The 124,044-nt window shown below is 35.8% G+C and overlaps 1 protein-coding gene and 1 non-coding gene across 3 annotated transcripts; both read left to right on the top strand.

The window, feature by feature from the left end:
* The first annotated feature begins 56,497 nt into the window (after positions 1-56,497).
* On the top strand, positions 56,498-56,603 carry LOC119626382 (U6 spliceosomal RNA). The gene has a single exon (XR_005242551.1). It is a non-coding gene; the product is annotated as a U6 spliceosomal RNA (small nuclear RNA).
* A 14,342-nt stretch (positions 56,604-70,945) lies between these two features.
* On the top strand, positions 70,946-122,773 carry CASD1 (CAS1 domain containing 1). 2 transcript variants are annotated; one of them, XM_007982134.3, is made up of 18 exons: positions 70,946-71,527; positions 79,036-79,132; positions 79,681-79,801; positions 88,605-88,649; positions 89,620-89,682; positions 94,618-94,662; positions 95,085-95,208; positions 96,703-96,917; positions 98,857-99,279; positions 100,344-100,433; positions 106,261-106,380; positions 107,395-107,551; positions 109,266-109,345; positions 112,011-112,112; positions 114,151-114,291; positions 115,176-115,253; positions 117,318-117,410; positions 118,329-122,773. In XM_007982134.3, exons 1-18 carry the CDS (start codon positions 70,975-70,977, stop codon positions 118,593-118,595), a joined length of 2,814 nt encoding a protein of 937 aa, XP_007980325.2. In that variant the 5' UTR covers positions 70,946-70,974; the 3' UTR covers positions 118,596-122,773. The 2 variants fall into 2 exon arrangements, with proteins under 2 accessions (XP_007980325.2, XP_007980328.2); XM_007982137.3 differs by lacking the exon at positions 70,946-71,527 and adding an exon at positions 72,115-72,256.
* The last annotated feature ends 1,271 nt before the right edge of the window (positions 122,774-124,044 follow it).

The following is a 124,044-nucleotide window of genomic DNA, read 5'->3' as shown; positions in this document are numbered from 1 at the left end:
GTGTGGTGTATTTTTTTAAAAATTTGATTTAGCATTCATATTTTCCATCTTATTCCCAATTAAAAGTATGCAGATTATTTGCCCAAAGTTGTCCTCTTCTTCAAATTCAGCGTTTGTTCTTTGCCAGTCTCATTTTCATCTTCCATGGTTCCATGGAAGCTTTGTTTCTTGGGCAAGCAGAAAAATTAAATTGTACCTATTTTGTATATGTGAGATGTTTAAATAAATTGTGAAAAAAATGAAATAAAGCATGTTTGGTTTTCCAAAAGAACATATTGAGTAAAATTCCTTGCTTCAATGCTCTTTGCAATATAAATATGCATCTCTACCAGCCATTAGACCAAGTGCCTCTGATTAGATAGAAATTATGCAAAAAGGGCAGTTTGGTGTGGTAGAAAGAGCAGAGAACGAGGACCCAGGAGAGCTGAACTCCAATTCTGGCTCTGTTCCTTGTGGCTGAGTGACCTGAAACTCTAAGCCTCTGCATTTCCGTTTCCATAGCTATAATATGAAAATATTCCTTTTTAGCACTATTAAGCATTTGCCCTACTCAAAATATGTAATACTTAAGCAACATGGCATTTTCTATCTAATTTTACTATAACCAAAGGTCCATAGAAACTTTTGGTTTATTATGTATTAAACACTTTGTAAGAGTGGCTGAAAGTTGGTCTATGAGCAATTAATACTATTAACTAAAACAGTTTCAAATATTCAGTAAAAATGCCATACACTTAAATCTGAGGCAACTGAATACAATGCCTGTTAAGAGGTAATGTGTGTGCTGTCAATCAGGAGAGACAGTTGTGGATAATAGTACCATGAACACCTACCTGCCAAATCAAGTTCATTTTCCTCCCCTGCACCTTTCAATGACATCTTTAATACACTTAAACATAGTAATGTGTCAAGTAAAATGTTAAGATTCATTTAGAGCTTATTTCCTGTTGCAGAACATAATTGTGATTGTAATATTTGCCTCGTGTTATAAGTCATCTCAAGATTCAGTGAGTTTTAAAGGCAAAAGACTGAACATGGTAAAAATGTAATATTAACCCTAAAAAGTTAGCGTGGTCTCCTAACCAAAATGCAGATTCCTGGTCCTCATCTGCCAAATTCAAAAGACTGAACATGGTAAAAATGTAATATTAACCCTAAAAAGTTAGCGTGGTCTCCTAACCAAAATGCAGATTCCTGGTCCTCATCTGCCAAATTCAGATTTAGTAAGAAATTGGTATTCTTATGCATCCTGTGAAATTCTGATGTGCACCAATTGAAGAACCACCCGATGAGGTTACTGCCATAGTCCTTTGTAGTTCTAATATTCTGTGTCTGATAAGAAGGAATATATATACCTGACCAAACCATATAAAGAAAACTCCTGGGATCAGAATGCTGGTACTCCCTGTAAATTAGTAATTAAAATGACCATGCAAACTTACGTGATAAAATAGTTAGAAATCTCTGGATCAAATATGAACTATGCAGTCTGGCATATAGCAAAAGAAATAAAATAGCATTTATTGAGTACCAGCTAGAGGCAAAAACCATGCTAAATAATAACAATGACCTTTGTCAAACTGAATCTGAATTAGCAGATTTCCTAAGCCAAAGCTCACTTAATAATCACTTAATCATCATCGGTGTGAGACAACTGAAAATAGGCAAATAAATAATCGTACACCTAATGGATTACAATGAGGAAACAAAACATGGTATATCCAGTAAACAACAATGAGGAAATAACTTACAGTATATCTAATAGATAATGATAGGATGAATAGTGAAATAAATTTTGGTATCCCAATAACATTTATGATGATGACTGAACAAAAGAAAAACTTCCTAGAATTTTCAATCTTGAAAATCTAATATTCAAGAACGCTGTCATTATAATTAGATATGTTAAACATATATGTAAAAAAATGCTGAGAGTAGGCGCATTTGTGTAGAAGTTTAAGGATAATTTTTAGGCCTAAAACTTTCAAATTTGCAATAATGTAGCTATATTACGTTATTATTTACAACAAATTTACTCTTAAAATATTATGAAAGAAGATAAACAGTCAAAAGTGAAAATAATCTGGTTCAGGAGTAGCCAGACATCTCCAGGGAAGGAGTGGTCAACCTCCCATCCACCTGTTTCCTGAAGAGAAGGACAAGCCTGGCCTAAGGGTCATCATCCACCATGGACCAGCCACCCTGAGAGAAGCTTGGGAGGGTGTACAAAGCTCTACCAGGCCACAGCATCCTCAGGGAGCTCAGGGAGCTTATAGTTCAGTTCCAGAGGCAGAATAAAATAATGTGTGAACAGAATTTTAAATGACATATCCTCTGAGGATAACAGAAGACACTATTAATTAGAGGGAGTCTTGGGAAATTAACCTTTGTCTCACACAGTAACTGATATTTGGATTGAACCAGCCTCTCTTGATAGAGATCTCATTTCACCTCCAAGCTCTCTGTCTGGCTCAATGCTTCTTCTCTGGAAGTCACATATTAGAACAGGCTGGTACTTACCAAGCCAGGAGGTCCACTGCGAGTGTTCCCAGGGCCTGGGCTCAAATGTGGACATAGAGCAATGGACTGAAGACTTGGTCCTTCCACGACCAGCCCACTCTTTACAGGCTGATCACCAGGCCCAAAGCATACTTCTCACAACATTTCTTGACCCTTGGTCGAGTGAAGGTCAGCCACCTCTAACTTGTAGGAGTGCAAAAGGGAAGAAAATTGCACATGAAAGAGCAGGTAGAAAGGGAAGAAAAGGTAGAAAGGGTAGAAAGGGAAAAGGTAGAAAGGTAGAAAGGGAAGAAAATTGCACGTGAAAGAAGCAGGTAGCCAAGATCTGGGGAGGGGACATTAATCAAGTCTAGTAAAAAGGGTCATTTAAAATTCTAAAATCAATACAGCTAATGCACTGGCAAAGAGCAAAGATACCTGAGCAATGCTGAACACATTTATTATCTTTAATGCCAAAAGACTTTTTTATGCTATTCCACTTAATATCACTGAAAAGGAAGTTCAGAAATTGGATTATATATAAGAAAAGTTGGAAATGTCATTCTGGGTCAGAACAACAATCCATCTAGATGAGTACTTTGTCTTTGACAGTGGCACCAGGGGAAATTTGGGAGAAAGAGCAGTTGGTACTTCTCATGAAGCCAGCCTCAGAACTCCCATTTAATAACCCATTGTAAATCTTTTTTGTACATAGATGTATCTAAACTCTTCCAGAGTCCTCTATCTGTTTTGAAATATGTTGGTATTACAGTACCAACAGGAGAGAGCTAATGCTGAATTGTTAGCTCAGCTTCCTAACTCTCTGATCAAGTAGCTAAAATATGTTTTCTGTCCTTGTGCCTGGATCAGCCGTGGATTGGACAACTCCGTATCCTCAGGGAGCACTAGTAACTGCAGCAATGGGGCCATAGACAACCCATAATGATTGACTTATCCCTGTTGTTCAGTGAAATGAGCACATAATTTGTGGTCAGCAGCCAAGGCTAGGAGTACTAGCTCTACCATTGACTAGCCCAGGGCCCTTGGGAAAGTCTCTTAAGTTTTTTGAGAATTTAGTTAACGTGCCTGCTCTTAGAGATTTCTATTACCATACCTATCATCTCACAGAACTGCTCGGGGGACCAAACCAGGCATGTGTGAAAGTTCTGAGTAAAGTATGGGCAAATAGACTTGTCATCACTAGGTCCAAAATTTCCAGGCCACCGGTGGAAACCTCTTGATTTATTTTCTAATCACTGGCCCTCTAATTTAAGAGGAAGAGGGTGTAGAATTTACACTTAATTAGCACCACTCCCTAAAGTGGTAGTCTATCAATTTTGAATTATGCTTCCTTATTAGTAAAAATTTGAGTTCTTACAACAAATTTACTTACGAATATATAAATGTTATGCATATATTATGATGCTAGTATATGCAATATAAAACCTCTACAGAAAAAAAATTTGTAAAGACAGAAAATAAATACGCATAGAAGGGTCCATAGTCCAGGGGATCATTCTGCATGCCCCTGGGATGCATGCACCACCCCCCTTCCATTTTAGAGAGTATTGCACTAAACAAGGATGGTCTTCAGGGGAGGAGGAGCATCAATGAACTCCTGAAATCACATGTTACATACATTTGGTGGGTATGTACATTTTTCTTGGAAGAAAAGTACACAAATTTCATCTGATACTCCTAAGGGTTCATGTCCCAATAAGATGCTATAAGCCACTGCACAAAAGAAGCTTTATCCACATCATTAAACCCTAGACTTTTCTGAACTATGACTTTCTTTTTTTTTTTTTTTTTTTTTTTTTGAGACGAAGTTACACTCTTATTGCACAGGCTAGAGTGCAGTGGTGCGATCTTGGTTCACTACAGCCTCCGCCTCCTAGATTCAAGCTGTTCTACTACCTCATCCTCCCTAGTAGCTGGGATTACAGGCATGCACCACGCCTAGCTAATTTGATATTTTTAGTAGAGACAGGTTGTGCCATGTTGGTCAGGCTGGTCTCGAACTCCTGACCTCAGGTGATCCATCCATCTCGGCCTCCCAAAGTGTTGGGATTACAGGTGTGAACCACCGCACCCAGCCTGAACTATGACTTTCATATCTCATCTTAGGTGTCTTACTCAGAACATGCTGCTTCTCCTATCCTAAGACCTGAGAGAACCAGTCCAAATTTAAATAACGGTTTGTCTTTTATTCTTCCACTTTTCCAGAGGATATGAGTCCTCTGTCCTATGCTTTAACAAGGCTTGACATATACCTTATGACCTGTTCTTATACTTTGCAACATAAAAATGCACCAATCTTCAGAACCTTTTTAAAGAAGAGCAAACAAACTCAGTAATGGGGGACAATTAATTGAACTATGCCTTTTAGGTAAAATGTGCATGTATTCGTTTTTTAATTTTTAAAAGTGACAGAGTTTAACCTAAAAATTATTGCAATTCCTGGCACTGTAAAATGTCTTGAGGACAATACTGTAATTGTTTTCCAGGGATCCTCAAATCACCTCATAGAACCAAACTTTTTCATCTGATTGCTCCAAAGCAAACCTAATATTCTGAGCTCCAGACATAAGAGTAATTTTGGCCAAAATTAACAATCCTACTGGAATCTAGAAAGGTATTCTTAAAATTGAGATTCACGATAAATTTAAAGAAATTTATAAGCAAAGCACACAATGCATTTTACCATCAAAGTGAACGTATTTTTGTAGTGCGGCATTGCTCTTGGTGTCCCATGGCTTAATTAACCACAATAATGATGAAAGAAAAGATAAACAATATCTTAAAAATGGAATCTATTAATGCTAGGCAGAGTAAGAACATCTACTGCCAAGTGGATGGACCTTTCTAGCTCTACGGAATGTCAATTCGAGTTCAATGCTCCCCCTGCTGGCTGGATAACAGAACTCCTCAGTCCTTTAACAGTACCACGGGCATACCATTGGAGAATGAAAATTCCAATTTAGGAGGAGAAAATAGAACAGCTTCCTGTGCTTATATCCTGTTAACTCCAGACACACAGACTTCTCCTCAACTTCCATAGGGGTCTACCTTCATGTTCTCAGTACTCCCTATTTTACTTTCCCTCTCTGATCTTTCTTTAATATCACTCCCATGGAGCCAATAAATGGAAGCCACAAAGAGACAAACATAAGCTAAAACAAAGAATGAACTTTTGGATGAGTAGAGCTGTCCAATGCTACAAACATTGCCCCAATATAAAGTGAGCACCTTTGAGGATTTAAGCAAAGGGTGGGTCTATTATATGGAACAGAGACAAAAGGGTGTGGTAACAAAGAATCAGTGTTTAGGAATCCAGAGCTATCTGGATTTGTATGCTGTCCACCATTTCCTAATCTGTTAAATGGGGATAATAAAAACACTATCCACGGGACTGTCAGGATCAGAGATGTGAATGCATAGCAGCTTGCAGGTTGGCCGGAGGTAAGCACTCAGGAGCATTAGAACCATCACTAACATTATCCCCTCAAGCCTGAATCCTCCCTAAAAGCCTTTAATTCCATCACCAAGAAAAGTAACCACTTTTTCAGAAGTACTATCTTCTCTAACAACAGTAGCCTAAGATGCTAGCGCATCTACAATTCAATTATCCTGCAATTTCCCTCACCACAGATAGCTTCCAGCAAAGTCTCAAATACTCACAATTTTGGTGAGTCCTTCTCCACAACCCAATAGAAAAGCATCCAGTTTTTATTAAAAGTATAAAAATCTCTCTAATGTTTTGCAAAAGTAAACCCACAATTCCACCTTCACAGTCATGAAATAAAATTGCTGACAAAAAGAACAAATTTGCATTTAATATTTAACTGGTCTGTGCCCTATGCCTTAGGTGTCCAATTTTGGAGGAAAAAAAAGATGTCTAAGCTTAGAAATGGCTCCTTTGCTTACTTGGAAGTCAGTTCTTCTACACAAATCGACTATAACTCATACATGTTAAATTTGCAAACCTCTGACACTTAATTTTTACAATTTGATTTTATAAAACTTTGTGGCTGGCTGTAAAAATTCTAACTCAAGAGTTTACCAGTGTAAGAAATAATCATAATTATTAATGTCCTCAGAGAAATTTCTTGCCCTACATGAATTTACTAAAGGGCTTTAAACGTATTAAATCACCTATTACTGCCAGTGCTTTGAATGTTTATGTGAGTCATATTATAAGTGGATCCACTTCAAAGAAACATGGAAGAAGCTTTGATTATAGATATTTTCAAAATTGTTTTTCTAACACTGATTATAAATCTACTTTCCCTTATAATATAGAAGTTTGAAATCATTTCTAAAACTTTATCAATATAACTAGAGTTTCTAACTGCTACTTTGTTCATTTCTCAACAAATATGTACTTTTATTTATAACTGGGCATGCTTTTTAAAATATAGTGAATTTGTGGTCAGTTTTAGCCTCCACATGTTTTCTTAGACTTTCTTCCACTAAAATATCACAATAAATGGTCACCTTGACACCATAAATTATAAAAAGAGCTTTGCTTTCCTTCTCTCAAACTTGGGAGGGCTATGTATCAAAAACAGAACAAAGTCCACTAAATCCTTTGAACCTTTGAAGAGAGAAAGACAAATCAATGACAAAAATGATGTACCTTCTCACCAATACACAAATTAAACTGTGTATTTTGTAAGATGTATAGGGTTATTGGTCTTTTTGTTATCACTTTTGTGAGGTATCTGCCAAGTAAGTCTAATTCAGTAAAATAGATTGATACATTGAGGAAAAATCTCTAGTCTGCATCCTGGGTTGGGAAGAAAATCATGCAGACTGTTAGACATCCTATACCACTCATGTTTTTATCTAATTGGTCTGAAATATTATTTAAAACTCCCTTGTTGATTGTAATATGCAGGAAGTCTTGAGAAAAACTGTATGAAACTAAAGCCACAAGGTTCTGAAACCCTCCCTTAAAGTCCTGGCAAAGTGGGAAGTCTGTGCCTATGTGCCTTTTTCTAGGAAGACAGAGTATATTGTACTTCTCTAAGTTTTTCCAGACCCCACACAATATTTACCAAACCAGAATTGCTAGGGGTGGACCCAAGATATTTCTATATTTAATTGGTACACCAAGGTGGTTCTCATATACTCTCAGAGTTTGAGAACCACTGGTATATTAACATCATCATATTTTTAGGTGATTCTATATCCCTCTCTGCAAAATGTTTAGGACTACAGCTCTCAAATAGTGGGCTCTTTAAGCTGTTTTAAAAAGAACATGTAATGGCTCATTGAACATGTGAGCAATTAATTTGGGAACAGTTGCAATATTACAAATGTGATTACTTATTGCTAACCCAATTAATCCAGTCAGGAAGAATGTTAATTACAAAGGAGTGTGGAAATTAGCATGAGTGCATGACTAAATGCCTAAAATCTGACCTATTATATTGTCTGTCAGGTAATTTACTTTAAAAATACTTCCACAGGAGGTTTTATGCATATATGTGCATGAGGGCTATAAAGTAACATTAATCCACACTTCAGGACTGATTGAGTAATCTTGGACATATCCTAATTAGGAAAATCCATAGCTTTAGAATTGGCTACTCTGGCATTTCAAATACCATTATTAAAACCTACACCAGAGGGTGTGTTAATTAGCATAAAAGATGTCAATAATAATTTTTCATAGTTGAAATACGGTCTTGAATATATATGGAGAACTAATAAATATTTGACATAATGAAACTTAGGCTAAATCGTGCTCTATTTGTGACATACCACTTGGTAGCAAGATTAACGGGGAAAGACATGTAATCCTATCTACCTTCAATCACCACAGACTACTTATATTTACCAAAAACTCTTGAATTACTAAATTAGTTCAGATCACTTCAAAAGACAGCTCAAAAAAAATGGGAAAATGGTAAAAGATGGCCAAGAAAATGACACACAAAGCAAAACTGTACTGAATTGATTTAAAAAGTGAAATGAAATAATGCTCCAAACAATAACAGCATTTCTCTTATGAGCAATGGAATATCAATCAAAATGAATCCAGATATAATAGAAAGCAATCGGGAAGGATGCCAAAGTTCCAAAGAAATCATCTCTCTTTCTATAGGAACAGCCAAGATTTACTAGGTGCTTTTATGGCCCTTCCCCTCTGGGAATTAACTGAAAAGCTAAAGGAAGAGCCTTAGCCAAGCTGAGCCACTCAACTCCTCTCTTCTGAAAATTTAAAAGTTGCAGGGGAGAATGGCAGAGAATAATGGAGGCGTGATAATGGCAGCACTCTACAGATGACTGTGAACTTTTGCAAATGAGGTCACAAAACAGTACTAGATTTCTGGTTGTTCTTTCAATTATGAAATAATCCAGTATCCTTCTACTAACTTTCCTTTTTGCTTAAGTTAGAGAAAGTTAATTTCTGTTATATATATATAAAAAAAAAGAACAGTTTTAACTAATATACCTAGTAAACAGGATATGGCAGAAATGGAGGAATACAGGACCAACTTAAAGTAGAAATAAGAGTCACAATTTTGAATGGTCTTAAAAAGTACCCAGAGAAAGAACATTGTTGGAACACAGTTCATGGATGTTTGGCATTTCTGCATGTTTTGCAAGCAGAGACACTGATGACCTTCGTCCTGAAATATCTGTTCAAGGATGTTTGTATAATGATAGTGTGCAACCTTGGAAGAGAGAATTAATGTCTCCTTCAGAAGAGAGGTTACTGTCCACTATAATCAAGATAATAGCTCCCTGCAGGGCAATGTCAGGCAGGTTTGCTCCCAGCCCATTGTAGTTTTGGGTTCCATATGCTGGTGTTTCTCAGTTGCAACACATCCATTTGGATTGCTCAGCATTTTCCCCAAGGGACTTGGGAAAAGGGGGCCTGAAGTAAATATAAAGCTTTTAGTTCTTTGCCTTGCTGGAACAAAGTCTTTTGTCTCTGTGACCCAGAAGCTGCATGCCTTCTGCCAGCATCTATCAAACTGCGGCCGGCTAACATCTTAGCTTTAAAGTAGAGAAAATTCCAGATCCTTCAGAGTTCTTGACAAACATTTCAAAGAAGAATTTATAACAGAATGAAGCTGCATCCGTTCTGTATTCTTGTCTTTCAAGTTGCCTAGCAACTAGTTGGTCACCATTGATCTGACAATCTGCAGTAATGAACGACCACGCTATATAGAAAAGTGTAATTGAACTACATGCTTCTAGATGGCAGATTGTCTGATTCATCTCTGTATCTCTATCACCTAGTCCAATAATACAGACTCTAGACTTAGTGATTTTATTGTTGCAGGATTTTTCTTTAGTTTAGCTAATGACAGGGTTCTTTGTTCCATGGCCACAAAAATTCAGGCTTGCAGACAGTTTGAATGGTTAGTAAGACAGGGTTTTATTGGGTGAAAAAAGAAGAAAAGGGGAAACAGGGACTCTTCCCTAGGCCAGAGTCCCTGTTAGAGTGCTTCTCGCCTAGCCATTTGAATTCCAGTTTCCACATAGGAAGAGGAGGGGCCAGGCTACTCCCCCATGCAAACAGCACGAACTTCTGTGTCTCCACCCCAATGCGCATTCCTCCTAGTGTGCAGGCTGGTTGGAGTTTTTCCAGGGACCCCCTCCCACCTGGCTATCTCATTATGTTGAACAATTGTTAAACAAAAAAGGAAACTATAAAAATGACTGCTGGAATATGTATAGAGTTGTAGTAACTAAGATAGTCCAAAATCTGTATCACAGGTACTTTACCTTATGAGCATCTTGTATCTTCAGGTTTATTTAAGCAAAACTAACAGAGATCCACTCAAGGAAGCTCAAGTGACAGGGAAATACATAGAGAAATAAGAGCAAGAAAGGTAACAGCCTACTGAAATTGGAGCTGCAACATGGCTGCCTCTCTATTTATTTTTTTAGAGACAGGGTGTTGCTATATTGCCCAGGCTGGAATATAGTGATTGTTCACGGTGCCATCATAGCACACTGTGGCCTCGAATTCCTGGGCTCAAACAATCCTCCTGCCTCAGCCTCCCAAGTGGCTGGGACTATAGGCTCACACCACCATGACAGGCGTGGCTCTCTATTTAAGGCGGCTTCAGAGATCTCAGGAGCGGGAGTTTGTGACTTTTTCAACTCTTTCTTCTACAGCTTCACCACTAATCTGGTTCATTCACATTCTGCATGTTTTTTTCATATCTGCTATTAATTGGCTTTCATTATTATTATTATTATTTGTCATTCTGATTTCTAAGAGAGAGATTCTGATATTGTTCATAAATCTCTAGACAGCCTAGTAAGTACTGACGTTTGGGTAGGTATCCCATAATGAGAGTCGTGTGATATAAAACATAGCCACCTAGACATCAGAAGCTCTGTGTGGGCAATTTTTAAAGAGGGCAAGGGTATGAAAGACCATAAATAATATCTCTATTACAAACTGCATCACAAAATTTTTAATGTTCTGGATAAAACAGAAACTTAATTTAATTCAAATACTTTGTATTTGAATGCCTGCTTCCTATCTACCCATCTCACACTCTTCCTAGCACTACTTTCTCCTTGAAAATATATATGTTGGTCAGGCCTGGTGGCTCACACCTATAATCCCAGCACTTTGGGAGGCCGAAGCGGAAGGATCACTTAAGCCCAGGAGCTTGAGACCAACCTGGGCAACATAGTGAGACCCTGTCTCTACACAAATTAAAAAATTAGCCAGGTATGGTGGTGTGCACCTGTACTCACAGCTACTACAGAGGATGAGGTAGGAGGATTGCTTGAGCTCAGGAGGTAGAGGCTGCAGTGATCATGCCACTGCATCTCAGCCAGGGTGACAGAGTGAGACTCCATCTCAAAAAAAGAAAAGAAAACTATATATATATATATATATATATATATATATATATATATATATATATGTTTCTTAATACAATTTGAGCATTTTGCTTTTAGATAAAGACTTAAAATATAAAGAGTTCTTAGATATCAATTTTTTTAATGCTTGTACAGAAAAAAAGAGGGGGTGGGGGTGACAAAGAACATGAATAACAAAAAACAAAAAGTCATTAAAATGCACAAAGGATGTTCAATTCCTTTAGAAATTAAAGAAACACGAGGTTAAAAAGCTCACTTCATCTCTGGCTATGTTTCTTTTAAAAATAATAGGTTGATAAGGGTTTAGACAAAAGATCACTCTCATCTACAGTTGATATGGTATAAATTCGTACAAAATTTCTGGAGAGAAATTTATCAGTATGTATCAAAAGCCTTTAAAATGTTTATATCTTGGACAAGGAATGCATGCTAATAAATTAATATTAGATTTTTCTAAAGACTTTGACCCAGTAGAGTCCGTATGAAGGGTTCTCGTAAAGCTGTGAGACTCAAGTTTTCTCTCCACTGCACAAATCAGAACAGCACATAGCTTTCCCCCAATGCAGCTGTCCGGGGCAACCTAAACTTGGAGGGAGAGCTGTGTGGGTCTGAAGAACAAGCATGTGAATCACAGAAGTCTTCTAACTTTGGGAAATACCATGTCTATTTGCAGCGCAAAGCTGACAGAAGGAACTAGAACACTGCAGCTCTCAAAAAGCCACGCAAAAACACTCTTTGAACTGGTTCACGTGACTATGTGCAAATCCAACCCTCTAAACAGGTGTCATGGAAAGGAGTCTGCAAAAAACACGAAAAGATTATATTTCTAAAATCATGTTTTATTGCCTTCTCTTCCAATGAAGGCAACCCCTAGCTGGTTATTGGGAAGTCACATCCCCCTTCTTCCTGTATCTTAGCATGGGAGTGGTAAAAATGCCTGAAAGAAAGACACTACAACAGCATTAAGTCCATGTGCAAATATAATGACTGACCCTCATATCATATCTCAGGCACAACAGTTGTCATGGCTTTATTTATAACAAAACATTGGAAATTAACCAATGTCTAATAATAGTGGATTGGTTTAAGTAGATATGGTGCATCCATTTGATGGATTGCAATCCAGTATTTTAAATGTTCTCAAAATATACTTATAGAAAAAAATTAATAACTATTGCTAAAATAAAGAAGTAGATTACAGGGGAGTTGCATCCCATGCAGGAAGTTAGGTTTTAAAACTAGCACATAATGGAGAAAAAGTTTTGCATAATCAACATTACCCTTGAAAATCTCTAGGTTGGAGATCAAATACCATAACTTCCACACAGTTTTCCTTTTAGTATTAGAATAGTAAGGGCTGTTTTTGTGATTGTGCATCAAAATTGTTGGCTTGAGTATAGCCCATGTTATAAGAAAAATATGTATTTTTACCATCAGAATCATAGTCACTGTAGCAAGTTTCACACACCATGTGAGACACACAGAAACTGAAATTGACTAAGAAAAAAGCAAATTCCTATCCCCCATCTCATGCTTATTCCAAAGCATATATTCATGAGCTAAATGAAGAGGAATTTTAAAATTTAATTAAGTTACTGTTTCTCTCACATACACAGAGAGTAAAATTCATCTAAGTTAATGTGTGTAGTGATTATCCACGTAAATCATTACATACAATATAAGTTCAAGTTTGCTTTAAAATTTTTATTTTTTATAGATATGCATAAAAATGCAGAAAGGATGTAAGTAAAAATATTAATAGCCATTTTCTCTAGTGAGGTGATGCATATTACCCTGGTTTTTTCTTTAATCTCTCTGCATTTTTCAAAAAAAAAAAACATACATTACTTTCATTATCAGAAGAAAGGATTATTTTTAACTAGCATTCACAAAACATAGATGGTACATTTAAAACTAAGTTTTATTGTGTTACAAATGCAGGCTACATGTAGAACAATATATAGTTTTGATGTACAATTTCTCATTCAAAAGAACAAGCATTTGGTTAAATTACCGCTAAACATTACAGAAACATGAGAACACATTATGACGCAGGATGCTTCAATCAACAAAATTTTATTCGTCTCCCTTGGTAAAGCAGTTGTTATTAGGGACTATTGAACAGAACACGGAGACAGCCTCCTTATATTGAACTGAATGTTAAAATACACTTGTCAAGAAAAAAAGGTTCTGTCTAGATATGGATTATATAAATATACATACAAAAATCTATAGAAAATTGCCCTAGGCAGTCCTTTCTCAGTGTTCGTACATTCCTAATCTTTCTGTGCTTCCCTGATATATTGTTAAAATATCTATTACAGCAATACTTTCTCTGCTTCATTCTCAAAAGATGCATAGATGCATTCAGGTAATGAGGGAAATTTGTTACTGAAACACATATATCGCTCTAGTAAGTCTGTTTTAATGATTGAAAAAAATATGTCTCATATAGAAGGATTTAAAAGATAGGTTAGTTGAAATGGTTCTTTGATTATGTAAAATCACTGGTGGTTGATTCATTGTGTCAGATGTGAAATGAGATTAAATTGTAAGAGTAAGTTTTAAATTCTCTGCATTAAACTGAATTAATAAATTGAGCAAAGACATGATTCAAATAGGATTGAAAGGTTCTGCTAAAACCAGACTGTTTAGGTCCATTAGCAACCAGCTAAGAAAGAATATCTTATCAGAAAATAGTGTAGGCTGTGGAAAATTAATAGTGCTAGACCCAGTCTTGGTGTAGAATTACATGGAAGGGATTAGGAAGTGAGGGGAAGGTAATTAAGTAGAAAGAACAGCCGGAAAGAACTGAAAAGCCAAAGATCAGATGGTCCTCAAGTTGAGCCCCTCACCATCTGTTGGCAATCATCAAAATTTATTTGATCTTATTGTATATTTACTTTGTGAAAGGAAAAGAATAAAACCTCATTCTAGTGAATGAATAGGTGAGACGCAAGGAGAATACCCATTATAACAGAGCTCATTATTATAGCAAGTAAAATCATTCCCATTGCAACATAACAAATACAATTAATATAACCTAATTGTTCCATCTTTGTCCATGTCCCTAATATCAGCTTCATAAAAAGATTCTCATGTTTTCCTGGCCTTTTGTGATTTATTTGCAGCATTGTGTTTATAATTTTACTGTCATTGTTTATTGTATGTTTGTCTATACAATTGCTCTTACAAAATTTCTGAATGACTACATGTATCCATCAGGAAAAGTAGGTCAATCAGCCACTTCATGTTTCCCCTTCTAATCTGCATTAGCACCTGTGATTTCAGTATCAGTTAAGGGGGTTACTACTATTTACCCAGTTATACAAAACAGAAAATACAATTCTTTCCTCTCTTTTACCTCTGGTTCTCACATTCAATCAGCTACCATATCCTCCTAAATGTTTTTCTATAACTTTACTTCTTTAGCCTTTGTTTTTGGGGCTTCCTCCCTTCTTTTTCAGCTGTACTGCAACTTTTCACTTCAGTCTTTCACCTTAATAAGTTACTACCTGCCTCTCTTCTCGTTCCCCTCAAATCCATCTTCCATTACACAGAGAAAACACAAATCTGACCTTTCAACTCCCTGTTAAAAGATTTCTGTTTCCACAGCACTTGCAGGATAAAGTCCAAAGGCATTTGTGTAGTATAGGAAACCCTTAACCACAGTGTCCCCTGACTATTTCAGCTCTCTAACTCTTTTCTCCCATCTCACAGTTTATGCCCTCCAGCAAAACCAGAGAGTAATTTATAAAGCAACCACTAATAAATAATTAAGCAATTTTTATTATATCAACTCATGACATGCCTCAGAGATGAGTATTTCTATTCATTCTTAGGTCTGTGCTTTGCGTTAGTATTTAAAAATTAGGTGCTTGAGTTTTAGACTGTGAGCCTTGCAAGGAAGGCAACTCAAACTATATAGCCAGCTGTCACATGGGAGCATCTGTGCAAGAGGTCTCCGTACAGCTCAGCAAAACAAGCAGATACATCATCATATCTCTGAATACATGTTAGTATTGCCCACCAGTCAAGCAGTATGCAGCTGCACAGGAGAGCTGTATATTTTCCTTTATTAAAAAATGATTGAGACTGTCTTTCTTTGCCTGGTGTCATCTTTCACATGCCTAGCAGCACACTTTTAACATGCCAGATATTTGAAAGCTTTATCAGAAAAGGCTGACTGCCTCATATCAAGTGTTTTATTTAATTTAGTTCTGAAGTCACTTGAGAAAAATGAATTGATGTCAGATTTTTAATTTTAAAATTACATTTGTATTGCAGATGGACTATTTAACAGTTCACATAATCAATAAATTTACTGCTTCAGCACAGGATATGTTAATGAGAGACACTAGGATCTAAATTAGTGGTTTCTTTTGAAAATTCACATCATGCTTTCTTGGTTACTTGCTTACTTAAATCTGTTAATCATAAGAAATCATCATCTTGTGATGAAAAAATAAATAGCTGAATGTTTCCACAAAGTAGTCAGCTTCTTGGGCATGATATTCATTTCTTTTTAGGGACTAACATATCTTGATAAGTAGGAATATTCTACCCCACTCACCCCTCCTTACCAACCTTGCAAAGAATATGCAGATCCAAACTTCTAAAACCTGTTTAAAATGCTATTTCATTACTGTGTGAAATGCTAGTGAAGAAATATTTTTAAATGTATTGGGTATTGTATTAAAAGTAATTAATGGCAAAAACTGCAATTATTTTTGAACCAACCATACAAATGGGTACTGAGCTAGTAAAAAGTGAACACTTTGTGTTTTAAAATTATTCATGTTTCTTTTTATAAAGAATAGGTAAACTTGTTTTATTGGACAACATTTATACATTTTTATCAGCTTTATTGAGATATAATTGACATAAACTGCACATATTTAATGTATACAATTTGATATATATGAGATAAATATATGTGAATGCTTCATGATTTCTGGTTAAAAAGTTAGAAATGAATGAAGAAGAAAACTATCCACTATATTCACAGTACTATAATCACAATTAAAACTTTAGAACATGCCCTTCCATGTTTTTAAAATCTATTCATATACACATATGAATAAAATAGAAATGTGCTTCCATTTCTATCAAATTGTGAGCAAGCTGCATATATTAGGTTGTGTTTTTTTCTGTTTTTAACTAAAGTTTTCATAAATGTTTTTTCATATTACTAAATATCTTTCTAAAGATAATTTTTAATGTATACATATATCACATACATTTTTGTTTATCTGTAGTAAAATAATCACAAAATGAATGATGTAGAAAATAGTACTCTATAGCCACCTAGAACCTATAACCACTACTTAAACCATAAAAACATAACCATATAATCAAACATGCATATAATCACTATTAAAATTCTAAAATATGTTTAAATCTACTTATATGAATTTTAAAATATATATGTATACATGCACATATGCTTTTATTTTTACTAAAATATTAATCAAACTATATGCATTATTTTATACCCTGATTTTAAAGAAAATTTAATAAGCAGTTTATATATTTGCAATTTTTTTTACAAACTTTTAAAAAATACAGAAATGAATGAAACCAATTATCACCAACAACTCGAGTAATACAGATAATCACTATTTAAACTTTGGAATATATCCTTCTGGACAGATATAGAAAAAAACATTTTATTATTAAACTCTATTTTTAATTTAAATTTTATATGAGCATTTTTCCATGTTATTATATAACTTCTTAAGAAATAATTTTAAGCAGCAGAATAGTTTTATAACATGAAGTACTTTTGATAACATTAGATATAATAAAACAGTTTAAATCTTGGCCAATTTTATAGCAAAACTTTTCATTTTTATAAAACGTACAATCTTTTGATTAGTATTGAAATTAAATGTGTTTTTCAAATGCTCATAGACCCTTTTAAATGATGTCTTATTTATTTTTTCTGTTCTGTATGCTATAAATAATTTTTCCATATTATCATTTCCTTTTGTGGCAATTTTCATATACATATGTTTTGCTTTATATTTTTTCTTCATAATTTTTTTCTTTGCCTTTTTGCTTAAGCTAAATATTCACTTACATGATTATTTTTTGTTTTTGTTTTTGTTTGTTTGTTTTGTTTTGTTTTGTTTTTGTAGAGATGGAGTCTTGCTCTGTCGCCCAGACTGGAGTGCAGTGGTGCGATTTCTGCTCACTGCAACCTCCACCTCTCGGGTTCAAGCAATTCTCCTGCCTCAGCCTACCGAGTAGCTGGTACTACAAGTGCACACCACCACACCTGGCTAATTTCTTTTGTATTTTAGTAGAGACAGGGCTTCACCATGTTGCCCAGGCTGGTCTCAAACTCTTGAGCTCAGGCAATCTGCCCGCCTTGGCCTCCCAAAGTGCTAGAATTACAGGTGTGAGCCACCGTGCCCGACCTCACTTATCTGTTTTAAAGTTTACTTAATTTTGAATTTGAATTTTTAACATCTGGGATTTATTTGTTATATAATGTAAGGTGACCAAGCACCTTTGCACATGGATTTGAAATTACATCTTTATCACATAATAAATTCTTATGTATGCATCTGAATTTAAAATTTGTGCTAGTGAAGTGATGAAAGCTGCAGTTCAATCTCTAAGCTTTTGTTCCCTTTGTATCTGTTTAGTTAAATGTGGCATTGATTTAGGGTGATACTTTTTCTTTTTTAGCACTTCATAAAGCACCAAAGACACATTTCAATTTATATATATACATATACCTATTTTTCCTCTTTAGGTTTATATTTTCTTTTAAAGCAATACAAGCTTTCTGTAGGAAAAACGTAAGTAAAAGTGTAAGGAAGCAAAAAAATTATTTTGATCTCTTTTAATCAACAATAACCACTGATAACACTTTGACATATTTAGTTTTACAACTTTTTTCAATTTTCCTTCTTTGTGGAGGCTACAAGAGATGTAAATAAAGGTCTTTAAATGGTTTCATAATGATTGTTTTATGCTTCCAGTACAACATTAACTTGATTTGTAATAATGAAATTTTTAATCCTTCTAATGGGATTTGAAACGTATTTCTTAAAGAACCTAATACAAACTCATATTCTGAAAACAAAAAACAAACGTTTTTCAAAATTACTCATTAAAATGGAAATTCTCTATTTTCACCAGCGGGTGGCAATCTCAACATATACACTATTTGGTATTTTCGACAGAACTGTTTTTTGCAAAGGGGAAAACTACCTAAAATGTCTGACAACTGTAACTCCAGCAGCTGTTGTTGCCCTTTAGTTGTTGCAATTAGAAAAAGAAAAAGAGAAACCTGCAGGACTAATCACAAGTAAGAACATTACACACCATGGAACAAAATTACCCTGGTTTAAGTGGGCTTGGTGAAAATAAAAGTTATGTGTTAAAATACTATTCCTCATAGGCTTCTAAAACATCCAGTGTTTTAAATATTTCTAGAAAGGACTGAAATTTATATCAAATTTCCTACAATTAAGTGAATTTTAACTATTGCAAAAAAAAAAAAAAAAGGTTATGGAGGATATAACTGTGATGTATGAACAGCAAACTTTAATGGTTAGCAAAGCATCCAAAACACATAACTAAACCAACATTATAGTTAGAGGCATCCAGGTAGTAGAAAGCTTTAAAGAGTAGGTGCATCCACATGGGAAAGACCCGCAAATAGCTGTCTGAAGTTGCATTATCTCCTATTTTGGAAATAAAAACAAACATAAAGCTAAAGTAATTGGTTTTTTTAAGTGCAAAATCCAATAATCCCAAACATCAGATCACGAAAGAAAGCAATTTAGTGCATTTCACTGATGTTTTGATCTACATATTTATGTACTCAGTCCCCCATTTCAAATATAATATAAACCTGGCGATTTTTTTTATTTTGCAGATAAACTATATACTTTCTTACAGTGGTAATTAAAACCAAATGGCAAAAATCAATTGAGAGAGAGAATCCCCAGAGTGCAGGGCAATCTAAAACAGAGGGTACAGTTGGCGGTGAAGTTACAGAGTATATCTTCAAACCAAGAGCATGCTCTCAGACAGTTAAGAGCATTGAATCCGCTCTGTCCAACCCAGTTATCTCCCGGTGATTATGATACCTGGCCTCTTGGTTATTTGCAGTATGTTAGTTTCATTTGTTTCTATTCCATTGCTCTAGAGTCTACTGAGTCTGGGGGACAGGGCATAAAGTGAGTTTGATTCAGGATTCAGCAATGCTTATACCCCCCTGGCAAACTGGTAGGAACTCCCTCAAGAAGCTCAGTTAAGTAAAAACTAAGGAGTCTTTAGGGAGAATCAATTTTATGCAAAGAAAATTGCAAGGATGACAAAATTGACTTAGAAAAAAAGTCATAGTAGCTGCAAGAGTAAGGATACTAAAGTGTGGTGACTTTTTTTGGTAATGACCCCTAAACCAACCTCGGGAATATGTATTAAAGCCTGACTGTAAATAGAAATCTAAAACCTGCAAACCTCTCCAACAACACCTAACATCAAAGAAAGAGAAATTCTCATCTGCTGCATCATTCAGTTCTTTAAACTATTTCTCACATAATGCAAGTTTCTAGACCCTTCCATCGTAATTACCCTCCCATGATATCCTTTTGTTATTAGTGCAATTTTTAGGGTATAGATTCCCATAAATAAACCCAATATGCTAGCAATGAGGCACAAAGTAAGGCTTCTATAAGCTGTACACTTATCCGCCATTAATAGAACACAATATTCCTTGAGCTTTTTTAGTAGTGACCTAGAGCTTTGAGTAAATATTTATCAGAGGTCAATTTTATTGTGAACAGCACTAAAATAGGCAGTCTACTCTCTCACACACTGTTTAAGCCATCTTCAGCAATCTGTGGGGGATTAAAATCACCTCAATAAATGGAGATGAAGGAATTAATGCATGATCAAGTACCAAAATGAGCATTTCAGATTCCAAGAGCTCTAATAGTTCAGAGTCAAGGAGTAGTTACAAGGCAGACAGGACTTAGCAGCTAACATTCACTGAGTGTTTATTTGGTGCCAGACCTTGTTCCATGTACTCCAGTAGCATGAGCTCATTTAATCCTCACATCAACCCTGTGAGTTAGATACTATTACTATTTCCATTTTACAACGAGGAAACTGAGGCTTAGATATGTTAAATAACTTGTCCAAAAGTACACAGCAAGTAATTGGGAATATCTGGGTCCTGAACCTAGACAGCCTGACTCCAGAGACACACATAACTCCTCTGCTATGCATTCTTCCTACACAGCTGTGGCACCATCAGTCTCAGTCATGCCTGAAAAATCAGAGGTGTCTCATTTAGCCTGGTTCATGGTCACTGCTTTCTGATCTTCAGGGACTAGCACTTCCCAGCTCCTTCTTTAATGTGAAACCAGGCAAACTGGCCGAAATGAAACAGTCTGAAGCTTCATCACATCTGTGTCTACTGCATTCATGAGAATCCAGCCCATGGTGGCAGGTGAGGGCTCCATGAAAATGAGCAGCATAAACATAAAATAATCCGTAATAGAAGATTTATGAAAAGAGTTGATATTCCTTCCCATTTTTGATTTGGGAATAGTAACAGATAATTCATAACTATTTACATCTTTTTCACTCAAGTAACAAGCAAAACGATGCAGATTGTCAGCTGGACATTGCAATAGATACCACAACTATTCAGTACTGGGCTTTAGGAGATATTTATGGCTCTTTAGAAGCAGATACACTTTTTAAGATTTTTCACTGTGACTTAAATTTTGAATTCTAACCATGCAAGGCTATACTGAGAGAGGTGAGTATGAAAAGCACAACACAGCAGCAAAAGGAAATACACAAAAAGTCAAAAGGAAGAAAGACTGCCCCCCCAAATTAGTTGAAAATATGTATACTAATTGAAAGCCAATAACTGCAGACCAAATTTGATAATATTCATAACCCCAAGGGAGGATGCTTCGAATAATGATAAATTAGAAGGAATTCATCCTACAGATTTAAAATATTTCTGTACTGTTCTTAGGGGGAAAAGCAAAACAAAAAAATTTGTCAGCAAGCATATGAATAACCTCTATTAGACTAATGAAAAGTGAAAAAACTACCAAGAAAAGATGATCTTATGTCCTTTGTGAAACAACTTAAACATTTATCTAGACAAGTACTGTATTTAAGGAGCCAAATTCTGCCTCAAAGGGAACCAGCTGGCCATGAAATATAATCTCTTTAGCTGGATGGAGGATAAACAAAGTTTAGTCCTTCGTGCAGAACATGCAATGAAGATAGAAAGCACATTGCCCTGGGATTTGTCCTGAGCAGGTGTCAGCAGCCTCTGTGAGATGGCTGCCAAGTCTTTATTTATTCACTCTCTCATGAACTGGAAGAGGGAGGGCTTCTAGTATCTTTAGGTCACACGTACGCCCAGAAGTGGATGTACTTTGAGGCAACGAGGTTACATCTATAAGCCAAAACCCTTGAAAAATACCTGGATCGTGTTTGCTGCTCCACAGAAAATGTGGGGCTCAGGTGTCCCGCCTCCCCCAGGAACCTCTCCTCCCGCAATCCCAGTTACTGTTCCTGAGGTTTATTTAGAGTCCTCAATAATTTTCTTTTATAATGCAAGTGCCCATAAGACAGATGGCACCCATATTTATTTTTGCAAAAGTCGTAGAGAAACTGTGAGCCAGGTAACACTCTAAACTAATTATGACCTTAAGGGAAGAACAATTCAGCTCAGTGTGTTTATCCAGTCCTAAAAGTCTGCATGTTGGGGGCACAGCGACAGGGAAAGGTGGAGAGTATTGTTGGTTAAGAAAGCTAGTGGAGGCTGGGTGTGGTGGCTCGTGCCTGTAGTCCCAGCACTTTGGGAGGCTGAGATGGGAGAATCGCTTAAGCTCAGGAGTTTGAGACCAGCCTGGGCAAGATGCGAAACCATGTCTTTACAAAAAATACAAACATTAGCAAGGTGTGTAGGCCCGTTCCTGTAGTCCCAGGTACTTGGGGGACTTAGGAGGATTGCTTGAGCTCAGGAGGTTTAGGCTGCTGTGAACTATGTTCTCACCACTGTACTCCAGTCTGGATGACAAAGTGAGACAAAAAGAAAGAAGGAAAGAAAAAGAAGAAAGAAGGAAAGAAAAAGAAAGAAAGAAAGAAGGAAAGAAGGAAAGAAGGAAAGAAAGAAAGAAAGAAAGAAAGAAAGAAAGAAAGAAAGAAAGAAAGAAAGAAAGAAAGAAAGAAAGAAAGAAAGAAAGAAAGAAAGAAAGAAAGAAAGAAAGAAAGAAAGAAAGAAAGAAAGAAAGAAAGAAAGAAAGAAACAAAGAAGAAAGAGAGAGAGAGAGAGAGAGAGGGAGGGAGGGAGGGAGGGAGGGAGAAGCCGGTGGCCGCTTATACTGTCGTTTTAGTTTTCTATTTTTATCTGTGTTATGGCCTCAAAGGAAAGGTGTTATAGAACAATTCTGAGGCTAGAATACTATACTACAATAATAGTTTACATATATTTATGCTACTGGGTAGGTCTGTAAACAAGAATAATTGAGATCTGATCAGAAGCAGAAGCAGTGCACTGTATCTGGGATTTATGGAATAATAAACAATATGTTTGATTTACCTCTAGTTTGTGAGCAAACAGAAGTTTTTACAATTATTTACCTATTCACTAGAGCTAAATGGAGCAATGTAATTAAAGTTTTCCAGTTCATCGTAATAAATAAAAACAGTCTAAAGTGCACTTGAATTAATTAAGGAAACATTTCCTTTTTCCTTTTTGTATTTTACTTTCTATATATTTTTCTTTTTTTTAGTTTGATTCTAAATAAATGCTCTTTAGTCTATAAATAAATGAACAGAAATATTATGTGAGATTGATGACAGAAAACTAATTAGAGACTTTTACAAACCTTTATTATTTTATTAGTTCTGTAATAAAAGAGAACTCAAAGCCACTTTCAGATTCTACGATTGGGAGTTAAAAACCTCAAAGTCTATTCTCTCTGTGTCTTCCATACTCAACCATATCTATGACATTTGTTGTTCTTAACTTCCCAATATCCATTGCCTCCTTTTTAAAATAAAATTGCACAAACTTCGTTGCAGAACTATTTCTCCACCCTCAACTATCAATCCATCCTAGTTCCTGGCCACTTAGAGCAATAGATCCCCCAAGAGATTGGGTCAGGGACCACATGACCCACGTTGGTCCCATTACAATGGCTCCCAGGATTTTTGTAGAAACTGCTGGAGCAGACACTTTCTCTTTTCCTCTGGACTTGAGCCTTGGAGAAGTCAGGCCTAGAGTTAGCCTGAGAATGAAGCCAACACAGGAAATATGAAACTAGAGCGATGTGGCAAAACTGGTGATATTCTAAGTTCTGTGTCAAACCTTTAACCTTTTTTTATGGACACCAATACATTCCTTTTCTTAAGTTGTTTGGAATCAGGTTTCCTTTTCCATGCAGCTAAAGGAGACCTATTTCATATAGAAACCAATCTGATTGCTTCTTCTTATTCCATGACTATTGTGTCTATTTTGTTTAGATTCTCTCATTCAGTATTTTACGTATTTAACAAAACCACCATGTTTTCTCTTTTTTTAAAAATTATACTTTAAGTTCTGGGGTACATGTGCAGAACATGCAGGTTTGTTTCATAGGCATACATATGCCGTCGTGGTTTGCTGCACCCATCAGCCTGTCATTTACATTAGGTATTTCCCCTAATACTATCCCTCCCCTAGCCACCCACTCTCTGACAGGCTGGGTATGTGATGTCCCGCTCCCTATGTACATGTGTTCTCATTGTTCAACTCCCACTTATGAGTGAGAACATTCGGTGTTTGGTTTTCTGTTCTTGTGTTAGTTTGCTGAGAATGACGGTTTCCAGCTTCATCCATGTCCCTGCAAAGGACATGAACTCATCCCTTTTTTATGGTGGCATAGTAGTCCATGGTGTATATGTGCCACATTTCCTTTATCCAGTCTATCACTGATGCGCATCTGGGTTGGTTCCAAGTCTTTGCTATTGTGAACAGTGAGTGCCACAATAAACATAAGTGTGCATCTGCCTTTATAGTAGCATGATTTATAATTCTTTGGGTATATACCCAATAATGGGATTGCTGGGTCAAATGAAAAATACCATGTTTTCTTGACTCTAAAACATACCTTTTCACACATCATGTCCAAAAATACTTTGAGAAGTAAGTAGTGATGTAGCTGGCATTGCCTGCACATTAACAAACTTATTCAAGTAAAGAAGAAATCTTTACTTGGATAGAAGAAATTCGAGTAAAGAAAAACTTCTGTTTGCTCTCAAACTAGAGGTAAACAAAATGGCATTGGGTTGTGACCCTGTTATCTGCATTGGTTTCACACACCATATAGTTGCACATTGACTTAAATTCACATTCCAATTTTTCACAATTTTCATTTAACATGCTTTCAGAAGATATTATGAAGTAGCACCAAAATAAAGTGTTATTGTGGTAGCAGAAGCTAAAGATTACCCTGCTGGAGCCAGGTGACGCAATTAAAGCCAATAGAAATTGCCAAATCTTTTTAATAGATCCTCAAAATTTCAAAACTAGCAGAGATTGGTCCAAATGATACATGCTTATAAAGAATCATAATCAGGCTCCCAAATAGCTGTCAAAAATCTCTGACTGACTTTCAAGAGAAGCTATTTAACTTCCAGAAATACTTAATTCAATTAAAGATAAAACAAAAGTGTGAATTTAATCAAACATGATATATAGACAAAATATCAGTGTTCTTCCATGTTATAGTATCAGTGTATTGATCCTAAACATGTTAAACAATTTGGTCTTCCAGGAAATATGTTTTCCATATAGTGCTGTACATGGATGAGAATGATTCAGAAAAGCCTTTAGGCTGCAAATATGAAGAAGAGTTAGAGTCAATCTTTATGAAGCTATAGACATAAAATGTCATTGTTTATATAAATTTATTAACATACAGGTATTAAATTTTATTTATAGATTCTGGTTCTAAGATTTAGATTAAACTTCCCTACCAAACCAAAGGAGAAGAAAAAAGAAGAAAGATAAGGGAAAGGGAAAGGGAAGGGGAAGGGGAAGAGGAAGGGGAGAAAGAAAGAAAGAAAGAAAGAAAGAAAGAAAGAAAGAAAGAAAGAAAGAAAGAAAGAAGGAAGGAAGGAAGGAAGGAAGGAAGGAAGGAAGGGAGGGAAAGAAAGAAAGAAGGAAAGAAAGAAGGAAGGAAGGAAAGAAAGGAAGGAAGGAAGGAAGAAAGGGAGAGAGAGAGAGAGAGAAAGAGAGAAAGAAGAGGGAGGGAGGGGAAGTAAGGAAGGAAGAGAGAGAGGGAGGGAGGGAGGGAAAGAAGGGAAAGAAGGAAGGAAGGAAGGGGAAAGAAAGAGGGAGGGAGGGAAAAAGAAAGAAAGAAAGAAAGAAAGAAAGAAAGAAAGAAAGAAAGAAAGAAAGAAAGAAAGAAAGAAAGAAAGAAAGAAAGAAAGAAAAGAAAAGAAAAGAAAGAAGGAAGAAAGAAAGAGGGAGGGGAAGGAAGGAAGGAAGGAAGGAAGGAAGGAAGGAAGGAAGGAAGGAAGGAAGGAAGGAAAAGAAAGAAAGAAGGGGAGGGAGGGAGCTAAAGGAAGGAAGAAAGAAAAGAAAAGAAAGAGGGAGGGAGGGAAAGAAAGAGACAGAGAGAGGGAAAAGAAGAAAGAGAGAACGAAAAGAAAGGAAGAAAGAAATAAAAGAAAAGAAAAGAAAAGAGGAAGGAAGGCAGACCGGCAAGAAAGAAGGAAGGAGCCTTAATAAGGGAAGAAACTTAGTGGGCATGCAGCTGTGAGTCGTTGCGAAAAGACTGGCAGACATAGAAGTGAACCTAAACTACAGCCATAGACTTAGAAGGCATCCATTATGTGGGAAGCCATCATAATTGAAAGTCATTATAAGCAGGAAGTGTTGGAGGCCTTTACGTCTGGAGCATGTCAGAGCTGCTGTGCTGAGAAGTCAAGACAACCATCCTGAAATAAATACTACCGTTGCCATAGCCATGTCATGTTCTGTAAGGAAAACCACATTATTCCTACAAGGATTCAAATTGGATCCTGTGTAGGAGAATGTTATAGACCAGCACATATCCAGGAGAATTCTGCTATAAAGATAAACAGCCAAATAAGACTTATCAACCCATGACAACACTGGGAAAGATTGTCAACACACTCAGCCTCTCACCTCACAAGAAAGAACTTACACCTGAGTTCTTACAAGAGTTAGAATTAATACAAAGGATTTCAAAGAATATTTAATACTATAAGAGAATTAAAGCAGAACATGTAATCAAATAATAAAATAAGAACAAGTGGTTATGAAACAAGAATAAGTAGTAATACAAATAATCAGCTAAAGGTTTTAGAAATTAAAAATATACTTACTAAGGCGGGACGCGGTGGCTCTCACCTGTAATCCCAGTACCTAGGGAGGTCAAAATGGGGAGTTCACTTGAACTCAGGAGTTCAAGACCAGCCTGGCCAACATGGTGAAACCCCGCTCTACTAAAAGTACAAAAATTAGCTGGGCATGGTGGTACATGCCTATAATCCTAGCTACTCAGGAGGCTGAGGCAGGAGAATCGCTTGAACCTGGGAGGCAGAGGTTGCAGTAAGCTGAGATCGTGCCACAGTACTCCAGCCTGGGTGACAGAATGAGATTCTGTCTCAAAAAAACAAAACAAAACAAAACACATATATATATACACACACACACACAAAATTTAGTAAACTGACTGAATAACATGGTATTAATATATCTGCTAAAGAGTAAATTGGTACCTGGAATATATTGTTGAGGAATTCTTCCAGAGCGTAAAACAGAGGTAATAAGATATAAACAGTGGAGGAAATTGTAAGAGACAGAGCAAATAGATCCAGTAACTCTATCTTGACTTAAGGAATTTTCCTAAGAGGGGACAAAAGACAAAAAGAAATAGCTATGTTTGGAGCAATAGAGGCAAAGAATTTTTAAGAACAAAAAATGATGGGATTCCTCTGTCAAAAGCGTTCCTCACGGGCTACCATAAAGTTAAATTCAATGAGAAAAAAATCCAAACTAGAAACATTAGAATAACATTTAAAAACACAAAGGATAAAGAAGAAAACACTTCTATTCCTCTTCATTTTAGTCTACCTAATTCGTTTCCTAACACCTCTTTCTTTGGAGTCAGCATCATGATCAAAGGCAGGCATGGAGGTGAAGGGATTGTGGGGCAATGGGGCCAGCAATGGACTTAAGGCAGTAGCGGTGGACACAAGGGCATAGGGTGGGGAATAAAGGGACCATGAGGAGTAATGAGGGAGCTAATTGCCAAAGAGATACTACTGTGGTCAAGAGATTAGGTACACACAGGAGGCTTGAAGAAAAAAAGAAATATAGTCGTATCCCTCACAACGAAGTTTCCATCAACAATGAACAGAATATAGGAAGATAATCCCATAAGATTACAACAGAGCTGAAAAATTCCTATTATACCTTATGATGTCATAGTGGTTGAATTCACATGCTTGTGGTGATGCTGGTATAAGTAAAGCTACTGTGCTGCCAGTTATAGAAAAGTGTAGCACATACAGTTAAGGACAATACATGTAGCACATACAGTTATGGACAATACATAATAGTTGATAATAATAAATGACTGTGTTACTGGTTTATGTATTTACTACATTATACTTTTTCTTGTTATTTTAGAGTGTACTCCTTCTAATAATTTTTTAAAAGTTAACTGTAAAGCAAGTTTAAGCAGGTCCTTCAGGAGGTATTCCAGAAAAAGGCATTTTATCACAGGAGATGGGAGCTCCATGTATGTTACTGCCCCTGAAGACCTTCAAGATGTGGAGGTGGAAGACAGGGATAGTCATAATCCTTCCCCTGGAGTAATTTTTAACTCATTTGACAGCAAAATATAACTTAATCTGAAATTATATAGTAGCTACAGTTGATCTTAATTGACAAGACGTCATATAAAGCCTTTATTTATTCTATTCAGTGTGGATATTCATGTTCGTGGCAAAAAAAAAAAAAAAATTGTGTTTAACTTAGCTGTGCTGCCCCAGGTGCCTCTGGAAGAAGTTGCATAATAAATCCACATCTGTGATATGAATTTACGTTACTATTCTAAAATACAAAAATTTTTGCACTCTAAAATATACATCAGACTTCAAGTGGTTTGGATAAGAAATTCTAGGCCAGTTTAGCATTTCTTCTGTATTTTGAACTAAGAAAATCAAGTAATGAGAACAGCTTTTTAGCTCCAATATTTGTTTTCTACCTCCTAAAACTTCCCAATCAAACATTTTTTTTCTGTGGCAAGACACCAATTTTGTGGCTATTATAATATGCAAACTAAAACTATTTCATTTTTACTTCCTTTCCTTCATGCAGAGAATGATGGAATACAAATATTTTCCCTTGCCTCGAGGCAGGGTTCAGATATTAAGAAAAAGAACTAATATTTTGATTGTTAATGATTCAGCCTCTGTGGGTAATGAGCCATCAAAGTTTATTGTGAAAAGAACAGGAGAACTGAATTTGAGAAACGAGACAGTGCCTGTGTTGGAAATCTGAATACAGAGGAATGATTTTCCTTGCCTCTCCCATGCTTGGCTAAGAGGTAGCTAAGAAGAAGTGAATAAAGGAAAGAGGGTACCAGAAGGAGCCCTTGGAGCTCATGAGCGCAAACAAGGTAGAAGAGGGCCTGCTGCCTGGAAATAAACAAATGGATGGACCTAATTAAGGGCTACTGCCAAGAACACTATCCAGTGCCCAGGAATTAAATAGAAGATGAGTAAGCAGGAGTCTTCACTTGTATGAGAATGTCACTATCCCAGTTGAACCTCTCATTAGCAACAAGAAGGACTTAATTAGAATACACTGCTTCATCTATTGATTTTGGGCAGGGACGATGCCTCCTGGGTTATAAGATTTTACCAAGTCCTGTCTGAATACCCTATGGAGAAACTCCCCTTCTAATTATTATACTTCAGAAACTCCTTCAAGCCCAAGATAAGAGAGATAAAATCCTGGATATCTAGTGCAGTAGCAATGATGGGAAAATCACTCTGCATTTTCTCCACAGGGGAAGGGGTACAGAATTGTGCCGAATTTTATTTTGTAAGTGGCCTAGGAAACTGTCCTGCATCTGAATGATTTGCAAATATATAATTGTTTGTGCTTCTAGCTATTCCACTCCCTCTTTTTTGATAGTCGTTATCAGAAATGTGGACAATTTTAGTCACTGAACCAATCCATAAACTTTGAAATAAAGAGTTAAATAAGGAATTGCGTTAAAAATGATTGCAGTATATGCAACAGTTTTAATGCAAAAATAAGCTTTGTACAAGCACAACTAAAACAAACAATAAGAAAATCTGGAGCAATCTTTGTAATTTTGTAGACCTATTCCCTGTGTTGAGTGGATCTATATTTTAAGCTTAGAGAAGGAAGCAGGCTCGTCTTTCCCACTTTCATTGATCATCATTTCACCTTTTGATCAACCTAAATTCCATCTATATCTGAATGTATATATGATATTAATTATAATAATTTTCAAAAAAAGTAAAAACTTGACTCTCATACAAATGTATGATGAACACATGTCAAAGATGTTATTAATTGATTGAGAGACCTATTCAATAGGTTCAAAAGAGACCCCCATAGAAGACAAATTTATGAATCTGAAATATTGAAATGAATTTGCAAAACTGACTTTTCCACAGGAGAAAAGGTGTTTCCCCTCATAGATAGAATTTCTTTGCATGTCTATAGGCAAGAATTGTTTGCATTGCTACCTGTTTTCTACAAGTTAACTTTACTGTATGCAGAGTAGTGAAATAGCTTAGCTAAAGACAAAATCGCATATCCCTACATGTTCAATAACCCCCAAAGGCTCTAGCATTGCATTGAATTTATATACAGTAATCTCATTTGTGCATCCCAAAGTCTTAAATTTTCCCTTATAAACAACATTTGTATATAATCTTTAAATTTTCATAGCTACTTCTGCGATTCTGTAAGTCAAGCTGAAGCTTCTTTCTTAAAGGAAATGTTCATTTTTCATGCAGATAATAATAAAATGTTACGCCTCTTGATAATTGTCCAAGTATCAATGATAGTGAATAGGCAAAGATTATTTCCTTTTCTGATATGTAATAGCTATACTTACAGTTTGCAAAATCTTAAACAAGAGTAAGAAAGAGAAAAATAATTAGCCAATTTTTACTTTTGTTGAGACAGGGTCTCACTCTGTTACCCAGGCATGAGTACGGCAGTGTGATCTCAGCTCACTGCAACCTCTGCCTCCCTGGCTCAGGTGATCCTCCCACCTCAACCTCCCGAATAGCTGGAATCACAGGCACACGCTGGCTAATTTTTTGTATTTCTGGTAGATGTGAAGTTTCACCATGTTGTCCAGGGTGGTCTCAAACTCCTGAGCTAGAGCAATCTGCCTGTCTCAGCCTCCCAAAATCCTGGGATTACAGATGTGAGCCACTGTGCCCAGCCAATCATTACTTTTAAAATAATGTTTAGCAGAAGCAGCATCTTGATAGTCATCAACAGCAATGTCAATAAATATTTTATATGCTAATATTTTTGGATAGAAGTAAGATTAATAAAATAATTCAATTCTTAATAAAGGTTATTTAGATAAAATGTAGCAAGTAATTTAACTGTATTAGAAACCTTTTAAAAAGAACTGGGCCACTCAAATTGTCATTCCTTAATTTTATTTTACATTCTAAGATAAAAATATAATAAACTAAATGCCAATAGTAGCTGATATATTAACAATGGAGCACAATATTAGTACAATAAAATTTTTTCTTTAATACATTACACATCACATATGTTGAGGTCCTTTCTATGCTGCACAAAGAAATCCAGCCTGCATTTACAATTTTAAATTATTATATTATTGTATAAATTTTATAGTTGAGTTATAATTTGGGATTTATTTGATGTCAAGTCTTTTGGTCACAAATGAAACTCTAAATTGAAGCACCATAAAAGCATCTGATTAAAAAAATATTACCCATTGCTATGACCGAATTATATTGCAGCAAAAAGTAGGGATTTTCTTGTATGTTTTTCCAAAGAATTGGGAAAACTCTGCTTGCAGCTATTTCAGAAGTGCTCATATCAGAGCAATTCTTGCCCAAGTTAACTATAAAATGCATGAAACAATAGTTTGACAACATTCAAGAGCACTTCCAGTGGACAGGACTTGAGAAGCAGCAGTCCGGGAGAGGAGGAAAACACACTGAAGTGAGCTTCTGCCTTGTATTTCCCTTTAAGACACCTGCAAATTTGCACCTGAGAGAAACAAAGATTAAAAAGAAAGACAAACCTGGCTTACAACACTCTCACTGGGCTGAAGAGACAGAGTTTGGGGTTGAGGGCATGTAATAGAGTTAAAATTTGGGGAAGAAAACACATAAAAATAAGCGTGAAATTCTACATGCAATTTCCTTGCAAGGGGTGGCCATCCCCAAAACTGCATATACACAAAGCAAGACTCCTAAAGGTCTAGCAGAAAATACTGGTATGCAAAAGAGCTAAGCAAAGGCTTTAGCAGTATGGTAGTACCAAGGGCATAGAGATTATAATTCAGGGCTCACAAAAGTAGAGGGGACCCGGGAAACACCCCCATGATTTCACCTGAGACCATAAAAAGGCTATACCTTGGAAATGAAGAATAAGGAATAAAGGCAAACTAAAACTAGACCAGTTCCATCACAGTATAGAATCCACTCTTGGAATCCACTCTTGACTAGATAAAAGTGATCTTTTATATCTCTATCTACTTGCCAAAATGAAATTAAATTATCTTTGGGGAAAGACATCGTTATCCAAGGCCTGTATAATTTTTCATACAGAATCTCTAGTATTCCATCAAATATTGTTACGCAAGATAAGAAATTGGAACATATAACAAAAAACTAGGAAAAATTTGAGAATGAAATAGAAGTAAAGATGACCCAAATAGTGGAGCTATCATTATGACCTTAAAATCACATTATGGCCAGGTGTTGTGGCTCATGCCTGTCATCCCAGTGCTTTGGGAGACTGAGGCAAAAGGATTGCTTGAGCCCAGGAGTTTGAGACCAGCCTGAGCAACACAGTGAAACTTTGTTTCTACAAACAATAATAAACTAATAGTAATGTTTAATATGTTCACAAAAATTGAGAAAAGAATAGAGACTTCATAAGAAAAGAGGAATCTACTAAATAAAATAAAGTGGAAATTGTAGAACTGAAAAATATAACTGAAATAATAATCCAATACTTGGATTTAAAAGCAGATAAGGCGAATAATAAAAACATACATCTACATAAAGACATATACACAAATGTTGATAACAGCATTACTCAAAATAGCCCCAAACTGGAAGTTATCCAAATGCCCATCAGCTGATGAACGGATGAACACATGAGGTATATGCACACAATAAAATACTATTCAGCAACAAAAAAGAGCAGACTGCTCATGTATTCAACAACATAGATGAACCTCAAAAAATGTTAAGTGAAAGAAGACAGACACAAATGGCTGTATAGTGTACCATTATATTAATAGTTAATTTCTAGAAAAGGTAAACTTATACACACAGAAGTAGATCCACAATTGCCTGGGCTAGGGGTGGGATTGGAAATTGACAACAAATGAGTACAAATAAATTTTAGGGGGTGATGGAAATGTTCTAAAACAGAACTGAGGTAATGTTACACAAATATACAAATTTACCAAAATTTATCACATTGTACACTTATGTTTGGTTAATTTATGCTATGTAAAATTGTAAATTATATCTCAATACACATTTTTTAACTTTAGCTGACTCCTAAATGATGCACTTGCCAGACAAAATCCAGATAAAGATTCTTAACAATTAACTGTAATTTTAGCTGCCACACAAGAGACAGAGTGTGATGCTTGAGTCCACCCAAGTTTAATATCTGAAAAGAAAAGCAGAACTTTTGGAAGACTATAACAGAATGCACAATATAACCCTGACAGTATCCAGGGTACAGAAATTATTGAATATATTTTTAAAACAGGAAAGTATTACTTTTCTCAAGAGAAAAGATACAATATTGGTGTACTAGTGTTGGTAAATATATACACCAACCCTGGATGATACAGAAGTTGGAATTAGTGGGCAAGGATTTTAAAGCAGCTATTATAATTATGGTGAGTGAAATAAGAAAAAATATGTTAGCAATAAATAAAATATTAGGAAACCTCAGTAAAGATAAAGAAAATATGAAGTATTTTGAAATATTTATGAAAATAAAGAAGCTAATGAATCCTAAAACTAAAAAATAAGATGTCTGAAATTTTAAAAAGAATTATTATATAGGTGTAGCAACAAAATAGAGATGACAGAGCAACTAGTCAGTGAACTTGATAATACAATAGAAATAGTCCAATCTAAAGAATAGACAAAAAAATTTAAAAGATTGGAAGAAAATGAGCAGAGCCTCAGAGAACTCTTAAGACAGTATGAAAAGATGTAACATATATATAATTGGAATCACAAAATGACAGGAAAGAATGAGGCAGAAAAAATATTTGAAGAATTAGCCAAATTTTTCCAAAATCGGGTAAAAGGCATAAACATACAGATTGAAGAAGTGCGGTGACCTTCAAACATGCTAAATGAAGAAGCTATGTGTAGATACATATAGTCTTAACTGCTGAAAACCAGAGAAAAAGAGAAAATCTTGAAAGAAGCCAGAAAAAGAATAACATAATTACATAGTGTTCAAATGAGCCCAGATTTTGCATCTGACACTATGTAGGCCACAATTCCATAAAAAAAAAAATCTTCAAAGTTCTGGAAAAAATGTGCCAACTCAGAATTTCATATGCAGCAAATATGAAAGTGAAATACTATAATATAATTTTCAAATAAAAGAAAACTAGGAAAATGTGTCATTTAGCAAATCTGCTGAAATCCTAAGTAAAATTCTTCAGACTGAAGGGAAATTACACCAGCTGAAAACTCAGATCATTAGGAAGGAATGAAGATGCTTGGAAGTATAATATCTGAGTAAATATAAAATACTATTTACTACTTAATCTCTTTAAAATATGTCTAGGTATTTAGGTCAAAAACTATAAGACTTACTGTGGATTTATAGTGTATGTGGATGTAATCATATAATATATGATAATTGTGCCATATATAATGCACAATACATCATGATATATGATCACATAATATATAATTATATCACATAGAAGATAGGTGGGGGAATATTAACCCTACATGATGGTAAAGTTTCCACACTTTGTGTAGACTAAATGTACCTATTAACTCTAAATTAGGTACCCATTAACTCTAAATTAAGAGTAAAAAGTTATATATGTTAACCCCCAGAGCAGCCACTTTACCTGGGATTATAATCTCCTAAAAAGCAAGAACTTTTCTTTATTCACTTTTTATTCTGAATCGCTCACCACAGAGTGAAACTGAATAGAAATAATGAAACAATATTTGTTTAGGTGTTTTGAATCAACTTTTTAAAACTGGAATTGCTCACAATCAAAGTATAATTCTATTCATAGCACAATGTTTAGCATATAGAAAAGGCATAATAAATGCAATCATGATAAGTAGTAATGTTCTTAATGATGTCTTTGGAACACAATAATGTCATGAGTCATACTTTCTGAATCATCAAAGGATAATCAACTTATAGTTAAATATAATCAACTTATATTTAAGAGCATGGGTTTTGAGGGCCCAAACTTGGGCTTGAGTTTCACTGATTATCTACATGACTTCTCAATTTATTTACATGTAAAGTGAGATGATGATTTTAAAATCTTACTTTACAGACCTGTTTAGAAAATTAAATGAAATTTCATGTAATTTTTTTAACATAGCACTTGGTACAAAGGAAGTGTTCAATTAATATTGGTTGCACTTATTGAAGGAAGCTTTAGGATTGATGACACTCAACACAAACTCTTTAAAAATGTGTAATCCAAAACTAATCATATATAAATCAACTCTGTACTAGTCAGAATATCTGATTAATCAGAATTTTCATTCTCAAACTTTGGTAGATCACTGTGTTATTTAACTCCACCATGTACGAAAGCCTCCACATTTTCAAACCATTAACAAATATAAAACAAGAATGGCTCTACTATCTTATCAGATGAAATAGCAGCAGCACAGGTCAACAACTCCTTAGAAAACCCCATGGGACCTGATGTCCTTTGGAATTCAGAATGTCTTGGATCTAAGTAAGTTGTGAATATTTCATGTATTAAATATAACCAAGGGGTATGGCACTAGCTCTTAATCAAACTTTACTTCTACCATCATACATATGAATATTCATACAAAGTGGGATAAGTGAAGTTTATAAGTTGTCACAGATCAGTTCTGGTCAGATCTTGCCACTGAATGAGTTTGCTACGAGATGAACCAATTTTTTTCAGCTTTTCAGTTTTAGAATTGCAAATAAGGGATTGTAGACTTCAGAAAACTAACACTTACATTGCATGAATCATGAGCCAGACATGTTCTAAATGCTTTACATATCAACATATTGATCCATAACAAGCCTATCAGGTAGACATTATGATTATCCCCATGTTACAAATGAGAAAACTTGAGGCACAAAAAGGTTGAGTAATTTACCCAAAATTGCATACTGAATAAGGTGTATATAGAAGGAGGATTCTGTTTCAGAGCTTATTCCGTAATCATCTTGCTATGTTGGTTCTCTGAAATCTAATTTATGTCCTAATTATCTTTAAAATAACGTATTTAAAGGTCATCTTAAATAACAATTTCTAAATTCAGCTGGATATCAGTCAGTGACTGGCCAAACAGACCCATAAGACTGTAGAAAAATTGTCCTGCTCTGCAGGCACCCTTGCACTATGAACAGAAATAGAAAACCTTACTCAAGTATCAATATTCACCAATATGTACCAATACCATATTTGTTTTTCTCTGCCATACTGGCAGTGAAAGAAATAGCAGGGGTGAGAAATTGGTGGGGGAGGCAAGCAGAATGGAAAATAACATGTGAAAAGCAATAGAATCCCAAGTGGGTAGCTTTGCTCATTCCCATGTGTTCATTTTTACTTTTGGAAGAACAGGGTGGCAGGTTGTTTGGGCTTGACTAGAAGTCACATTGCATCGAGTCTCCTGGACCTCCTCTTGAGGAATTACATAAAAGTCACATTAGAATGCTGGTTATTGATTTAGAACATTTCTCACCTCTGATTCATTCAATGATTTGAATACAACTTGAAAAGCTTTACCAGAGTTTTCTGTATCTTAAATTCAACTACAAACATACAATGGCTTCTCTGATGTCTCCGTAGTGACTGTAACAAATCATCATCTTTTTGAAAACCAAGTGATCAGCACTTTCCAAATGTAATTTCTTTGTACGTATATAGTAACCATATTCCGTTCCCGCATCTACTGTTTACTGATATTACAATATAGGACATTACAGTTGAAGATACATTTTTTACAATTAGATGTTTTCACTGCTAATCAGAGAGACAAAGTATTTATTGTGTCCTGTACCCCAGATATAGTCAAATCTAGACTGTGCCTAAAAAGTTGAACATCATTTTAGTTATATATCTATATTCCTGTTGGAAAACAATCTGCCTTATTTTATACTCTTGTTTTAGTATTCTCATTTCATGCCCTGGGCCCCCAGGTAATCACAGCCTTAGCTCTTACATTTGAAAAACAAGTTATGTGAGATTAGATTTGATTCTGCTTGGTGAAAATGTTAGTTCACTGTAATATTGTATTTATGGTATCCAGAGATACACACACACAGAAGGTAAAGAAGTCTAAGAATCAGAGGGTACAAGAAACTACTAATTATAAAACAATGTAAAACTAAGTTAGATGGATCCATCTTAAAAGATCTGAAAAACAAATGAGAATATAACAATACGTGAACCACCTCCAGATCCCGGCTTGGCAAACCATCAAGAAGTATTAAAAAAAAAAAGAAAAAGTGCTTAAGATCAAATGGACGAAAGTGGAAAAGGACAAAACTATATAGATGAAACTTTCAAATAACTCAGTAGCCCCTATTATCTCTCCCCCCAAGGGCAGAAGAGCCATTACTGCCGCTGTGGGAGAGTGAAATATTCTCCTCATTGCAGAATTGAACCAATCTCCCTTCATATGGGTGATCACAGCAAGGGTAAGTACACTAAGTGAATCAGGGAAAGAGATTGCCGGCAGGGATGTCTGCAGACAAGGCGTGAAAGAGCTCTTTTCTGGGTTTTATCAGGGCAATCACATTAAGGTAAGAGAAACTTTCAATCAACCAGGAAAAAAAGGTTATTATCCCAGAAGTCCTCTTTTTCACTTGGTACAATTCAACATTATGTGGTAAGAAGGAAACTAGCACTTGAACACCACAGTGGGCTAGGCATCTTGATGGGTATGTTGTTTATGATGTCATCTGATGTTATAATAAGTTCTGTGATTGGATATCTTCTCTCATTATACTGATGAGACTAAAGCAAAGAATCCAAGTAACTCATCCACCATCACTCTACTAGTAAGCAAGAAGATGGAATTCAAATACAGATCTGTGTATCTTCATATGCTCTTCCCACTGCTCCTGGAAACTTTTGCCTTCCAGATTCCCTCCTCCTTTTCTTTCTTCTCAAAAATAGACTCAATCAGCTCTGTCTAATAAGAATCAGTAATTCTCCAACCCAGGACATCCTTGCTTCCCCTCAAAAAGAGACTTCTCTTCAATCAAATATTTTCCCTTGAACCTCTTCAGGAAATGCCACCTACAAAGACACTTTGGATTGGCAAAGAGCAGAGTAAGGGCAAAAAAACAAAACTCTTTAAAGATGTGATTTTCTGAAATGGAGAGAATGGACATTGTTTTTACTTGTAATACAAATGAATCTTGGTAGTTTGGGTTTAGGTCCATTCTAGATCACCCCTGAAAGTGGTACCTGTGGACCCAGGGGTCAATCATGGCCAACAATGCCTAGACTATAGGCCTCTGCAGAGGATGCTGCTACACAAGGGTCTGTGGATGCATCTGGGGATGGGGGATGTGGAAGTGGACATTGAGCAATCCCCAAGCCCTTTCCTTTACTTTCTTCACTGACGTTCGTCACATACCAAACTTTACTGGAAATGTAAGGAAAAACAAAATTAGTGTGGGGCAAGAAATTTGAAACTATATATTAAATATGACTTTCCCAACAGTCCAGAGGTCAACCAGCTATAAGCCACAACAGAGCTTAATTTCACCTAAGTTCCAATGTAGTTTGCACAACTCAAGGTATCATCTTTACAATCACTAAAGCATGTCAGGGTCTGGAATCCAAGGATAAGTGCATGGACAGTGTTTACGCATATTTCATCCAGTTGGTAATGAGGCATGATGAAGTACTCCCATTACCGAATATTTCAGAGACCAGAAATTTTTCAGTCCTTCAGATCTAGCATCTCTCCTGCTCCTCAACCAGATGACCCTTTCTGCCTTCTTTAACAGTAAATAACAGTCAATACATTTTTTTCATAAATTCTGTATGACTCAACTTGGTTAAACTCTCAGCTCTTTGAGAATACGTGTGATTTCTATGTGCTGCCTAAATAGACATTTTTAAAATTGTGCTTGTTATCTTAATTTATACCTCATTTTATAAATGACACCTGGCAAGAGCAAAAGTCAATAGTAAACTTCTCCTGCACTCAGTACATAAAGGATTACAGTTTTCCTAAGACTGGGAGATGATGGAAGATGGACCTTTAATGGTTAAACTTAGCACACAGTGACTAATGAAAGGAGATATAAAAGCGATAGGTGAAGCTCTTAGGCCAATAAAATTGACTGTATCCTGAGATGGCATTAACTGTTAAAGAATGTTTACTGAACCAGTTCCCTTTATTGTGATTTTATGTTTATCAAGTAAGCTTCAGGTCATAATTGACATCTCATGTTCACTTACCTACACAGACAGAATGGACTGGTCATAGACTGTAGTTCTCTGGTTAGTGGAACACTTCTATTTCCCATTAAAAATTAATGAATTGGCACTCAATTTTAGACATCAGCCTTGTGAGTTTGGTTTACACGAATCTGTCACTGAGAAATGCATCCATTATCGTGAGTTGACAAAAACTTCAGGGCTTCAAGCCTAGACAAGCTCAGGGCCATATCTTTTGATAAATTCACGAAAGTAAAGCCCCCATGCAGGGTTCTGCGGGGTATCTAGAGAGCCAGCTGCTGCCACCTCTCACTGACAGAGTCTGTCTTTGCATTCCTATTGCTTCTGAGCAATGGTGTTAACTATAGCAGCCCATTAATTGTTGGGATCCTACTCAGCCTTATGCACAGGAATCTATCACAAAGAGAACATATTCTTTACCTGTAATTGGGGAGGAAAATGCACTTTTGTTGTTTTCTCAGCCCACCTTGTGTCAGTTGTCACTTTTAGTGGGAAAAACTAAATTAAAGATGGGAAAGTCAGTAATCACCACCCTCCCTGAGCTACCAAGCACACCAAGCTAATACATAAAATAAAACACTTTGAAAAATACTCCAGACTTACAGGCTTTTTCCAATGTGTGATACATGCTGAGTTTTGCTAGTTTTGATAAAGAAATACAAGATTATTTTCCTGTGCAATTTTCCTCGGTCTTGAACATCTGAAAGCAGACAGATTTACAAATCCATCATCAAGGTAGGATACTGTGAATATATTTTATTCATGTTTACTCATGTTATCTAGAGAAATGTTTGATTTTCCTACTGTTTCTGGGAAAAAGTGAGAGCTCTCCTTTACAGGACTACCACAAACAACAGTAATGTAATTTCATAACAGCCAACATAAATAAACACTTCTCTATCATTTTATAGATTATTTTGAATTCAATTAACTGATATTAATATTTCTTAAGTTCCTAATATGCACCTAGATCACCCCTCAAAGTGGTGATTGATGTTATAAGTTCTGTGATTGGATATCTTCTTCTCTTACATACTGATGAGACTAAAGCAAAGAATCCAGGTAACTCATCCACCATCACATTTCATCATCAAGAAGATGAAATTCAAATACAGATCTGTGTAACTTCATATGCTTGGGGGGAGGAATCCCAAAGTTTGTATTCATGAAAGTGTTACATTTGAAGTAGGTTTTATGTGTTTATTTGAAATTATGTTGAAACAGAGACAGGTGGGGGTCTTCATTGGTTGTCTTATTGCTACCACAAAAAGCCAGCTTATTTTCTATGAAAAATGAAATAAGATTCATAGGCCTCAGTTCTAACTATATGGTGGGCAAAAGACAATTAAAATTTAACTCAAACATCTCAGCCACAGAAGTCTTGTGTGGTCCTATTGGTCGTTAATAACCCTTGAAACTTATTAATCGAAGGACGGCATGCTTCTGTTGCTAGAAACTATGCAGCATCACCATAAAACCACCCTATTAAATTCATCAATAAAACCTTGGGGGAGGCTGAGGCAGGAGGATCACATTAGGCCAGGAGTGGAGTTCATCCCACAGACTGAATTTAGATGGCTTAGATATATTTTCTCTCTTTCCCTCTTTCTCTCTTTCTCTTTCTTTCTTTCTTTCTTTCTTTCTTTCTTTCTTTCTTTCTTTCTTTCTTTCTTTCTTTCTTTCTTTCTTTCTTTCTTTCTTTTCTTTCTTTCTTTCTCTCTTTCTTCTCTTTCTCTCTTTTTTCTCTCTCTCTCTTTCTCTCTTTCTCTCTTTATTTTTGACAGGATCTCACTCTGTCACCCAAGCTGGAGCTCAGTGTAGATCATGGCTCACTGCAGCCTCAGATCCCTGAATTTACGTGATCCTCCCACCTCAGCCTCCCAAAGTGCTGGGATTACAGGCATGAGCCACCATGCCCGGCCTATATTTTTTTCTTGGTATCTTTGTTACTTTATTTCTTTGGTGTAGCATTTTTAATCTCCCTTCATGGATCTCATTTCAACTTCTGTTTATCCGGTGTCTTTCATAAAGTCTCTCAATAACTCAAAACTGAACTGTCTTCTTTAGTCTCTGTACTTTCTTCTCTATTCTCTGTGACTTAATATACAGTAGACACCTGTCGTTAGCCATTCTACTTCTTCATTGCCCTCTAACCTCCTTTTAGGAAGTAATTTCCCCTCTGTGTATGATCAGAGTTGGAGATCATATTGGGGGTGTCTGCCTTGTGAAGTTCTCGTCTCTAAGTACAGTCAGGAGGTGGCCACACGACCTAACTTCAGCCCATTGAATGCCCCTGTCCCACGCAGTGGATATGAGCAAGTGAGGCAAGAACAAAATGAATGGTTGACAGTCACATACAATGATGTCAACATAACAGCAGAATCAACTTAACAGCAGGCTATTCCCACCATGCTACGGCGGCTCTATTTCAGCTTCTCTGCTCTTCACAGCTCCCTGGTACAGCTGCCTGGTACAGCTTCCTGGTATTCTCCATATTCCCAAGCCAGGCCCCCTTCCTAGCCTGCAACATATTTTCAGAGTGCCTGTTACCTTTCAAATAACCTCAATTTTTGCTTAATTTAGTCAGTCGACTTCTGTTGCTTGCAACTAATATTCCTTACTAATATGCTATATAAATCAGCACTTGCTTATGATTTTTCTCTAATTTTTGTATTTAATTTTATCTCATCGATAGAATTTTAAGTTATATACTTAATATTTAGTAAATACTGACAATCTTAAGGTAACAGAAAACGTAAACTGAAGGGGGATTTAAGAATAAGTTATACTGAAATCAGTTAATTCAGTTAATGAGAGTATTTTCTTATTTGTCTTTATACAGATAATCATTTTTTGTTATTTCAAAGGAAAATGTTAGTAGAGAAATCTGTTACCCTGTTCTTTTTCATGATGATGAGCCTGGTATGCTTCCAAATATGTTTTGTTCTTGTAGCTAACACCTGACAACTAACTTGCTCTAGTCAGTAAAGCTGTGCTTTGAAGAAAAAGGGAAGAAAAAAGAAAAAAAGTTATAAATGAAGAAACAGACACTATAACTAAAGTAATATGCCACAGTTCACAGAGTTGGCAGTGGAATCGTGACTAGAACAAGGATTACCTGTTCTGCTGTTTATTGCTCTTTCTACCAGAACAAGCTTCCTTCTTGTTCATTAAGTGGTTTTTTGAAAACATTAAGACTAAACTATGAATCATATTCTCAGATAATATTCAAAGAGAATGTAATATGCATTCAAACAAGGAGCCCTAAGAGCAGTTACAGAGCACTCTAACAAAACAATAGAACTGCATCCGTCATTTTAGGACGTCATCTTGCCGAGCTAATGGAACACAGGAAATAATTCCCCAGAATGTGCCAAAGAAAGTAATTTCCCATAAGAACCCAAGGAAATATACTGCTATAGTGATGACTGCAATAACTGACATACAATTCATAAGCCTTCATTTATCATGAGCTCTATAGAGTTATTTCCATACTGAACAGAATTTTTTTTCTCAGTTTCTTCCATGAGACAGCTGCAATACTTATGTTCCAAGACTAACTAAAAGGTATCATGTTGGATTCAGAGTGACTATTTGCATAAGTGTAGCAGGTAGAAGTTTAAGGATTGTGCTGAGAGGTCGGTAATTCATATTAAAGAAGAAACCAGAAACATTGCTGCAAGAAAGCTAAGCACATGTCCCTTACAGGCTGCACATTCTTTAACATATTTTTTGGAAGAACGGTGCTCTAATGAGAGACAATGGGCATACTGCTCCTGGCAGGGACTTACATCTCTGGAGTTTAAACACTTCTATCTCTTAAAGTCCAAGAGGAAAGGTTTCCTGTTCTGGGTTTTAAATCAGAAATATCAAAGAGCAGAACTTTTAGCCATCATGCTTTCATTATTTTCTATGCATTTTCTACATGCTACCACATTAATTGTCCCTATACATTTTCTATATGCTAGCAAATTAATACCTTTCTCTTGGCATGATTAACATGGACTATTTATAACAACACTTGGATCTATTATTTCAATCTTTTAAGCAAATAATATCATCCAGACCCTAGATGTTAATTATAACTACTTAAATATGTACACATGTTTGATGAACAAGAATTTAATCCTTGAGTAGGGTGAGCGAAGTGAGATGAAAATTGGAATAGTATAAATTAATTTTTTGTAACTATCTAGGTATAATAGTAGCAATGAGGGTGTAAGGAAACAAATGTGAGATGTCTTAGTATTTTCTTACCCCTGAGACTGGAATTATTTGGCATTGTATGAATGTGTGATCCATTAAATAAAATTAAGTTAATAAATCCAGAGTCTTCTACAAGAATACCAGGGCTAAGGAAATGCTTAAAATTTTTTTTGAGGAAAGCAAAATAGCAATCAAAATATTCTATCATGGTACATAGGGTCTTGACCTTTGCCTATTTTGCTGGAGGTATCTTCTGTCATTGCCCGCCTCACCTCACAAACACTGGCTGTTTTTCTTAGCCGTAACCTTCGGGTGTTTTACACTTCTTTTTTTTTTTTTTTTTGAGACAGAGTCTCTGTCACCCAGGCTGGAGTACAGTGGCATAATCTCAGCTCACTGCAACTTCCGCTTCATGGGTTCAAATGATTCTCCTGCCTCAGTCTCCCAAGTAACTGGGATTACAGGCACATGCCACCACGCTCAGCTAATTTTTGTGTTTTTAGTAGTGACAGGGTTTTGCCATGATGGCTAGGCTGGTCTTGAACTCCTGACCTCAAGTGATAAGCCTTTCTTCAGCCTCCCAAAGTGCTGGGTTTATAGGCATGAGCCACCTGGTCCAGCCTACGTGTTTCACACTTTCACTCCAGAGCTTGGAATGAGTGGTTCTTTCTTATCATGGAAGCTCTCAACTCAAACAGGCCCTCATGACATCCAGAGCAAATGTAGCCTCCTACTATTCCTCTCTTCATAGTTACTTGCTACTGTTACTCTGCTTCATAGCATTACCACCAAACAAAATGATCCCACTTATTTGTAGTTTACTTACAGTTGGATCTCTATGGAGGAACAAACATGAAACAGTTTTATATTTTTCCAATCATTGCCTTTAGCCTTGCACTGGCAATTTTCCTTTCCTGCCTCTTAACAATAACTCAGGCTGCTCTCAAAGCTGTTGGATCACTTTCAGTTATTAAAAATCCACCCAAGTTCATTTTTCTTTTTTTTTTTTTCTTGAGACAGGGTCTCAGTCTGTTGCCCAGGCTGGAGTGCAGTGGCATGATCATGGCTTACTGTAGCCTCGACCTCCCAGGCTCAGGTGATCCTCCCACCTCAGCCTCTTGAGTAATGGGGACCACAGACATGCACCACCACACCTGACTAATTTCTGTTCTTTCTTTGTGGAGACTGGGTTCTGTCATGTCACCCAGGCTAGTCTCAGACTCCCTGGCTCAACTGATCTGCCTGCCTTGGCTTCCCTAAGTGCTGAAATTACAGGCTAGTTCATCTTTAAAGATGAACTGGTTTTATTCTCTTTCTCAGATGTTTCTTCCTAATATCCCTCAATACACCTCTTCCCCATTCCTTCCAATACTACAGCTTCTGGAAAATAGAGACAATTATGAAAATTAGCCAAGGTCTATATACCTGGCTGCCTGTTGGTGGTTCTCTCTTGGTTATTGAGGCTTCTCTGGCTAAGACTACCTGGCCTTTGGTATTTCCTTGCAGTAAGCTTCCAACTGCTGGTACTTCAGAAGACCCTGAGAGATTCCTGATACAGACAATCCCACTCTGGCTTGCTTCTTTTAATCAGTGGTTGCCCTGATGGCACCCACAAAGCACTTGATGTCAAGCTCCTTACCATGTGAGATACCAGGAAAGATCAGACTAATGCTTCTGTAATAAGCTGGTGACCAAACTGAAACTAGAATCAGCATGGTGGTGGTGATGGTGGCTTTTCCTTTCCCTGTCTTTCCTTCTCCTCTCTCCTCTTTAATTCTCATCAGTTCTCTCCTCCTCCTCCCCTTTCTTGTCCTCTCTCTCTCTCTCTTCCTTCCATCCCATCATCCCTTGTTCCTCTCTCCCTCCCTTTTTTCTTTCTTCCTCCTTCTTTTCTTCCTTTAAACATAGATCCAAAAAAGTATACCCCATATTCACATACGGGGTAAACAGAGGAGATTATATTAATTTAAGCTGAAATTTTGAAATGTTGTGATGCCAGAACAGCAAATTAACCAGGTTAAAATAGACCTTTGATGTAAAACTGAGCTTCAAAAATACTTTAAGCTGAGCAAACAGTAATATTGCTATAAATAATCTGGCATTGTTTATATATTTTATATGAAAAGAATGCATGGTCACATAATTGTCTTTTCACCAAAACTTTTTAGAAGAGGATAATATTTCCTCAATCCCTTCTTCTACTTTCTTTTCAAACTCAGAGTATTTTCCTACCAAATTCACACTAGGAAAAGAGATGGGTACGGAACAATGTCTCCCTTGGTTCACTTTAGAATTTTCCTAATTTTCCTTCTGAAATTTTTCTATGGATCCGTGAATAATTAATTCCTGATCAAGTGCATCAAAAAAAGATGGTATATTCTGGGTCAGTTCTGAAAGGGAAAACAAGGAGCTTACCCAGGGGCTCCAAGTTAGAGCCGACACACTATTTTCACTTAGACTGCATTACTATTTGAGAAGGCCTTAAAAGGGAGGGGCTAATAATAATGGATAATAAATATTGGATGACAACCCCTGAAAGAGACATTTTTCTTTTTTCTCAGGTATAAACATTTTATTATATGCTTTTTGACATTATAATTAAATGTGTAATTATTATTATCATTTTTCTGAAGCTCATACATTTAAACAAAATATAACCAATAATTCAGAAAATCATCTACCTACTTCAAAAGCTCAGGCTAACTTTACCACCTAAAAATGCACTAATAAAAAAAGGCATGTGTACGTTCATTGCAGCACTATTCACAATAGCAAAGACATGGAAAAAATGCACTAATAATTTTTACCAGAGACTGATTTAAAATGTCACCTATTTCTTTCTTGGACCTTGTGTTTCTTTTTTTCTTAATAACCAAGCTTTTAAAGTTAGAACTGTACTAGGTTTGCTCCTCACATCTTGTCATTCTAATCGATGCAATCTTACTTCCTCTGCCACATTTTTTTTTTTTTTTTGGTATAAGTTTATATGGTACAAATGGAATTTTGTTACATGCATAGATTGTGAGTGGTGAAGTCAGTGCTTTTGGGGTATCCATCACTGGAATAACGTATATTGTACCCATTGAATAATTTCTCTTCATCCACACCTTTCTCCGCCATCATTCAATACACTGCCACATTTTTCTGATACTGCTCTGATAAATGTCATCATTGTCTTCCTGGTTAACAAACCCAATGGATTGTTTTAGTTCTTATCTAACTTGACCTCTTTCAGGCATAAAATAATGCTGAATCCTCCTCCTTTGTACATCTTATCCCCTTTTTCCCCTTACAATTTCACATTCCTGATTTTGCTATAAATCTCTCAGGTGTTTTTTGTTTTGTTTTGTTTTGTTTTGTTTTTTGAGATGGAGTTTTGCTCTCTCACCCAGGCTGGAGTACAGTGGTGCAATCTAGGCTCACTGCAGCCTCTGCCGCCTGGGTTTAAGGGATTCTCCTGCCTCAGCCTCCCGAGTAACTGAGACTACAGGTACATGCCACCCAGCTAATTTTTGTATTTTTATTAGAGATGGGGTTTCACCATGTTAGCCAGTCTGGTCCCTGACCTCAGGTGATCCACCAACCTCAGCCTCCCAAAGTGCTGGGATTACAGGCGTGAACCACCACACCTGGCCTAATTTCTCCAGTTTCTAAAATGAGTTCTTACCTTCTGATATTCTCAGCCCTCTCCTCTTCTGTATTCCCTTTTCCACTCCTCTCCTATGATTCCTTCTCCTTTTCTCTCATCTTTTTCTTATGTTATCCTCTTTATGGGAAGACTTATCTTTAGCCATATTTTTAACTTATGGCCATGATACCTAAATTTATCATTTTTAGCCCAAACCTAGGCTTCTCACCTGAATAACCAATCTAGATAGCATCTAGGAGACAACATCCACCTGCTGTTGCCCAAGACAAAAATATCTGAGAAAAATCTGAGTCATCTCTTTCTCTTCTTTGTTCTCCATTTTCAATGATCACCAAGTTCTCTCAGTCCATGTCTTAAGTATGTTTCAAAATTTCTTCTTTCCATAGTCATGACCGTTGGCCTAGGTTGAGCAATGGGCTAGGTTAGAAACTCTCTCGGTGATCTTTTTGATGTTTATCTTATATAAATCTTCCTGAAAAACCCATCTATTACCCATGCTGCCTTCTAAGATGCCGGTCTTATCAGATTACTTCTCAACAACATTGCTCAGTAGCTTTCCATTATCTACAGAATAAAATTTAAAATTCCTTTGTAAGTCTTAGAAAACCCTTTAATTACCGATCCATTTTTATCTCTTGTAATCCTTATATTTACTTCCTGTGACACCTTATACTTCAGAAATTCTAATATTTTCTAGTTTCTGAATCTCAAGCATAAAATACAGTTTCATATTTGTTTCTGCCTTTGTTTGTGCATGTTGCATTGCCTCTTTTCTTCTAATTTGCCTGACAAACACCGACAAATCCCCCAAGTGTCCTCGCAAGATCTGTCTCCTCTGTGGTGTCATCCTCAACTTCCTTAAATAGGTTTTCTTTCCCTAAAATGCCATTACACCTACTCTATTATAGCAATTTTTCTCTTTGTATTGATTTTTCTGGCTCCCACCTCTTGAGAATTGAAACAATTTCTTTTTTTATTGTTTTTATTTTTAATTTTTATGGGTACATGGTGCATATATTTATGGGGTACATGAGATATTTTCATGTAAGCATACAATGTGTGATAATCACATCAAGGTAAATGGGGTATCCATCACCTTAAGCATTTATCATTTCTTTGGATTATATACATTCTAATTATACTCCTTTAGTTATTTTAAAATGTACAATAAATTATTGTTGACTGTAATCACTCTGTTGTGCATACTGGCTCTTATTCATTCTATCTAACTCTACTTTTGTACCCATTAACCATCCCCAGGTCCCCACCATCACCACCACCCAACTACCCTTCCCAGTCTCTGATATTCATCATTCTACTTTCTATCTCCGTGAGTTCAGTTGTTTTAATTTTTAGCTCCCACAGATGGGTGAGAACATAAGAAGTTTGTCTTTCTGTTCCTGGTTAATTTCACTTAACATATCCTCCTGTTCCATCCATGTTGTTTCAAATGACAGGATTTAATTATTTTTAATGGCTGAATATTACTCCATTGTGTATATGTACTACCTTTTCTTTATTCATTCATCTTTTTTTTTTTTTTTTTTTTTGGAGATGGAGTTTCGCTCTTGTTGCCCAGGCTGGAGTGCAATAGCACAATCTCGGCTCACTGCAACTTCCAGCTCACTGCAACCTCCGCCTCCCAGGTTCAAGTGATTCTCCTGCCACAGCCTCCTGAGCAGCAGGGATTACAGGTGACTGCAATCATGCCTGGCTAATTTTTTTTTTGTATTTTAAATAGAGACAGGGTTTTGCCATGCTGGCCAGGCTGGTCTCAAACTCCTGACCTCAGGTTATCCGCCTGCCTCGGCCTTCTCAATTGTTGGGGTTACAGGCATGAGCTACCACACCTAGCCTTATTCATCTCTTGATGGACACTTAGGTTCCTCCAAATCTTGGCTATTGTGAATAGTATTGCAAAAAAAACATGGGATATCTCAAAAAACATGGAGATAACTCTTCCATATACTGATTTCCTTTCTTTTGGGGATATACCTAGCAGTGGGATTACTGGATCATATGATAGTTCAATTTTTAGTTTTTTGAGGAACCTCTATACTGTTCTCCATAGTGGCTATACTAATTTACATTCCCACCAATAGTGTACAAGTGTTCCTTTTTCTCCACATCCTTGCCAGCATTTGTTATTTTCTGTCTTTTTGGATAAAAGCCATTTTAACTGGGGTATGATGATATCTCATTGCAGTTTTGATTTGCATTTCTTTGATGATCAGTGAAGTTGAGCACCTTTTCATATACCTGTTTGCCATTTGCATATCTTCTTTTGAGAAATATTTATTCAGTTTTTTGCCCATTTTTAACTTAGTTTATTAGATGTTTTTCTATTGAGTTGTTTGAGCTCCTTATATATTCTGGTTACTAATTTCTTGCCAGATGGATAGTGTGCAAATATTCTCTCCCACAAAGTGGGTTGTCTCTTCACTTCATTGATTATTTTGCTCTGCAAGAGTTTTTAGTGATCTCATTTGTCCATTGTTGCTTGAGTTGCCTGTGCTTTTGGGGAATTAACTCAAGAAATCTTTGCCCAGACCAATTTACCAGAGTTTCTCCAATGTTTTCTTTTAATAGTTTTATAGCATGAGGTCTTAGATTTAAGTCTTTAATCCATTTTGATTTGATGCTTGTATATGGTATAGTTTCATATGATATAGGGGTCTGGTTTCATTCTTCTGCATGTGGATATCCAGTTTTCTCAGCACAATTTATTGAAGAGACTGTCCTTTCCCCAGTGTATGCCCTTGGCAACTTTGTCAAAAATAGGTTCGCTGTAGATGTAAGGAATTATTTCTGGGTTCGCTCTTCTGTGCCATTGGTCTATGGGTCTGTTTTTAGCCAGAACACTGTTGTTTTGGTTACAATAACTCTGTAGTATAATTTGAAGTCAGGTAATGTGATTCCTCCAATTTTGTTCTTTTTGCTCAGGATGGGTTTGGCTGTTCTGGGTTGTGGTTCCATATACATTTTGGGATTATTTTTTCTATTTCTTTGAAGAATACCATTGGTATTTTGGTAAGGATTGCATTGAATCTGTAGATTGCTTTGGATGGTATTGACATTATAAAAATATTGATTCTTCCAATCCATGAATATGGAATATCTTTTCATTGTATCCTCTTCAATTTCTTGCACCGATGTTTTATAGTTTTCATTAGAGAGATCTTTCACTTCTTTAGTTTTCATAGGTGTTTTATTTTATTTTTGGTATTGTAAATGGTATTACTTTTTTGATTTCTTTATCAGATTGTTTGCTTTCGGCATACAAAAATACTACTGTTTTTTTTTTTTTTTTTTTTTTTTTAAGATAAAGTCTAGCTCTGTCACCCAAACTGGAGTGTAATGGTGCAATCTCAGCTCACAGCAACCTCCACCTCCCAGCTTCAAGCAATTCTTCTTCCTCAGCCTCACCAGTAGCTGAGATTACAGGTGCCCACCACCACGCTTCGCTAATTTTTTTTTTTTTTTTTTTTTTTTTTGAGACAGAGTTTCCCTCTTTTTGCCCAGGCTGGAGTGCAATGCTATGATCTCGGCTCACCGTAACCTCTGCCTCCTGGGTTCAAGTGATTCTCCTGCCTCAGCCTCACCAGTAGCTGAGATTACAGGTGCGCACCACCACATCTAGCTAATTTTTTGTATTTTTAGTAGAGACAGGGTTTCACCATGTTGGCCAGGCTGGTCTTGAACTCCTGACCTCAGGTGATCTACCCGCCTCGGCCTCCCAAGGTGCTGGGATTACAGGCATGAATCACCATGCCTGGCCAACTACTGATTTTGTATGTTGATTTTGTATCCTGCGACTTTACTGAATTTATCAGTTCTAATAGCTTTTTGTAAAGTCTTTCGATTTTTCCAAATATAAGATCATATCATCTGCAAACAAGGATAATTTGACTTTTTCCATTTTATCTAGGACTTCAATACAATGTTGAATAAAAGGAAACTCTTTTTCAATGTCACAGAACTTGAGTTACCAAAATGATCACTTTTTAAAATGTTTTATTCCACTTCCCTTTATTGTCCCCAACCCTGTGTAAGTCATTATCCTAGCTCCTATGAAGCAATCCACCCAATAAGTAGGCAATTGCCACGCTTGTAACGAATGATCTCTGAATCCTATTTCCTAATCATTTATTACATCCCAGAAAATCCAAGAATTTGTGTCATTTTTTTCCCTAAGGTATTTTCAAATGTGTCTCACTGCTTTCCCATCATCAAGTCAGTTGAGGTTATTGTAGGGAAAGAATTGTGCTTCAATATAAAAAAGTATGTATTATTTAGATCAAAAACTTCTAGGTATCTGATTCTTGTTCTTCATTGTGCTGGAGCTATTTACAACTCTGCACATTGTAGATAGCTGATAGCAATGTACAATAATTATGGTCTATGAAGCGTAAATTCTGTCTGGTGCAGAGGCGACAGAGTTTGCCTCCTTTCCCATCTGTCCCCATGAAGCCAGTCTTAATTTCATTAGCACATTTATTTAAATGTTCCTGATTTATAATTTTTAAAAATTCTTCCTTGACTTTGTTGTAACACCTCACCTATTTCCTGAGTTAAACAAAATCTTTAACAGGTTTATTTTTATATTAATATAAAAGTCATGATTTTATCATTTATAAAAAATTTATTTTAACATATTAAAAAATGATTTACTGTCACTTCTAAACATTCAAGATCATCAGTAATACGGCACCTTTGGCCATCCTACTGCTCATGTAAACTATTTGATACTAAAACAGCCTATATCAGACCAACAAACATGAAAAAATGCTCAACATCACTAATTATCAGAGAAATGCAAATGAAAACCACTGTGTGATACCACCTTACTCATGCAAGAATGGTCATAATCAAACAATAAAAAATAATAGATGTTGGCATCTACTATTATTATTATTTTTTGAGATGGAGTCTCGCTCTGTTGCCAGACTGGAGTGCAGTGGCACTATCTCTACTGCAACCTCCACCAAAAAGGGAACACTTTTACACTGTTGATGGGAGTGTAAACTAGTAAAACTACTATGGAAAACAGCGTGGAGATTCCTTAAGGAACTAAAAGTAAATCTACCATTGGATCCAGCAATCCCACTTCTGGGTATCTACCCAAAGGAAAAGAAGTCACTACATGAAAAAGATACTTGCACACACATGTTTATAGCAGTACAATCCGCAATTACAAAAATGTGAAGCCAGCCCAAATGCCCATTAATCAATGAGTAGATAAAGAACATGTGAGATATATATATACACCATGGAATACTACTCAGCCATAATAAGAAACAAAATAATGGCATTTGTAGCAACCTGGATGGAATTGGAGACCATTATTCTAAGTGAAATGACCCAGGAATGGAAAACCAAACATTGTATGTTCTCACTCATAAGTGAGAGCTAAACTATGAGGCTGCAAAGGCATAAAAATAGTTTAATGGACTTTGGGGACTCAGGGGAAAGAGTGGGAGGGAGGTGAGGGATAAAAGACTACACATTGCATACAGCGTACACTACTTCGGTGCTAGGTGTACCAAAATCTCAGAAGTCATCACTGAAGGTCTTATTCACGTAACTAAACACCACCTGTTCCCCAAAAGCCTATTTAAATAAATAAATAATTAATTAATTAAGCCTAAATCATCATTCTCTAAGTATTCCATGGGAGTTTTTCTTTCTTTTTTCTGGCTCTTAGTCAACTCTTGATATCTCGTCTAACTCTACAGTCAGACCTGAGGACAAGTGGGTACATTAGACCATTGATTTCAGAGTCAAAAAAGCATTTCATGTATATCTAAGTCTGATTGTACATAGTCAACAAGTTGTTCTTCATTCATAAGAGTAGTATTTGGGGGACGGGCATGGTGGCTCATGCCTGTAATCCCAGCACTTTGGGAGGATGAGGCAGCCGGATCACCTGAGTTCAGGAGTTCGATACCAGCCTGGCCAACATGGTGAAAGCTGTCTCTACTCAAGAAAAAAAAAAATACAAAAATTAGTTAGGTGTGGTGGCAGGCACCTGTAATCCTGGCTACTCAGGAGGCTGAGGCAGGAAAATTGCTTGAACCAGGGAGGCGGAGGTTGAGCTGAGATTAAGTCATTGCACTCCAGCCTGGGCAACAAGAGCAAAACTCCATCTCAAAAAAAAGAGTTGTATTTGGGAATCTGGTTTTATGATGTGATCATGTAGTGACCTCTCTCAGGATATAAAGGGGATCAGTTTCTGTTGGGTGAGAGACAATAAAAAAATCTGGTTTGTTAGCCCTCTTTTTGTTTACTTGTCTATTTGACTATTTGTGAGCTCAACTCAATCAGGAAAACATTATATGCTAACTAAAAGTAAAATGTCCCTTCGAGATCTGCACTAGTGGTTTTTATGGTTCTGTGTTTACTGTTGACTCATGATTGAGGCTGTAGAACTGAAACTTCAAGTTCTCAGTCTGAGCAAGTCTATCTGTAATTGTGTAAAACCTTTACCTCTCATTGCATGAGTTTGACATTTTTCCACCTCATGTGTGTAAATAAATTAAATTATAAATTATCTTAAATTTAAATAGCTCCTCTCTAACTGGTTCATAGACAAAAACAAGCACATAACTCTGGCATTCGTAAATTTCTCAGGAAATAAAGAAATTGCTCATTTAAAATTAGGCTTAAAAATTATTATGGAAATCTCAAGATCAGAAGCAGGTTTGTCGGACAACATGAGTTCATATTATAAAGGTGAATCTTTTGAGTCATATGAAATAAAATAAAGGTGAATCTTGTATAGATTAGGCTTGTTTGATAACTTTTGGTTTGAAAACAGCTATATGACTCTTCCCTAGTTTTATTAATGGGGTTGAACTGATTTTCTATTGCCACATAACAATATTACCACAAATTTCTCAACCTTACACAACAAACATTGATTCACTTACAGTTTCCGTTGATCAATCAAAGCTCAGTCTGCTACAACAAGGGAGAATACCACCTTGAGAGATCCTAGTAACACCTCAAAATGGGAACGTAAGAGGAGGATATTTATAAGGCTTAGGGATCTAGGTTTCAGTTGTTAAAGGCAGGTTTATCAAGACAAGAAACTAACTGAACTGGAGGACAGTTCATGACTTATAGTTTAGGATTAGGAGACCCAGAAAGGCCAATATAAGCCTTGATGAGTAATTTTTCTTTTCTTTCTTTTTTTTTTTTTTTTTGACAAAATCTTGCTCTGTTGCCCAGGCTGGAGTGCAGTAGTATGATCTCGGCTCACTGCACCCTCCGCCTCCTGGGTTCAAGAAGTAATTTTCCTGCCTCAGCCTCCCAAGTAGCTGAGATTACAGGCCCCTGCCACCAAACCTGGCTAATTTTTTTTTTTTTTTTTTTTTTTTTTTTTTTTTGAGTTGGAGTTTTGCTCTTGTTGCCCAGGCTGGAGTGCAATGGCAAGATTTCGGCTCACTGCAACCTCCGCTTCCCCAGTTCAAGCAATTCTCCTGCCTCAGCCTCCCTAGTAGCTGGGATTACAGGCACCTGCCATCATGCCCAGCTATTTTTCTGTTTTTTGTTTTTGTATTTTCAGTAGAGACAGAGTTTCGCCATGTTGCCCAAGCTGGTCTCGAACTCCTGATCTGATCCACCCGCCTCTGCCTCCTAAAGTGCTGGATCAGGTGTGAGCCAACGTGCCCAGCCTAATTTTTGTATTTTTAGTAGAGGCAGGGTTTTGCCGTGTTGGCCAGACTAATATTGAACTCCTGACCTCAAGTAATCTGCCCACCTCAGTCTCCCAAAGTGCTGGGATTGCAGGCATGAGGCATCGCACCCGGCCCATAAGTAATTTTTTCTTTAATAAGCTATCTATTTGGCCAGATAAGCAATCTATTATCCTGATAGAAAAACTAGTTGACCAGATGAACAAACTATATAGATAAGTTGCTTTTCAGGAATTTCCTGAAGCAAGTAGTAAAGCTATATATTGGTTTATAGCTTTATATTTCTGGGCAAGAATTTCTTAAACAATAAGTAAGTCAAATTAACATGGGGGGGATCTCTGTTCTAAGTCCCCACATTAAGCTATGTGAATACAAATGGTCTAAATTCTTAAATTAGAATACGGTAAGCTGTAGTTTGTCAACATAGCTAAGATCCTTATTTAACTTTAAAACCTTAGTCTATTCTTAGATCAAGTTATTTAATAGATAACTGGGACACCTAGATAATTTTTAAGGGAACTAGAATACTAAAATTTGGTCATCCAACATATTTTTAATACATACAGTTTGTTTCCTATAGTGAATATATCTGGTTTTCGTGTTAATGATTGTGTTTACCTAACTAAAGATTGTGTTTACTCTGATTTAAAAGAGTGAAAAATGGATGTGGGTGACTGTAGCAGGTTATTTCATGAGTTTTGTTAATTTGCTAAACTATGTATAGGAGACATTTCTTCTTCTTCTTCTTCTTTTTTTTTTTTTTTTTTTTTTTTGAGATGGAATCTTGCTCTGTTGCCCAGGGGCTGGAGTGCAGTGGCACGATCTCCACTGGCTATAAGCTCCACACCCCGGGTTCATGCCATTCTCCTGCCTCAGCCTCCTGAGTAGCTGGGACTACAGGTGCCTGCCACCACGCCTGGCTAATTTTTTTTTCTTTCTTTTTTTTCTTTTTTTTTTTTTTTTTTCTTTTTTTTTGTATTTTTAGTAGAGACGGGGTTTCACAGTATTTGCCAGGATGGTCTCCATCTCCTGACCTCGTGATCCACCCACCTCGCCCTCCTGAAATGCTGGGATTACAGGCCTGAGTCACCGCACCCGGCCCTATAATAAATACTTCTATACCCTCTTCTAGTTTTCTCTATGAAATAGAAATCAGCTGCTTTGACTGAAAGTTAGAATTTATATAAATCATCAAAGACTATACTAAAGCAATAGTAGCAGAAAAGTATGACTATGTATGCAAGGTATTGGAAATATTTTCTGTCTTAAACTAAAAGGTTTGGTTCTTCTAGAATGAGAAAACGAATTGTATAAAACAAATCTCAAATAGACGTAGAAAGTTGTAAGTATGCAGAAAACAATTGATTTGCCTCACTGCAAATAATGAGTTGAAAAAGAAACAATAAAATATACTCAAATGTTGTCAACGTTCCCTCCATTTTGACGAGTTTATTTGTAAGACTGTTTTTTAAATAGGGCAGGCCAGGAGACAGAGGCTGCAGTCAACCATAAGCATGCCACTGCACTCCAGCCTGGGTGACAAAACAAGACCCTGTCTCAAAAAAATACAACAGAAATAGGACAGGGTGTTCAATTAGGCAGCATGTACACTAACACTGGAATGATACAAGAAGATTAGCATGGCCTCTGCACAAGGATGACACACAAAATCATGATGTGTTCCGTTAAAAAAAATAGGGCAAGGAGCTAATAAATTCTTTCCTGCTAACTACTATATTAATGTAAAATTAGAATTTGGTTTTCTATACACTAAAATAACAGTGTATCTCAAACTATTCGGTCTGCTCTTAACAAAAGGTAGTAAAAGTTTATGCCTTTACATTATCTGGCCTGACAACACAGCAGAAATTCCATATCACATTAAAACAGTTTTCTGTATTTTGTGGTAATTTTTTTCAAGCCCTTGATTATTAAGCAGCAAAAACTTAAAGTTCCTCATTTGCTGAAAAGCTAAGACTCCTTTCTTTTGTGTTATCATATTCTTGATATTTAAAATATTGTATTGTTATTTTGATCAACAGATATTGAATTTACTGTTTCTCAGGCACATCTGACCCTATATTAAGAAGTGATCTAAAGTAATCTAAGAACTCTTGGTTTTGCTTTCCCACAATCACATCCTAGATCCAGAAAAATAAAAATTAGAGGATTTTCTTCACACATCAAACTATCTTTGAAATTTCCCATGAGTCCCCTAGAAAATCATGAAGTTTTATTTCTTTTGTTTTATAAAAATAGAGATGTACCAAATAATTGTTTTCTTTTTTCTTAGTTCAACACTATTATAAGAATTGATCAAAAGAGTAGTCAAAGGATACATTTTATTTTTTAAATTTTTTTTATTATACTTTAACTTCTGAGGTACATGTGCAGAATGTGCAGGTTTGTTACATAGGTATACACGTGCCTTTTTTTGCTGCACCCATCAACCCGTCACCTACATTAGGTATTTCTCCTAATGTTACCCCTCCTCTAGCCCCTCACTCCACTGACAGGCCCCGGTGTGTGATGTTCCCCTCCCTATGTCCATGGGTTCTCATTGTTCAACTCCCACTTATGAGTGAGAACATGTGGTGTTTGGTTTTCTGTTCTTGTGATAGTTTGCTGAGAATGATGGTTTGCAGCTTCATCCATGTGCCTGAGAAGGACATGGACTCACCTAAAGGATACATTTTATAAATAAAATGTTACTCACACATTTATTTCTGAGACTGTACACATTACAGAGTAAATTGGAAGGTCTTGAATATTTGTTTGTGCTCTCATTGTTCATAGTATTATTTTACTTATATGAAAAACACTGATCAAACTCTTATTAAAAAATTATGTATTGCGGCCGGGTGCGGTGGTTCACGACTGTAATCCCAGCACTTTGGGAGGATGAGGCAGCCAGATCACCTGAAGTCAGGAGTTCGAGACCAGCCTGGCCAACATAGTGAAACCCTTTCTCTAGTTAAAAATACAAAATTCGCGAGGCATGGTGGTGCATGCCTGTAATCCCAGCTACTCGGGAGGCTGAGGCAGTAGAATCACTTGAACCCAGGAGGCGGATGTTGCAGTGAGCCAAGATCATGCCATTGCACTTCAACCTGGGCAAAAAGAGTGAAACTCAGTCTCAAAAAAAGAAAAAAAAATTGTGTATTGCACCTCAACAGAGAATTTTACTGTCTTCAATTTTGACCTCATCATACAAAGCCCACCCTGGAGTCACATTTGAGAATAAATTGAGATGGGAACGTTCTTTGGACCCCTTCTTGGGGGACATGGGTGTGGTTCATTTACTCAGCCACCACATAAACCCCATGCAGGAGGGGGAACATGCAGGCAAGCGGGTGCCGTGGCCTGGGCGAGCGTTTTTGGGTTCCAGCCCCATGGTAGCATCTAGGGGTGTGTTACAATTAATGCTCTTTTGCAGTTGCCATCTACGGACAGCTAAGTGTTAACCAGCTCAGTGAAGAGTTGGGGTAAAGGCTTTTTATAACCTGCTCTGTTGGTACCTGGGTCCTTGTCCGGCATCCGGGAAGACAGGTCACACAGACTTGAATGATGGTGAATGCAGAGGTTTTATTGATTAATGGAGGTGGCTCTCAGTGGTATAGGGAGCTGGAAAGGGGATGGAGTGGGAAGATAATCTTCCCCCAGAGTTTGGCCACCCCCAGCCAAACTCCTCTCTGACCATCCAGCTGCCTCTTTGATATTCAGATACTTTTCTTCTCTCCTTCTCTGCTCCTTGCCAGAGGAGTTTGGGGTTTCTATGAGTACATAGGATGGGGGCATGGTGGGCCAGGGTGGTTTGGAAAAAGCAGTGTTTGGGCAGGAAAACAGCAATAACTATTCTCATTTAGGGTGGCAGTTTCCAGGCTTGAGGGTGGAGCCTTTGCCAGGGAACCACCCTCTTCTACTCAGTATTTCCCTGCCTCCTGTCTGTATCAAAACGACATTTAATCAAACATGGAAAGCTCATCATTAAGGGGCAAGATGTGAAAACAAGGACTACAAATTTCACTGCCCACTCCCACTCGAAAAAAAAAATCAATCTGTTTTATAGTTAAAGCCTCACGAGTGAAGAGCAATATCACTTACTAGCCAGCCAGGGACCTCAAGAGTATTTGGAGGCTTCAAGTAGAAAGAAATCTACCAGAATCTATAAGTAATAATGACCCTGTAATCTTGGTGGATAGAATTTTGGGGGCTTGGTTTTGTAGTCTTGGGATAGAAGGAAAAAATAACAGGTTTTTAAAGAATTGAATCCTATATTCTCTAATGAAATTACCTGACAGAATTTAATTATTTGGCCTCTGTAGTTGCTCAATACTGAATGTTCAAGGAAGCAGATACAGTTAGTTAATACCTCTTACTGAGCTGTGTGCTATCACGACAAAACATGAAACTAGTTTTATATGTGAGTAATCAAGAATAATCCCCAGAGGTTATTTATGATCACAAAAAGAGGCTGTTAAATAAAATTATTTAAAACTTGGAAATGAGGCAAAAAGGTAACTTGGCAAAAAGGAGGGACCTTCAATGTCATAGTGGTTTTTGTTGTTGTTGTTTTTTTAAAGAGGCTTAACCAAAGATTATGTAATTATCTAAGGGAATGTATCTGAATTTGACTTGGCTGTTTTCTGTTCATTAAATATCTGGTCTCTGACACATGTGTTTACTTTTAGATGTAGTCAGGAAGAGAACAGATTTAAGACAGACTGCTTGTGTATTTACTAGTGACAATGAAGTTTGAAGGAGGAACGAAAGAATTTTTTATTGAGCATCACCTAGGTGTCAAGATCTATACATTACTCATTGAGTCAGCAAAACAACCTTGAGTGATAAGTGTGATTATCTTCATTTTACAGCAAGTTGAAGTTCAACAGGTAAAATGATTTGCCACAGTATTTAGCTAGTAAATGGTAGAGCCAAACGTCAAATAACAAATGTTCTTCTTTCAAAACCTACACACTTTTTTACAACATTATTCTACCCCCATAGTAAAAACTTTTTTCTAATGACCACGAAGTTATACCTGCCACTTCTCCAAACTGAAAATGATATCTAAATGTCAACAAAAAGATATACTAGTTAGAAAAGACAGAATTTCATGATGGGAGTATATGTTCTGTGTGCATAGAGTAAAAGATCTATGAGTCATCTCCTACAACCCATGAAGTGTTTAGTTGAAAATGGCTCTTTATCATCTAGCTAGATAGCAATTAGAAGTGTGAGAGACAAAGTATCCCTTAAGAAAAATTGGCTAAAGAATAAATCATTTAAAGTGCTTTACAGACATTACCTAATACATTTTCATACATCTCTGTGAGCTACACAGCCATACACAAAAAGCAATCCTAATTTGTTTACAGGCATTCAAAGGTGACACAATGTGGGGTGGTAGACCAAGATGTTGCTAACAGCATTAAACTTACCTTAGGCCTATGGCAGTGTTGGTCATTTTAGTTGAAACACCTGTAAGTTAATTAACCTCTATTTTTTCCCTTCACCTGTTTAGTGAAAATGTCAGTACCATTTGGGCCATGAGGCTTTGCAACCAGACGGGTCATTTAGTTTTCTTCTCTACTTCCAACTGCCCCTCTTTGACCTGATCAATGGTTAGCACCCTTTATTCTACAAACAATAGGAGATATTCATATTCACCATCCCTAAGGGACCCCTTCCATGCCTTTAAAAAACCAGTGAACTGAATTTTAGCTAATTTAAATCAACTATTCTATAGAAAGGAAAATTGGTCTTAGTTTTTTTAGACCCAAGGCAAAATAATTGTTACACTACTATTCCATCCCCCACTCATTCAATTTTTTAAAAACTCATTGGTGAAAACTGTTGATTTCGTCTGAAAAAAAAAAAAATGCAACTTGGGAATGGAGTTGGAGATGTACTTTTTGTATTTGTGTCCCAGGAAAAAAAGTATTAAGAGTGGTAGGGTCGGGCAGAGTTTCATATATGAAAATTTAATATGTATTGTATTTTCTTAGTTTTAACTTTTAAACATACTATATAATGTAAATAAGAATTAACTGAAGAAATATTCTGATAATCATTTCTAAGGTTATTCCTACTGCAGTCTTTCCCCTGTTAATAAGTAGTCTCTGAAGCCACTGTTTAAGCCAGAAATAGAAATCACCTTTGATTTTCCCTCTCTCTAATCCATCACATACAATCCATCAGCAAGTTATGTCAATTTTACTTCTAAAATCCAATCTGTCTACTTTTGTGTCATTTCCTCTGTTTCCACCTTTGCCCAAACTATTAAAACAAATGAAGCCACCAGGGTAAGGAGTAAAGAGTTTTCTTAGAAGTACAAATATTTAGTAAATACTACAATTGGTGGCAGAAGGAAACGAGATAGAAGAGAAGCTAAAAAGGTGGGAAAAACAGAATATACTTGAGATAGGAAGATAATTTAAACAGAAAGAACCAGAGACCTAAAGTTAAATCTCAAGTGCTTCCAGTCTGAAGACAAATAGGACATGTGTGAATTTGGAGTGAACTTGGAATGTGTTAATTACACTGAAGACTACTATACCATGTATAAAACTTTTACTTTATACAACTTCCAAATGATTATTGAGAAGATTTCTGTATCTTTTTTTCACTGTGAAAACTTCCAGATTGAAAAAGTACAAACAAAATAATTGAGTAATACTTTAGGACTTCTTTATGTTTATTCTCTTGTATCAGTTTTCAAGTAATTGAATAAATACAAATTGGATCTTCGGGGTTTTTTTTTTGTTTTATTTTGGTAGGGGACACTCAACTTGATTGAAGGATCTAAAGGCTGATGTTCAAATTCATCGTGCTAAAAATATTTCAAGAAATCCAAATAGGAAAAGAGGGAGTTACCTCTCTTTGCTGAAGATATGATTCTGTATCTAGAAAACTCTAATGATTCCACCAAAAAACTCCTGAAACTGAGAAATGCCCTCAGTAAAGTTTCAGAATACAAAATCAATGCATAAAAAATCAGTAGCATTTCTATATACCAATAACATTCAAACTGAGAACCAAATTAAGAACACAATTCCATTTACAATAGCCACAAAAAGAATAAAATACCTAGGAATACATCTAACGAAGGAGGTGAAAGAACTCTACAATGAGAACTACAAAACATTGCTGAAAGGAAGAATAGATAACACAAACAAATGGAAAAACATTTCACGTTCATGATTAGAAGAATGAATATTGCTAAAATGTCTATACTGCCCAAAGCAATCATTGGATTCAATGCAATTCCTACCAAATTACCAACGTCATTCTTCACAGAATTAGAAAAAACTATTCTAAAATTCACATGAAACAAACAAACAAAAAACCAGCCTGAATAGCCAAAGCAATTCTAAGCAAAAAGAACAAAGCCAGAAGCATCTCATTACCCAACTTCAAGCTATACCACAAGGCTGTAATAACCAAAACAGCATGGTACTGGTACAAAACCAGACACATAGACAAATAGAACAGAATAGAGAAGCCAGAAATAAAGCTGCACATGTACAACCTACTGATCTTCCACAAACTCAATGAAAATAAACAATAGGGAAAGAACACCTTATTCAATAAATGTTGCTGGGGAAACTGGTGAACCACATGCAGAAGAATGAAATTCAAACCCTACTTCTCGCCATATACAAAAATTAGCTCAAGATGGATTGAAGACTTAAATGTAAGTCCTCAGCCTATAGAAATCCTAGAAGAAAAACTGGAAAATACTCTTCTGGACATTGACCTAGGCAAATAATTTATGACTAAGTCCTTAAAAGCAAATGCAACAAAAACAAAAACTAAGTGGTACCTAATTAAAGAGCTTCTGCACAGCAAAAGAAAGCAGCAACAGAGTAAACAAGCAACCTACAGAATGGGAGAAAATATTTGCAAACTATGCATCTGACAAAGGACTAATATCCAGAATCTATAAGGAACTTAAACAAACAAACAAACAAAAAAACCACTAAAGAGTGGGCAAAGAACATAAATAGACTTCTCAAAAGACATAAAAGCAGTCAACAAATCTATAAAATATGCTCAACATCACTAATTATCAGAGAAATGCAAATCAAAACCACAATGAGATATCATCTCACACCAGTCAAAATGGCTACTACTAAAAAGTAAAAAAATAACAGATACTGGTGAGGTTGCAGAGAAAAGGGAACATTCAAGTACTGTTAATGGGATTGTAAATTAGTCCACCCCATGTGGAAAGCAGTTTCAAGATTTCTCAAAGAACTAAAAATAGAATTATCATTCAACTCAGTTATTCCATTACTGGGTATATACCCAAAGGAAAGTAAATCATTCTACCAAAAAGACAACTGCACTCACATATTTATCACAGCACTATTCAAAGACATGGAATTAACATAGGTGTCCATCAATGGTGGATGAATAAAGAAAATGTGATACGTATATACCATGAAATACTACAGAGCCATGAGAAAGAACAAAATCATGTCCTTTGCAACAACATGGACGCAACTAAAGGCCAATATCCTAAGTGAATTAACATAGAAACAGAAAACGAAATACTACATATTCTCACTTATAAGTGGGAGCTAAACAGTGGGTATTCATAGACGTAATGGTGGGTGCAATAGACAGTGGGGACTCCAAAAGCCAGGTGAAGGATAGAAAAATTACCTATTGGTTACTATGTTTACTATTTGGGTGATGAGTTCAATCAAAGCCCAAACCTCAGCATCATGCAATATATCCATGTAACAAAACTGAACATATACCTGCTGAATTTAAATTTTTTTAAATAAAAAAATAAATATTTTTTAATTAAAAATGTCATTTTTAGTCTTTTAGAGGAAGTTGTTCTCTCATCTAGGCAAACAAAAATTTGGCTTGGAAAATATTTCTTTACCTCATAATCTTAAAAAATTTTAAATGAAAAGTGTCTAAATTTCCTCCAATATTCTTCATTAAATGATCTTTAATCTGTATTTAAGAAATATCATGCCAGGTATTGTGGCTCACACGGGTAATCCCAGCACTTTGGGAGGATGAGGCCGGAGGATTGCTTGAGCCCAGGAGTCCAAGACCAGAGCGGGCAGGCAACATGATGAAACCCTGTCACTACAAAAAAAATACAAAAATTAGCTGGGCGTGGTGTCCTGTGCCTGTGATCCCAGCTACTGGGGATGCTGAAGTGGGTGGATCACTTGAGCCCAGGAGTTCAAGGCTGCAGTAAGCTGTGATCACATCACTGCATTCCAGCCTGTGCAACAGAGTAAGACTCTGTCTCAAAAGAAAAAAAGAAATATTAATGTTTACTAAACGTAAGGCATACTCATGTATTAAAACAGTGGTCCCAAACCTTCTTGGCATCAGAGACCAATTTCATGGAAGACAATTTTTCCATGGACCGGATGGGCAGAGCGGATGGTTTCCAGATGAAAATGTTTCACCTCAGATCATCAGGCATTAGTTAGATTCTCATAAGAAGCACGCAACCTAGATCTCTCTCATGCACAGTTCACAATAGCATTCGTGCTCCTATGAGAATCTGATGCCTCCGCTGAGATGATAGAAGGCGGAGCTCAGGTGGTAATGCTGCTTCACCAACTTTCACCTCCTGCTGTGCAGCCTGGTTCCTAACAGGTCACAGACTGGTACTGGTCCATGGCCCAGGGGGTGGGACACACGTATTAAAAGATAATTTTTAAAAGAAGATATTATGACTTTCAAACAGATATAAAGTGAACATGTGTCAAAACTTTTATTTATTTAGCTCATTAATTAATGAGGGAACCAATAAGATGTAACAACTGGTTTAAAGAAAAATTCAAAGGACCACACATATATAGGTCAGCAGAAATTGTGAAATAAATTTGCTTAATAGATGTAAAAACTTAAATCTGTTCAATATCCAGAGGGCAATAATCAACTGACTCTCAAATGAGAGACAATTTGCATTTCTATGGACAAGAATCATTTGCATTATTATAAGTATTAGATAATATAGTATAATTATGTATTATAGTTATTTTACAGCAATGTAAAACAAAGGCAAGATACACAAACCCCCATAGAATCAGATAATCTGGACAATGCCCAATTTTCCACTGATGACAACCATATTTTTTCTAAATTTCTAAGTTTTTCACATGTTTTCCCTACATATAATATAACAAGGACTAAGTTCCTGTGCCCCAATGTATAAAGTATGGAGGGAGGGGGATGAGGAAAAGGAAAATAAATGTAGTAACTGAATAGTTTATAAGGTTCAGTGGGATATATCCCAAAAAACAGAACTGATAATTTCCCAATTACACACAATATGCACAAGTAATGAAGATATCTGTTCTGATTGGATGGTGCCTGTGTTGAAGGCATACTTAAGCATATATAGAAACAAAATGCTATGAGAAAAGAAAAACAGGAAAAGATTTATATTCCCATTAGGAGGTATGGCACAAGTTCATGGAAAAAGCAAAATGTAGCAGGTCTTTAAAACAGAAAGATTTTAAATAAGTAGAATATGAGATGTGGAGGTGGGAAATATTTCAACTTAAGGGAATAGTAAGAGAAAAGCCACATACGTAATGTTCCTGACTTGTAGTTTAGCATGGTTTGATGAAATCAGAGCTAAGAGAGGGAGATTTAGGCCAAATCACGAACAATCTTAAACATGTTGACAGGTTTGCTATTCATTTTGTTCCAATAAAGAACCACCAGAGATTTTGAGCAGGTGCATGACAAGATCAAATATAAGTCTTAGACAAAAAATGCTAGTAGCAATTGGAAAAAAGAGATTGAAAAAGTGAGAAACTAGAGGCAAGGAATCCAGTAGAGCCTGTTGCAATGGTCAGGATAGAGCCTAAACCAGAGCATTCTGGAGAGGAAAAGAAAAGCTTTGGGGAAGGCAGAGTGAACAGGATATGTTGATTCATTAGGTAAGTGATTCCAATTTTTGTGATTGTGTGTTCACATTCGTTAAAAATTGGAGCATGCACTCCTCCAACTTTTGCATATTTATTTAGTTACAAATTATATACTGCTCTACTAAGGTACTAATACAATACATATAATTTGAAACATTCATACATGGTCACAAATTTTTTTTTGCTCTCAAAGAGTAAAGATTTAATTCATGTTTTGGTGCTTAGTTTCTAAATGTCTTGCTAATGTTGATGGCTTTATATCAGTAGTAACTCTCAAAGCATTGTACATTTACAGCAAGGTCTATAAATTCTTATTTCAAACAGTTTTGATAATTTTTTTTTTCTGATATCTTACAGATTTAAGTGACCATGATATATACATGTATGATATATATACACACACACACACACACACATACTTTTGTTTTAAGCATATAATGTAACTAATAAAGAGTTGAGTTTTTTTGTTTTTGTTTTTTTTCTGAGACAGAGTCTCACTCTGTCACCCAGGCTGAAGTGCAGTGGTGTGATCTTGGCTCACTGCAGCCTTGACCTCCCATGCTCAGGTGATCCTGCTACCTCAGCCTTCTGAGTAGCTGGGACTACAGGCATGCGCCACTGCGCCACCACACTTGGCTAATTGTTATCTTTTCTGTAGAGACAGGGTTTCACTATGTTGCCCAGGCTAGTCTTGAACTTCTGAGCTCAAGCACTCTGCCCACCTTGGTCTCTCGAAATGCTGGGATTACAGGCAGGTTTTCACTATGTTGCCCAGGCAGGTCTTGAACTCCTGAGGTCAAGCACTCTGCCCACCTTGGTCTCCCGAAATGCTGGGATTACAGGTAGGAGCCACCATGCCCGGTGTAAAGGGTTTTTTTTTTTTGAGTTGGAGTCTCGCTCTGTTACACAGGCTGGAGGAGAGTGGCATGATTTCGGCTCACTGCAACCTCTGCCTCCCAGGTTCAAGCGATTCTCATGATTGAGCCTCCCAAATAACCGGGACTACAGGTGCCTGCCACCACAGCTGGCTAATTTTTGCATTTTTAGTAGAGACGGGGTTTCACCATGTTGGCCAGGCTGGTCTCAAACTCCTGACCTCAAGTGATTCACCCACCTTGGTCTCCCAAAGTGTTTGGATGCCTGGCCAAAACCCTATACTTTAGATGAGTAGAAGGCAGAGTAGAAAGAGGATGAGTCAAAGATTAGCAGAAATTACTTGAAGGATAGTGTGCCAATGAACTAAAGGGAAAATTTAAAGGACGAACAAGGTTTAGAAGGAAAATAAAACTTGTTTTCCAACACATTGAATCTGAGGTACTATGAGAGTCATTAAAGCTGTCCCTGAGGTATATGAAAATCAGAGGACCATGAGAAGCCAGGTTGCACGTGTGGATCAGGAGTGATAGTTGAAGTCAACTTACAATTTAGTTTTGCTAAGAAGAGAAATAGGCAAATGAGAAACTTGAAAAGCGCTTTTAAAAAGGGGCTTTGAGAAAGCAAGAGGAGTCTTTGGAGATGCATGAGAAAGGTAAGAGGAGAGATTTGAATAAAGCAAATATTTCAAGGAAGATGCACAGACAAGAAGGATAAAGCTAAGATAAATACGTTGAATCTGGTAATTTAGGATGTGGCCCTCATTTGAAAGAGTGGTTTAAATAAAGTAGTAGGGACATAAGTTAGTTTTCACGTAAAGAAGTGACAAGTAGTTAAAACAAAGTTTTTTAAATGGGGAAAGTAACCACAAACTGTTCCTTCAGAAGTGTGGTGGTGAAAAAAGAGAGACTGTGTGGTGCATTAAGGAAGATAGGATGCATCTGGCAAACAATGACGAGCGATAAATTAAAGGTAGAAATAAGGAAGGTGAACTTAGGAGACCAGATTCTCAATGAAATGATATTGATATAATCATAGACACAGGTGAGAATGACAGTTTTGGGAAAGGGGAGGAGGAATTTTTCTTTGAATCAGAAGGGAAAAGATAAAGTGTAGCAGTTTGTTTTAAAGTAATACATAGGGCTGGTGTTGTGGCTCATGCCTGTAATCCCAGCAGTTTGGGAGGCCGAGGCAGGTGGATCACCTAAGGTCAGGAGTTCGAGACCAGCCTGGCCAGCATGGTAAAACCCCGTCTCTATTAAAAATACAAAAATTAGCCAGGTATGGTGGTGCACACCTGTAGTCTCAGCTACTCAGGAGACAGGCAGGAGAATCGCTTCAACCTGGGAGACAGAGGTTGCAGTGAGCCAAGATTACACCACTGCACTCTAGCTTGGGTGACACAGTGAGACTCCATATCAAAAAATAAAAATAAAAATAAAAATAGAAGTAATGCACAGGTTGAGAGAGTTTCTGTCAGATGGTTTCTGTCTCTCTCTTTTTAAAATATTATTAAGGTGTGAGGTAACCTGCTGAGCATTAGTAAACATTCTGGATAGCTCAGGGGTAAGGAAATAAACATGGAGCCACTAACTAGTTTTTAGCAGGAAATGACACTATCAGATTTTAATTTAAGAAAGTTCTGTCTGGTAAGAGGTATGGCAGAATGTCAGTAGGATTGGATTTTGAGTGACCTGAGAAAGATGAGTAAAAGGATAAGAAGTGCAGGCAAGAAATCATCCCTTAACCAAGGTAACAGCAAGTGGATAGAAAGGGGGCAACACAGTTGACAGTTATTTAGAAGGAAGCAAGGATGACTCAAACACTTGCTTGGATAGCTGGGTTAATGGCAAAAACTTAGGCATAAAGGTTGAAAGTAGATAAAGGAGAAGGAAGCTGATGAGTTTGTTTAGGAAATGGTAAGTATTAGGTACCTGAAGCATATCCTAGTAGAGAGATCCAGTAGGCAGGTGGTTCTTACAGCATGAGGATAGATAAATATGGACTGACATAATCAGGTGTGTGTGTGTTTGCGTGCATGCGTGCGTGTATGTGTATAAGGAAATTGATCCCATGGCAGTGGTGGGACCACAAATAATGGCTGAGTGATCCTAAGATCACTTAAAAACAGCAAGAAGTGGGCTGAAAACAGAGTCTCTGCTCTGTTTTAGATGGATACCAAATAAGGAAGAATGGTCAACAATGTCAGGTGCCACAGAATGGTCCAGGAAGATAAGGAATATAAAGTGTCCCTTGGATTTAACAAGTGGTCATACCACACAGTCTTGGTGAAGAACAATGAAGTGGCTGAGGAGAGAATGCTAATTGAGCCAGTGAAGGCAGAGAGTCAACACTGCTCTTTCTAGATGTTTGCCAGAGGAGGAAAGAGTTGACCAGGTAAACACACAGGAACAGTGTCCATGGGTGTTTTTCATATAAAAACAAATTCTTTTGGAGGAAGGCAAACAGCAAGGAGATAGGAAGAACTGGAAGACACTGAAAAAGGATGATTTGCATAGGGATAACTGATGGAGGAATCAACATCCTCAAGAAAGGAGGACAAGAAAAGATTCAGAGCAGAGGTAGAGAGATTGACCTTAAACTTGAGAGAAGAAAAAGGAGGTTCACAAGCTATTTACAACATTTCAGAAAGCCTTCTGGAAATTGCAATTAATAGAATGTCAAGTTTCTTTACTTTTTGCACGCATTAACTCAACTGCATGCTGATCAGAAATTCTAATTTGCTGTTGATGACATCATAGAAATGTCTAGGATGTGACTGGCAGACCATATATTGTTGGCAGAGTTATCTGGTTTTTACAGTATCCAATTCTTACAGCATGTGATCAACCTCCGATCAGAATGACAGCCAAAATTAAAAGACTATTTGCAGGGAACAGTGCCTAAGTGTTTGTACACTTATTTAACTTTATTGCTTATTAGTATTACGTCCACGACAGTGATGTATGTGATTTCATTTAAGTGACAAAATCTTTCAAGATATGAAGCCCATGGATGAAAACATAATAAAGGGTCCTTGGATGAAGAGAATGGGAATGAGTAGACAAGATATCTACAGTCCCTTCATATCTAATATTCTATAATTTTAAGAGGGGCCAAGTTCAGGAATGGCTAAATGGGAAAGTTGTAAAGAATACTTGACAACACCCCAACTAAACAATGACTCACTCTAAACAAGGCAAGGCAAGTAGAATGGCAAGCAATGTAAATAACCATTCCCATCTGGAAGGCAGCACAAGAAAAAACATTTTAAAAAGGGGTGGGATGGGAGCGAGAAGAGACTAGGGATAAGTGCTTTATTAAGGAAATGGAGTGCTGGCTTTATTGAGAATCACAAAACATTAACCAACGTTTAGTAGCGGGGATGACTGCCACAGGCACATAAAAAAAAAAAATTTTTTTTGGCAGGGTGTAGTGGCTCACGCCTGTAATCCCAGCACTTTGGGAGGCCGAGACAGGCCGATCATTTGAAGTCAGGAGTTCGAAACCAGCCTGACCAAAATGGTGAAGCCCCCATCTCTATTAAAATTCAAAAATTAGCCGGGCGTGGTGGTGGGCGCCTGTAATCTCAGCTACTCGGCAGGCTGAGACAGGAGAATCACTTGAACCCAGGAGGCAGAGGTTGCAGTGAGCCAAGATTGCGCCTCTTGCACTAGAGCCTGGGCGACAGAGACTCCCTCTTAAAAAAAAAAAAATTTCTTTTTGACACAACGACCTAGCCAACCTTGTGTAAATACAAGTGAGAGTCAGGCTTTTTTCTCATCAACACCTACACTAAGTTAGGCTCCTTCTGTACCTTCCACTCGGTACTTTGGTGTATCTTTGCCCACCAGAACCGGGCAAACTCAGGACATTTAAAAAATGGTTTAAGAGAAACTGGCCAGAGCAGTGAGTTCAGTGTTAAGACTGGTCTTACTTCTTGGGTTGGATGCCAGCAATCCATCAGCCAACAGCATCAACTGTATCCATCAATCCCATCTGGCCAGCACCCAGGGGCAGCCAGATTGACCAGCCAGACAATAATCGACCTTATGGTGTCCTTCCCATCCCGCTGGGCGGGTTCTGGGAGTAGAAGGCTGAGAAAAGGGAGTGTTCGGGAAGGCAGGAGTGGGACGATGTGTACTTTCCTCCCGGAACTGTAGTTCTATTGTCCCAACCTGGGCTCAGGTAGCGGCCAGTAAACTAGGAGACAGCCCTAAGGCTCGCGTCCGGGCCAGGCGGTATTCCTAGTACCCTCTCCCCACACACCCATGGCTCTGCCTCAGCCGCCGCCGCCGCCGCCGCCGCCTGCCGGGGCCCGTGACCCGGTGACCCCGGAGCACTGGGCATCCGGACCCCCCTCGCAGGCGCAGCCGCTATTAAGGCAGGAGGCTAAAGAGGAGGAGGAAGGGGAGGAGACAGGCGTCCAGGGCGCCTGGGGAACCGGCACGGCGGAGCAGCGGCGGCGGGGCTGGGGGGAGGCCGCCGAGTCGGCCGCGGCCGAGGAGGGGCAGGCGGAGGTCGGGGGCGCCGCGGCCGCAGGGTCAGGTTCCCCGGCGGGAGGCGCGGGTGGCGGCCGTGGGGGCTGGCGGCGGATCCTCGCCTGGCTGCAGCGGCAGCAGCCCCAGTGCTGCCCCTGTGCGGCGCCCCTTCCCCGCTCCGCCGCGCACTGTTGTCATGGAGGAACCAAGATGGCGGCTCTGGCCTACAACCTGGGCAAGCGGGAGATCAACCACTACTTCAGCGTGAGGAGCGCCAAGGTGCTGGCGCTGGTGGCCGTGCTGCTGCTCGCAGCGTGCCACCTCGCCTCCCGCCGCTACCGAGGTGAGCGGGCCCTCCCCCCTGCCCGGGCAGGCCGTGGGGGAGGCGGCGACACGGCGACTGGAGGCCGCCCCCCTCTCCCAACACACGCCCACGCGGCCTCCCGCCCGCCCTGCCCGCGGGGGAGGCGGTTCCCCCACGTGCCCCCAGGTGTCCCCAGCAGCGGGCCGGCGCCCCAGGCCAACTGAGTGAACCCCAGTGGGGGCCACCACAGGACAATGGCTGGTGGTTCTGGGCCCCCCGAGCCTCCCGCGCTGGGGTCGGGGACGCCAACCCTGGGCCTGGCCCAAGGTGTTGCCGGGGTCCGGCTCCTGAGCGATCTGGGCTGGGGGAGACGCGCCAGACCAGGGGCTCGCGTGCAGGAAGTCTGACAGGCGGCCCTTGGGGGCAGCCCGGGGCGCATGAAGCCCAAGGCCGCCTTACAAGGGGCACCGCTGCCAGGAGTGGGGTCGCAGGTCCTGCCTCTTAAGAGTCCGGCTCTTTAGCCTTTTTTAATTTTGCCTCTGCCCTGTAACACTCAGTCTGGGCTGTTGGACAGCGGCAAGGGCCGCCCCCGTGTTCCTTTGCCAAAAGGGCGACAGCTGGCAAAAGATGCCTGTGGCCAAATGGAAGAGGTGCCACCCAGCTTTTGTGATACAGAAACGTTTAAAGACTTCGGAGTGCGCACTTTTTACAAAGTAAAGGCACTGGAGCAGATTCTTGGAAGGAACTTATGGGTCGACAGGCATAAAGGTGGGCAGTTGAAAGCAAATTGTAAGCAGTTTGAAAGCAGGCCTTGGCCATGGGTTTTGAGATTGGTGTAAAGGGGAAAAGGAAATATGACCTTATTTCAGAACGAATTATCTTTCAGTAATCAAGGGATATTTACTTGTCCTTGTTGATTGATTGTTTTTTTCCTCTGTAAAAATGCCACTAAGAGAGAGGCTGACAGGCAAAGGGAAATTAATAATGATAGGATCTTTTATTTTTGGCTCTTAATACTATCAAAGCCATTATCTGGACAGCTCTTGGTGACTGTGAGATTAATCAGTCAAGATGTAATGTGTAATGGACAGGTGCAAATTAACGCTGTGCCCGTTTAACTTTACACCTACTTTGGCAAAATATCCATAAACGGGGTGCTGGAGTCTGAGCTGTAGTCTCATCCCAGGACATCTTTCAAGGTGTAGGGCATTTTGGTCAGTTTTGCTGCTTTATTTCTTCCACCTCCTGAGAATGAAAAATATTATACTCTAGAGCCATACTGGGTAAACAGCTTTTAATATACTAAATTGATAAAAATATATAGATTCTTTATAACCTTTTGACCTCTCTCCAGCTCTCTCCAGATTACAGCCATATGACCTGGCAAGGCCTTGGCTCGTCTACAATCATGTAAAATTAGCAATGTTGATGCATTGATTTGTGGTAGTTTTGAGGAAATATTTCTTTTAACTACTATTAATCATTTTATGCCAATTTGGTGTAAAATAACCGTAATTTAATTCAATTTTGTGTATGTGATGGTAGTAGAGAGAAATTTTGTAACTACAGTACTGTTGTCCTAAGATAAACATCTAGTCCCCTGCCTTTTATTTTTTTGTGCTTTTTATCTTTTGATAAGCTTGGAATACTATGATTTTTTGATTATAGATTTCATCTTATCAAGATCTGTCATCAGGGAGAATAGAATGTCAGATGGGGACTTATGAGTCAGTGTAGCAATCTAGGATTGTTTGTAAAGCCTTCTCCAGAAGTAAGTCATCAGTTTCCATAGGTACTTCAGTGCCTTGAATGTGAAGCAGTACACCTGGTGTGTGTACTTGCCCAGACTGAATGTCAATAATTTGAACTGAAGACTTTGGGAAAAATAAACATCTTACCAGGAACATCTTAGCCATCCTCATGCTTTGGCAGTATCAAACTGAGTCAGGTGCAATGCCCTTCATACAAAAATAATCATACATTTGACTCACATTATAATAGGACAGAGGTGGCCAATCTTTTGGCTTCCGTGGGCCACATTGGAAGAAGAATTGTCTTTGGGTCACACATAAAATTAACACTAATGAGAGCTGATGAGCTTAAAAAAAAATTGCAAAAACATCTTGGATTGTTTTAAGAAAGTTTATGAATTCGGGCTACATTCAAAGCCATCCTGGGCTGCCAGCAGCCCAGGCCATGGCTTGGAAAATCTTGCTTTAGAATAAGAAAGGATCTTACATCAGATGAAGGGGATTAGGCTGTGTATTTGGATTTTGAATGTGAGTGTGCTCAGGCAAGGTAGAGTGAATGCAGTTTGGATATACATATTCAATATCTCTTGCTTTACAAACTGCCGAAAGTAAAGGAAAGAATTACCCACTACAGAAAGTAAAGCTTGGCAAATACTGTGTGCTAACATTGAGCGCTTATCTGTCAGGGACTGTTCTACTAAAGGTTTTACGTGTTTTAACTCATTTTGTCTTTATAACCATTCTATGAGGTAGATACAATTACCATATTTCACTCCCCCCTACTATTTTTAACATCTCTGTAATCAGGGCGAGTCTTTAAAACTTTGATTGCATGTCAAAGTTTAATTGGTAACATTTTTTTCTTACTATGACATAAAATAATCATGTGTCTTATAATCAATGGTCTTAGATTCAGTGAATTACAGTATTATTTCCATTTTAAATATGAAGCATGACAGATTAAATGAATCGCCTAAGGATACACAATGACTGAGCTAGGATTTAGATCCCAGGTAGTCTGTCCCATGCCTTATTGTCTTTCTCAGAGCTTCTTAGACAGTGGGGAGTATAGAAAATAGAGGGAGAAAGCATTTTTCAGGGAAGCATGGATTAAACAACTTAGAAACAGTAATTCAGACTGGGCACAGTGGCTCATGCCTGTAATCCCAGCACTTTGGGAGGCTGAGGCAGGTGGATCACCTGAGGTCAGGAGTTCAAGACCAGCCTGGTCAACATGGTGGAACCCCCTCTCTACTAAAAATACAAAAATTAGCCAGGTGTGGTGGCGGGCACCTGTAATCCCAGCTACTCAGGAGGCTGAGGCAGGAGAACCACTTGAACCCAGGAGGCGGAGGTTGCAGTGAGCCAAGATCACGTTCCAGCGTGGGCAACAGAGCAAGACTCTGTCTCAAAATAATAATAATAATAATAATAATAATTATTATTATTATTATTATTCAACTTTGTTGTACCAGCTAAGAGTTTTTCTAAAATTTTTTTTTTTTTTTCCAGTCAGGAGGTAATTTTCTAAAAGTTGTGTAAAGCTTCAAAATCTGACCCGAGCCTACTTTTTGTTACCTGTGTTTTTTCGTTATTTTCCCCAAATTTCGGGTTCACAATCTGAATGTGCTTTGCCCATTCACATCTCACAGTTATCTGATTTTCTCTGCCTGCAGTGACTTCTCTCTTGAAAGAAAGTATACGTTTTCCTTCAAGGCCTGGTTCAAATGTTACCCCCACAGCAGCAGGAATTAGCAGTTCAGTTCTGCCAGCAACTTACACTTACTTATTGTGTTGTATTGTAATAATTGGTATCTGCCTACCCACACAGACTGTTGAGCTTCCAAGAGTATCTTACTCGTCTTTAAATCTTTAAATCATCAGACCCTAACACACAATAGGAAATCCTTAAATAACTGTGCATAAATAGATTTCAAAGTCCTTATTTCCTTTTATGTTCTTTTCTGGCTTTAATTGAATTTCATGTTCTAATCTCAATTTTAGAAAGTAGGCTTTATAAAATTATTAATATTATTTTCACATAATAGAATGACATTTTGAAAATACTGCCTTAACTATACTTTTTCCAAATGTTATCAATTTCCAATATTATGAATCTCAAAATGTCCATTATTAGTTTGATTACAGGTTAAAAACATTGTTTCTGCGACAAATGGCCAATATCTGTAGCCTTAAGGATAGTTCCAGTCTGGATAAATTTTAATTTTTTAAATTGATAAAGTTAACTTCGAATGCCTTAATTTTATTGAAATCAATTTTTTTTTTTTTTTTTTAAATCACTAAGCATGTTAAATGCCAATGCTAAATGATATTTGATGTTCTGGAGAAAAGTAAGTTGAAAGCTTCAGAAATTAAAGCAAGAAAGCAGCAGCTCTGGGTCTCTTAGCCTTTTCTTTCTTTGTGAGAAAGATCCTGATCTTTATCATACCACTTGTAATGAGACACTCCTTGCTTGTCTAAAGATAAATTTTAATGGTGATTTTCAGCACAGACTAAAATGTAACTTGATGTATCTTAGGCAAACAAAATGTTCTGTGGACTATACTGTAAACTTCATGATCTGATATTTTAATGGTTGGTAGTAGGAAACACACAGTTTTAGCAGGATGATTCAGTCTAAATTTAGGTGCAGTGTGCCAGAGATAATCTCTTCAAAGGAAAACATAAGTTGGGGTTTATATGGGCCATCAGATGTTTTCTTTAGTTGTTACATTTTATTTTTCAGTTTGTTTTTGTTTGCTTGCTTTTAAAAGTATTTTTCTATCACAGAAAAATCATGCATAAAATTCTGAGATTGTAGATTGACAAACCAGAATGCTTATACTTAAGATAATAGAATAAAGAGGAAGACAGCTATTCATCCAGATAATCTTGGTGTTGGAGATAGCTGAAGTAGATAATTCTGTCTCTTTAGTTTCTTTGTGTGTGTGTGTGTGTGTGTTTCTTGCTTGATTTTTCTGAGCGCTTGGCAACATTTATCTCACATTAGTTGTATTAAAATAGCTATCAAAATTATACTAGACAATTGAAAATAACCGAAGTTTTGTTTTGTTTTGTCTTTGGTAAATTTGGAAAGGAAAATATGTGCCAACAGATATTTATATATAGTGTAAATATTAAAAAGGTGGCACATTATATTAAGATCTAGATTTACATGTAGTGATTTGATTTTTAAAAATTTCCTTCCTGAGAAAAGAGAACTTGTTTTAGAGTATGAAATTTTATGGAGTTTTTTCTGGATCACATTAATTTATTTTAATCAGGTTATAATAATAGTAGTAATTATTACTACTGTTTTTATTTTGCTGACATACAAAAAAGTCATTCTCTTCTTGCTTCTTTTGGTTGTCTACTTAGCAATCCTTTGTATTATATTCTGTTAAAATAACTGTACAGTTCCTGTCTTTTGACTGGACCCCAGCTGATATGATACAGACACATATGGATTAATTTCAGATACAAGTCTTGTAAAAAACATCTTTGCATTATGAAATGTGTTAAGTCATCATCAACTAGCATTCATTAGCAAATTAAGAATTTCTTCCGTGGAAAGCTCAGTATTCTCTAAAATGCCTTTGGGTTAGTGACAACTTCAAATCTTATTTTGCTATGGTTTTGTTTTGTTTTGTTTTGTTTTGACATGGGTTCATCAGATTAGAACTATTGTTTTCCATCAGCTCAACAACTGATTAGCAAGATGTGGGTAGTAGTATTGACTGGAGGCAAAAAAAATTGTTTGCATTTTAGACACGTTTTCTGGGGAGAAAAGACTGGTTGTTTTGAGATACTGGTATGGTGTTTCCATTCTCTATAAAAACATATTGGTAACCCATATAGATGCATAATCCCAGACACTGAAGTTTGATTAAGGTGTGTTTCTGTCTAGGCTTTTAATTAAAAGACAAAAGGCAAGTAATAACACCCCCCTCCCCCCAAAAAAGGGGAAGGGAGAAAGAAAACAGAAAAGAAAAAGAAGAAAACCTTAAAGGATTAACGCCTAGTTATTTACAACTTACAACTTTTTTAAAAAATAGAAGTGTTGCTAACTTTTAACTTGGTTTAATAGATTTAAAGAGAAATGCTGTAAATGTGGAATTTTGGCCTTAATTTTAAACATTTACTAAAGGTTTTAATAAGATTTTACCATGTGGCCATTATAAAAGAATCCTACAAAATTGCTATTTGTAGAAAAATAACTTGCGTGTTTCTGCAGTTCTCGTTTTACTCATCCTTAGTTTTTTATATAGCTTAATTTTGTTTTTTAGAACTATAATTAGTTTTTAATAATGGGGAAAATGAAGAACTAATTATTTGTAGTTTACTTAGAGACAGGTTATTAAAAAAATCTTTGAAATACAAAAAACCTGCTCAGGCTGCATATACAGTTAACACAAATTTAGTAATTGATATCCTGCTTTCGTTAACCAGTTTCCCATCAATAAGATAGTGCAACATTTTAACTTTTCCTTCCTGTTCTACTTTAGAATTTATGACATAAGAAACAACAACACTTTCAATATTTATGCATACTTATCTTACATTTGTATCATCTTTTGTCTGTATTTTGGCTAATTAATGAGTAACTAGATTGAGAAAAGAGATGTGTTCTTCTACTTTAAATATCTTTGTGTCTTCCTTATCTCTATCCTGAAAAGCTCAATATCCTTTTGGTTCTGCAGTATTCTTCCTCCCAGACTCCTTAGCCTGACCTTAATTAAATGTCAAGTATAACTTGCTATTGACTATTAATAAAGAACTGGAGATTAAATAATATTTTATTATATCCCCATAATTAACCTAAACATCTCATTCTGCCCCCCACAAACCCCCATCCCACCCCATTCATTTGACATGTTTGAGCTTAAATGCCTCCAAACTCTTTTAACCCCTTTGGTCATGTATATTTAGCTAATGTACAGTAAAATGTCTAAAAGTGTAGAGCGACTCTTTGCCTCGGTTTACCTGGGACTGAGGAGTTTCCTAGTTACGGAACTTTCTGTTTAAAACTAGGTCTCCACGTATGCTGATGCACTATGTATTATAGTAGTTGAGTAGTTGAATAGGAAGTCATTTCCAAAGTCTTGTCTTTTATCCCTTAAACTTTTTTTTTTTTTTTTTTTTTTTTTTTTTTTTTAGATAGAGTCTCGCTCTGTCACCCAGGCTGGAATGCAGTGACATGATCTTGGCTCACTGCAACCTCTGCCTCCCGGGTTCAAGCAATTCTCATGCCTCAGCCTCCTGAGTAGCTGGGACTACAGACGTGTGCCACCACATCTGGCCAATTTTTGTATTTTTAGTAGTAGAGATGGGGTTTCACCATGTTGGCCAGGCTGGTCTTGAACTTCTGACCTTGAGTGATCTGCCCACCTAGGCCTCCCAAAGTGCTGGGATTACAGGTGTGAGCCACCACGCCTGGCCTCCCTTAAACTTTTCTTTCTCAGCTAGAAGTAGGAGTGATATTCAGATGTAAAGGCTAGTTTAAGGTTGAGATGATGTCCCCGGAAAGAAAACCTGAAGCAGAAGGAACTGCCAAAGCAGGGAACGTATCATTTAGGAGTTAGGTGAAGTATAAGCCATCAGTGGCTCTTGTCCTCTTGAATATTAATGTATTAATATTTACCATGTTTCTCATGAATGGGAAATATGAACCTGGACGGTATAGTGAAACATAGAAAACTCTACTTTTTGATTTCAAGGAACTTATATAGGGTCAAGATAGCTGATGTGTAAAATTTTAACTATTGTTTACAACACTGTTGTGTTTAACTGTTTTAGGCAATGATTCATGTGAATACCTTCTCTCAAGCGGCAGATTTCTTGGAGAGAAAGTTTGGCAACCTCACAGCTGTATGATGCATAAATACAAAATCAGGTAACATTTCTTTATTTTGTTGTTTTACTTTTTAGGATGGGTCTTAATATGTAGTGGAGAGGGGTTGATGAAGCAGTACGTTTCTTCTCTATGCTGGGGTAGAGACTTGCTGACTGTGTGTAGGGCTGATTGCAAATGAAGATTTCCCTGCCCCCTAAAGTTTTAGGGAAAGGCTTTGGCCAATCTGCTTTATCTCAGGTGAGAGATAACTAGGCCTAAGGCAATAATCCTTGAGCGAAAGACTCTTGCTCTGGCACCTGGGTACCTATCTTAATGGAGTTATTCTAAGGATTAAGAGATAATAGATATAAAGCACCTAATACAGTTAGAATACATCTTAAACATGTAATGAATTGAGCTATTACAGAGAGTTAACTGATCATAGGTACGTGGAGTGGTAAGTTAAACAAACCTGGCCACCGGCTTATAAAGCAATATAATGGTATGTGTAACAATCCAGTACAACTTTCTTCAAAAACCTTGTGCTTTGAAATGCCAATATGGCTGATTTTTACTTATTTTAATTAATTTTTCTTTGTTGCTTTCAGTGAAGCAAAGAACTGCCTTGTAGATAAACATATTGCATTTATTGGAGATTCCAGAATTCGTCAATTGTTTTATTCTTTTGTAAAAATAATTAATCCCCAATTCAAAGAAGAAGGAAATAAGGTAAAACTTGTCTATTCCGTTCTGTAGAGTTGTTTTAGAAGTTAACCAATTGAATAGTTACAGAAGGAATGTGTCTCTCCAGATTGAGTAGGAGCTGGAAAAATTTTACTTTGATTTTCAGAAAGGTTGGGGAAAAAGAGGGATGACTTGCTTTAATGAGGAAGATGAGAAAAAGAAGTTGTGGGTAAGACATTGGCAGGCTTTTTATTATAATAACCTAAACTTTTAGTTTTCAGAAGTAATAAATTTTTACTATGGAAGAACTTTTAAATTTCCTTAGAAAGAAGACAAAGAGAAAATATCACCCCTTATTCTCCTGTTAGTATTTTCCATACTTCTTTTTACTCATCTCTTTTTTTTAAAAAATACTAGTAATCTTTTAATATGTGCAATTTTATATCTTCCATTTTTTCTTCACCACTTATTCATCATTATATAATCAACTTAAGTATCTTCTTAATGGCAGCATATTATTGAGTGGATATAATGTAATTTTACATAATTTCCCACTTTTTAAAGCTTTTTGTACTTTTCTAATTTTTTGCAGTTAAAAAAGACATTTTAAATTACTTTTTTATGTGAAAACTTTGCTTTTTAAATTATTTCCTTAGGGTAGAATCTCTATAATTCAAATATTAGGTTAAATAACATAAACGTTTAAAAATTATTAATTATGCTGCAAAATTCTTTCAGTTTATACTAATTAGCAATATATTTGGGGGCCTAATTTTCTGCAAACTTTCTGGCATTGAGTGATCATACTATAAATTAAAACAGCAATGCAATAGATTTCTGTTATTGATTTTGTTTGAAAATTTCTCATTTAAAAAATATAACTTTAAAAACAAGGATTAATTTCTTTCTATAAATTAATTAGTTCATTATTTTTTGGTGAATTATCTCATATCCTCTGTTTATACCTTTATAAGTGATCTCAGATTCTAATCATTGTCTTCAAATACCATGTGATTGCGAGAGGGGAATAGCAAAGGGGGCAAGTAGAATACAAGAAAGTAGAGTACAAGAGTAGAAGGGAGTAGCTCATGAATTTATGAAAATCTGCCTGTGGTAAAGAGTTGAAAACTTAGAGACTTCATAGCTAAGTATTTTTTAACATAGTGATGATGATACCAGGTCCTGAATCTTTAGCAGCTATTCCATGTGAGAATGAGAATAATGGAAACAAACGATACAGTCAACTTTTCATTTTATTTGCTATCTGTATTTTCCATTTGCATTTATACATATGAAATTATAGAGAAGACTCAAAACTATTTAACATGAAATTATTACAATTTAAAGTGAAAATGTTTAATAAACTTTTATTTTTAATAATTAAAAAAATTATTTTTAATAGAGATGAGGTCTCACTACGTTGCCCAAGCTGTTCTTAAACTTCTGAGCTCAAGCAGTTCTTCCACCTTGACCTCCCAGAGTGCTGGAATTACAGGCATGAGCCACTGTGCCTGCCCAGCCTTTAGTAAACTTTTGAAAAGTAGAGAGATTTCTGATTACTATGAACGTTTTAATATTTCTTGGTTTAAACTTGCATGACTTTCTAAAAATTTGAATAATCCATTTGACAGCAGGTAGTTGAAAAAAGCTATAATGGTTTAGTCTGCAGCCAAAAGTAGATACAATATGGTACACTGTTCTTGAGCCCCAGTTACAACACTTAGGTTTCCAGTTTTTAGAGTCTAAGATGCCCAGTTATCCCAAGATTATCAAATGAGATATCAGACAAGATTAATTTATATGCATTTAAAAAGAAACAAAGATTGTGTGTCCCGGTCTTAAAGAGACAGTTTTCAAGAAAATATTTAATTCAAGCTGCTAGTGGAGCATTTGCCAAATTATATGTTACCTTGTCTCTGCACACCTTGAGGACAGAAATTACATACCATCATTATTATTTTTAAATATATTTCTTGTGCCTAACATAATCTGGCATATTATAAAAGCTTATTAATTTTATTTAAAGCCTGGTATGGGTATGTCTGGGTAGAATAGGAATATTGAAGATAATTCTTCGTTTGAATTTGATTTCTTTTCTGTATCGAGGCAAATTTTTTAAGAAAGAGACCTCAGAGGTGAATTTTTTCAAATTATGCTTTGTGAGAAACTAGTTCTCTGAGAAGCTTTGGTCAAATGAATTTGGGCAGAGCTAGATATCGTATCTCCCTCTTAGATAGTTTTAATTTAGGCTGGGATATTAAAAACTTGAGAAGTCTTATAATAAAGAAATCCATTTTGTGTTGCTTCCAGCCATAGGGCCGGCTGGATACTCTGGGGGCTCCTTCTACATCAAACCAACTGGAGCCTAGGTTTAAAAAAATACTGTCGATGGGCTGGGTATGGTGGCTCATGCCTGTAATCCCAACACTTTGGGAGGCTGAAGCAGTCGGATCACGAGGTTGAGATGGAGACCATCCTGGCCAACAAAGTGAAACCCCATCTCTCCTAAAAATACAAAAATTAGGCTGGCTGTGGTGGCTCATGCCTGTAATCCCAGCACTTTGGGATGCCGAGGCGGGCGGATTAGCTGAGGTCAGGAGATCGAGGCCATCCGGGCCAACATGGTGATACCCCATGTCTACTAAAATGCAAAAAATTAGCTGAGTGTGGTGGCATGTGCCTGCAGTCCCAGCTACTCGGGAGGCTGAGGCAGGAAAGTCACTTGAACCCAGGAGGTGGAGGTTGCAGTGAGCTGAGATCAAGCCACTGCACTCCAGCCTGGTGACAGAGTGAGACTCAGTCTCAAAAAGAAAAAAAAAAAAAGAATAGTAGCATTAAAGTTCTGAAAGTAAGTTTTAACCCAGAATTGTATACCTGGAATTAAAATTTCTGCATTCTTGAGATGTATTATAGGACATTCTCAGATATATGAAAATAATGAGGGTTTACTATAAAATAGACTTAACACTAAAGGAATTTCTGAAGGATAAACATCAGGAATGAGGGAAATGTTCAGAAAAAAATTATCTGAAATAGAAGCAATGGTTTAAGAAAATAGTAAACATGTATATAAATCTCAACAATGTATAAAATAATATCTTTTGCAGTTAGTGAAAAGACAGAACTAAAGAACTGGCTAATAATAGCATATATATCAAGGGTAAATGATCACAAAGTGTTCTAATGTACTCTATATTCTCTAAAATATTGTGTTTTTATTTTTTATGCACAGTAAAACTTCAAGAATAAGGACCGAAAGAAAGAATAGAATTAGGATGTATACATTTCAACCAAAAGAATAAAAAAATTAAGCAAAAACCAAACCCATCTAATGCCAAATGTATTTTATACGCATGCATACACATACATATACCATACACATATATATGATATACATACACACACATATTTATATGTCTATGTAAAAAGCCGTTTTTACATATATTATACATATATGAAAAAGCTACATATATGTGGCAGGAATAGAAATTAAAAAGTGAGATGGTAAAGCCGGGCGCTGTGGCTCACACCTGTAATTCCAGCACTTTGGGAGGCCGAGGTGGGTGGATCATGAGGGCAGGAGATCAAGACCATCCTGGCTAACACAGTGAAACCCTGTCTCTGCTAAAAACACAAAAAATTAGCTTGTGTGATGGTGGGCGCCTGTAGTCCCAGCTACTCGGGAGGCTGAGGCAGGAGAATTGCGTGAACCCTGGGAGACGGAGCTTGCAGTGGGCTGAAATCGCTGGAGTGCAGCCTGGGTGACAGAGTGAGACTCCATCTCAAAAAAAAAAAAAAAAAAAGCAAAAAAGTGAGATGGTAAAAACATTTATAGTCAAAATAAATGCAAGTAGCCTAAACTTATGAGCTAAACACAGATTTTTCAGATTGCTCTTAAAGAGAACTTTCTGCTGGTTAAAAAGTCATACTTAAAATTAAAAGGACATGAAAAGATTTTAATTAAAAATGAAAAAGGATTCACCGGATAAATACTAAAGAAAGTTAAGTCATATTAGTATAAGATAAATAGATTTTAAGACAAAAGCATTTTCAGGGATACAGAAAGTCACTTTCTAGTGACAAAGAATTCAGATAACTAAGATTTTAAACTTATAGGCATCTAATAAATTAGCCTTAAAATTTATAAAGCAAAAATATAACTACAAGGAGAAATTGGCAAATTCTCACTTATAGTGGGAGAATTGCATACTGCTCTCAATTAATGATAGAACAAGCAAATAAAACTAGTAAACATACAGTAGACCATTAACATGCTTGATTCTATAACCTTATAGCTCAATAATTTAGAAAATACACTTTACAATCAGGGAATATGTTTGTTTCAAGCATGCATGGAACTTTTGAATTATTTTTATTTTTATTTTTCCTCGAGATGGAGTCTTTCTCTGTTGCCCAGGCTGGAGTGCAGTGGTGCAGTCTCAGCTCTGGTTCACGCCGTTCTCCTGCCTCTGCCTTCCTGGTAGCTGGGACTACGGGCGCCCGCCACCACGCCCAGATAATTTTGTTTTTGTATTTTTAGTAGAGACGGGGTTTCACCGTGTTAGCCAGGATGGTCTCGATCTCCTGACCTTGTGATCTGCCCGCCTCGGCCTCCCAAAGTGCTGGGATTACAGGTGTGAGCCACTGCACCTGGCCAACTTTTTGATTTTTAATGTGTATTACACCATTAAACAAATTGCAACAATATCAGAGAGTTGGTGTCATTCTTTCTTTAATTTACTTTATATCAAACTTAACCTGGTAAAAATTCTATCAGCCTACAGTAAATGTTCTTAATGGTGAAATGTCAGACATATTTCCATTAAAATCAGGAAAAAGACAAGGATGTTCATTACTGCTGCTTCTGTTCAACATTGTATTAGAGATTCTAGCCAAAAAAGATAGTCTAAAGATGTAAGGATTGGAAAGAAATAAACTTAGGAGTTCATATGATACAATTCTCTACATAGAAAATCCCAAAGAATTTATAGAAAATTTACTAGAAGTAATAAAGATTTTAACAAGGTAGCTGATTATAAGATGTACATACAAAAATTGTGATACCTCAACAAAGCTGTTAAAAATTAACACATATCTACATGCCAACAATGTAGAGTTCTAAAGGCTTTTAAAATATATCATGTGCAATGGTAACAACAACAACTATATGTTACATAAGAATAAACAGCAAATGTGGAAGATCTGTATGCAGAAAAGCCATAAAAATTTTTTGGAAGACAGTTCCAAATGACATAATTAGATGGAATATAATATACTGTTTCCTTGGATGGGAAGACTCAGTATTGTAAAGATGTCAGTTATTGCCAGACTGATGTGTAGGTTCAGTGTAATTCCAATAAAATCCTAACAGAATTTGCTGTGGAACTTTACTAATGGATTCTAAATTTTTTATGGAAGGGCAGCAGACCAAGAATAACCACAACAGATCTGAAAACAAGGTGGAAAGGATTTGTTCTACAATATCAAGATTTAATTTTACCTTGTAGTAATTAAAACAGTGTGGTATTGGTGTAGAGTTAAACAAATAAACCAGTAGAATAAAATATAGAGCTCTAAAATAGAAACTTCCATATAAAATGACTTTAAAAGTAACAGAAATGCCATAGAAGATCCCTGGGGAAAAGAAGGTCTATTCAGTTAATGGTGCTAAGGCAATTAGCACATGGAAAAAGTTGAAATTGGATTCCTACCTCACACCATCGAGTAAAATCGTTTCTAGATGGATGAGTTTAAACTTAAATATGAAAGTAAAAAATTTGAAACCTTTAGAAATAGAAATAAAATGTAGGAGAATATCTTCATTATCTCAAAGTAGGGAAACATCTCTTACATAAGAAACAAAAAGTGCTAAGAAATAAAAGATAAATTCACGTATCTATTCACCAAAAGATACCTTAAAGAAAAAAGATAAACTACAAATTGAGAAAAGATAATTTACAACATACATTCAAGAAATACCAGAAACTGCAGATTAATGAAAAAGATAACCCAGTGGACAGAAGGTGGGGGTCAGGGAGTATGGCCAGGCATTTTACTGAAGTAGAAGTGAGATTTTTTTTTTTATACCTACTATAATGGCAGAAATTAAATCTGACAATGGCAAGAAATATGAAAACAGACCAGATGTATTAGGCTGTGTACCAGTAGATGTCTTATAAACTGCTAGTGAGAGTGTAAATTGTTATAAATACTCCAGAAAATAATTTGCATTATCATTTGATAGTGAACATTTTTATGGCTTATGGATCTATGGAACAATTACGGAAATTCTTACTCTTTTCTTAAGAGACATATCCAAGAAGATAACAATTAGTGCTTTTTTAAATCTAGATAGTAATGTATTGTATCAGTTGACCTGTACTCTACAAAAATAGTAAATATGATACTTGATATTAATAAAAATAGTATTGATAAAATAAACTGATATGTACAAATTTTTAAAGGCTATGGAATGTTCCAGGTTATATGAGATTAAGAGATTTGACAACTAAATGTAACACGATTTTAATGGGATTGTAGATTAAAATATAAGAGCTATAGAAAGGATATTCTTGGGAAATTGGAAAAAATTGAATACGGACTATATATTAAATGAGATAATATTTTTTCAATGTCAAATTCCTTATGTAAGAGAATGTTCTTAGAGGTATATACTTAAAGAGAATATGCTTAAGTATTTAAGGGTGAAATGTTATGACTTCTATAATGAACTTTCACATAGTTCAGCAAAGGAGAAAACCTATAGAATATATATGTGTAGAGAGGAAGAAAGGTGAAGCTGGTATAGGAAATGTTAACAATTGGTAAAAGGTTTTGGGCATTCATTTAATTCTGTCAGCTTTGCTGTAAGATTGAAAATTTTTAAAATTAAAAGTTGATTTTTAATTTTGAGAAAACTGACAAAATTAATTCAGAGAAAACTGACAAAATTAATATATATCATTTAAAGATGGCATATTTATGTGACAAAAACTATAGAAAGTTTTTAAAAACAAAGTATAAACACACAATTCAGGAGAGTGGTTTACTTTGGGTGAAGCATGGAGTTAAGATAGGGAAAGGACCACATAGGTGGTTCAGTGTGTTGGCAATGCTCTGATTTGTATCATGGATTCATGAGTGTTTATTTAGTCCTACTGTGCTTTGTGATTTTCATATATGTGACTTTTTTGTATATATCAAACGTTATATTAGAAAAGGAAAAAGAAGAAAGAGATCGAGTTGCATTAACTACTCTATGCAAAGTAAGACAAAGAAAGTTCATGACATTATTTTTGTGAGGACACATTTTTAAAAGGTTGAAGATGCGGTAGAAGGAGGAAAACACCTGTGTGATTTTGTTTGACCCAGTATATCCCAGATCTGTTTGACCAAAGAAACTTACCTTAAAGTTTCATTGAACTAATAGTCTCAAGACTCCTTTTGGAAAGTAATGTTTTAGAAGCACCAACAAGAACCTAAAAAGTTAACTTGTTGATAGAACAAATTTTGTTTCATGGAGATTTCAGTATAAATACTATTTGTCTGTTTGAATTAATGAAAACATTTCAATTTTGATTTTAGCAATAGAATTAGCTTCTTACTGACCACCCTTACCCCTTCCCCACCTAGGATTTCTAATTCTGAAAGGAATGCCATTCTTTGTGTAGAACATTTGGTTATAAGAAGTTGTAGTGTTCACGTTTCAATTTTTTCTACAAATGGACTATTTATATGCTGTTTTCAGAGTGAAACCTACAGTAACCTAGAGTCATGTTCATCCATTCCTGTCAGTCAGGGCCTATACTAGTACACTGGTGAGAATGGACTAGGTGTTGCTACACCAACAAACTGCTCTAATGTCTTAACAAAACAGAAGTTCTTGCTTAGCATTGCATGTCCTAGGTGGCTGGCGAGAGGCTTTGCTCCGCATAGTCATTTAGCCGTTCCTACTGTTGGAATTTTTACTGTCTTCTAAAGTACCTTGGAACATTTGGCTTCCTTAGTCTGTGCATCAGTTAAGTTAGAGACCAGAGAACTGCCTTGGGAAATTCAGCCTGGAAGTGGCATATGTCACATATATCCACATTGCATTAGCCAAAACTAGCCTTGTGGCTCTGCCTAACCGGAAGGGACTTGGGAAATGAAGGGAAGCAGTCCATTTCTGAGACAAATAGTAATACAAGTGCTGGGCACAGTGGCATATGCCTTGTAATCCCAGCACTTTGGGAGGCTGAGGTGGGTGGATCACTTGAGCCCAGGAGTTCGAGACCAGCTGGACAACATGGCAAAACCCCGTCACTACAAAAAATATTTTTTAAAAATTAGCCAAGCATGGTGGCGTGCACCCGTGGTCCTAGCTACTTGGGAGGCTGAGGTGAGAGGATTGCTTGAGCCCTGGAGGCGGAGGTTGCAATGAGCCGAGATCGCACCTCTATACTACAGCCCAGGCAACAGAGTGAGACTCTGTCTCAAAATAGCAATCAAAAAACAAATCAAACAAAAAATAGTAATACTGGGACTAAATTGGAATCCTGGCAATCCTGGCAAAAAGGTAATTTATATAGACATGTTTATGTATTTGCTTGTTTGCTGTTGAAATTTTATCTTTGAACTATATCTTAGATGTTGGAAATCACATGTAGACAATTTAACTAATGTCACTTATTTTGTTATGTTCTATCTCGGTTTTTTCCCCTTTGGGTAGAGTTTTTAGATAATTGAGATTTGGTGCTTAAAAATAAATCAAAAATATGCATAATAATAAATCAACAAAGCAGCTAAATGGGGCATTATTTATATAAATTTAATCTATACATTAATGTCTCTCTGTCTCCTTTTATGGCAGCATGAAAATATTCCTTTTGAAGACAAGACTGCATCAGTTAAAGTGGTAAGTTCATGTAATAGTAAGCTAGATGTTATAATGTTGAAACTATATTCTTTGGTTAATTGAACATCCTAAGTATTTCAGTGTATTCTTGAGAGTAGATAAGAATATTAGGATAGTGGAGTAAAAGTTTGTGTGAGTTGTTTTATGTAATGGTCTCAAAATTTTATTAGGAAAGAGTAATCTTGCACATGAATTCAAAACCAGTATGCGTTCTGGATTAATGTCTATAAAAGAATATGTGAATTTTCTGAATTCCCAATCATTAAGAATTCAGTGAGGATCAAGACAAAAATGGCCTTGACCTAATGAAGATTGCAGGTTTTTATAGTTCTCTACATGCAAATACAAGTGGGACAAGCATGGCAGAAAAGAAAAAGAGGGGCAATGGGAATGTACAGAGCAAGGAATTGAAAGTTGTTTTCCTCCCTGCAGAAGTGATATTTTAACTGAGCCTTCAAAAATAAGTAAGAGTTAGGCAGGCTCAGTGGAAGAGTTTGTGAGCATTATGGACAGAAGGAATAGTATGTGCAAAGTCCTAGAGAAAAAGGAGAACATAGAGCATTCCAGGAGCTGGCTGAGTACCAAAAGGGAGAGCAAGGGTACAAGTAGCAGGAGACGCAGAAGAGACAGGTGGAGATCCTGAACCTTCTTAGCAATTTATAGTGTTTTAGATTTTATTCTCAAGGCAGTAGAAGGTCTCTGAATACTTAAGCAGGGGTGTGGCAAAATCAGATTTAAGTTTTTAAAAGATTGCTCTGGCTAAAATGTGGACAGAGGTTAGAGGAAGACAGAAGTGGATTCAAGGAGAACTATTGTAAGACTTGGCAAATTAAGATAGGAATTGAAGATGTATTGGACAAGGTAGTGTTTTACTTTTAAGTACTCTATAAGAGAATGTTAATGTTTATTCTGAATGGTGGAATTAAGAGTTTCTTCAACTTTGTCTTTACTTCTAACATTTCTCTTTTAGGATTTTCTGTGGCATCCTGAAGTTAATGGTTCTATGAAACAGTGTATCAAAGTGTGGACTGAGGTCTGTATTTAAAAATCCTAGGGCTTTTTTTTTTTTTAAGCAACCAAATTTTAAAAGCCCGCAAGCATATATTTCTTCCCTTTACTCACTTGTCCCACTCTCCTATATTTTATACTTGCCTTCTTGATAGCAACTAAGCTGTGCTGCCCTGATTCTAGCACTTTATTGAGAAGAGAACGTGTTGATCCAATATCTCTGCCCCATTATCACCATTCTAACCATAAAGAAGATTATGTTTATACCAGACTTTCCATATTTAAAGTCTTCTGTTACTGCTGTAGTTCAGCTGATTCAAACCCAGGTAATCTTCCCAGCACAGCGTATATTCTCTTGTGCATTTTTCTGTTTTCTCCTTCAAACTCATGCCCAGATACTTCAGGAAACTTTTGTTTATTTGTTTTTATAGCCTTTTTTTTTCTTTTTATTATTATATTTGTGACCCAGCAGGCAAGACTAATATGTTTTAGCTCATCATGTTTAGAGATAAATTAGATGTAAAGGTAAGCATGCTATTAACCTCAGAAAACTCCTAAGTTCTCACAAGTCCATTTTACAATCTGTGTAGTAGTTTCCGTACAGTCTTTTGTCAGTCCTTTAATTAAACCTGTATTCTTTCCCAGAGACATTTGTATTTCAGATGGATAAAACAATATTTAATTTTATTGACCTTGTTTTGTTTAATTTCCCTGCAACAGGTTTTTGGTTTGGGATTTTTTTCTTCACAATAAATATTTAGTATTACAACCACATCATACAATAAATAGGCTTTTGTAGGATCTTGTGGGAACCTAGCTACCATTTCTAACCTTGTTTCTTTGAGCAAATGTTTTCCAAAAAACAAACGTGTAGACGGCTTCTGGAATTCAAATTTCTGGTAAATTGAGGTCTACAGTGCGTTTTGGTTTTGTCGATATGTTTTTAAATGTCCCTAAGTGTAGAATAATGTTCTGTGTATATTTGAAATGATTTAAGCATATGGTTCATATTTATGCTGGACTGAAAATATATTTATTAAAGTAGTAGAAATTCATAATTAAACATTAATACACTACAATTTGTAAATCCTACAAGATCACAGAAAACCTTTATAGGTTATTTACTAACCTGGAGATATATTACATATCCAAAATTTCAATTCTCATACATTTGTTAAAGCTAGTTTTTGGAGCCTTAGATTCTGTTGTAAAACTCATTATGGTTGTTGAGAAAAAGGAAATATTTTATTCAGGTAGATGACCACATGGTCACCTGAGATTGATTAGTTGATGGTTTTCATTCACTGAGGAGTATGTGTGGATGTATGTATTTGCTTTTTACTATTTCCGTAGTAAACTGCTAGATCCTGAGGATTTGGAGACCCACATTTTTGTTGTTAATGTACTATTGCTAGCTTTGTGCTGAGTAATAGTAATGTGGCTGGGAATTAGCTCCAGTCTCAGCCTTCAAGGAATTTGTAATCTAGTAGATGGTGACTTACTGATGAATAACGACAAAAGAAGGCAAAAGCTAACACAGAATTGAGCTCAAAGGATTATGGAAGCACCATGAATAGAGACACTTAGGATAGGAGGTGATGAGAGTATTGGTAATTATCTAAGAACATTTTATAGAGGAGATAATATTTGAGAACTATGAGTTAGGAAGAAGATACACTTATTAACTAGAATAGCCTTTTAGAAGCCTATAGGCGTAAAAGCAAAGTTGAATTGAGAGGACTCTAAGTAGATTGTTATTCCACAGATATTTCTATATTCTAGGCACTAAGCTAGACACTGTTGATACATTGGTTAAAATTATAGAGATCCTCCCCTCAAAGAGCTAGATGAATAACACATAGACTTAAGCAATGTGACAAGTGCTAAAATAGGAAATGTAAAGGGCACAACAAACAGGATTACAGAGGATAGACCATAAGTGTAATTTTTTTTAAGTTTTCAAAATTAGTTTTCAGATAAAGTGGTCATGAAGGTGAGTGTGGGGAATGAGAAGTGGGGTTATTTCCTGCAAGGGAAACAGCATGTGCAATGATGCTGAAGATGGAGTATAGCCTATTCAGGGACTTTCCAGCAGTTTTAGTGGAGCTGACATACAAAATGCTGCTTTATGTGTGTTGGTTTTGGTTGTTCTTTTCATATGCTTCATTTTACAGGGAGTTGACAAGAGATGAGGAAGCAGGTACTACATTATGAATGATATCCTAAGCCTTATTGGGGGAGTGGATTTATTTTATCTGTTTTTTAACTACTTCTAAATACTTCAGGGTGTATTTTCTGATAATAAGTACATTGAATTGAATTGAAGTGGAGAACCATTGAAAGTTTTAAACAGGAGAATGATGTGATATAGTGGAAGAGTGGAAGGAAATTAGGCTGACTTGTAAAGAAACTGGCAGTTGAGATGTAATTCTATAAGTGAATGGAAGTCATTAAGTCTGAGCTATTGGATGGATTTTGGGAGTCTTGGTATGGATTGAGGTGATATTTGAAGTTATTTGAATGGAAGAAATTGAATAGGCAGAGAATTTAGAGATTCAAGAGGAGAGGGCTTTTGAGGAATGGAATTATCAAGGAGATTCTGAGAAGTGGCAGTAAAAGGAGTAGGAAGGAAACCAAAGGAGGAAGGACTGTAAAATCACATACAGGGGAGGTAAGGATTTTAAAAGATGGATAGTCACCAGTGTCACTTTCAAAACTTGCTAAGGTAGAATGAAGCTACAGCGTTTGGCAATCCAGGGTTCGTTAATGGGCTCATGGGACAGTTTTAATGGAGAGTGAAGCCCAAATTCAAAGCATAAGTTGAGGCATAAATGAGAGATAAAGAAATTGGCATAGTGAGGCAAGTTATCTTTCAAGTAATCTGTTGGTTACAAGTGTGAGACAGGGTTGAAGGAAAACTTTTTGAGGATAAGGATGATTTAACACTTTTAAGTTGAGGGAAGGAAAGAGAGTGGAGGAGGAGGGCAAGATTGATACTATGAGAGTTGGAGGACATAATTCATGAATCATAGCTCCAGAAGTGAAAAGGGAGGGAATGTAGACAGAGGAAGGCATTAGCCATTGAGAAGAATAGAGACATACTTTCTTTACTCTCTTATCAGGAAGATAGCTGCGGGAGTATAGAGAAGTTGTAAGAATGAAGGAAGGAAGGCAAGAGCACACTTGTTGGATGAATTTTATTTTCTCTACGAAGTTTGAGAATTAAACTTTATGCTGAGAAGGAGGGCATGGAATGTAAGGTTTGGGATAACCAGTGTAAGTTTTGGGAATGAGAAAGGCACCTAGAGATGAGGAAAAAATATTAAAAATTTTGTATTCACTAAAAATTCTTTAACAGTATAAAATGAAGCATGCTAAACTGGAAATGGTCATATATCTAACAGAAAATTGATTTATTTTGTTATTTTTCTCTATTTCTGTAGTATTTTACATGAAGCATGTATTACCTTTATAGTGAAAAAGTAACTGTCATTTTTTACATCAGTCAATTTTTTGTTACTAAATTTCATGCTTGTTTTTAATTGTTTCTTGTGTGTATGATTGCAATATCAGGTCTTTGATGATTCAGAAGTCAGAAGACTTAAGTTCTGACTTACCTGGCAGGCCTCAGCAATATCCTATTAGCCATTCTGAGTCTGTATCTTTGTTTTATAAGAGATATATAATATCATCTTGCCTGCCCCACAGGGTGGAAGGCAGGAATCTATATTACAATGAGATAAGAGAATGTACTTAGTAAGTTAGTAAGTACTATAAAGTACTATATACTTGTTATGCTATATATAACATATAGTTACCTACAAATATAATTGTACTGTAATATACTATTGCTATATATTATAAATAGCATACAGTAGTCCCCATTTATCCATGGTTAATATGTTCCAAGACCCCAGCATGTGCTGAAACTATAGATGGTACCAAACCCTATGTGTACAATGGTTTTTCCTATACATACAAATGCATGATGAAGTTTAATGTATAAATTAGGCATAGTAAGAGGTTAACAACAATAACTAATAATAAAATAGAACAATTATAACAGGATCTCAGCATTACTATTTTTGAGCTTTGGGGTCATTATTGAGTAAAATAGGGGTTTAACACAAAGATTGTGATGCTGTGACAGTTGGTCTGACAACTGAGATGGCTACTAAGTGACTAATGGGCAGGTAGCATACAGTGTGATACCCTGGACAAAGGGAGGATTCACATCCCAGGAGGGACAGTGCAGGATAGCATGAGACTTTATCATGTTACTCAGAGTGGCACATAATTTAAAACTTAGGAATTATTTATTTCTGGAAGTTTCTATTTAATGTTTTTGGACTTCAGTTGACCACGGGTAACTGAAACAGTGTACACTGAAACCATGTGTAAGGGAGGGAACTACTCTAATTTGCGTTTGGCGAAGGTTTTTAGGGATCTCTACTTGTGTTTTTCTGCATGTGGTCTTTAATAATTATCGGTTTATTTTGTTAAATACGCATTGGATTTCACTTTCCCAGAAGACTGTTTTGGCACTGACCTTGTATTTTATTTAACACTTATGCTGTGTACCCTTTAGGCTTCCATGATTACCTTTTAATTGGCTGACATAATACACTAGTGCTTTACTCTAAGCATTTTACTCAGAGTTCAGAATAATATTAGGTCGTGTTAGATTTCAGTGGTGCTTTTTTTTTTTAAGAATATCAAAGAGTTAACCATCCAAATTTCTGTCATCCTGTATGTATATGTAGCCTTACAAGATTTTAGGCATTGGATATCTGTCTTGTTATAACAATAATAAGCGATAATAATAACAAGGAATTCTAAAAACTTAGAATGAATTTAGAAGGAAGAACTTACATTTTAAGGAAAAAAAATTAAATGATGTTATTTGTATTAATTCCCTGAACTGGATATAATACTGTGATAAAGATTTTTCTTCCTTTAGGATTCCATTGCAAAACCACATGTGATTGTAGCAGGAGCTGCCACAGTAAGTTATTATCTGTATTCTTAATGATTTTGTTTCACTTTTAAGACCATGCTAAGAAAAAGTTAATTTGTATTCAGAATTCTTGATTGTACCTAAATTTTTAATTCTTTCTTCTATTATGATTAGATTGTTGAATTTTAATAAGGTTGGAATGAACTTAGGACACTTACTGTTAAATATCAGTATTTTTTATATCTAAAATTGTATTCTTCTTGAATGTTATGCATTGAAAGTATAGTTTTATAACAGCTTTTTCTAATTGCCTTCATGTATTTCATGAAATAATTTGACCAAATTTTATTCTTATATTAAATAAAATGAGAAATATCTAAAATAATAACACTTGTTACAATAGGTAAATTATATACTTTAATTGTTTATGATAAATGCTACATTAATGGATAATATATACTTCTTTTTAGTGGTCCATCAAGATTCACAATGGTAGCAGTGAAGCGCTTTCTCAATATAAAATGAACATTACCTCCATAGCACCACTTTTAGAAAAATTGGCAAAGACTAGTGATGTTTATTGGGTCTTACAAGGTAAGGAATGAGTAATGAAAAAACGTCATTTTGTGTATATTTTGAAGCATGGGTTTTTATCATCTTCTGTTTCAAGAAGCAGAATTACTGCTTTATGTGAATTAATTTTGAAACAAGATTTGCAAGATTAGAGTACACTTGAGTTATTTGCTCTTCTTTTTCAAATGTAAGGAACAAATTAATAAACATAGGTGAAAAATAAGAAATATCCTCCAAGGAACCTCAGCAGAATGGCTATAGAATGTATAACAAAAAGATAAGTCCTAAAGGCAGATGAGATGTGGTCTCTCTGACTTTTTTTCTTACAAAACATATTTATTGTGATTGGGAAATATATAGAAAAAATATGATCTATTTCATAATTTTTTTTTTTTTTTTTTTTTGAGACAGGGTCTCGCTCTCTTTCCCAGGTTGGAGTGCAGTGGCACGATCTTGGCTCACTGCAACCTCCACCTCCCAGGCTCAAGCGATCCTCCCGCCTCAGCCTCCCGAGTAGCTGGGACTACAGGTGTGCACCACCACACCCAGCTAATTTTTTGTATGTTTGGTAGAGACGGAGTTTTGCCGTGTTTCATAACATTAAAGTCATTAGAAGTAAATATACTTCACCCTGCTTCATAATATTAAAGTCATTAGAAGTAAATATACTTTTTTAGCAAGCAAAGCGTTTCTGAAAAAATAAAAATAAATAAAATACACTTTTGAATTGACAGAATATGTTTAAATTTACACAATCTAGTTTATGCTTTGTAATGAAATTTTTAGTAGACATTAGGATAACTCATTTTAGGAATTTATTGAATGTTATTTAATGCCTAGCACAATATGAAATGTCATGGATATTTTAGCAATTCATGCTTTTTGTCAGGAATTCTTATTATTTCCAAGTTGAATGTCAAAATGAAAGGAATAAGAAAAATGGTAGTGATGATCTGTTCCATAATTCCTATTTTATTCACAGACTCATTGTTAACCTTTCTCATATTAAAATGAGGAAAAATTAAATTTATTTATAGTAAGTGATAAGACAATAGGCAGACCTTGAGCCTCAATTACCTCCTAATGGTATGAACAAAGTTTACAGAATTAAGCAGTGACAAGAGAAAAAAAAGATGGGCAGCTATTTTTGTTTAAGCAATCTTCTATAACTAATTTTAGATTTCTTGTTACCCATTATATCCCAGCATCCAAAAATGTTAAACTCTTAAGGCACACTAGAGCGTAAAAATATTTCCCCAAATCTGTGTACATAGAGATGGGACAACAGTTCTTTAAATTTGAGAGGGATATTGCTTGACTCAAAACTTGAATATAAAATGGGAAATCTGTTGCAAACTTTGGGAAGCTTTATGTAAAAATGAATTATTAGGTACCTGATATCATCTATACTTTTAAAAACAACATATGAAATGTGGAACAGCAAACGTGCATGATCACAATTTTTACCAATAGGGATTTTTAAAATGTGTTTTTAAAAATGTATCTCACATGCAGATCCTGTTTATGAAGATCTATTAAGTGAGAATAGGAAGATGATCACTAATGAGAAGATAGATGCTTACAATGAAGCTGCCGTCAGTATTTTGAATAGTAGCACCAGAAATTCTAAATCAAATGTTAAGATGTTCAGTGTTTCCAAATTAATTGCTCAAGAAACCATCATGGAATCTTTGGATGGCTTACATCTTCCTGAATCAAGCAGAGAAACTGTAAGAAATTTTTACATATATCAGTAGATGGAGACTATAATATCAATTGCTTTAAGCCATAAGTCATTTTAACATGGTTATAAATAATTTATTTTATTGCAGTCCTAGTAACTTGTAGTTATTCCGTATAGATACATCTAGAAATACTTTTGCTTTCTGTCATCTAGCTGAATATATATGTAAGAGTTTTGGTACATTCTAAGAGAGAAAGAAGTTAGGGAAGAAGGGAAATTAAACTTCATTTATTGAGTGCTAATCACTGTTAATATACATTGTCTCCTCAGAAGCATATATGTTCTCAGCACACTCACGTTTAAAAACTACTGCTTCTATGTTCTCCTTACCTTAAACCTTAAGGTTATAAGATTAAGCTTCAATGAAGAATACACTTTTTAATGCTTAAAACAATTTTTATTATTTCCCTATAGCTCTTCTGGCCAGGCGTGGTGGCTCATGCCTGTAATCCCAGCACTTTGGGAGGCTGAGGCAGGTGGATCACTTGAGGTCAGGAGTTCGAGACTAGCCTGACTAACATGGGGAAACCCCATCTCTACTAAAAATACAAAAATTAGCTGGGCGTGGTGGCACGTGCTTGTAATCCCAGCTACTCGGGAGGCTGAGGCAGGAGAATTGCTTGAACCGAGGAGGCAGAGGTTGCAGTGAGTCAGGATCCCACTACTGCACTCCAGCCTGGGTGACAGAGAGAGACTCTGTCTCAAGAAAAGAAAAATAGAATTCTTACAACTCTTCTATCCTAAGCATTATTCAAGATACAGAGTACATACTGAACAAATCCAAGTTGACCTATGGAAGGGGATTTAGGTTAAGTATGAAAGAGAACTACATAACTATAAATTTTAACAAACAGTGGAACAAATTATTTAGTTTTTTTCTCATTAAGCAGTGGTTCTTAACCTTTGTGAGAGTTGCATAAGCCCTTTGAGTATCTGATATAAGACAATGGTTTTGTTCTTCTCCTACAGAATAATGTGTATGTTTGCATATACATATGGTTCTCCATATACATAAAAGGGCTTGATGAACCCCCTAAAAGCTGGTAAAGAACCTTGCAGTGGAATTTGCAGGCTAGTGTCTGTAAGAGTGCCAGGCATAAAACCACCTGCAGTCTTAAGGCTAAAAGGATGAGATTTCCTCGAATCTTGATTATTTTGAATGTTTAGGCTTAAATAACATAATCATCTAGAGTTCCACAGATGCCTAAACTACAAAGTTTTTATAAAACTAGAGTTTGACTGAACCTTCAACTAGACAGACTCTTGACAACTTTCCCAGAATAATTTTATTATAATTAAACCATGTTGAAGGTTCTAAGTTTTATTTAACATTAGATATCTTAAAACTGTAGAATCCTAAATGGCCTATAAACTATAATCCAAATGAAAGACCTATTACAAATACTGCTAGCTAAAAATTAATAATTTTTTAGTGGCAGTTATTTTATGCTTTTTTTTTTCCACATTTAAACAGTAGACTTTATCTTAAGTGTCCTGATATCTTTTGTTTTGAAAGTCTTCTAATTAAAATTCTTTGGTCCTTGATGTCTGTCAGCATTTTTTTTAACTAAAGGTCACAACCCATTAACAACCATGAAATTGGTGTTGGGAAAAAAAAAAGAATAGAACAATCTCGGAGTGCATTCCAAGTAGTAAGGATAGGTATTGTTTCCTGTAAATGTCCTGTGTCACATTATAAAATGAATTTTGTATTTTGGTTCATAGCCCCAGAAGTTTGAAACACCCTGAACTAGCTGTTACAGATGGAAGGAATACCATTATTTGCGTGATTTGGGAAATGGTAGCAAAAGATACAAAAGCATTCTGGTTTCAGTGCTAAAAACTCAGTAGTATTCACTGGAGAAAATTTAATGTGAAATACATCACTGACAAGATAATAACCAAATAACTTGATTTGTTCACAGAGTGCAATGATTCTTATGAACGTGTACTGCAATAAGATTTTGAAGCCTGTGGATGGGTCCTGTTGTCAACCTCGGCCTCCTCTTACTCTCATACAGAAGCTAGCTGCTTGTTTTTTCACTTTATCTATTATCGGATATTTAATTTTTTACATAATTCATCGTAATGCTCATCGGAAGAATAAGCCATGTACTGATTTGGAAAGTGGAGAGGAAAAGAAAAATATTATCAATACCCCTGTGTCTTCATTAGAAATACTTTTACAGTCTTTCTGCAAACTTGGCCTGATTATGGCATATTTCTACATGTGTGACCGTGCAAATCTGTTCATGAAGGAAAACAAATTTTATACACATTCATCTTTCTTTATTCCAATTATCTACATTTTGGTTTTGGGAGTATTTTACAATGAAAATACTAAAGAGGTAAGAGTCATTTTCTTTTTAACTCATGTTACCCTTTTTATCATTATAAACTCTGTTAAAGAACTAATATCATTTATCGTGACAGAATATACAAACAGGTATATAGATGAAGATGAAGGAATATTGTAGTTACACTTAGTGGACTCTTAACTGTTGCTTTTTCGGAACAGTTTGGAGAAAGGTTAGAGTCACGTGAAAATGTTGAAAAGTTGAGAAATATGACCTGTGAAAAAGATTTCATGACTTAGTGTTATTTTGCCTGCTTGTTGATGGAGAAAGTTGAAGTACTTCTGATTTTATAATGGTCTTCAAGCATGAGATACTATTATCTTTTATAAAGTAAAATAATATGATTATATTAACAAATACCTATGCACACAAACATTTTATATTTATATATTTATCAGTCAGACATATATATGTACCAATTAGAACTTAATGATGTGGCCACCACTACTCACAGTATTCTGATTTTCCTATTTTAGAATTGCTGTCATTGCTCAAAATATTTGTGTAACTTCTTTACAAGGCATGATTTATTTGAATTACTGAATTCTATTGTAAAACATACCTCTCCTGTGAGGATTATTAATTAGTTATTCATCTTCAGTGAGAATATATTGGGGAAAGTAAACTGTAATTATAGAGCTTTTTTTCCTGTCAGTGAAGTGTAGGGGAAGTGTAAGATCCTTTTAACTCTGAAATTCTAAAGAAAATTATAGAATGCCATTTTTAGATTTATAAATACATTTGTCATGTTTAATTTTAGTACATTTAATTTTAATACATTGTCATTTAATACAAAACCAAGGGGATCAACTTAAATATTCAAAATCTCTTTAGTTTATATTTTTCAGATTCATATTATATTTAAAATAGTTTTACACTATCTTTTAGCAAGAAATAAAATGATAGCTTTTAACCGTTTCTCACCACCATCAAGGTTCTTTTGACAGAAGCATTAGCTTTATGTCCTGTAAAAAGACTTTTAACATACTTATTATATACTGTTAAATAATTTCTTCATGATCAATTTTAAAACAGATTTTTGTTCCTTTACACAGACCAAAGTATTAAATAGAGAACAAACAGATGAATGGAAAGGCTGGATGCAACTTGTGATTTTGATTTATCACATTTCTGGAGCAAGTACAGTAAGTATTGGAATTTAAGTTCAGAAAGTACAGGAAATGATGTCATTTTAATGTTTCTTTAAGGGCACTAGCTTTTCTGTGTTTTATATTCTCTACCAGTTATAGACCCTTCTTATTTCCCACTTAATCTTTCTGCGTTTCCATTCTCCTAACTCTTTGAGAAAATGTAATTTTAAAAGCAAAATTTTTTTTTAAAAAAAGATAAGGCAATAATTGATTTGTATTTACTTGGCCTTAATTTTTAACGTAATAGAAATAGCTGATATCTAAGGGTATTATTTTATGCCATCTTATTGAACAGCTAATTTGAAGTTATCAGGAAACTTTGAAGAGGCCAGGTGCAGTGGCTCATGCCTGTAATTCGAGCACCTTGGGAGGCCGAGGCGGGTGGATCACTTGAGGTCAGGAGTTCAAGACCAGCCTAGCCAACATGGTGAGACCCTGTCTCTACTAAAAATACAAAAATTAGCCGGGCATGGTGGTGCATGCCTGTAATCCCAGCTGCTCGGGAAGCTGAGGCAGGAGAAACACTTGAACCCAGGGAATGGAGGTTGCAGTGAGCTGATATTTCACCACTGTACTCCAGCCTGAGTTGCAGGGCGAGACTCCGTCTCAATAAAAACAAGAAAAAAATAAACTTTGAAGATGATGATTATAAAGGATGTAGAATAGGCAAATTACTACCAGAAGAAATCAAATTTGATTATTATAGTTTATGTTCTATACTTCACTGTCTTTTAGGAAGTGTGACTAGCTGTTTTTACATTTTTAAAGTTTAAAAAACTTACAACTCTCTTGCCTCAGTGTTCAAAGAATCCAAATACAGGTGAACTACCATTGTAGACTATGTAGAGTGTGCCATACTTCCTAAGTGCTAAGTACTATTGTCTCCTCTGTGCTGTGGAGGACCCTTCCTTTGGTCACCTAATTAGTGCCTTTTGTACCTGGAAAAAATATTTTTTTCCTTCTCCATAGGTGTCTTAAAAGACAGGATTGTTACAATCTCTGGCCACCTTGGATGTGGCAGGGCTAGAAAAAAATGTGTGCTCTGAATTTTAACACCCCAGCCACATTACAGTTAAAACAAACTTTTGTGGCTGAGCCTAACAGCCACTTTTCACACAAACTTTTATAGTGAAGATGCAAACTTTCCATAAAATATGTTTGAAAATTTTAAGAAATTCATAATTTGGGAACTACTGAACTGTTTTTTATTGTTCTATTTGCTTACAGAAAGCATACATCTATAAACAGTACGTGCATCAATGATAAGTTGAAGTTAGAGAGGAGTGTTGCCCAGAAAGGAGTATTTTGAAGATTTAAGCAGCATTAAGAAGATAAATAACGTGGTTACTAGTGTTTTTCAGATATCTCTAACAATTGAAGGATGTCTTTCTTCATTGTCTCTTTATTATTTTCAAAAATTATGATTTTATGAATTATTTATTTGAAGTGTAGAAGTCAGAGAAATGAAGTATAAATTTTACTAAAATTATTTGACTATGATATGTATATTTGTTGCAATAGGGAAATTCCTGTGATGCTGCAGCTGAAGGGAAGCTAGTGAATTTGAGTCATTATGAAAGAGCCAAGATAGTGACAATGATCCAAGGCAAGGAGAGATGGAGATAGTAAGACATAGTTTATAAGCCCAGCTAAGAATTTGTAGTATAAATCCAGAGATTCTCTAAGAAGTAAGTAGAGATGAAAATTGAATCCTAAGAATATCTCTGATGTGTGAATAAAGACTGGGTAATGGGAATTTGTTTTAAGAAAATACCACTTAGAGACATAATTAATTGCTGACATATTAAAGGGTGATACTACTGTTTAAAAAAAATCAGGTAGAGAGAATTAATGGCAGATTAAGTTCCTCAATTCAGTGATTCAAGAAAGGATTTATATCATAAAAGGATGAAGGCAATTTGGTATTCTATTAAAATCATTTACCAACCTAACATTCTAATATATCTTATACTGCATCCTAATATATTCTAATTTACAATTTTAAAAAATCTCTGTTCTGGAAGGACATACTTTTCACTAACAGATCATTTATAATGATTAACTAACATATCCCTGTTCTTTTGTATAGGATGTTGTGGTTAAAAAATTTGCTTTATCTACATAGGCAAAACATTATTAGTATACGTTATAGCATATTTGGGGACTTGATTCTTGGATATTTGAGGGATTACTCATGTTAAAAACTTTCTAACATGATTATTTTAATTAATATTTTTTATTTTGAATAAAATCTGTCAAACTTCAGTTGTGTCAAGTTTTTATGCTAAAAGATAAGAACTGTTCAAAAATTCTGGAGAATTGTGAAAATAATCCTTATAGTCTGACAGATTCTCATTGTTAGTATAAATATTATTTTAAAGTGTATATATGAAATATAGATTAAATGTGAATTTAATATGAAGAGAATAGTGAGTTTGGTATATATCGTAGATGATTTTGTGTTCCATTGTTTCTTTTTTTTTTTTTTTTTTTTTGCCTTTGGAGAGTTTGTAACTTCCATGGAAAGACCTGAATGAAAGGTCATGAGAATATATGGGGGACTAAAGAAAGAGCAGAACCGGAAGTCAAACTAGCTATTAACTGTAATGTAAACTTGAAATTTCATACATATTTTTAATAATAAATTTTTGTTGTAAGTGACATAACAAAATAATAGAGAATTTTGAATATGGATCATACAGTAAATACTGTTGTCTTCGTATTAAATTCATTGGTTATGGTAATGATAATGTGGTCATATAAGAAACCATCCTTTTTTCCTGAGATATACGTGGTGAAATAGTTTAGGAGCACTGTCACATGGTCTGCAACATACTTTTAAAAGGTCCAGCATACAACATATAAGTGTCCATTGTACTAGTACAACTTTTCTGTTTATTTAAAATATCTTAAAATATTGGAATAAATATTACATGAAATTTGCAATAAGGCCAAAATCGTCAAAAACTTGGAAAATTGTTGTTACAGTATTTAGTTTTGTTTAAATGAACTATACTTACTGTTTAAATGTGATAACCAACCCAACTTTGTAGTCCCAGCCCCAGTCTTTAAGGGAGTTGAAAGCATGTTTTATGGAGAGTGCTTAAAGTAATTAGGAATGACTAACCTAGGTTCGACATCTGTTTTCAAATATTTATAGAGCCATCAGATGTAAAAGTGAGTTAGCTCTGACAGACTCTAGAGCTAGACTTTCCGCTGTGCTAGCCCCATTCGCTGCATGTGGCTGTTGAGCACTTTGTAGCTATTCAGGATTCAAATGTGCTGTAAGTGTGAAATATATACCACATTAAATATGATTAATTATGATGAATCAGTAATAGATTTAAAAACTTTATATAAAGAATGATAATATCTCATATATTGAAATAATATTTTGAATATATTGGGTTAAATAAAATATATTTATTGAAATTAATTTTACCTGTTTCTTTTAACTTTTAAAATGCTCTGGTAGCCTCATTAGAAAATTGCGTATGGCTCACATTTTATTTCTGTTTGACAGTGCTGCTCTAGAGGATTGAACTTAGTAGCTTTTACGTATAGTTAGGTTTCAACTTTCCATGAAAAGGAACATTATAGCAGTTAGTGACCATCTAAAGGTGGAATGGATTGCGTAGGGAATTTGTTTTCTGCTATTAAAAGATGCTTAGACAATCCACGAAGGGGATATTTTAGAGTACATTCAAGAATGAGGTAAGGGCACAGATTTGGATTAGATAAATTCTGAGGTTATTTCAGTACATTTCTTGCCTCCATCCTTGTGATTCTAATGTGTTACACCCTTCTTGAAAATTTCTGATGTAATAAGTCATTTAAAAAAAACATGATGAAGGGCAGTAAATAAAAACTCTTTGATATGTAGATTGTAGGTCCTGTAGGAACTCAGGAAGGAGAAATGACATTCATCTGATAGCAAAAATTGGAGTTTTGAACCAGGCTCTGAAGAAGAGTAGGATTTGAATAAGCAAAACGCTTAGGGGAAGAACATTCCAGGGCAAGAATAAAAGAGACTTGACAAAAGAGTACAAGAAGGATCAGTTTAAGAGACAGGGAATCTCTAAGTTTGCTTAGAGTGGAGGCTGTGTAGAAACTTATGATCTAAGTTCATGTTTGTTTGTTTTTTTTCCCCAGAAGAAATGTCTGTCAAAAAAGAAACAGATGAATTCAAGGATGTTTGCAAAAGATGCATATATTTCAGGACTTGTAAAATCTATTTAATGTATCTGCCCAATTACTTTATTTTATCCTACAAAGTATCACTTGGGAAAGGCACATTAACCTGAAATGATCACAAGCAGTGTTAATGCTAGGTAACTGCAGAGATGATCAGATGAGTTCGTAAAATAGAAGCCAAAGAAATTTTACATAGATCTAGTAATTATCCCCAAAAGAATGGCCTTATAATTACAAGGATTGCATGTCACTGAACAAGCCTTTTAAATATCACTTTATTTTTGTTATTTTTTGTGACGGAGTCTTGTTCTGTCACCCAGGTTGGAGTACAGTGGCGTGAGCTTAACTCACTGTAAGCTCCACCTCCCGGATTCAAGTGGTTCTCTTGCCTCAGCCTCTGAGTAGCTGGGATTACAAGTGTGTGCCACTATGCCTGGCTCATTTTTGTATTTTTAATAGAGATGGGATTTCACCATGTTGTCCAGGCTGGTCTCAAACTCCTGACCTCTGGTGATCCACCTGCCTCAGCCTCCCAAAGTGCTGGGATTACAGGCTTGAGCCACTGCACCCAGCCTTAAAGATCACTTTAAAAAGCAGTGTATGGCCAGGAGCAGTGACTCACGCCTGTAATCTCAGCACTTTGGAAGGCCAAGGTGGGTGGATCACCCGAGGTCAGGAGTTCTGGCCAACATGGCGAAACCCCATCTCTACTAAAAATACAAAAAGTTAGCTGGATGTGGTGGTGGGCGCCTTTAGTCCCAGCTACTTGGGAGGCTAAGGCAGGAGAATTGCTTGAATCCAAGAGGTGGAGGTTGCGGTGAGCCGAGATCACACCATTGCAGTCCAGCCTGGATGACAGAGTGAGACTGTCTCCAAAAAAAAAAAGCACTGTACAAATTATGCTGTGGAAATTGTGCTTGTACACATAAAGGGCCAGCAGGTGGTAGATAGGTGGAATGACAGTGTTCTAAGGTTATGAGAATTAGTGCTAGTAAATGAGATAACATTTTTGGTGCCTTCTATCATATGTGGATTCAAACGTGTTGTATTTCATTCAACTTAGAAGTAAAGATGTGATGCTCTCAAATACCATAATAAATGACACTAAGGGACTTGGTAATGATGGAGATAGTGATGTAGGAGTGTAAACCAGAATTGTTTTGTGAAATAAGAGTGGGAGGGAAATAATATTCCTAAATTATGTTTACACTGGGTAAAAGTGCAAATCCATCTTGCATTCAGGATGTATGACAGTTAATAATTATAGCTATCATATATTGAATTTTAATTGGTTTCAAGTTAATGTATAAAGTGCTTCACATTTATTATCTCATTCATCCTTCACAAGAACCCTTCAAGGAAGGAAGGAATAGTCTCATTTGCAAATCAGAAAACTCAGTCATGTTAGAAAGTAGCAGAATTAGAATTTGAAGCTAGGTCTCTCCAATTCCAATTCTACATTTTTGTAATCCTTGCTATAATGATTAACTTATGAGAATCAACGTTGTGATTGATCTGATGCCAAATGCTAATAATGATTTATTATCTTTGTTAAATGTACTTTTTATGATAATCCAAGGTGTAGTTGATGCCAACATATGTTTTACCTGTTTATCTTTGTCAACAGTTTTTGCCTGTATACATGCACATTCGAGTTCTGGTTGCCGCATACTTATTTCAAACAGGGTATGGTCATTTCTCATACTTCTGGATCAAAGGAGATTTTGGAATCCATAGAGTATGTCAGGTAGGAATGCACTATTATTTCCTTTTCTTTCAGTTGACCATGCTTTCTTGAGAAATCATTAACTTGAGAAAAAAATATAAATATAATCGTTATAAGACTATGAATAATTTGGATTTATGAAATAGCACTGTAAAGTTGTATTCTGTGTTCTATGTTTAACATTTCAAGATAATTAGTGAAAGAAGGAAAATATAATTTAATATATAATAAAAGCACTGGTACACAGGAGACAGTATTGCTGATTCACTTTGGTTTTGTAGAAACAGACAGTTACCTGGAATTAGTATAATGTGCTATGTTTTCTTTCTCTGAGAAGAGGATGAATATTAATTAAGTTTCTACCTAGTACTAAGTAGTTTCTAAACATTATTTCATTTACCCCACATTACAACCTTGAGTTGTTATCCTTATATTTACAGATGAGGAATGTAAGGCTCAGAGAGCTTAAATAATTTGCCCAAGGTCACATAGTAAGTGGTAGAGCACTAATAAAGCTCTGCCCAAATTCTGTGTTTTTTGTATGACATTAAACTGATATCTGAAATGACTGTTATGAAAGTCCCAAAGACACTTATAAATTTGAGTTTTGAGTAATACTATTTTGTATGTATGACAACTCTTAATTTGATCCCAAATGGGGTAAATCAACATTAAACTAGATGAAATGGACAATGCTTTCTTAAGATAATATAATCTGTGCTTCGAAACTATAGCCCTCAGAAGGACTGCTTTTTTCTCCTTTAGCAAGATAGCAGTTATAGCCAGAGGACAGCCTAGGTTGGTGCTTTGCTGGGATTTAGTTAATGTAATGATGTATGTATATTTTATATTCAACTCTTTACGGTGATTGTAGAACAAATGTAATTTAAGGGATTAGTAATATGTACTTGTACAGTCATTACTGAGTCTTAGCCATTTATACTCTGTCAGAGAAATTCTGCCTTTGCTGTTTGTGTATACCTAGAATGAAAACCATTACTTAGAATGAAACTGTTTTCTTCTCCTTCTCAATAGGTTTTATTTCGTCTCAATTTCCTGGTAGTGGTGTTATGTATAGTAATGGATCGACCTTATCAATTCTATTACTTTGTCCCCTTGGTCACTGTATGGTTCATGGTCATATATGTTACTTTAGCACTATGGCCACAAATAATCCAAAAGAAAGCAAACGGTAAATATACTTTCTTACTAATGTTAGTAAATATGTTTTTTCAAAGTGTGAAATTTCTTTTTAGTTGCTAAAGGATATTATTTTTATTAAGTGATATAGACAGTTTAAATTTATATGTGGTTTTGACATTTTGAAGTTCTGTTCTTAAACGATATTTCTAAAATGTTACAGCTAAGTAGTTAAAGTAATATTAACAGTGGAGAATAATAGTTTACATTATATGTGTTTTTTCTTTTTTAAATTTAAATTCTTCAAAACCATTTTACATATTAACTAATGCTACAGTTTTTAAACTGTCTTATTATACAGAGGCAGAGTGGAGAGAGCTGAAAGAGAGAAGGGAAAGCCAAATAAGCCTCCGTGCCCCTATGTCTTGCTTCAATCTTGGCAGCTCTACTTTGATTTCTTATGTATATATTGAGATTTTTGAGTAAATATTTCTTTGCAAAATGCTTCTTATGTCAAACACAATTAAAAGCACTAATATAATTTATTTTCTAGACAAGCGTTAAAGCAGTTATTATCAACCTGTTTTACATATAAGGAACGTAAATACCCAAAAGCTTGTTATTTTCAAATTTCACGTGGTTACTAATAATGTTCACAGTGAGGCCACAGTCATTTATCTTAATGCTTTTTTCACCCTCAAGATCATATAATTAAAATAAAATCTTCCTTTTTTGGAAAAATAATTTTTTATTTTTTATTTTTTTTTATTTATTTTTTATTTTTTTATTTTTTTTTTGAGGCGGAGTTTCGCTCTGTCGCCCAGGCTGGAGTGCAGTGGCCGGATCTCAGCTCACTGCAAGCTCCGCCTCCCGGGTTCACGCCATTCTCCTGCCTCAGCCTCCCGAGTAGCTGGGACTACAGGCGCCCGCCACCTCGCCCGGCTAGATTTTTGTATTTTTTAGTAGAGACGGGGTTTCACCGGGTTAGCCAGGATGGTCTTGATCTCCTGACCTCATGATCCGCCCGTCTCGGCCTCCCAAAGTGCTGGGATTACAGGCAATTTTTTATTTTAAAAAATGTATTTAACTTGACTCAACCAAATATTATATGTCAAAAATATTTTTCCGTTGGCTTCCAGTATAATATCAAATAATTTTTCAGGAATGAGTTGAGGTCTAGCCTCTATTAAAGTCCAATAGTGTCTTTGGACAGCCTTTGTCGTTTAATTTCTCTATACAAACCCAGTATATTGATCGAATAAACTATCAATATGTATGAACTTTGAACACGTAATTTTAAATATGCATATGTTACAATACATTTTATATTTAAACTCTAATCCATTAGGGAGTTTAAGCTTTCTCCTTGGAACTTTAATGTTTAAGCAGTATCACCTAAGTCATATTCAACAAGAGTGTTTGTTAGAATTATATTGAACATCTTGTTCCAGATGTTGCTGTAACTTTGAATAATGAATAAGTATAATTGAATCTAGGAGGCATTTTGAAATTTATTTCTAATGGATGAACAGCAGGTGTACAGGGTATCAGTTATACTTTATAGCCTCATTCCTAGCAAGAATCCTTTGTTTTTCTTTTTGTCCTACTTGTAATTTATACCAGCTAGGTGTATTTTGTGTATTCTTGTAAGCATTCTTATATTCTTTTAAGAACTATTCAGCATGTACATATATCAAATAGAGAGTATTTAATAAGTTGTATAATATAAATTTACTTTTTAGTAAATTAAATATTTTCTCTCTTAGGAAATTGTTTCTGGCATTTTGGCTTACTGTTGAAACTAGGCTTTTTGCTGTTATTCATATGTTTTTTGGCATATTCTCAGGTTTGTACAATCCTTTCAGTTTATATTTTTTAATATTTCATTTTAAAGTTCAAATCTATTAAAGCATGTGAGAAGAGTCAGAGCTTTTTTTAAGCTTCATTTTTTAATAACTGTAATAAAAATGTCACTCTGTAGTTGACTACTCAGTGTAGTTCTTTTGAGATATATATACTTTGTTACCACTGTTTTTGTTGTAAGAGCAATTTAAAGCTCTTCCTCTGGCAGTTGTTCAAGATCCATTTTACTTGACTTTGATCAATCAAACATTTATTGAATGCTTCTTGTAAGACACTAGTCTAAGCGGAGATCAAAATTTTCTTGACAGAATTTGCAGGTAGTTTGTGTGTTATTCATTGCATCAGAGTATTACTTGATTTTTCCATAACTACATACGGTAAAATTTTAGCAGTTAGTAAAACCAACTTAGGAGCAAAGGGGTTTACGTATATATAGTATGTTTAATTAAATAAAACTTTTGGTCTTTTTTTTTAGCTCTAACCTTGTATTTTTCTATTCTGATGGTTGAGATATTCTGTTATTTTAACAGGATGGCAGTCTGCTACCTGCTGGTTAAATCCATCAGGCAGATGTATTATTTGGGCAGCATGATATTTATAACAACACATTTTAATTTGAATGCCTATAGTTGTGTCATATTCTGCAGTGTACTCACATCTCCAACACTCTGTTTTGTACCTGGCTGTGTCAGGTGGAAGGAAGTGCCCTATAGGCATTTTGTGTGTATGTATAATCCTATGCTGTTTGGGTTTTTTTTTTTTTCTTTTTGTAGACTTTTATATTTGTTTTTATACTTAGAGGTCTTTAAAGCACTGTTATTTCTGCCTGACACTCAAGCTTTTTTATAGAAGATAAATAAGGAAACAACTAACAAATGTATAAAGAAATAGCCAGGTTACGGCAACAACTTCTTGACATTTATTCATTAAAATTCCCAACACTCTGTGGATACTGCTGAGGGAAAGAAAGAAAAGCTGACTAGAGATTCAATATAGGGATTAAGAATGTTTCCCTAGCTTTGGGTCAGTGTTGACCACTGGACAAGAACAAAAAGCCCACTGTCTTTCACAAAATAGTGCTTAATAAATACTTGTTTATTGATCACATAATAAGAAATTAATTAGAGATAAAATTTTAAATTGTGTATATATCATATATATTCATAGGTATGTTACATGTGTATGATCCATAAGATCATATATTTTATCTAAGAGGTATGTACCTAGTGTATATGTATATTCATGTTTATATATATATATATATACACACACACACGTATATATGATCTATAAGCACTTCAGACTTCAGATTGCCACTCTTGGTAAAAATCACCCCTGGCTGGGCGCAGTGGCTCACGCCTGTAATCCCAGCGCTTTGGGAGACTGAGACGGGCGGATCACGAGGTCAGGAGATAGAGACCATCCTGGCTAACACGGTGAAACCCCGTCTCTACTAAAATACAAAAAAGATTAACCGGGAGTGGTGGTGGGCGCCTGTAGTCCCAGCTACTCAGGAGGCTGAGGCAGGAGAATGGCGTGAACCCGGGAGGCGGAGCTTTCAGTGAGCCAAGATCGCGCCACTGCACTCCAGCCTGGGCGACAGAGCGAGACTCCATCTCAAAAAAAAAAAAAAAAAATCCTTAATTTTCTGAGACATAGATTTTGATAGAACCTATTTTTAATATGCTATGTGCATTTTAAATTCTGTGGCTAAATGGAGACGGTTGCATTTTATTAAAATAATAAAGTTCTTCTGACCTAAAGACTCAACATTATCTAAAATACAATATTATTTTCATCTTTTTTCTTTGTTTTTTAATAGCCTCTTTAAAAATCATGATGTTACACTTTTTATGCCGTAGCATTAGGTCTAATAATGGAGCTTTCCTTGATAGAGAGTTCGTTGTGATTCTTTATTCTGAAAATTGAGGGTTTTGTTCTCTTCTTTGAAAGACTTTGTTAATGTTCAGGAATGTACCCAAGACTTCTGCCCCTTCATTCCCCGATTTTCCAACCTGTCAGATTCATAAGAGGGTACTATTCACTAACTTTACCAGAGTAAAACTGTAAACTTTGTTTCAAAGGCTGGTAATGGCATTTGGATATGGTTGATTGAGTAAGGTGACTAATTCAGAGGACTCTTTTAACTCAAATAGTTAATTATAGATTATTGAGGACATTTGGAGAATGATAACTATATTTTAACTTTAACAGTTGTTATTTGGGATATTGATACCATATTGGCTGAAATATTTTGTATTTTTCTGTTCGATTAGTAAATACTATCATTTTGTTTGTGAGATTAAAAACCTTATATAGAATGATTTTCTAATTACTAGGTTTTCTGATTTGGGGGCTTAAGAAAATTTTATGCTCTTAGTAGCCTTTCATGTGAAATGAAAATAAGTTTACCAAGTTTTAAGTCATCTTTCTTGGTCATTGAAAGATATTTATTTTCAAATTTTAAAAATTTCATTTGAAATACATTTCAAATGAAGTGATATTTTCAAATGAAATAAAACAAAATTTTAACATTGTGAATTACTCTTATGTAATCCAAACTTTAGAAAACTCTAATTTATAATAGAATTGCAAAGCAAATATTGACTTGTACCATCTTAATTTATTTTCTGGATTCCTTTTCTCAGGGTGCATTTGAGAAGATCTTTTCTCTTTGGCCATTGTCCAAGTGTTTTGAACTGAAAGGGAATGTATATGAATGGTGGTTCAGATGGAGGTTAGACCGTTATGTATGTATTTACTTTGTGATATTTTGTCATTTCAAATGATATGATATTTTGTCATTTACTGTTGGAAAATGATGTGGAAATTTTTGATCTATCTATACTTAGTTTCAGAATAAAGAAAGATGTTGATTTAGTAAATCAAAACAGTCCACTACCCCTTGCACTCATTTCTTTACAGCAGTGAAAGAGTATGCATGTGTATATATATCTGCTGGGAAATATGATTTTAAAATGTTATCTATAATGTGGCCTGTCTGACTTATAATTTTGATTTGTAGGTGACCTGTTGTATATATGCTTCAGCCATTCAAAACAATATTTATTGAGTTTCAATACGTGCCCTAGATGTTGATGCCATGAAGTATACATTAGAGAAAGAAAGAAGACATCCCAACAGGCTTCTAAGCTTTAAGAATCTAGTTTAGGCCGGGCGCGGTGGCTCAACCTGTAATCCCAGCACTTTGGGAGGCCAAGGCGGGCGGATCACGAGGTCAGGAGATCGAGACCATCCTGGCTAACACGGTGAAACCCCGTCTCTACTAAAAATACAAAAAAACTAGCCGGGCGAGGTAGCGGGTGCCTGTAGTCCCAGCTACTCAGGAGGTTGAGGCAGGAGAATGGCGTAAATCCGGGAGGCAGAGCTTCCAGTGAGCCGAGATCTGACCACTGCACTCCAGCCTGGGCGACAGAGCGAGACTCCGTCTCAAAAAAAAAAAAAAAAAAAAAAAAGAATCTAGTTTAAAACCCAAGTTTACTATTATAAGAGGATACTAAACTATGCAATATAGATTTTGTGGTAGAAGTGTGCAAAGAAGAAAGAGTGGTGTCTTGTATTAGTCTATGAACTTGATCTTGAAGAAGGGTTAAGGTTTAATTGGCCAAGAAAATGTACATCTAGCACAGCATTTGGAAAACAGATACTAAATAACTATTAATTACTTAATTCTTTCCTTTTTTCCTTTCATTTTTGACTCCTCTTTTTTCCAACAAATGTTTTCTTAGTGCTTATTCTTTGCCTTTCCTAGTTTCCAACACCTATGCACTTTTCCAGTGTCCTACATTGCATCTCAAAACCACATCTGAATAAAATGTTTGCTAAAGTCTCTACATCAAATAATTTTTAAATTTACTCAATGTTCTCATTAGAGCAGTGTATTATGATATGACTGTCCCAGTCTATTTAGGCTGCTGTAGTAGAGTACCATAGATTGTGTGGTTTATAAACAACAAAAATTTATTTCTTACAGTTTTGGAAGCTGGGAAGTGTAAAATCACACCAGCAGATTTGGTCTGGTGAGGGCCCACTTGCTGTTTCATAGACACTCGACTTCTCACTCTGTCCTCATGTGCTGCAAGGGGCAAGGATGCTCTCTGTGGTCTTTTGTTGTTAAAGGGCATGAATCCCATTCATGAAGGCTCTGACCTAATGACCAACCAAAGGCTTTACCTCCAAAACTATCACACTGGGGATTAACATGATTCAACTTACGATTTTGAGTGGAAGGAAATGTTTAGTCTGTTGCAATGATAGTTCACATTAAGTCTTTGTTTAAAAAGAGAAAGCTCGTGTACTTTCTGTTCTACCATATTTTTTTCACTTTTTTGAGCATATACTTTTTTTCGAAATTATGACCTGGCGGTGTTATTCTTTGTTTTATTTGACTGAAAGGACTGATATAAAATGTGTTTCATCTTTGTTGGGTGCATTTAAATTTTATCATACGTCTGTAGGAGAGTTTCTTACTATTTTTAAATTGTCTTTATTACTTCACTTACCACTGAGACGGCTCAGAATGAACCAGCGTTATCTCATATTGTTCTAACAGATGCTTACTTGTCTATTGCTGATGGTTTCTAACAATCATCAGCTTTATTTCATTTCTTGAAGTTTCACTCTTGAAGTTGAAGTCCTTCATAGACACTTCAAACTTTAAGCTTTTAACCTACCTACTTTTATTCATATATTCCTCACTAACCAAATAGTTTTCCTGTTTTTTGAAAACTAACTGTTTAAAACAGATTTTCTGTCTTTACTTTTCAGGTAGTTTTCCATGGAATGCTGTTTGCTTTCATTTATCTGGCTTTGCAGAAGCGTCAAATACTTTCTGAAGGAAAGGGTGAACCTCTTTTTGCAAACAAAATTTCAAATTTTCTATTGTTTATTTCAGTAGTTTCTTTCTTGGTAAGTTTTGAAAACTTTCCAAAATCCTAAATGGTATGGAATATTAATGTTAAGATATGAAAATATAATCAGTTATTTTTAATAATAAATCTTTTATTGTTTTCTCCTTATTTTTCTTTTTAATATTTAGAAATTTTAATACTTCTCTTCCAGTAATTGATAGGATAGCTAGACAAATTTAGTAAAGCTATAGACTATCTTAAGGACATGATCAATTTGACCTGATGTTAGAATAGTTAGGTAAGCAATAACAGCAGAATACACATTTATCTCAAATGCATGCAAAATGTTTGCCAAAATAAACCATATTTTTATCTATAAAAATACTTTCAATAGTTTTTAAAAATTGTTTATTTTTAATTATGAATACATATTCATATTTATGGGGCACATGTGATATTTTGATGCAAGCATGCAATGCATAATGATCAAATCAAGGTAATGTTAAATGCTTGAGGCGATGTATATCTCCTTATTTTTCTAACTGGACTTAAATTCTAAAGAGACTGTATATAAGTTAAAAATGAAGAATAAATGAGAGCTCAATTAAATGGGAATTTTTAAAGTTACAGTAAATTTGGGAGAAAATTTAATGTAAAGTGTTTCATATGGAGAGCCATCACTGCCTTTTGATCACTATTTCCAGAAAAGCACAGACTTGTGCACCTCCCTCTGTGCTTTCTTATGTTTGGACAGTTGAACATACCAAAACAGGTGATGAGCAAACTTGTAAGCGGTTTTTACTGATAGTTATATAGCATAATGAAGTATAATGTTATAAATGAAGAAAACTGTTTAAAAAAAAAAAAAAAAAAAAACACTGTGAGGCTTATGCCTCTTCCAGACTTGTTTTTGTGAACTTTTCCATACATTTTTTGTTTTAGACCTATTCCATCTGGGCTAGCAGTTGTAAAAACAAAGCAGAATGCAATGAACTCCATCCATCTGTTTCTGTGGTGCAGGTACTTATCTTGATTTAGAGAAATTTTTGCATCTTAATTCTTGATAAGAAAATGGTTTTTAGAGGCAGAGAGATTTGAGATTGAACTCCAGAAAATGTAGAGAAGTTACTTCATCTTTCTAAGCCCTTCCTTTCTCTGTAGTAGTAGGGGTATTAAAATCTCTTTCAAAGGGTTCTTGTATTTAATATGTGAAAATGATGTAGCTCAGTATTTTTCACTTAATCTGCCCTTAGAAAACATTAATTCCCAGCAGGGCATGGTGGCTCACGCCTGTAATCCCAGCACTTTGGGAGGCTAAGGCTGGTGGATCACCTGAGGTTAGGAGTTTGAGACCAGCCTGGACAACATGGTGAAGCCCCGTCTCTACTAAAAATACAAAAATTAACCAGGCATGGTGATGGGCATCTGTAATCCCAGCTACTTGAAAGACTGAGGCAGGAGAATCACTTGAACCCAGGAGGCAGAGGTTGCAGTGATCCGAGATTGCATCATTGCACTCCAACCTGGGCGACGACCAAGACTCTGTCTCAAGCAAACAAACAAACAAAAAACCCCAAGAAGTTAATACTACATGCTAGATATTATGCCAAGGGCTGCAGTGGTTACCAAATCAGACATTTGGCTCTCTTGGAGCCTACGTTCTTTTTAGTGTTATACATCTTGCACAATACTTTTATTATAATAAACTCATTAAATGGTTTTATGTTTAAAACCTTTGTTTAGGTCTTACCTTCATGATTTTCACCATTTTGTATATCACCTGTACTATTAATTATTTACAGTGTTTCTTTAAATGACTCACAACCTGTGCTATAATTAGTACCTTATGTATGTTTTCTCATTTAATGTTCACATCAACCTTTCAAAGTAAAGCTTATCTCTGTTTGTGTGAATTAAGAAAAAGACCCACAAGATTAAGTGCCTTGCCACAAGTTCCAGAACTAACACAAGCAAAAGATGAGATTTAACCTTGAGTCTTTTTGATGCTATTGCCCATGAGAATCACTCAATTATACCTGAGTGGTTCACTTTGGTTCCTTTTTCCCATATTATCTGCTCCTTCTTCATCTTTTATGCATCCTAGAGACTTCTTAGATCCTTTGACAAAATGCCCAAGATGATCAACATTGAATATGAGTTTTTCCCTGAAGTGTGAACAGATTTGTCAATCCTTTTATAAGAGAAAGTTTCTGGAAAGTAGTAGTGAAAGTGGAGATTCTTTTTTTCTTTATAGTTTCTTGCTTTTTTATAAGGAGGGTGGGTTCTAAGGAAAGGATTCTTTGCTTGGTAAGCAGGTTATTGGATGTGAGACAATTATTAACATGGCACATGTGTAGATATGTAACAAACCTGCATGTTGTGCACATGTACCCTAGAACTTAAAGTATAATAAAAAATAGTAATAAGAAGAAAAGAAAATGCAAGATTGTTCCACCGAGAATGAAAGATTGAACAGAAGGATAGGGGAGAGGAGTAAAGGCCAGGATCCCAAAAGCTGGAGATTCTTTCGGGAGAGAAAGGATCTAGAGAGGAAAATATCGTACATGTGAATATAGTTCAAGACATCATTTACGAGGCCATGCAGAGCAAACATGAAGACATGTTAAAAGCCATGCCATTTCCTATACTATCATGGCTGTCAGCCAAAGGAGAATTTTGAAGGGAGTCAAGAGAGGGAGTGACTGTCAACCAAGCAGATACTTTATGAGAGCAGCAAAATTATATGATTTTGTGAAGTGTTGCTACATAAATATGATAGCAACTTTTTCTACACAAAGGGCCCTAGGCAAATTTGTAATTTTTTCAGTATACATAAAATTGTTCAGTCATGAACTACTAAAAATGTTCATTGGTATGCAGCATACAGACTATGTGTTGAGAAATCCAGTTTGAGTAGGCTCTAGAACAAAAATAACTTTCTAATACTTTTAGAATATAAAAAGACCATTGTATATGTGTCAAGTTCACAAACAAAGAATAAGGTTATCATTTAAAAGAAAGCTTTATACAAAATAATTTTCAATAAAGAGATTATTAATATTTGCCTTTGTGCTTTTTCTTTAGATTTTAGCCTTCATCCTAATAAGGAACATCCCTGGATATGCCCGTTCAGTTTACAGTTCATTTTTTGCTTGGTTTGGAAAAATTTCATTAGAGGTTGGTACATTAATATTTTGCTTATCTTACACAGCCAGGTGTTACATGTTTGTGTATGTACATGTGTATGTGTGTAAATATCACACATATATATGTGAGTATGAAAATCAGACATACTTTTTTCTAAACCAAAGCTATTATGGAATTACAAGGAAAAGACTTAGAACTTTGAACAATACTGAAGTATTTTTGAATGTTTTTAAGCCTTATTTTTAAATGACTAGATATAGATTACTTGCAAAATATTATTTACATTGTCTTGAGCTTTCAAGCACAACCAAGATGCTGATATCAAGAGAGAAAAATATTAGACCAGGTATATAAATGAAATCAAGCTGAGGGGATTTTGATTTTTTGTTCATCTCCATAATTAAATATATTACTGGAATTCAGTTTATTGATGTACACCATAATAAAATTTATCCTTATTATGATTGGAAATTGTGGGAGAAAGTATAAACTCATTACATTTTGTGTAATATACATTATATGAAATTATTTACAAAATCAGTCTGAACAGTAGGTTTTGAAATGTATTCTGAGTAGTCCAAGCCTTATTATTTGAAATAGAATGTTTTAAAACAATTTATATTGTAATCATAACATATGTTTTAGAGTTTTTAGAGTATAAGATTTATTAAATTGTCTCATAAATAGGGAAAATAAATTCCTCTTTGAGTTCTTGAATAATTGTTCTATTATTTTCTTTGGTCTCATTTATAAGAGAGATTGTATTAGCAGTTGGAGTTCTAAGGAGTAGACTGCAGTGGACTTTTCAGGGCCATTAGTGAGACAGAATAAAATGGTTTTAGGAAAGCCTTCTAATGTTACTATGCGATCAAATGTTTAAATTAGGAAAAATTATAATTTATTCATAGACCCTCTATAAATATCTGACTTAAATATTTTTTCTCCTAGCTGTTTATTTGCCAGTATCACATATGGCTGGCAGCGGACACAAGGGGTATCTTGGTACTGATACCTGGAAACCCTATGCTCAACATCATTGTCAGCACTTTCATATTTGTTTGTGTGGCACATGAAATTTCTCAGATCACTAATGATCTTGCACAGATTATTATTCCTAAAGATAACTCATCTCTCTTGAAAAGGTTGGCATGTATAGCTGCATTTTTTTGTGGACTCCTCATCTTATCATCCATTCAAGATAAATCAAAACATTAGGTTCCAAAGATTCTAAAAAACCTAAACTCTTCAGGCTTACTTTGTGTGTCTCTAGAAGAGAAAAGCATCTATCTGGAGATATAAATGTATATGTAAATATAAATGTTTGTGGCAAGAGGACAGTTCTGTGATATCTGTTGAACATGTGTGGTTGTATATATTAGAAATGTACATTTCCAATGTGAAATACTAAACAAACAAAAATCGGAATGCATTGTATAGAACTGCATGTGAAGTCTTTTCTACTGAATCTATATTTCCATTTGTAAATGATTTTAAGTTAACATATGAAGGCAGGGAAATGATTACCTTTCCAGTAAAGAGTATAGATAATTTAATTAACTTAGTGACACCACCGAGTGTTTTGATATAACTAAATTTGTGGTAATAAGACTGTCTGCACCTATATTCATTGTGGAACTTCCTATTTCATTGGAAACTTTCTTACTCAAGAATGACGGCAGTATTGTTTTCTTATATGTGCAATGAAGTGGAATGATAAACAGTATGCCTTTAATTTATATGTGTTCTTGTTCTGATGTTATCTTTTCTGAAATGATTTTTCTTCCTAACTGTGGTTTTCAGGTATGCAAGCCGAAATCTTTGTACACTTTGTCTCACAGAATAGTTCTGAGGCTCCAGTACAGGGTTTTGTCATTGTTGATGTTATTGTTGCTTCTTTTTATAAAAAGCCAAAATTTTTTTTCCAATCCAAACGTTCACCTGTTTCCTTTCCTTAAGCTATACCAGTGTAATACCAGTTACCCTGTGGATCCATTTAATGTGTTATCCCTACTAATTAATTTTCGTATATTATTTCCAATATTTGGAAAACTCTTTATAACCATTTGGTATTTCCTATTACCCACCTCCTATTTTAAATATTTATCAGTCTAAACTTGTACAGTGTAGTAAACATGCAAGTTGTTATGATTGGGCTGTATTACCGTAAGTAGAATTTTAAGTAAACTGGTGAATTTGGTCAATAAATGTTTTCGCTTTTTTTTTTTTTTTTTTTTTTTACAGGCTGTTAGAGGTATACATTTATTTATCTGTTGTACAGATTTGATTATGATTTTAATGTTTGAAAGATTGCACTTGTTTGCTTTTACTATGTGTGGGGTAAAATATATTTTCTGTTCACAGTATATGAAAATGTGGAGTAACTTAAACAGTAAATAAACATTCTGTGGATGCTTATTTTTGTATTGGCAAAGTATCAATTAAACTCTTTGTGTTCTTTTTCAAAAATGCTGGATCCATTAATGATTGGTTCAAATATCTAATTTATTTCCTCAACTTAAATTTGCTTTTTAAATTGCTTAGTATGTAGGGGTAGATTACCAAATGATAGTTGAATAAAGAATCATTTAGTTATCAGAGCTTCAGAGGGTCATCTGCTTTCCACCAAGGAAGTTTAAGCATTATGGTTCATTAGTGATTTTGCTTGAAGATTTTAAAAATGTAATTTATTTAGCACTGGATTTATGTGCTACTGATATACCTCCATTAATTGAGGAATATTTCTTGGACAGAAATGTGTGTTCTTTCCTTTTCTCCCTTCTTTTGCCCTTACTTAATCTTTTGACATTTCCCAGATAGACAATTGTAATGATTCATTGCTCTGCCTCCTAGACTGCAGCCTTATAAGTAGAGAATAGTATAGTTATAAATCAAAAACTTCCAAGTACTGTGATCACATTATTCTTGTTCGTGTAGCTTGCCAATGAGTACAGTGCATTTTAATTTAGCTTGTAAGTTTTATCACCTGAAAAAGGTTCTTCTTGATGAAACAATTGAAAAAGAAAGATGACCAGTCTCCCTGTGTATTTTTGGAAGCACTTACGTCTTCAGTAGTGATGCCCAGGTGAATATATGCTTTTCTCTCCTATTTGAACTCAAGCCTAAAACTTACCTGGTGAGCCCTGTTTCTTCATCACATGTTCTTATTTAATATAAAGCACTATTTTTTACATATAATTATATATATAATAATTTGTATAATTTAAATATGTATTTATAGTTAAAAATGTATTTTATATTTGATTTTCTTAATTAGTCTTAAAAGGTTATTATGGAAGTTGCCACAATGTAGCACCTGCATATATGGTAAATGTCTTAATATTTTATTTTCTGCATCGACTCAGGTACTGACCAGTTGCATTACTCAGTCATACCATTCTTCAGAATAAGATTTTCAACAGGATGTTTAGATATGCTAAAGTTGAGATAAAACCACAGAGGTTCTCTAAATTCAGATTTTCTATAATAGAAATCACAGTCAGAAATCTACCATCTGGCTTTAAAAGATAATTGCTTGACTGAATTCCATGTCAAATCGTTCATCCTTTCCTTTGCCAAAACTTCCCATTTTTGCGCATAGCCAATAGGAGCATTAAAAATTCAGCCCACGTAAATTAATAATGTTTTACAAGGATGTGGAACCCAAGTTCATTCATTATTCTATTCTCAAATGACTTTATACTAAAACCTTAAAAAGAGAATGCATCCTGGATATAGTCATTGATACCATAAACTGGATGTGTTCCATGGCTTACACTGCAGACAATTCAGTGTTTTGCGTGATGAATTGGATATACCACATGGGAATCTGCTGTATGACAGGAGATTAGGTAGTACTGTACTTAGAGATTTTTGGAACAGTTGAAAGAAATTCAAGTCTTCACATCATTCAAGAGAGAAATTACCTTTTTAGCTTAATAGTGGAGACTGAAATAAAGATTGCCAGTTTTGGTTGGCAATTCAATCCATTTTACCGCTTTGAATATTTCTAGGCAAAGATATTCAAAAATGATTGCGTACATTTATGACTTAATTTGTTCATTCTTAGAATAATTGTGATTTGGGGAAACTTACTTGGCAAGGTGAATTCTGACTCATTTTCTTATACTAAAAATGGTATCCAGAAAAGGAAGTGGTGGTCCAAACTATGTTCCCAAAATTGTGGTGCTTGATGACTGGTTTCCAGAGTAGATTTATGATTTTATTTAATTAATTAATTTTTTGAGACAGAGTCTTACTCTGTCACCCAGGCTGGAGTGCAGTGGCACGATCTTGGCTCACTGCAACCTCCGCCTCCTGGGTTCAGGCAATTCTCCTGCCTCAGCCTCCTGAGTAACTGGGATTACAGGTGCCTGCCACCATACCTGGCTAATTTTTGTATTTTTAGTAGAAATGGGGTTTCACCATGTTGGTCAAGCTGGTCTCGAATTCCTGGCCTCAAGTGATCCACCCACCTCAGCCTCCCAAAGTGCTGGGATTACAGGCGTGAGCCACTATACCTGGCCTGATTTTCTGATTTTAAATCTTACAAAAATTTAATGGCACTATTTGTTCTGCCTTTCCATATTAATATTCATAGTAGAAACAAGGAGACACAAATGGAACCTATTTAACTGCCATTCAGTATGGTACCAGAACCTAAATATAACAATATTGGAATACCCAAATTCTGTATATATGTCTATATATATGTATGTGTGTGTGTATATATATATGTATATATATGGAATAATTTCTTTAAAAATTATACAAATATTTATGTTCAAAAGTAACCATTATGAACAATTTGGGGGGAATATGAAATTGAATAAAATACTCTTTGTTTTTCAAGGACTTGGCAGTAAAATTGTCCCGAACATCTGACATTTTACATCTTAGTAAAAAAGTATTAAAATTGTTTTGCTTTTGTTTTGTTTTGTTTTGAGAGGGAGTCTCGCTTTGTTACCCAGGCTGGAGTGCAATGGCGTGATCTCGGCTTACTGCGTCCTTTGCCTCCCAGGTTCAAGCAATTCTCCTGCCTCAGCTTCCCAAGGAGCTGCGATTACAGGTGTGCACCCCCAGGCCTGGCTAATTTTTATATTTTTAGTAGAGACGTCGTTTCACCATGTTGGCCAGGCTGGTCTTGAATTCCTGACCTCAGGTGATCCACCTTCCTCGGTCTCCCAAAGTGCTAGGATATAGGCGTGAGCCACTGCACCCAGCCAAACATTTATTAAAATTATTATTTCAAATTCAAAGTAAAACTAAGAAAAATGTCATAATTAAATGTATTTCCCTTTATTTTCAAATTAAATATCTTCAATATTATACATGCCTATGTTGTATTAAAAGCTTATACTATCATTCAGTAAAAATAAAGCTTGATTCTATATCTAGCAGTTTTGTTGGTTTGTTTGGTTGTTTTAATTCTCAGGCTTTGTCTTTCTCTTTTCTATCCATCCTTAGTACTTGATTTTTGACTGTAGCTCTTTCGTAAGTAGGCTAGTATTTGTTTTGTTTTGTTTTGTTTTTAACAAGTCACAGGGTCAAAGTCCTGCTGATAGATGGAATTAATATGCCTTCCTTCATGAGACTAGACTAGACAGGTTTTTGAAGATAACTAATACTGGGAGTGGCATGATATGTTTTTCTTAGGTTATTTAGGAGAAAATAGTGGCAGTTATTTCTGGTGTTGAGAGAAAACTGGAACTAAGAATTCAGCACTTTCTTTCCTTGACCCCTTCCATTTCATCCCCACCTCTAGACCCTGTCATTGGGAGAGACAAAGTGGTGGAAAAACATTTAGTTGAAGTCTGAGGAATCCAGTACTTTCAAAGTACGTAATGCATAAGGCTCATGGAGCTGGAGCCCTTTCTCAGAGACTGTAAGATTTAAAATGGGAACTATAAAGAAGTAATACCTGGGCCAGAATATCCAGGAAAAGTTTTAGAGTAATGGGAGAAGTGGTACTTGTAAAGTTGTATATTTGGATATATTATTAAGTTACGATAATATCAGTGTGGAATGGATGCAAGAATATGTAGATTAATGGATAGAATCAGAAGCATAAAAACAGGTTTTATCAGAAGATACTAGAATAAGGTAATGGTTTGATTTCACATTACTGGAGAAAGGTAGAAATATTCTTTAAATAGCCCCAGGACTATTGCTTAATTGGGGAGTGAGAGCAATAAATTCCCATTCTTACTCTGTATACCAAAAGAAATATAAAATTATTAATAGGTTTAAAGACGTAAAATAAACAGTGGAAAACGTAGGTGAACATCTCATTCTTAGATGAGAAATGACCTGTTAAGGCCAAAAGGTAAAACCAGAATTGCTACATCTATTACATGAAAATTTAAAATTTCAGTATGCCAGAAAACATTAATAGAAAAAATACAGTGGGAACATTTTAGAACATTAATATTTGATAAAAATTTAATATCCTGGTTCGTGACCAGCCTGGCCAACATGGCAAAACCCCATCTCTACTAAAAATACAAAAAATTAGCCAGGTGTGGTGGTGAGTGCCTCCAATTCCAGCTACTTGGGAGGCTGAGGCAGGAGAATCGTTTGAATCCAGGAGGCAGAGGTTGCAGTGAGCCAAGATCACGCTATTGCACTCCAGCCTGGGCAACAAGAGCGAAACTCCGCCTCAAAAAAA

The sequence above is a fragment of the Chlorocebus sabaeus genome, chromosome 21 (assembly GCF_047675955.1).
Source record: "Chlorocebus sabaeus isolate Y175 chromosome 21, mChlSab1.0.hap1, whole genome shotgun sequence".
NCBI lineage: Eukaryota > Metazoa > Chordata > Mammalia > Primates > Cercopithecidae > Chlorocebus > Chlorocebus sabaeus.
Note: the sequence above shows the minus strand (reverse complement) of the source record. Positions and strands in the feature narration are given on the sequence as shown.

Bases quoted from the DNA above. Each gene is read 5' to 3' on its own strand.
- CASD1 (XM_007982134.3), top strand. From the start codon at position 70,975: ATGGCTCTGCCTCAGCCGCCGCCGCCGCCGCCGCCGCCTGCCGGGGCC. The intron at 89,683-94,617 runs GTCTGTATTTAA...TTCTTCCTTTAG, and splicing joins GTATCAAAGTGTGGACTGAG to GATTCCATTGCAAAACCACA. The intron at 109,346-112,010 runs GTTTGTACAATC...TCCTTTTCTCAG, and splicing joins GTTTTTTGGCATATTCTCAG to GGTGCATTTGAGAAGATCTT.